Source organism: Podarcis filfolensis (assembly GCF_964270895.1).
Source record: "Podarcis filfolensis genome assembly, chromosome: 9".
Taxonomy (NCBI): domain Eukaryota; kingdom Metazoa; phylum Chordata; class Lepidosauria; order Squamata; family Lacertidae; genus Podarcis; species Podarcis filfolensis.
This window is the reverse complement of record NC_139610.1, coordinates 26,171,276-26,315,454: the sequence shown is the minus strand read 5'-3', so window position 1 is coordinate 26,315,454 and position 144,179 is coordinate 26,171,276. Positions and strand designations below refer to the sequence as shown.

Sequence of the window (144,179 nt, the reverse complement as noted above, 5' to 3'; positions counted from 1 at the left end):
TTATACCCCGTCCATCTGGCTGGGTTTCCCCAGCCGCTCTGGGTGGCTTCCAACAAAATATTGAAGTACAATAGTCTGTCAAACATTTAAAGATTCCCTAAGCTTAGCTACTTAGCTATCATGTCTATGATCACATATTGATTAGCTAGGACTAGAATTCCTGCTGTATTTGGAGTCCCCCTCCATCAAAAAATTGCTTTCATTTATTATTTTGATTTGTTTTAATTAGGTTTCCATGTAGCTCTTCTCTGTCGCCATCTGGCTCTTTACTTTCCCCCTACTTCTTGAATGGATTACCCACGTAAACTTTTCAGTGTAATGAAATCATTGCACAGATTTTCATTTCTAGGCGAGATCGGCATTCTTCCCATTTTGGTACCAATTCTAATGTTTGAACTCCAGCCTCTTTCTCAATGTGCTTAGCATATGCTGCATCATCCACATAGTCATGCCCTAAAAGAAAACAGAACTGAGTATAACTCACAACTGTTAAAAGCACATTCATTTATATAGCAGAAATCATCTTGCAACCCAAGATGCAAAGAGTTGCAAAGAGAGGATTGTAACACTTAACGCAGTCAGCAGAGCAATTGTGCTACGTTACTGATTATCTGTTCCGTGTCAACCTGTCTGATTAATGAATGAGTGTTCGAGTAGAAAAGGGGTGACAGAGGCTTGTGTGTGCTTTTAGAAATGTATATTAACTGTGTCAGCTACTCCATCAGTTATGTTATAATGATCATAATGATGTTTGTACTGATTAATGGCTAACGGGGAGGATTCATGGCCTTGGGAAAATAGGAAGGTTGCTAACCCAAACTAGTCATTAGTTCACTAAGAAATGTGCTGAATGAAATTGTTATTGATCTTAATGACAAACATTTCACTTAATATATCCTTGGCCTCCCTCTCTCTCTCGGCAACGAATGGACAACATGTGTGTTTTCATGAGGCATTTAGGTTATATCACTGCCGAAGTTTGCAATATTCTGTTTCAACGTTTTGAACACTCCATACCTTTTTATTCCCATACAGACCTGGGGGCCATTATTCCTGCCTTTATAACTTTGTGGCTAGACTTCTCTAATGTGCTCTACGTCAGGCTGCCATTGATAGCAGTCCCAGAAGGCTCAGTAGATAAGGAGACCAGTTTCCCCAGCGGGATGGGTCCTCAAGAGGATAATAAATTAGAGTCTGGCTTCCTATTGCCCTTAGCAAGGAAGAAAGAAACTGAAATGATTTCTAATCTTCATCTTGAACTGCAGTTTTGTTTGAACAAAAATCATGCTCTATTTATTCAACAGGTCTTTAACATCCTGATTCCATGAATTGGCTTTCGCTACCAGGTTACAAACAGTTGTTTGAACTATGATGATAGCTAGAGCTACATTCTGAGTGAAGGAAGTGGGAGCAGAGGGAGCCAATGTATTGTAATGGGCAGTGTAGCATACTCAGATGAGGGGAATCATCTTACCCACAAAACTCACTGCTTTTCAGTCTAACCAACTTGATAAGTAAAGGTAAAGGGACCCCTGACCATTAGGTCCAGTCGTGACCGACTCTGGGGTTGCGGCACTCATCTCGCTTTATTGGCCGAGGGAGCCAGCGTACAGCTTCTGGGTCATGTGGCCAGCATGACTAAGCCACTTCTGGCGAACCAGAGCAGCGCACGGAAATGTCGTTTACCTTCCCGCCGGAGCGGTGCCTATTTATCTACTTGCACTTTGACGTGCTTTTGAACTGCTAGGTTGGCAGGAGCAGGGACCAAGCAACGGGAGCTCACCCCTTCACGGGGTTTCGAACCGCCGACCTTCTGATCGGCAAGCCCTAGGCTCTGTGGTTTAACCCACAGCGCCACCCACGTCCCTCAACCAACTTGATAGAGATGATAGAGATGTTTTAATAAAATGGAATCAGCCTATGTACCTTGTTTTGAAATATTTGGAGGAAGGGTGAAGCATGAATGCATTTTATAATAGCCCTGCCTACTAGTGAGGAATAACATAAAACAGGTGTTTGTGTTGCATCATGGGATTCTGTTGCCCTCCATCCCTGCTGTTGCTCCACTGCCAGGGTATGGCTTCATACAATACAGCAATATTTTAAAGGGGCAATAAATGAAGTGGTCATCCAATAACCAGCTGTTGGAAAATTAGATCTCTACTAGGACCTGAAAAGATCACTAGCTCTGCTATTAAAGCATTTTAAGGATTTGGGGCATGATGAAAAGATATGGAAACTCTGATGTTTAGAGATGGTACAAGACACAGGTCAGAAAATGTATGACAAGTTAAGGAAAAGGAAGCCTGATTGAAGACATTGGACCCAGGAGCTTAACTCAAAATGTTGATTGGATGGTTGTGATGTTTAATGAATTATTTCAGCTGTACAACCAGCCTTCATTAGCTAAATTAGATGTAGTTTGATCTTGGTTCATTCACTAAAGTTCCCTTTACACATACATTGTGTGAAGGGGGCATAATGTGATTATAAGAAACAGGACTGTACTGTTGTCAACACATTGCTATCCCATAAACATCCATGTGGGGGTCCCAATGGCATAGGAACCTATATTGCAGAAGATATTCATGAGTAGGCTTCTTCAGTACAGACATCCACACCAATGCAGCAAATTTCTCCCACCAATTTCGCAAACATGTCTGTGGAGAGCCTATATTGACCATCAGTGCCTTAAGATCATGTAAAATGAAGTTATGCTATGTTTGTTATTCTTGGTTTATTAAATTTTATTTAATAAAGGAAAGGAAACCAAACCAAAGCAACAAAGTCCCCTTCTCCCCACTAATCATATGATGTTCCTTTTACATGATTCATAAGTGAAGCTGGCTTAAGAGCTTTTCACTAGACATTTTTCCCCTCCTCCAGAAATTATTCTTTGGCATCATTTACTTTGTTTGGTGGTTTTAGTTACTGTAGTTATGTATACATTTTTACATAGGATGCATGATTGATTTGGAAAGTACCGTAAGAATTTTAGAGGCAATGAGCATTTTATGACTCTGAGTGTGCGCGTACATATAATAAAAATGTAAGGGTGTCACCATACAGCTTCCATCCAACCCTTAAAAGCGAAATCATGACAGAATGGTTTCAACAAACTTTTAACAAATATATTCTACTACAGAGTTCACTAAACTGGGACCCAAAGATGTTGTTGGTATCCTACTCTCATCAGCCCCAGACAGCATGGCTGATGGTCCGGGATGATGGGAACTGTAGTCCAAAACACCTGAAAGGCACCAATAGGGATTTATAATGTATTACCTATTCAGAAACGGCTCCCATGGAATGTGACCATTTAAGCCCAGTAAAGGAAATTTCCAGTTCTGAACATTAGACTGCTTTGCAATTCTGGATGCTAACTAACAGGCAACACACGAGCTGGCTCCATTCTTGTTCTATATAAGTTGGAGCTAATTTTTTCCAGATTTGATATGGCCAGACATGGGACTAGGCACCTAAATTTAGTTTGTAAGTTCTGGAGTCTTTTAGTTTAAGCTGAAATATGGTACAAATTATTATATGTACAACTAAAGCTATGTTTATTTATACCTTTGCAATTTATCACATGCAGCTAAATATATATTTATTCAGAGGCTCTAATTAGTAACAGACTTGCTGCATGAGCATTTACACTTTGGCTCAGGTCAGATATAACAAACCAGGATGATCAAACCAGGATTGGTCCAGGGATAATGATTTGCCTAGGAAGAACTAGTGTGCCTCTTTCTTGCAGTTTCCTATATTTGGATATCTATTCAGACCTTTAGAGGACATCTATCAATCTGTATGTGTAAATTAAGACAAATGCATTCGTGTTTATTGTACTGTGAATGCAAGCTGACAATTTTGTTTTCGTTTTGTCATTTTCCTTTGTTTTGTTTTCCCCCTTTTCTTTCCTTAATACATTTGCAAAAGTAAAAAAATAATACTACTTTTTTAAAAAAAGAAATTGGATGGGTGGTCAGACTTGTGTCATTGTTTAGGAAATATATGTAGTATCTGTAGGAAAGATGATTTAAATCAGCCTACTTTTCTGATTTAAATCATTGATTTAAATTGCCTTGATATAAATCCATTTATCTTGTTCCCTATGGTCTATTAATTCAGGGCAGCACACTGGGAATGATCACTTCTGAACCAACGGCTGTCAGTGATCTATCCACTACACTGCACTGCCAAGAAAGCACTTCTTTCCATTATTCACACAGCCATAGATACATGATGAGTCAGCTAGGAAAACAAACAAGAGGATAAAAATAGTGCGCTTTCATTTTCCATAGAGGAAGACAAGGCACCCAGACAAGCAGACAGATCCACATATCTTGTAAGTAGCTGCTATATTTGGGTGATGAATGAAGTAAGTATTTTCTCCAAGTCTCAAGGAAGCAGAGAAACTGAATGCAAAACTACTCCATTTTTCAATGCTAACAAACTATTTGAAAGGCCAGGGAGGAAAAAATAGGCTTTAGATATATCATTGGTTATCTCAGATCTGAGCTTACCATTCCTTTCAGCTTTGGAACATTTAAATACACTTCTACTCTTGTTTTCCCCTCCACTGAAGTATTGCACCATCATTCTAGAAGTACATTATCACAGAACACAACATGTTTCTACTGTAGCTCCAAACACAACACAATTGCACGGTAGTTACATGTACAAAGGTTGCTTAGCAGCAATGGTTGGTAGATGCCTCCCACCAAGAAGACACTGTGGAAAGATACTGATGACTTCTTTAGGGAGGGACGAATCCATAGAAATCCAGTTCATCCCAACTCTAGAGGTCTGTCCTATCCCATTTCTGTACTAATTTAAAAGGATAAATCCTTGAAATGTGCACAGAAAGACCAACTTTAAATAAACAAATAATGTATTTGTGAGGCAGGCAGTAAAACCTCAATGTGCTTTCCTCTCCTCAAGCAGATGCCATGAATTTTGTAAATTACTGCATGGCACTAGGAACCCACTGTAAGAAAATTCTTCGTGGGACACCGAGCGAAGCTGTAAGGGCACCATGAGAAGCAGCTTATTGTGTGACCAGGCTGCGACAGCCCCAGCCCCAGGGATCATAAGAAAGGAATAAAACTCTGACAACATGTTATGGAACTAAAATTAGGCCACAACTTTATTAAACTTGTGAAAGTAGGAAGTCCTTGGCCTTGGGTGTGTATCTCTCCCAGCCCCCCAGCCAGAGAAACTGGGGCACATCAGAGTAAATGGGATATGGGGGTGCACTGCGAGACTTATGTGTATGCAGGCAGCCCAGCCCAGGGTAGTTCACTGAGAACCTTTCATTGTATGGCCAGTGACACCCATCATATAACCCCTTTTAAGAGGGGACTCTGGAATTGCCACCGCAGGGGGGTGAGTCACCACTTCACACACACCGCCCCTATTATAGGGAAGAACAGACTAAAGGATTCCACCCAAGGCCATAAACTGCCAAAGTTGTGACAAATTGCGATGGGGAAGACAAAAGCTGTCAATGCAGGAAAAATTCTTCCTGGTCCTTCAACAGCAACCAGTCAAAGACCGTAGCAGCGCCCGCTAAACAGTAAGGAAAAGTTAATCTGCAAACAAGAAAACATAAAACTAAGGGAGGGTAGGGTGGGTGAATCTCCTGAGTCAACTGCCTGGCTACTGTTGGCTCCACCCCCTTATACATATGGGACTGGCCCCACCTCCCAGCAATGAAACTTGACTATGGAGGCTGGGCGTGAACCTCCAATAATAACACTGAGAGACAGGCCAGTCCTGTTTGTCAGTAAGTTCCCTGGGAATGGTAGCACCACGCGCGATCCCGCAAAGGGCACCCACAATGTAAAGTGTGAGTGTTCATTCCATGCCCAAAAGCAAGGGTGGTGTTCTTAAAGGCAAGATTTGAATAAAATCCGGGCCGCTGGTGTTACGTCAGTCACAACAGATGCCGGGACCTTCAAAAGCGTCTTTGGTCAATGCCCCGCTGTCATGAAAAGTTAAACATTAACTACAGTTGGAGTGGTTGTCTTTCTGAACTAAAATTGCAAGGGCTTGTTTGCTGTGCTGCTTTCATAACCCCTGAAACAGAAAGACCACAATACATTTTTAGATATCGGAGAGAGAGAGAGAGGAGAAAACCATGCCCACAGGACGCAAGCCAAAGACAGTAAAACTATAAGTAAGGTGCATCTTGGAAAACAATATAATCTTAACAGTCTGTAGAAAACATCAAATTAGACCAGCTAATTTCATATGTTTGCAATTTGCTGTCTTTCTTCCAAAAGAAAAAAAAATACCATTCACAGCATGTTTCTTCTGTCTCTGGAGTGAGCAAGAGATTGGCTTGGGGTTTTTTCGTTACCCCCTCCCCCCTTTTTAATGGCACCATGTACTTGGAAAGGTGCCAGTTTCAAAAGAAGCCGATAACGTGCTCCCCTGAACTACTGCTGTTAGAAAGCAGCACTCAAGGGGCTTGTGATTCCAAACACAAGATTCAGGTCAAATGTCTGCAGGTCTTCAAATTAAATTGGAAAGGGCTTTTTTGTGTGTGTGCGCGCGAGTCTTCTGCCTCCATGAAGAGAAATGAAGGCAACTCAGGCTGGTTAATCTTACTGACACTCACCTCCTCCCCTTAAAAAACAAAGTAAAACCTTTCTATTTTTCTCTCATGACTTAATTCAGGTTCTGTTTTGTTTGTCTTTGTAGTATGTTGCTGACTAAAAGTGCTTTGAAAATGTACTGGATTAAGAAATGGGCAACCCCCAGCTCAAGACTATAGTAAGGCCCTCCCATCTCCAAAAGAAGTATTAATGGAAAAATAATTAAGAACGGCGACTAGAAGATAATCATATAATATATACAAAGTTGACCAAAGTTCAGAAAACTATATATATATATATATATATATATATATATATATATATATATATGAACCGCCCTGAGACCTGTGGATATAGGGTGGTATACAAATTGTTGCTATTGTTAAAGTAAAGGGTCCTGAATCAATTAGAATCAACATAACCCTCCAACATAACCCTCCATTCTGCACTGATGGATGGCATTTCTGGAAAACTCTTTATCTTTAGGGGGGGAAATCCCTGGAAATAGAAAACTAAAACAGCATGGAGAGGACTACAACATTTTTTCTTTGTTCTGCTTGTTTTTGTTTTAATTAGTAGAAAGGTTGGTGGCAGTGGCAGGGAGAGGTGTATCATGAGTTTATCTCCTACCTTAAAATTATATTCTCTACCTGTAGCTATATGTCGTGCAATTCAGGCTGCCTTCTTTACCAGTCTTTTCAGATGGCCCAAGCAGGCCTTGACTTCTTTCAACGCAAAGCCATCTGAGGATCGATTTCATACAATTGGTATTTAAGTATCTTTGGGCAGAAATGGGTGCTCACCACTTCCCTGGGGGGTGCAGACCTTAATTCTCCTCTTCCTTCCTGGCTAGCTGAAACTGCATGGTCAATGGCCAAGGGGCAATTCCCCATAGCCATCGCAACCATGGGGCCATTGCCTCCAGGCAAGTAGCCAGGTTCAAATGGGCTAATCAGGGCCCAGAGTTTAAGGAATTCCTTTGTTGACTGGCTAGGTATTGGCCACATCCCTGACCAGCCAGGCAGCAACATGTGGCCTCTCAGCTCAGCCTGCTGAAGAAGCAAACCCTCCCGGCTGTAACGTTTATGTCATTTCAGGTCGAAAGTTTAAAAGTGCAACTTAACTGGAGAGCAGAGTTTAGTCAATTCTCGGTTAAATTGTCCCATTGTTTGACTTTGTATAATAAGGCAACTTCCTATGTGCTGTGTGCAGCACAATCCTATTCATGTACCCCTGCAGCATACAAAGAGATTTCTTTCTCTGCAAGCAGGAATAGGATTTTGCAGTCTTAGTTTCTCGTTCTTACTAGGTGCTTGTGCACATGATTGCTATTGCAATACATTGATCATGCTGCAGCAAGTTAAGTGTGAGGTGCAGGATAATTGAAGAGCCTTTCTCTGTCTGCATTTTCATCTCAGGATTAAGTGATGGTATAAACAGTTTTACAGTCAATGCCATTAGGAGACAGAGTAAGGAAAACAGAGTTCATGGAAAAAACATATTGAGCCAAGAAAGACAATGACATATTTCCCTAGCCATATAAGCAGTTTAAAAGTTAGAGTGTTAACTCCACTCGACTTGAACTATTTCTAATAACTAGTGGTTTTAAGCTATGCTAACTTCTTATCACCTATCAAGGCTAGTGTGGCCTAAACACTATTTTTTTTTTAAAAAAAAAATCACTTCTGTCTGCTCCAAGTCTGACCCAAGCACACACAGCTGAGAGTTTGTCAGTGTAACAAAAACCTTTAAAAAAAATTACAAATGAACTTTTGGCTTGATTTGTGCATTTTTGTTCCTATCACATTTACTTTCTCCCTTTGAAAAAACTTAATTGTATTCGGAAAAAGAACTATTATCAAGGTTATTGCAGCTTGCTAACCATTCCTTTCTGGGGCTGATTGCTGGCTAATAGTTCAGGATAATTGGTTGATGAATAATTTCAGGGAAGCTAGTGACAGGAGGAGATCTTAATTGCTGAGTATCTCTCAAGTTTTTGGAAAGAGATATCCATCCAAGCTTGGAGTTTCAAGCTTGGAGAAGGCGAAACTCCCTTAGTTGAGGGAAGGGAGCAGAGAGTTTGAACAGAATGGGTTTGGGGGTGGGGGAAGCACTGCAAATTTTGTACCTAGATTTTTCCAGAAGCTGGTGTGTGGGCTGCTGGGGAGCAGGAGGACTGTCTTGAAATATGATGCAGGCTGTTCTCTTATATGGTTGCATTTACTTTTCACTATGTTAAGCAAATATTACAAATGCGCCATCCATTTCAAGCATTCTTGAATCCAACAAAGAAAATAAACATTACAGGACTACCCCTAGAACCTCTCAACACTTCCAAGTAGGGAGTCTACAACAGTATAAAAGGAGCAGAAATCAGGGCATGACACCTCGCACTGTGTGATACAATAGATGTAATTTCATAGAAAGGAAAGCTGTAATGCTGTTGAACTATTAACTGGCTAATAGCATTTTTAATGACGATCAGATAATAAGACTCTGTGACATTTTCTCTAAATGTAGCCTCCTGTTGCTGCTTTATGTAAATCATTAGTTGTGAACTGAGGAGCTAAATGGCAACAGCCAAGTATTTTGTATAAGTTAAATGTTAAGTGATTCCCCCCTCTTTAATATAAACGAAGCAATTTACAAGGGAAAGTAAAGCCATAAATACAAGGCTCGCACATAGATCTTAGGCTGTCTGCTTACATAGTTTGAACTGCATTTTAATTGTACAATATTTCTTACTTGCATTAACAGTACAGGCCTAGTCTGATGCCTCAGAAGGTCTCACAACTTGGATCCTACATGGGGGGGGGGGCGGGGAATGCCATGATCAGTCCCAGATGGTGGGATCCATAAGTTAGATTGCTATCAAGAATTGACTTGTGCATTCGCATGGTCTGGAGGCATGGCACAAATCACAACAGCAGCTCATATCATACTGGCTTCACTTAGGTGATGCAAATTAAGGTAGCTTTGCAATGATGGGCAAAATTTGTCCACTGGTACAGGGATCTGTGAACTATGTAAAGATTTGGATCTTTGTAACACAGGAGATTCTGGTGAGTTACCTACGGTGTCAAAGTCGTTCAGATTTTTAGCATGAATAAATCTTCCAAATAATGATTTTTTAAAGGCTTGAAAATTTCTTAGAGGCGTAGCATTGGATGAGGTCTTATAGGCCATGAAGTGCAACCCTCTGCTCAGTGCAGCCAATTCACAGTTAGGACATCCCCCCCCCACACACAAATGGCTCTCCAGCCTCTGCTTCATTCTGTCCGCTGAGTGAAAGAAAGCTCAACCTCCCACCAGGTAGGGATATCAGAGAATTCTGCCCAAAACAGAAATGGGACCAAAGATTGTCTATACTGGGTTATCCATCCCATGTTTGAAAGGGACATCAATCCAGTGAACGTGATTGGTATTCACTGTTACTACTGCTTTCAGTATAATGATATGTGATTAATTATATCATTTCCTCATTTGCTTTTGTGTTTCCTTTGCACTGAAATGAATGGGGTGGAATAATGCAATAGGCAATGTAACTTACGTAATTTTTATTTAATTTTGCCACAGTGGACAGCCAAATATGTATTGTAGTTTTTAGCGGAAGGTGAACTGCAGTGGAACAGAAACAGTGCTGCATGCAATAACTACAGGGCAGTACAGGAAAAGTTGCCTTCTTACATCCATACCTTCTCCCCAGGTAACTAGTTCCAGTGTAAAACTGCTCTTGCCATGGAGTCTTTCTTAATGTTCAACCAAAATTTATCCTCTTCTAACTTAAGCCCATTTGATCTAATCTTGCCTACTGTATCAGCAGGAACAAATTTTTCACCCCCTCTATGTGACAACCGGTCTGGTACTTGAAGAGTGTGTTTAAGTGTCTACCCCTGCCTCTTGCCTTCTCAACTCCAGACTAACCACCACCAGTTCCTTCAATCTTACCTCCCAGGACTTGTTTCACACACACCTGGCGAGCTTCGAAAAAGGGATTGCACACTTCTGGAATAAAGAAAAAACACTTGCTTCTTGGAGACTATGCATACTGACCAGAGAATGTGCATATTGCAACAAGAATGTACAAAGTGACATTAAAATATGCACGTTCCCCAAGGCTTTTCCCATCCCACAATGTGTTTTTGAAACATAAAGGGGAGGTTTATCAAGCCTTGGCTGTGGGCTGCCTACACTAGCAGAATATTTGAATTGCACCTGATACTTCTGTAAGAAGGCATTTTCCTCAGTGCCATTTTAATTTTACAGCTCTGTTTGAATTAGGTAAATTTTCTGCAATTCTTCAGAAAAAGTACACATTATGTATATAATTCTTATCAGTGCTTTTCTGGGGGTACTCAAGGGTATGCATACTAGCACCTCCCCCCCAAAAATGTTAAAAGTGTGGCACTTACTATAACAACTTCATGAGTACCGCCACCCTTTTCCCCCTAAAAACACCCCCATTGTTATAGAATAGAGAATAGAGAAATAACAATATAATAAATTAGAATAGAGAAATAACAATATAATAAATTAGCCATTAACAGTGCAATCCAAACCATGTCTGCTCAGGAGTAAATCCAATGGAATTAAATATGGTTTACTTCTAGGTAAATGGAATTAGGACTGCAGCCTAAATTTGCAAGATAAATTGACATTGTAAAGATTTTCCTTGGCTCTCACAGATCTTCTTGTACTTGGGTTGGGCATGAAAATACAGTAGCTACCTGCAGGGTGGTCCTGCCTGCTTGCAAGGGCCTGACATTTAGCTGTTGCTTAGCATTTCTCAAGGCTAAGTTTAAATAATATTCCAAGTGCTTTGAAAGCCACACAGTATGCACACGCATTCTTCATGAAATTCAAGCCTCTAGGAACACATAGGAGCAGATGGAATTAGAAACCATCTGCCCATCCTCCCCCCCATCCTATAGAAAAACAGGGTGCACATAATTCTTTCGATTTCTGTATATCATAATGTGTGGTCTCTTCTTCTTTAGCGATCATTCGTAGCTGAGTAAGATTGTCTTCCATGAACACAGTCTTAACAGTCCGTAAGTGGCTGTGGAGGTCAACTCTGGATCCACACGTCCTTCCACAGTGGGGACATAGGTTTCCAGGCAGAAGTTGACCATGGTGAGGGTTTGTGAAGTGTGCCTTCCTCTTGGCACACTTCTCCTTTTCAGATGTAGTAAGGCATAAGTAATAGGTAAAGGGCAATAAAGGACAGTAAAGTAAAAGGAAGCATAGATATGTATGTGTGTGTGAACGAATGAATGAAACTCCTGAGCATCCTCTGACTCATCTGCTATGCAAACAGTTTAAAGCTGAAATCATATACACACACCCACTCAGAGAAAGTACTACTGAACTTCATAGAGCTCGTTTCTGAGTAAACATGTCTGGGCTTGTCCTCCTACTTTATTGTTCTGACAATATGGAAGTTACCTTACGATCTCTCACTGGGGTCATCATAAACCCTAATCAGCAATTCCCAGCTCTGTGATTTCGCCCTATAGGACGCACCGGCCCATAGGACGCACCCAATTTTTTTGGGGGGGGGGGGAAATAAAGGGGAAAAATTATTTTCCCCCCCGCCCGGCGCGGGGCTGGGGCGGGGGAAGCCCAAGCTTCCCCTGACCCCAGCCCCCAGAACAGGCAGCTCTCTGCAAGCCGTGGGAGCCCAGTGCCGGGCTCCCACGGCTTGTGGAGAGCTGCACGAAGCTAAGCCTGGGTGCGCTGTGCCTCCCCGCTGTCCCCAAGCTTGTGGGGCTGGCAGCAGGGAGAAGCGGGCTTCTCCCCGCCGCCAGCCTCCAAACCAGGTCCGGGGACAGCGGGATGGTGCGCTGCATTCGCCCCATAGGATGCACACACATTTCCCCTTAATTTTTGGAGGGGAAAAGGTGCATCCTATAGGGCGAAAAATACGGTACCTCACCCCTCAAGCCATAGGGCAGGGACCCTCCAGCTCCAGTATTTGCTCAAATATGCTTCGATTGGTGGAACTGGCATTACTTTAGGGGCAACTTAATACCTGTTCTGCACTTGTAGGAACTTGTAGGAACTCGATCTTATAATGTGGCAGCACAAATAATTTGGAACTTTCTGCCTATTGATAACAAGCAGGTGCTGTCACTGTATTCCTTTTGGCACCTGTTAAAAACATTGTTCTTTGGACAAGCCTATCCAGATGCTTAGAAAGTTGATGTGAATCTGAATTTGTTTTAGTATTTTATAATTTTGTATGTTTAAAACCATTGTTATATTTTTCCCCTTGATTTTCTTGTTTTATCTTTTTGTAAACTGCTTTGAGTCTCCCCCATCAAACAGTATATTAATCCTATGAAATAAATAAAATAAATAAAAAATGAAGCCTGGCTAAGACATTCCTTACTGTATCCTTGGCAATGGAGACAAAGGGTCATAGTTAAAATATAGCAATTCTTAATATAACAAACAAACAATAGATCATGATGATGATGATAGAAGAAGAAGAAGAAGAAGAAGAAGAAGAAGAAGAAGAAGAAGAAGAAGAAGTTTATTATTTATACCCTGGGTATAATCCTGAGATGTGCCCCAGCCACACTGGGAGACTTACATAACTATATAATATTCTTAATTCTTTTTAGTGACAATGTTATTGTGTTTTTTTTATAAACTGCTTTAATATTTTTTTTTACAATCAAGTGGTGTATACATTTTACATACATAAACACATACACACATACATAAACACATACACACATACATAAACACATGCACATCTATTTGTTACGGAAAAGGAGCAATGCTGCTGAGTGCTCCAGATGGCTGGAAAGCCAAACAGGATGTTGATGTTTTGGGACTGTACCGTGGGAACAAGGGACAGTCTATTATGTGCACTGAGCACCGGATGTTAGCTCAGAGTGTCACATGACTCTGTACTGGAAGTACATGGGAGGAGTTATTCCCTCTCTGCTATTGCTGTAAAGAGGGTGCAGACATGTTTCCTCTGCACTGCTGGAAAGACAGAAATAAAGGCATGTAAATACATTTCTGTCTGTCTCTCTCCCCTCCCTGGGGAATGAGGGAGGAGGGATGGTTGTGTTCTTCTCACGTTGGGAAGGATCGCCGGGATCTCGCCTTGTCTTGCCGGGAGTCGCTGACGGGGAGGTCAACAAGGAATCAAAGCCGGGCACCTGGAGAGTGCCAAATTCCTCTGATATGGCTCGAGATTCCAACACTATTGGCCATATTTAAAAGGAACCCATTTCTTTTTCTAATTAGGACTCTACACAACAGCAGGTGATTTCCTTTGTATGAAATTTAAGGCAAACAAGAATTGTGTTTTCCCAAATGAACTGAAAATGAAGAATTTTCCATATTTGCATATTTTTCAACTCATAAGGAAAACGAGTCACCTGATTGTTTAAATTCACTTTCGATATATGTTGAAAAGACAATGGAGGCATTTCTGATATGTTAGGTTCTGGGTTACATGTCATATAATGAAGAAATACAAGAACAGAAGAATCCAAGAACTGAAATTATTTCTATATATAAAGAACGTACTCATCCCCCTGGACTTCTTACACAATGCTGCAGTAGAAATTGTGATGCTCTTGAATTGAGTGTTTTCCCTAGGAACACCTGTGTTGTAACATATATTCCTCATAGTTCAGAAAACATTTCAACAGCTGCACTTTGTAATTCCCTGTGTGATAACAACAGGCAAAGTTGTGCCTACACACTCACACCCACAGAGGCGCAAAGATACGTCAGTTTATTTGCGATCAACCAATTCCTTACCCACAGATGCGAACTTCTAAGTGCATCCTTTCTCAATTACATCACCCAAATTTTAAAATGCTAATGGCAAGTATCTGTTTGATTAACAGTTTAGACAGACAATGTTCCTTGAACCTTGGATGTTGCGAGTGGTGACTGACAGGGAAGGGGGCATTAAACCCAGAGATCCAAACCACGGCGCAGCTCTTAGCTAGCTAACTAAAGCCACATAGTATTCTGTTCCAGCACTCCAGGTTGCTAGAAATGCCTTTATTTTGCTCTCCGCCCTCCCTATGGCTGAAACTTTCAGCAGCCACCAGCTTGCATGTAACTGCGTATCTGAGATAGGTGAATTTACTACCGGCATCAGAACTGTGTTGTCTCAATGATATGCTGGATATAAAGCAGCCAAAGAACATTTTATTAGGCACAGTAAATTCTACACCAACCAGTCCTAAGCATGCTGTGTCACCCTGCTGACAGCTTTAAGATGCTGGAACGCCACTTGAATAGAATAAGGCACAACGATGCTAAGTTAACCTTTATGTGGATTTAAAGTATATTCAGAATTCATGTCACTTAGTAGGAGCATTGCTCTTCCAGTAATTATATTTCAAGGAAAACATACTTTCTTCTTTTCTTTCTCAAACCTCACTATGGCACAGGTTTCTTTTTAAAAGGAAAGTTAAGCCAGTGCACATCAAAAGGAGAATGCTGAAATGAGAGCAGATTTTCCTAGCTTTCCATAGAGAAGTTGTTAAGAAGAGAAACACTCGGAACTTTCACTGATCTCAATGGGAGTTTCATAGCAGAATTGAGAATAACGCAACTCACTGTGAAGCCCTTGGGCCTTCTTTGTGTTCCTAATGTTCCTATTTATCTGTAACCCACAGAAACTTCTTCCACTCTGGAAATGTTCCTTACAGCGAGAGTGCTGAACAATGGGACATCATTGACATCGAAACAACCACAACGCCTGCCAATTCCATCACCTGGTTCGCTACGGGGATATGCTGCTTAGGTTCCCTGTTTACATGTCGAGCACTTTTTGACAGTAGGGACTGGGAAAGAGGATAGACTTTCCAGGCTAACTAACTCCAGAGGACATTGGAAAAATGGGCTCTGCATATGCAGACCTTCCAAGTGCCCCTATTTTCCAAGGACAGTCCTGGATTTACAGTAGCCATCCTGGTTTCTGATTTGATCCCACCCCACTTTTCCTTAGTACGTCCTTATTTTAATCAGAGAAATGTTGGTGAGCATGGTAGGATGTCCATATTTTCATGGGAGAAATTTTGAAGGGTTTGGAGTTATGTAACCTACTGAGTCAAGGAGATAAGTATGCAACCTTTAGAAGTCATCTAAGGGCAACCCTGTTTCTTAATGTTTAATGTTTTATTATGTTTTTATGTATGTTGGTAGCCACCCAGAGTGACTGGGCCAACCAAGTCCAATGGATGGGGTATAAATAATAAACATTACTACTACTACTACTACTACTACTACTACTACTACTGAATAGGATGTCCCTATTTTCATCGGAGAAATGTTGGTGGGTATACACATGTAGGCAGCCCACGTTCATTGCACAAAGGCTCACGTGATTGGTGTCCAGCCATGCACATATCATTGGAAGCACACAAACGTTAGCTATCCCTGTGGATATATACAGCCTTGCACTCCTATAAATAAAATAACACACTCTGCAGTGTTAATACAATTCAGCCTGATAGTCTATTTCTTGCTTGACTGATCTCACACTGAGAGACCACTCACTGCCTTTAGAAAGTGAGGCACTTCTAGGTACATGTGGTGCTTACTCATAAACTAGCAATGGTTCTCTTTTCCAGTTATATCAAATTTAGTATGGCTGCATCTGGATGTTAAAGAATGTGAGGTGTCCTACTAAGCTTTACTTAGAAGACAGTGGACCTATTGAAATCAGTGTAAATGACTAACTTGATTTCAATGGGTCTACTCTGATTTAGCTGGATACAATCCTGTATCTTGTAAATCAACATTTGCTACTACTCTGGAAAAGAAGCATTTCCCTCTACCTTTGGTTTGCCCTTGAGGACCAACTAAATGTTCATTTTGCCTCACTGGTGGTCCATGGACAATGTTTGATGACTCAATGTCATGGATGTATATATCAGGAGCTTTTTCGAGCTAGTTTGGTTTTAGTAAGTTTTGTTTCTCTAGGATACTCAGTTCAATAAATATTGCATTCCGGCACAGACTATTTTAAGCGTTCCAAGGGAAATATTTCACATACTTTTCCCATAGCATGGTCTCAGTCATCTGAGAGAGGGAAATTATTTTCTTGGGAAAGGAACAGTGCTAAAATAGTTCATCCACATCACATCCTGAGAGTTTTATGCACTAAATCTTGTTTCCAACATACAAGCTATTTAATATGGTTTGTACTCTGAAGAAAGACTAGTGGCAGAAAGTTTATCTCAGCCATCATATCCATATGTACTGAGCAAGTTTCATACAGCCACAAGGCAAGGATTTGGATCAGTGGGAGTGTATCTATAAACTGTTTTATATGGGAAGAAAACATTATGCTCAAAATTCTTCCTGTGCTTTTGTGTGATTTCACAACACAGCAAACTGATGACTTACCTGTTATGCTCCACTATGCCTCGTGCCATAAAATCTGCTTGGCTAGTTCATAGTCTGGGTAGAATGCTCAAGAACTGGACCACCCAACCGCACCATGCCAAGTCAGATGTGGGAATGGAATGGAAGTGGAGGGATTGCCATGAGGGGTGGGACCTTAGCTCTGATGTGAATGCAATGGGGTGCCCAAGCATGGTGTGTGTGTGTGTGTCAGAGCGAGAGAGAGAGGATGAGGGTGCACATGTGGGGTCTAGCCTGAGCTTCAAATCCATTACATTGATGGGGAAATGAAGCTTTGGAGAGCACATGTGTGTATCTATATCAAATCAGTAACATCGCTTATGATAAGGAGGTGGGACATGGATGGACATGGATGGAAGAAGAAAAAATGAAATGGGTGGAATCTAAAAATGGGGAACAGCATTAAAAAAATAATCTTTGAACTCTACAGCAGGATTTTTTAAAAGACTTGATTGTGTAGTTTAGAAATTTATACCCTTGTCGTATCAAAAAGTTTGTGTGTGTTCAGGACATGTGGGCTTGCGACCCAGCTCATCGTTTGTGCAGAGTCTGCTGTGATGTAGAGATGATTCTTCATTTTTAACAAAAATGAAAGAAAGATGGTAAAGGAAATCTATTAAAGTCTGGCTTAAGCGAAACCTGAAGGCAGTATTTTAACAACAATCTGTTTGATCATAATCACACTTCAAATTCTTCCTTTCCCCCTTTTTTAGTAAACCAGAATAGATTCCAGGCTCTTATGTTCTGAGGTAGTGGAATCCCTCAAATGATTTGTTTACCATTTGATGGTTTAGAGTGTGTTTTGTAGTCTGCACCTCTGGCTACTTAAAGCAATACTATTTTTCTCATGAGTGAGCCCTGGATAAAACTAAAGCTAAGAAAAACAGAAAATTGCCTCTGAAATGAATGTAATTTCATTACTAACATTTTTAGACATAACACCAAGTTTTAAAGCTTTACTTCCAACCATTTCTAATTAGTGGGTGTTTTAAAAATCCACAGATATCAACCTTCCTCAATGAAGTTGCAACAGCTGTATCCAGTGCTTCCCCCCCTCTAAAAACTGTTTAGGGGTACTCTCATTTCCCTACTTGTATTGAAATACTGTCCCTCAGTGAGGCCAAACTTTGACTCACAAAATGTTTAGAGGTATGCGTACCCCTGCGTACCCCCATAAAAAAGCACTGGCTGTATCTATGAAGCAGGTCTCTGGAATGAAGCAGCAGCATAATGGCAGACCAATATTTTGCGACAGTGGCCGCAAATGATTCATATGTGAAAAGAGAACTTGTACTGGGATCATCACTATGAAACCATAGAACAAGGAAGAAGTTGTTGGTAGTGGTCACTCCCCATGCCTCTGATCCCATGAGCTAAGCAGTAATGCCAACCTCACAATGCAAAGTCTCCAAACAGCAGTTTAGTGGAGGAGTTTGGGGGGGGGAACCCAGAGTGCTGTCTCACGGTGTCTGTAGAACCAAGAGACCTGGATGGCAAAGGACCTGCTGCAACACTTGTGTCATGGATGTCTTCCAGACTGAGAAGGTGAAAAACTACACCTGCAGCAAATGCAAGCTGGTTGCCTTGCTGGAAGAGAAGGTAGAGCAACTTGAAGCCCTGCTATCAACAAATCATTCTATTGGGCAAGATGAGGAAATTCTCGCTACATCAGAGTAGACTGTCCTGGAACAGAGATGAGTAGGGGAATAGACCCAAGAATGTACAATGTTGGAAAGACTGGGGGATTAATTGACTTACAGTGGCCAGATTCTGGCTTTTGAGTTTTGCCTTTGCTTTTACCCTGCACCTACCTGCCCCGCACTCCAAAGTAAGAAAATAACAGCATGCATTCAGTTCCTTCTCCACAGCTCTCCCAAATTCCAGGAGAAGCGTAGGCAAGGTCTATTGCTGACTGAATAGCTTTGTTAGCCATCCAACCATCTTTGGGTCCTTGACAGCAGCCAACTCTTGCTGGGAATGATTCCAGTCATATATGTAAACTGTCACTATGAGCCTTCTTGGTTTAAGTTGTTTTCTAACTCCCATCTACTGTTATTCTTATGAAGATAAAATGCTGCCATGTGTCGAGTGAAGATGATGTAAACATTCATTAAAAGATGGTCCATGGATCACCAGTGATACAAGATGTGCATTCATGTAGTCCTCTACACCGGTCCAATCTGCTCCAATTGGCTCGCCAAGGTCTCAAGACTAAGCTCTTCTCCAATCTTTCTGCCAAAAACACTGCACTCCCCCCCCCACTGAATCATCAGCATACCCAACATGTGCTCTGCCAACCAGACCCAGTTCAACTTGCAGCTCAGAAATGTTAGTTTCCTTACTACCTGCCCTGATCTAATCATTTTCTGCCATTAAATACTGTTTAGGTAAAGGGGGGGGGAATGGTTAGAATTTCCAATATTTTATAACTCAGACTCAAGATGTTTTAACTTGAAATGCTTTAAAAAACACACACACAACCCCCCCCCCCCAAATCATTAACATCTCTAGTGCAGTCACATTTGCCATATGCTTCATTCATTCTGAACTCATATTATTTCACTCAACCCGCTGGTCACAATCCAGCAGAGAGTAAGCATGGCATGGGCAGAATGTAGATCAGGATCTGCTGATAGACCTACGAGTGATTTGGAGTAGATTAGCATTTGTGATTCACAGTTCACAATAGCAACAGCAAAACAACATTGCACCTAAATTGGGCAGCTGAAATGAGGAAAGCTTGAGAGGATTGTGAGCTCAGTTCAGTTGTGGTACTGTAAAAGAAACTAGGGGCTTGAATGTCCTCAGAGGCACTCTGTTCTTTCATTTTAACTACTTAGATCAGGAATATAGAATCTCAAGCCTGGAGGCCAGATATGGTTCTCCTTTTAAGTCCTCTCTAGTCAATCCTTGGGACTTTCCCTAGGTTATGCCTCTCCTGCGATCACAACACTCATAGCCTATAGGCTCTGCACTCCTCAAATGCTTTTGCTTGGTTAGAGTGTGTCCTAGAAAGACGATTATGCTTCTTCCTGGATGGAGGACGATAATGTGTGTGGAGAAACCTCTGACTCATGTATAACTAGAGTGCATATCCCACAACATTTGAGTCACAAAACTGGTGGGACATGCGTCTTCCAGCTCTTGCTTCCACATGAGTCATGTGACCTGTGCAAGATAACAGAGCCCAAAAGACACACTTTTTTTCAGGGCCATGCTCACACAACACTCAAAAACACACGTTTTGGGGGTACCTCCATGTTTTCATGACCACTGTACTCTTGTGTGAGAAAATGGGACATCCCATGTTTTTCGGGACACTTGCAGGGTTTGAGAATGTAGACTGGATGTTAAGAGTCATATCCATCACTCCACTTGCTTTTTATCTGGCCACACCCACCAATGGTATATGCCCCACTGTAAGGTTCCCCAAAAGCAAATGTGGCTCTCAGGCTGAAACACATTCCCCACCCTTGACTTAGATATTGGTGTCCTGGTAAAAAAAAAAAAAGTAGAACTGGTAAGCTTGAAGTCTTCCCACCTATGGAGTAAGGCATGCTTAGATGATATGTATTCCTTTCAATGGGAGTTTGAATTGGATTGTGATACTGCTTAAATATCATGTACTTCCTTTGTTTATATGAGATATAGTAAGAAATGAAAACTCACCCCACTGTACACCAATATAAAAATGCCCCTGAGGTACTGTTAAATTGTCAAAGTGACATCACATTTACATAATCTTCTTCTTAGATTAGGCAAATCACATATAATCCAATTATCGGTTTTGGGTTTTTTGCCCAAGGATGTCATTTTTTTCAGGGCAATGAAATGGCAGGTCAACAACAATCTTAGACATACAAATCCATGCTGCTTTAATTTATTGCTCTGCTAGTAACATCTTTTTTCTGATGCAAAACCTTTAAGGGTATTTTTAAGCCACCTGCATTGGGGCAGTAAAATATACCTTTACATAGTTTCCTTACCGATTCTGTTGGACCAGAATATCTACACCAGCCTCTCCCTTGTTCCTTCCTTCATGCACAGTTTTAGATTATAAAGTCTAATTGATTCATAACGTTATGGACTCCACTTCCCTACACTTTCTTCCCTCACCACTGGTCATGTGTAGATAGAGATTTCATGTAAGTAATGCAAATGAGGCTGTTTCCTCGTATATCAGATGTGGGGGACCTGTCACCCTCCAGATGATTTCTGACTCTGACTCCCATCATTCCCAGCCAGCATGGCCAAATGGTCAGAGATGATGGGAGTTCTGGTCCAACAGCATCTGGAGGGCCACCAAAGGCTCCCTATTCCTGTCTTATAGAAACTTTGTCTGGCTTCAAAAGAGGTAAACAGTGGTATGATCTATAACAGGAGTGAGGAGTCCTTTTCAACCCAAGGGCCATAGTCCCTTATGGGCAAGTGTATGAGGGCTACATGCTATGGGCAGGCAACAATGTATGCTTGCTAAATAAGGATATGAAGGGGTTGAGACTCACATTGTTCCTGATTACCAGAGAAGGCACTGTCTGATGTCACTTCCCTTGAAGTCTTTGGTGGGAAAAAGACAAGAGGGTCTATTTTTCTTCTACTTCCCTTGCCTCAGAACTCATTCTCTTTTCCACCATGCTTCTGAGGCGGATAGACATCTGTCTGGTCTCTGCTCCAGCAGAGTTCTATGGGGGTAGCATTTACCAGGGTTTCATTTCCTTTGGAGGGTGGTCACTAGAGGATTATGGTGTTTTGTACTATTTGAGTTTCTTATTTGTCTATCACAGGTGAAGGCACAGATTAAATATGCCAACAGACTGTTAACCCCACTTGCTCTACATATCATCTGAAGGGAAGCTTTTAATGTTTAACAAACCACTGTATTTTAATACTTTGTTGGAAGCCGCCCAGAGTGGCTGGGGAAACCCAGCCAGAAGGGCAGGGTATAAATAAATTATTATTATTATTATTATTATTATTATTATTATTATTATTTGATCCCCAATGACAGAAGCAACCTGTTGGGAATCTGAGGTGAGATACCCATGTAGTGGAAGTTGTTCCCAGTTCCATTCACCACACAGAGGCAGGTTAAGGTCCAAAATAGTTTACTGCTGCAGAAGATTAGGCTTCAGTAATACAGTTCTGGATGCCGATTTATACATACGGCTTGTAGGCTATACAGATACAGATATATACAAGCACACAGTATCTTTGTTGTTCCAGCTTCAAAACACAACACAGACTCCAGCTCATGGATGGATTCACTGACTGACAACTGAGCTGACATGCCTTAATTACTTATAATTAGCACTGGGCTGTTACCATAGCAACTGACTTGGCTGACCTTACACCTGTTGCTTATCTCATACATGGGGCAATTTGTGTCCTCCATGTTCACTTCCTCCAACATCACCCTCCCTCCAGATCCTATAGCCTGACCTGGTCCCACTCTCCCATGGAGATACATCACCTGCAATTTCCCTAGCAAAAATGCATGCCTTTGAAAGAACTTTCTGAGTCAGTTGGTCCTCTTCTCTCCAAGCCCTTCTGATTTTAAAAATACAGTGCATGGTAGCTACCAAACCATCAGTTCTAGCTGAGGATTTCAGCATGTTAATAGAGTCGTTCCAGTAGACCACCCACCTCAACTAAGTTATGTGCAGTGGGAGAGGGTTCAATTTGCACATGGATGTCTTAGTAAGGTCCAATACTTCCATATCCTGGTATGTGACTATGATATCATCATAGGATAACAAGGCTTAGGGCGTTATCCAAACCCAATCCAAATAGATTTATCAGTCATCCAGAGAACGTTCAGGAAATTTATCCAAGATTCCAAGTAGAGTTTGAGAAGGAGCATCTCCCATGCATGAATCTGGTGCAAGAATGTAAAGTTGTGTGTGGTTTTGTATACATGTGTGCTCGTACACACATAAGTCCAGGTGTGTACAATAGATGAATCTATGAATACAATAGATTCTGCAGTGAAGCACTGAAGGCTCATTGTTCAATAACAATGCTGCCAACAATTGCTGCAGTCATATGTTCACTCACTGAGAACCGTGCTTTTAAAAGCCAGGAAGCATCTCTCAAAAGTCTCTACCAGCATAAAGAACCATTGACTACTAACGGATCTTAAAATTCTCCCCACTACTTTTTCCCCTGGAAAACCCTGTAGTTTCTAGAGAATAGTGCCTAGGGCTTATTTCAGAATTCATAACCACCTCTATTCAGAATGCACTGAACATTTCTCCCTCTTATTTCTACATCCCCTTATTCCTTTCTTATTTAAATTTATTTTGTGATGGAATCAATTTGTTCAGCCGAAGTGTGGCTGGATGTGTTACAGACATGACTGAGATAACAAACTGTACAGGTTGACTCTCTGTTATCAAAGGTGCACGATTGAGAATCAACTCAGGCTATGGTTTCAGGTAAGTTTGTTGTTGCTCCGTGATAGATAAAAGTGTTACAGTCCGTCGGTTGCGTTGGAGCATAGCAAACAGCAAAGGCACTTCCCTGCTGCCACAGGTAAGAACCATGCCCCTGGTTCTTAATTTGACTGCCTCTTTCCTTCCTAGATTCCTCAGGGATGGTGACTGCTCTTGAATATTTTCTGCTGAGACCAGTTCAGCTGAAACAAATCCAATTTGAAACACTGTAAAACTGGCCACTCTTTTAAAGTTACTTTAAAATGTCATTTGGGGTGAAAGGGTTGAAAGGCAGCAGATTCCCCTTCAGTTTCTTCTCACATGTAGCATATTGATGAATGTGGAAAAAATCTCTTTTCTTATCCAAGGGATGAATATTTCAACTCAAATTAAGGCACAGTTGGGCAGTAGGTCTCCTTGCATTATTTAGGGAGGATTTTTGGTTTTCCTGAAAGAATGCTGCTCTAGTCTGCCCCTAAGGCATATCTAAGAAGCAAGGCTTTTTCCCCATCCAGAACTCAATAGAACTCGGTTCTGGTATATCTCAGGTAGTCCCATTGCCATTATAAGACAACAATTCATGGTGAGTTCCGGAACCACTTTTTCTAGAAAAATAGCATTGCTAAGAAGCAGGACAAATATATGTTTTAGGGTAAGTAGATATGGAATGAAGAGCACTGCAAGGGGATTGAATAGAAACTAGAAGACAGTCTCTGAAGAGTTGGAAGCCTTCAGCTCATCTGTGATGGAATGGATAAGTAGCCAGTCCTATCAGTAAAGAATACACACAAGGAAATTATGTGGAATAATCTGCTCTGTGAGAGTTTTTTTAACACAGTCTATCCGGTGGTATTTGGACCATTGGGATCCCAGAAGGAAAACAGGGAGGTACATACTGGTATTTGTGGGGTTCCCCAAAACATTTGCTTGCTTTTGTGAATTTAAGTGGATGACTGTCATTCAGTCTCATGCAGAAAAATAGTGAAAAAGTTGAGGAACCGCTCTGGTTTGGGCCAAACTTGCTCACGACATGGTATGGATGTAGCACTGTCACTGCAGGAGTGTGTATGAGAGGAGGACTAGGGCTGAGCAATTGGGCAAGAATGACTGCTCCCGTCATCAAATGGGGGGCACCTTTTGTGTGGTTGCACGCAACCCCCCCCCGATCCCATGCGGCTCCCGGCAGTACAGCCTGGATTAACCCCCCCAGGCTGAACACCTGGGGGTTGCCTCCTACCTTTACCAGTTATCCAAACCCAGCTGGGTGGGCGTTGCCAGGAGAGAGTTGGCCAGGTAAGGGGAGGGACCTCCCTGCCAACGCAGTAGAGGGTGGAACTTACCTGGGAGTTCTCAGTCGGCTCCAGCCTAAGCCAAGGCATCCCTACATCTGACGCTTTAATAAAGTTGTGGCTAATTTTAATCCCATAGCACGTTGTCTCAAGTCATTATTCTACTCGGGTGTCGCCCGGGGTTGGGGGGTCTCCGCTTGTCCACGCAGACATAGGAATCTGCCATATATGGAATCAGACATATGGCCCATCTAGCTTGCCTTGCTGGCTGGACCTCTCCAGGGTTTCAAATAGAGATGCTTCCAGCCCTATTCATGTGTAGGAAGGTTTGACCACTGAATTATGTTCCCTCTCCTTATCTAGGTAAGTACAGAGAGGAATGAAAATGAATGAGCCAAGGGAGAAGTGACTGTAGCTAACAGATTTATTTATTTTTTAAGTCCATTTCATTTTGCAGACAAATCATCCTACAAATGTCAGCAAGTCAGCTCATCAGTGCTTCTTCTGCCTCACTTTGAAAATGCCTATATTTAAAAAGGATCAAACAAGAACCATGACAAGAAAGACAAGCGACTAACTGCAGATCCACACCAAACATTTAAAGCACATCCTCTGCACATTTAAAACTCATGACTTCTCCCAAAGAATCCTGGGAATAAAATAAGGAAAATAAAAATGAGTCCCTTATGCATGTATCTGAGGCACACAGTTATATGCAGAATCTCTGCGCATGCATCCACTAATCAGAGATTGCCATCATGTCTTATTTAAGTCCATTGATTTCAGTGGGTCTACTCTGCATAAGACATACCACCCACCTGTGGCTCTTCATGCCCTCTGCCACTCACTCAAATCTGCTGACATTTCTGGGGGAGGGGTGAAGCACAGTGTGGTCTTTCACCACACGATCTGTGTGGCAAACTGGCCATGATTTAGACTTGATAGTTTGCTTTCAGAACTCATCCCCCTTCTAATTTGAAACTTGTACAGACTCCAAAATATATAATGCAAAGAAAGAATACGCTGGGTCTGGGCTAAGAGGCACAATAAACTTAAAGAAATGCAGGCGTCAAAGAAGGAGCTCGAGTTCCTTGGCAGGGAAACGATGACATTTCAGAAACCACCGAACTTGAAAATACTAATTTTTACATTAAATGACCAGAGAATCCAAACCAACAGTTTCAAGCTGTGGCTTTATCTACTATTAAAAGCTCTATAATAAGCAACTTCTAAAAGCAGCATGAAACCTAATTATAGCAGGCTCTTTGCAACAACAGCTTCTATTTGCATGTCCCAAACCACAAAAGCAGATAATCCACACCGTCCTACAATATCAGCAGGCTCTCGCCCTTTGTCTTACTTTCTTGATGATCCCTTTCAAATACATTGTTAATTCTCTGGGCCTGTCAGGCTTGCAATGGAGCCTGTATCAAATCAACTCCACGGGAGAAAGACCAACACCTTTATTTATAGTATTGTTTGCAAGCTATTAGAAGAGCGAGTGCAGTGGGGTGTGTGTGTGTGTTGTGTGTATGTATGGCTACACCTTACTATTATGCACTAGAACAGATCCCTTGTGCTTAAAGGAGACAATAGCTTTCTCAACAGGACTTGGAAAACGTACACAGGTTTTGTCTCTTTGACACTTGGCATGGTTGCCAAACCAATTACTAGAATTTTACAGGTGCAGACAGAATTTTATTCACGTGGCCCACTGCCAGGATGGAAGGACGTAAAACCATTAATGCTGCTAAGTGCAGATGTCTGAACTGTCACAGCACACTGATGCACATTAGGTTATCACATGGAATACATGAACATGTGATATAATGTGTGCGCGCATCCACATGAACATCACACCAACATGTAGAAATCTGCTTCTTATTAAGAGGTACCCATTTTACTGGGTATCTTTGTATGTGTTGGATTAGATCAAACATAAAGTGGCAAAACTCATGGTAAAGAAGCAAATCCCAGTTAGGCAGTTGTTAGATATAGAGACCTTCTGATCATCAAGCCCAAGAGGCTCAGTGGTTTAGACCACAGCGCCATCCTTTGAATCCCTGTGACGGGGTGAGCTCCCATTGCTCTGTCCCAGCTCCTGCCAACCTAGCAGTTCAAAAGCACGCCAGTGCAAGTAGATAAATAGGTACCGCTGCGTAGGAAGGTAAATGGTGTTTCTATGCATTCTGGTTTCCGTCACAGTGTTCTGTTGCACCAAAAGCGGTTTAGTCATGATGGACACATGACCCAGAAAGCTGTCTTTGGACAAACGCCACCTCCCTTGGCCTGAAGTGAGATGAATGCCGCAACCCCATAGGCGCCTTTCGGTGGACTTAAACGCCCAGGGGTCCTTTACCTTTTTACCTAGATATAGAGAGTAAAGCTGAAATCCCATATACACTTACTTTGGAATAAGTTCCATTGAACTCAGTGGGGGTGACTTTTTAGTAGAGATGTACAAGATTGCACTCTTATTAACAGAACAAGTCAGTTCTACAGCAAATAGGCTAGAACCTCCAGGCTATGATCTGCAACAGGTTAGAATGAAAAAATGACACCATGTGGTTTGAGATCCTCATCAGCAGAAGAGTCATTCTTCATTGGCTGAAGGTTGCACATGGTAGCAGTATTCTGATTAATGCTTTTCAGTTCACCTTTGAATAGTGCCCAACCATGCCATTAATCCTGCTTTTCCTGCAGGCATCGCATTTTTCTAATAATCCTCTATGTACTTATCTCTTCAGTATTACAGAATTTACTTTGCTGAAAATCAGTGTCTTAGCATATTAGCCTTCCCCTGAGCTAAATATTGGATTTGTAGGATTTCTTCTCACCGACTGAACACATGACTTGTTTTGCTTGTTTTTTTGTATTACTTTCTAGAAATATCCTACAACAAAGCAACCAAACCATTAGATATATCAAAGTTAGGCTAAATATGTTGAGCCAGACATTCTAAGGCTGTGATTTTGGACATACTTACCTAGGAGTAAACCCTATTGAACATAGTGGGACTCCCTTCTGTATAAACATGCACAGAGAGGGGTGCTGTAAATCTGCCAACATCCCCAAAACAGGTCTCAGTTATCTGAAGGGCCATTTTCTACCATGTGAACTTGCTCATTTGGTGAGCCCCCGTTTCATGTTCCCCCACTAACCAGGGATAGGTGAAAGGAGGCCTCAATGTGGTACTGAGTTATACATACAAATATTAATTAAAAATATCATATGTCTTAACAGTATTTCAGTGGGACATCATGCCTCAAAGGTCTTGTTGAATGTCTACATGGAGCTGCTATGAGGGATTATCCACTGTTGACATCCAGCTCTGTATATCAGTTACTGCCATCTGTGATCTGAAGCAGTGTCTGGAAATTGCAGCCAGGTAGATGCTGGTTAACGGAACCTAGGGAAGTCAAAGGTGGTGCTGGTAGGGTCCTTGGGGTCTGCAATTGATGGTGTTGTAATATTTTCAGTGGAACAGGACCAGTCTGGGAGTTGCTTTTGATCTAGCCTTGATTTTTTTTACAAGCAGGATGTAGTAGCTAAGATATGTTGCAAAGCCTTGGCACCCTATTGAACAGAGAAGATGCTGCAGTGAAAATCTGCTTTCATAGCCTCCAAGCTTGATTGTAGTACAGCACTCTTTGTGTACCTTCCTTGAAGACAACTTGGAAGCTTCAGCTACTGAAATATGCTGCTGTGTGCCTCCTTAAACATCCTAACAACACGCCCAAGGCCTTTTCTCTTCATGATTGGAGGCTGTAGAATTCCACGTTTGGGATTTGCTGTTGTTTTAGAATGGATTGATATTGTATTTGCCTTTGTATTTCTACTTGTGTTGTAATAATAACAATAAGTTTGCTATTGTGAACTGATTGTGTTCAGCAAGTGGTTTCTAAACCTTTCAAATAAAATACACATTCTGCACTGGATATTGCATAGGCCATTTCCATACACCAGATAAGATGCATCCAAAAAGAGAAAACAGTGATCTAATCAAAGCAGCAACAGAGCGCAAGTACCTGTCCGAGAAGATTTAAAGATATACATAGCAAGCATTTTCCAATGCAATATGTTCTTTAACCTTCTATGGAATACATGACTATGGAAACCCTTATGAATTACAAGTGGTGTTCTAAATCTTACTGTTCTGTTTTAGCAGTGAATGCAACTTATGGGAAATTGGAGGGTGGTTTTTGGCAAAGGACCTCAGGAAAGAACTGCCAGCAGGCTAGTCACTCAACAGCTTGCACATGGAGTTCTTTGACTGTGCCACCTCCTATGCTTCTATACCTAAACCAGCATTGATTTATTTATTTATTATTCCATTTATATGCCTCCCTTCATCTTAAGATCTCAGGGTAGTTCACAGAATAAAATACAAGATAAAAACACAAGTAAACACAAGCATGGTGGGGTGAGGTTTTTTTCTTATTTGCCTTGCTCTGTCCTTTCCATCCACTTTCCCCAAGCCTGTTATTTGCTTTGAATTCTGTTCAAGTCTTGCCTGCCTCTTCTCTGTCAGAATTGGTCTGAGATTGCCTGACCCAGACTTCTCTCCTGTCTCCTAATCTAGCTGCTCTGTCCATGTCCAGCTTGCTTCCTCCTGATAGGAGACTGAAAGGTCGGGACCTCATTGCATCTGGTGGAGCTACATCAACAGTTGAGGTGGTCACACCCAACTCTCTGTATAAACATGGAGCTACATGGGTCTGAGGAAACTGGCCATAGACTTCCTGGCATCCACAACACAAGTCCAAACTAGACATTATGTTTTTGAGGTTATCTGTGCTGTTATTTCTGCAAAAATAGTCAGTTGGGGTAACTTTTTGGATCGGAATGATAGCATATGGATAGGGGGATCTACTTCTTTGTCCTCTGCTGTGGCCCCAATCTGGACCAGCACCTTTCCACAGACACACTTGCAACCATGAAAGGGTGAATCTGCATTGAGATCACAGCAGGGGGGTAGGCCCCTCACCCTCGACCAAGACTACTACCACTCACAGTGACAATATATTGAAAAACAAGAGTGCTCAAATTAAAAAGCAACAGTAGTTAAAATAACATGTAGTTTTACCTTCAGTCCAGCTCCTCCCTTCACCCTGGCATGGGTGGAGTAACATTTTCATGCCAGGGTGGCATCATGATCACCCAAGGCCTATTGGCCAATCATTTTTGAGCGGGGGAATCGTGGGGGGTTTAAAAGCAGCAGCACGATGTGGGTTGTCCACTTGCTTTGCGCTGCCAAACTCCCGCCCACCCTCCCGGTAATTTATGTGTTCTCTGGCCTTGCTTTGGATGTTGGTTGGTCACCTGTCTTGGGAAAGGGGCTAGGTAGGAATTTTTCCATTTGGCAAATTGGCACTGGCCACTTGGTTTTTGCCTACTTCTTAGCAATCGTCACAACTTTGTAAGGTTTGGTGGTTAGGCATTGGCTCATTGATTTGTGGGGGAGGGGAGGTCAGCCTTCGCCTGCCCCTCCATTGACCAAGGGTATTCTGTTAAAGGAATCCAGGGCCTGGTTCCTGTCCGAAGTCCGCTTGAGGGGCTAGGGTCATGCCAGGCCTCTGGGAACACCGAGAAAAACTACAGGCGGGTTCCCCCGATGTGGCTTCCTCTTGGGGTGGTTTACCCTTATTGACTACCTGCAAAGCGGGCAGGATTCCGATATAGTCTATGCCAGTGCCAATGCCTAAGCCAATACCACTCACATTTCTGTAATTCAATAAAGTTGTGGCCTAAAATGTTGCCAATAACCTTAAACTAAATATTCTGTGTCTGTGTGAATTTATTTTAACAAGGGGCTGGTCTGGGGGCCTTGCCATGCAACTACAGTATGTATGCAGACCTTTAGAGTCTGACAGTAATATTGGACCCAACAGCTCCCTTGAGGTTACCATTTTGAACTGATTTGGGGCCTATTACAAAACATGAAGATACCATTTTTAAATAGTGGAAAGCACAGAATTGTCTAAATATTTCTGAGGCAAGCTCATTGTGATGAATGAACATACTGAGTTACTTGATAAAGAACTGGTCTTTTCCATTCTTTTCTCCCTGTAATACTTAGCTATAAATTATAGCATCAGTCAACTACGGACTGATTCCCATGTTCCACAGAACAATTATGTGTTACATTTCATTAAAATAAATAACTGAGTTGTTCCTCGTGGAGTTTCACAGTCAAGGGCATGGTAATAACTGCAGATTGTACAATATAATGAACTGTCACTTTTTTCTAAGCATGTTCATTCAAAGCAATTTCAAATTAATCTAACTCACAGCCATCCAGCTTTTATATCTGAAGTGAATAAACTCTTTGGAATTTAACAAGTTACTTTTTTGAAGTTTGCAGATGTTCTGTGCTGTACACTTCAGTACATACATACTATGTTTAACTTGGCCTTATAAATTACGCCCCCCTCCCACCTCCATGTTGCTAGCCTGCCAAAAAAGAAGTTAACATTATTTTTACTAAGAAAAATTGAACGTTTTACTATGGAGGCACCCTTCTCTAGTACACTTTTAGTGTCCTGTGTCTTCTTGTTTGATGTTTGTTTTGGTTGGAGGGCTTTATAGGGTTGTAATCCTTTGCTCAGTTACCAGGGAGTAAATCCTAACAAACTCAATGGGACTTACATCTAAGGTGACATGTAGAGGATTGTGCTGCAGGATCCTTCTTTGTCCCCACTAATGCAAGAAATACAGCATGGCATTATTCAGTTAATTATTTTCCCCCTCTTATTCTTGTTTCCTCTTGTCATATGGAAGCCATCGCTGTCACAAAATTAAACGCATGTTCAAACCACCAGACAAACCGACTCCAGCCTTAGTTTGGAAATTGTTATATTTGACACGCTTACTGAAACAACAAAAATCCATACATTTTAATTGAAATCAACAGCGATGATTAAGACAAATGACTCTGCTAATAATAGGAACACAAATTACACCAAGGACAGCTCCATTTAAAGCCCATCCAATGCACATGTAAAACACATGGCATCTCGCAAAGAATCGTGGGAACTGCAGTTTCCCCCCCTCACAGGGTTACAGTGCCCAGCACCCTGAACAAACTACACTTTCTGCTGCAATTTGTATTTTTATCCTTATCAAAATTCATCTGCATTTTAATGCACAATTAGTACATATTTTTTACAAGCAATTTGTCTATTAAATGTTATTTTACCAGTATATTTATTTGTATGCAGACTTTACCTCAGTTTAGGCATTTTTTAAAAAATAATAATAAAATATTGTTTGGTTGGAGAACTTCATCACTAAATTCAGGTAAGTGCAAATTTCGAAGGATGGCTGCTCTTCAGTTCTCACATTTTTTCAGAAAGTGAAAATTTGATAGACCTGCTGACACCTCTAATAAAACTATGTGATTAAAAACCAATAATTATTGTGTTTTGGGGGTGCCTCCAGGGGCTAGGGTTTCGGTCCAATGTGAGATTAAATGTTCTAATTTTGTTTTGGGTGTAACATTGCAGAAAAATGGGATGGGAGGATGGACGGACTGGTGGGTGGATAGATTGATAGATATCACGAGAAATATTAGTTAACATGAAAAATCTGTTTTAATCAGCTTGTATATATGTATATAGTTTTAATTCTACCAATGTTATTTAAAACAAACAAACAAAAAAACTGTTGTTAGCAATATTTGTCCCCCCCCCCCCCGGTAGGCTGCCCTAAGTTCTGTCAGGGGGAAAGGCAGGACATTCTTCTTCTTCTTCTTCTCCAAACTGAGACATCAGAAATTCTAACCCTATACATTAATGGACTGCTTTTCATAGGTTGAGGATTCAGAATGGTTATGGATGAGGTTGTAGATCATATCATTCACAATAATCCCAAAGAGGTATACAATGAAGGGATTGTATGAGAGATTACTGCCCATCTCATAGTTATAAATATTTAGCCCCTTCCTTTAGGAAACTATGTGGCTTTTACACCCAAATTATAGTGCATTGTTTCTAAAAAATTAAATCATCACCTACTAGAAGGTGTTATAGGGTAGCATGTGTAATCACATTGAAAATAAATAAATTCAGCTTTATAGCTTCGCACTACTAGATTATATGGGCATGATTTCTTCCCACCCCCTGCCTCTGTAGACTGTGTTTCCACCTCTTTGTGTCAACATATGATTATAATTATGAATATATTATGAGCATAGCAATGCTTTCAATATTTTGTCTGCACGCACTTGACTATTCTTGGCCACTAGAATTTCCTTGTCAGCAGTCCTAGAGTACAATTTTTGAACACACTCCCCCCCCCCCTCTTTCATACGTGTTTCCAGATGGTTTGTCATCCAAAATATAGAAAAGAATATGTGACTTAACTAAATAGTTAGTAGGACTGTGGGGCCAACCCCCACACTATGTAATTTGCTCCCAGCTGTGCTGGTAAAGTGATATGACCATATAGCACTTATCAAAATGTACAATAAGGTATTATTATTCATACAACAGCCATGTGAATTTTGTTATGGTGACAAACACCTGCTCATGATCACTGAGTCATCAAAGCAGAATGAAGTTTTGAAACTGCTGACATCCAAACCCATACTCAGGATCCAAGTCACAGACAAGTTCACAACTTGAGGTAAATTAAGTCTTGGAGAAAGCCATTCAAAAGTGGAAAAGCTTCCATCAGGGCTTCCTCTACCAATTTTCTACTTAGAGTGGCTGCCCCACAACCATTGATGCTGTCCCATCTTTGACATATCCCTGTTAACTGTATTTTCTAAATCACTGACAAAAGACCTCCTGGGTGAATAAAGAGGAAATTGATTTAATACAGGGGTCAGCAACTTTTTCCAGCCATGGGCCGGTCTACCATCCCTCAGACCATGTGGTGGGCTGGACTATATTTTTGGGGGGGAAATGAACGAATTCCTATGTCCCACAAATAACCCAGAGATGCATTTTAAATAAAAGCACACATCCAACTCATGTAAAAACACCAGGCAGGCCCCACAAATAACCCAGAGATGCATTTTAAATAAAAGGACACATTCTACTCATGTAAAAACATGCTGATTCCCGGACCATACACGGGCTAGATTGAGAAGGCGATTGGGCCGCATCTGGCTCATGGGCCTTAGGTTGCCTACCCCTGATTTAATACCATCTCCTACCTCTAGTTAGGATTGAAATTACTGCTGCTCCTGCTACTACTACATTAAACATCATGGAGTAACTCAATGGAGTTTACAAAAGGATGAATATAACTCAGACAGTTACCTCAGTCCCTTTGTGAATTCTATCTTAGCAGAGGTTAACAATTTGGAGGGGGGGAACCCAGAAATGATACCCCAGAAATGGTGTTTCCTTGTGTTCCTTTCCTCAAAAATGTTTCAACTGAGGTTGGATCTCTAAATAATGCTTTGAAATTTCACTTTAGCCAAAATTTCAATGGCATGCTATAGGGAAACCTAGTTGGAGACCTTGGGTTGGGTAAAACGTCCCTCTATACATTGCTGTATATTGCTGGGATCTATATTGCTGGGATAGTAGAGTTAATAAATGGTAACCTACTCATTCCTTGCTAGATTAAGCTTCGTATCTTGCTGCACAACCAATGAAAAAGAAAACTTCATTAACCAGCAAGTGGTTAACTGACAGTAGAGTGTAATCTATTAAATACTGTCCAAAGTTATACAGTTACCTGTGCTGAGACTGTTTATTCTTAAATAAAATAACAATGAGTTTGTTTTCATTTGTTTGTTTAACCGTTTCTCCTTTTCCTCAGCCACCCAGTGACACTTTAAAATGAAATTCAGGGTGGGAAGGAATCTTTCTGCCCTGATAATAAAAAACCAATGAGTTACAAATACATTCCAGGGAAAAAAATACTCTAATCGTATCTTGACTGTTTGGAAAAAACATTTCACTGTGAATTCATTCAGCTGCATCACTGATATAGCAATGCTATATAGGACAAAACAAACTACATTCCAGATTTAAAGGAAACCTGGACACAGCCTAAATGATGTATAACTGAAAGGCTGTAAAGATAGAAACATCCCAACAGCCAGTGAAATTCTCAAAAAAAGGTTCCATGAGTAGTAGAAGTACTTTTAGCAATATGCCTTTCAAACAATCCATCATATTGTTATTTCTGTTTATGGTTTTATTGAGTTTTTTATTTTCAGTGTCATTCATTCTACAAGCAAAATTAGTGTCTGCATGTGAATGGGCCCATTTAGCTTAATCCAAGTGAACCTAAGCCCAGGGGTGGAGAACCTCTGGTCCTCCAGATGTTCTAGGATGCAACACTTTTCATTCTTGACCACTAACCATACTGGTTGGAGCTGACAGAAGCAGGAATCCAACAACATCTGAAGGGTCACAGATTCCCCATCCCTACTGTAAATAAATGAAGAGGGAAGGAAGAAATCTCTAGAAAGAGAGAAAAAGAGTCTGAAAGAATGGCGAGAAAGTGAGAGGGTAGGAAGACAAGTTCAAGACAGAAAAGAAGCCAGTCTTGCATTTCCAGAGATGTTTGAAACTATCATCTGTTATCCAGGGCTGAATGTTTGGGATGACAGGTTGTAAGTGATTCACGCTTTTCAGGATGATTTGGTGCCATCATATTTTTTTTTAAACACCCCTAACACTCAGGTAGGGATGCGGGTGGTGCTGTGGGTTAAACCACAGAGCCTAGGACTTGCCAATCAGAAGGTCGGCGGTTCGAATCCCCGTGACAGGGTGAGCTCCCGTTGCTCGGTCCCTGCTCCTGCCAACCTAGCAGTTCGAAAGCACGTCAAGTGCAAGCAGATAAATAGGTACCACTCCGGCGGGAAGGTAAACGGCATTTCCGTGCACTGCTGTGGTTCACCAGAAGCGGCTTAGTCATGCTGGCCACATGACCCGGAAGCTGTACGCCGGCTCCCTCGGCCAATAAAGCGAGATGTGTGCCGCAACCCCAGAGTCGGCCACGCCTGGATCTAATGGTCAGGGGTCCCTTTACCTTTTAACACTCAGGTGTATTTAACCTGCTGCAGTGGGGAATATCAGGGCCCTGAATATGGTTCTTGCTATATGATAGAAGATAATCCTGTGCCAATATCAGCCTGCATTGAATTTAAGAGCCCCAAGTTTTGCTGGCTCTGTCTTCCAATTTCAAAACTTGCTTTGGCACTCTGCTGCAAGTTGCATGTATATCTCTGTGCACTGGGCCTAGTTTCTGATCTATTCCACTATATCATTGCATTACAGGTAGTAGGAGTCACCTTTGCAGTTATTAGAAGATTGTCGTTTTATTGAAGAACAAATCGCTAAACAAATAGGGGTTTCCACTGGATAATCTTGTCTAATTTTCTAAGTCTTTTACTTTATAACACTAATTATTACATGATGACTCATTTATCTGCTGAGAGTAATTTGCACCATAATTATTTTTGTCAAAATTAATCAGCAGTGAGGCACAGACTGTTCTTACGACTCAAGATGATGAAAACCTTTCTCCAATCATTTCATTTAGGAATCCAAGAATATTAGGTGCACAAGTTGTAAAGGTAAAGGTACCCCTGCCCATACGGGCCAGTCGTGTCCGACTCTAGGGTTGTGCGCTCATCTCACTTAAGAGGCCGGGAGCCAGCACTGTCCGCAGACACTTCTGGGTCACGTGGCCAGCGTGACGAAGCTGCTCTGGCGAGCCAGCACCAGCGCAGCACACGGAAACGCCGTTTATCTTCCCGCTATAAAGCGGTACCTATTTATCTACTTGCACTTAAGGGTGCTTTCGAACTGCTAGGTGGGCAGGAGCTGGGACCGAAAGACGGGAGCTCACCCCGCCACGGGGATTCGAACCGCCGACCATACGATCGGCAAGTCCTAGGCACTGAGGTTTTACCCACAGCGCCACCCGCGTCCCTGCACAAGTTGTAGTTTCCAGCTATACTTCACAAAGATGCTCTATAGGCCTTTTTAGGATTAAGACAATATTCTTGTTGGGACAGGTACATAACCAACAGCCAAGTGACCTTTTCTCCTAATGATTTTTCCTGTAATTTTTTGCCCTTCCTCCAAAAGGAGCCCAGCTCAGTAAACCACAAAGCAGCAGAACAATGCAATTAAATGTAATAATAAAAATGTTCAAAAACACTAAAAACATTAAAAACCAATGTACTATAATAATGACAACTTGGTTGGCTACCTGCATTTATTTTATTTTATTTTATTTTATTTTATTTTATTTTATTTTATTTTATTTTATTTTATTTTATTTTATTTTATTTATTTTATTTTATTTTATTTTATTTTATTTTATTTTATTTTATTTTATTTTATTTTATTTTATTTTATTTTTTATTTTATTTTATTTTATTTTATTTTTTGACTATTCCACTTTCAAACAATTAGGTAAAAGGTACAGGTCCAGACTGGTTAAGTCCAGTCAAAGGCGACTATGGGGTGTGGCACTTATCTTGCTTCAAGCCAAGGGAACCAGTGTTTGTCCACAGAGAGCTTTCTGGGCCACGTGGCCAGAATGACTAAACCGCTTCTGGTGACAGAAACTAGAGCGTACAGAAAGACTGTTTAACTTCCTGCTGCAGCAGTACCTATGTATCTACTTGCACTGGTATGCTTTCGAACTGCTAGGTTGGAAGAAGCTGGGACAGAGCAACGGGAGCTCACCCAGTCACATGGATTCAAAGTGCCGACCTTCCAATCGGCTAGCCCAAGAGGCTCAGTGGTTTAGACCACAGTGCCACCTGCATCCCTTACCTTACCTTATATTTAAGCAATTATGACTTCTCAAGAGTCTCCTCCAGCTCTAGAGTAAGTTTTACCAAGTGGCAAAATCCCTATCAATGGTGTGGCCATTGGAGAGAATTCCAGAGCTGGGGCACTACTACCATGCTGGCACCATTTGGCTGCTCCTTTATGAACTGATTTAGCTCTTGCAATAGAGATTATCAGAAAGAATGACTTTCCTTGTGTTTCCATACACCCAGGCTAACTGGAACATGGAGCCGAGTGTTCTTTGCATTGGTGAGTAAGAACCAAGCTCCCTGTTTCTTCTCTAGCTGTTGGAGGGCACCAAGGTAGTCACCTGGCCACAATGTTCATCCCCTTACATTAGCTTTGCAGTCATAGGGCATCTGGAGGTTGGAGCAGAGTGCTCTGTTGTTTGTATGTGTCTCAGGAATAAACAGGACTCCCTGTCTGCTGTACGTGAATAAAGCTGTTTGTGTCTGAGTTTACCTGAAGTGCCTGGAGTCTGGTTCTAAGAAAAGCAGCCCAGCTGGGCAACAGCACAAAGAGAATGAGGAGGGAAGAAAGAGAATGGTGAATAGCTATCAGAATCCTTGGCAACCACCTGCCTTTGTAAAACAATAGCTTTGCAGCATTCCTTTACGTACAACTACGAGGTGATGTGTCTTTGCGGTGTGATGCAAAATCTTGAGTAGCAGTGTGCTGAAACGAATGCTTGCCTAGCATACAAGCCTCTCCTGTCAACCTCACAAACCTCCTAAAGAGGAAAGAAAACCACGCACAAACCTGGAAATTGGTTGCAGGACTTTCTGCTGAGACTCTAGTTTTGTTCCTAACATGCATTTCCTTAGCCATTGGCTCCTCTTAGTTCCTATCCCCAATCCAAGACACTGAAGACGTTGGTTTTTTAAATGGTGATTTGCACACACAGGGTTATATGGATGCTTCATGAAGATGGTGACAATGATCGCTCGGCCTGCCTGGGGACTTCCACTGCTTGTTCTTGGGCCTTCCCCTCTTATTTCACATACCATTGTCTGTTTTCAGTGGACATTCTTTCTAGTGGTACAGATCTACCTTAAGCAACAAGATGATGAAAAAAGAAACAAAGTTTGTGTTTAAACACTGGCAAGTGCCTCTCCTGCCTGAAAGAAGATGTATGGAGAGCTAACCAGATGACCATGGGAAGTCCAACAGCAGGCAAACATGTTTTGTGTTTTGCCTGGCTAAAGAAGAACTCCGGAATCTAGTGACATCAAAACGTGTTTAAAAAGCAGGGGGAAATGGGGAAAAGTCCCACAGGTTCAGAGAAATGTCTTCTCCCCGCACACACCCTGTGATTTTGGGGAGGATTTTGTTTCATCCCCATCCAGAGAGTGAAGAAATTATTTCTTCAGAAAAGCACTAACTTGAATCTATATCTTCATTAAAACATATGTATTTAATTAAGCATTTCTTTTAAAATAAATAAATATATATATACATACATATTTAAGGCATACTTTATGGGGAGTGAGCCCCATGGAATGTTTGCTGGGTACAATTGTGTACTAAATGTTACACTGAAATTGAAATCCCAGGCATAAATACCACTGCGGTCAATGGGATTTGCTTATCAGTATAAGTGTTTAGGATTAGCGTGTTTGTGGTTTCTTTGGTGTTCAATATTTCTCCAGGAATGAATTTGCAGCATATATTTATTAAGAAATAAGCTACTTTGTATGGCAATGGAAGAGGATCCCCTTGCCCATCACACACAACACATTTGTAGACATCACAAAGTGCTTGCCTTAACTAAGGGCAAGATTTGTGTTGATAGTATTGCTCAGAAGTGCTAGACAAAAAAAAATACAATTTTTTATAGAAAAAAAATGCCAAATGTGTTCCAAAAGATAATTTCCATATCTCTTCATGAGATCCAAGTCTTAAGTGTTGTAGCACCCACTGTTAACTTTGATCTCTGAGTGCCGAGGATTATGAAGCACTGAAGTGGAAGACAGCCCTGTGATGGCTGCTAATTACAAACTTCTCATTTCATGAGTTGAAGAATAAAAACAGGTTCACCATAAATTACACACAGAAGCTGGCTTTTTACCCATTTGTACTGATTTAACTTGTTGAAATATGTTCACAGAAGCCTAATTACAAATGCACAGATAATATTGTTGTCAAACTGCGCTGACTTGATTTACAGTTCTCTTAAAAGATAGGAGTACATAAAAATCCAAGCTGTTAGCTATTATTTTGAGGTACTCAGAGTAATGTGCATGCTCAATTAAGGAGAACACCACACTTGGTAGACCACTGTAAGGCCCCAGCTGCACTATATTTTTAAGGCAGTCTCATACCATTTTCAAACAATTACGGCTTCCCCCAAAGGCATGCTGGAGACTGTAGTTTGCTGTGGGGCTCAGAGTTCTAAGGAGACACCTTTTCCCCTCACACAGCTACAATTCTCAGAGTTGTTCAACAACCCGTCCTACGGGGAACTCTGGGAATTTGAGCTCTTTGAGGACAATCCAAACACCTAACAAACACCCTTAACAAACTACAGTCGCCAGGATTCTTTGGAGACTGTTTACAGTGGTGTGATGGTGCTTTAAATGTATAGGTTCCTAAGTCCATTGCTCCACTTTCCTACAGCTTTTTCACTTTTAAACCCAAACCAAAAAAATAAAAATAAAAAAATAAAAAAATAAACAGCTTACCTCTAGATAAGTGTTCATATATGTAGCTTGGCTACCTTCACATTTCTTCACTTGACCGATGCTTCTGCCTGAATAGCCAATGCTGTAACTTTAGCTGCATCTCCAATAGGGAGGTCAAAGATGAGAATTGATTTCTGTCTCCAGGAAATTGGAGCTGGAACACACTGATTTCCATAGGGATTCTGCCACACATTATTCCTTTAGATGTTTCTTCACCTTTTATCTGTAACCTTTTGAATGGCTCACTGTGTGGATAAGTCACCTTGCCACAGAAGAAACTAGGGCGGAGTGCAAGAAGATTCTCCATTTTATGGCATCCATCCATTCGGTGAAACATCTAAACAATACAGCTTAATGTTGGGGGTCTAAGTGCATGTGCACACACAGATACCATTCATACAGAATTTGCCATGTTTCAAGTAGCATCACACATCCTGTTCTCCGATTGACCAGCCAGATGCTTATGAGAATGCTGCAAGCAAAAACTGCATTCTCCATTGTTAGCTATTAGATAGACCTACATTCCATGATTTCTTTTCATCTCCTTTAAAGATATCTTAGCTAGTGGCAGTCACATCTTATGGCAGTGAATTCCACACATTAATGATGTTCTGAGTGCAGAAATACTTCCTATTATCAATCATGAACTTTCTGTCAATCAGTTCCATGGTGTGGCCCCCAGTTATTGTTTATAAACTATCACCCAGTCATTTGACTTTTAACTGGGGCCATATATCATGGTCGTATCCTAGTCTGTATTTGTGTCCATATAAAGTTAATAGTGTTTTAATATATTTTTACTGTATTTTAAATTGTGGTTTATGAATGCTTTTAGTCACCTTGGGGTATTTTATGTAGCAAGCCACAAATAAATGCAACACTGGTCTTCTTCATCATCATCTCCAGAGCCAGGGAACCTTTTTTCTGAACTAAAAACCTTTCCTCATATTCCTTTCCCCTGGTCGTTTCTGTCGCTTTCTTATGCATATTTTCCAGCTCTACAATATTCCTTTTCAGCTGGAGCAACCAGAACTACACAGTGAGCCAGCTGTGGCCACACCGTAGAGCTGTAGAACAGGAAATCGACACTTTTATAGAAAAGTAGTAGCTGTGTCCATGATCCTGAAATGACTCTGAGTTTAAACCAAACCTCCGTTCTCCAATTCAAAAATGCCCTAAGGCTGCAATCCTACACCCACTTACTTGGAATATGTCCCGTTGAACTCAATAGTACTGACAACTGAGTAAACATGGATAAGATGGGGGCAGTAATTCTTCCATTTCCATTCCCTGACGCGCAGGCAAGTTCAGACAATAATTTATGACAGGAAAGAGCATTCTGGGGATTTGCCTCTGCATTGTCAGATGTATATATCATTGTATTGTTTCAGCCAGAATCTCATGGCTCAGAGACTGATATGGAAGCAAGTGATGCAGTTAAACAGGCTTGGCGATATAAGCTGTCTGTCCGGGTGGGTGTCTGGGTCCAAAGCATGCATAAGCCTCTGTGAGCTCTTCAGACATATCAGTTTGACGACAAATATATGAACCAGCCCCATCCTACCTGACAGCAGGCTGAAAATTCAAAAATAAATTTTGGCAGACCTGCCTTTAAGCCAGAATAACAATTACTTTTATTTCCCCCACCCCACCCCTTCTGATAGAACTACTATGAAAGTGAAGGACCATGTCAGTCTCTCCTTTGATTCTCTGCTTCGTGCCAATCGTGACACAATCTTGTTTATGTTTCTTAATTTTTCTAGCCAGACAAAAATGTGTTCCATGTGGCCTTAGCAAGTGTTGAGGCAAGAGGAGTGTAAGGTTATTGATGATTATGACAAGCTTTGTTGCAGATTTCATCTCATTCTCCTTCAAGCATTTTCATCTGTGTACTGCTCCTTTAATCAGAACCTTCTGAATCTCACGGCAGCTGCACCAGAAGCGATTATTATTATTATTATTATTTTAAAAATCTATGGTGGAATGCATCTTCAGAGATAAAACGGTAAAACAAAGCAATAAAAAAATGGCAAATCATATTTAGATGAATGAGAACTGAGGGCCATTTGGCTAAAGGGGGGTCATTTTCAGTGTAATGTGAATTCATCCCCACACATCAACTTGAATCAGAGCCTGCGTCACTCTACTGTCTAACTATGGAGTGTCACAAGTAAGGATGGAAGGATCTCTGTAAATTGTGGTTTATCTCAGCTTCTCATTTCCCCCAGTTTTAAGTTCAGCTCTCTACACTTCCCCATCACTTTGCAGGGTTTTTCAAAGCCCTGAAAATTCACCAGTCTTTCAGCGTCCATTTCCCCTAATACTCACATGTGCAGGCAATTTTGCTAAATAGACACAGTTTCCCACCACCCGAAGTACTGACCCTTATAATAATGTGTTTTTGTATATTATCATCCCCAATAAATGCATCTTTGTACACATTATTCAGCTGGAGAACTGCACCACAAAACTTGTAGAAGTGCGAATTTTGAAGGATAGTCAAGGTTCAGTTTGCACACCAGTATGGTAAATGTGAATTAGGAAGGTTGGCATTAAAATGTGAACCAACTAGTTTCCTATCTTTAATCACAAGTTGGCGCAGTCCATTGTGCAAACCCCACTGACATGGATGAAAACTGAGCAAAAGCAGAAGGTACTTTTGTGCAGTTCCCATTCAGTTAGTGGGAACTTGTACAATATTCAATGGCTACCAGCCTTAAGGTGTTTTTTTTTTTCCTGCCTCACTGTTGGAGGAAGTATGCCTCTGAATGTCAACTGCTGGAAATCACAGGTCCAGAGTGCTGTTGTGCTCAGATCCTGGTTTGGGGCTCCCCATAAGAACTGGATGATAGACCATATGGGCCACTGCAAAGTTCCCAGAGTATTATATTGCAATCTGGTGCATGTTTACTCAGATGTAAGTCCAAATGTTTTCAATAGGGTCTGTTCCCAGTTTAAGTATGCACTGGATTGGTTTGTCGGCTTACAACATTTTTATGTGTGAGGCTAAAATGTCTTTGATCCTCCCTCATAGTGTAGCTGGAATCTAAGCTGTGATTCCTTATTAATGCAAAACACAAAACACCACAATCAAAACTTGTAATGTGCATCAGGATTCTGGCTAATGTAAACGTTCTATTCGCAGTTAAAACCTAAAACTTCATTAAAGCAAAACTTGAAAGACTTGTGTGTAACACACACAAATCAAATGGTACAATTCTGTCATACCTAATATTAGCCCAAATGCCACTTCTGCACTGCAAAGCGTCTTTGGGAGTAGACAATTTTCAATGGAGGAGAAATGGAGAGGTGACATGTCTCTTGTTCCAGAATAACCAGAAATAATCTAGGAGCCATTTTTTTATAAAGGCAAACAATTCTATGCCCTTTTAAAATATGTGTGTAGTGGTTTGGTTTTTTTTTTATGTACTTTGTAGTTTTATATTCTGATTATATCCTGTGAACTGCCCTGAGACCTGCAGGTATAGGGCGGTTAAATAAATAAATAAATAAATAAATATGAATTCTTTCCCCTCTTTTCCCCTGTCATATTGGACTTTGAGGATCGTTCTAGTCTCTGCTATGCTGGTAAAATTAGTTGCTATTAATAATCATTCTGTAATGCTAGAGTAAAACAGGTGGCATAAGATGAATTATTTGTGTAGACCAATATAAACTTATAACTTGTATCATAAAGAAGTTGTAATTCACTTTCCACAAAGGTCTGAAATGTCAATAATCTGGTCACTTGTATTGACAAAGCCATCTGCATTTGATCTATCTACTTTTAATTGTGGTTGGGTTGGCCTGAAAATCTTGGCTGGAGATTTTGGTTGAACATTTGTTCTTCATTGCCATGAGAAGGCAGAGCAGTGGGCTTTTTAACCCCATGGTGGGGAAACTCTGGCACACGGTCCTTATTAGCCTTTCCCATTTGGCTCACCAGGCTGTTCTGGCCAAGCCATACCCACCTGCCATATCCCTGATCTCATAAGATGTCAGGTGTGTGGAAAGTAAAGTCACAGGCCAAAAAGGGTCTTGCAGGCATTGCCAACCTCCTGATCAGTGGTGCTTTGACTCTCTGGTAATCAGCTCTGCATCATCTCTCTGCTATTAGTCTGTGACTGGATTCCTTACTAAGGAGGTCTGGACAAGACACATTCTTTCTCAGTTTCTTCCCAGATATTGCCCATTAAAATTACCAAACAGTTTCCCTATAGCAACAGTATTTTTAAAAAGTACAATGATATGGCATGCAACCCCTTTGTTAATTGTCATTCTTTCAAGAACAGCATACAGTTTCTGGAACTAAAATGCAGTCATTTTAACCTTTGAGTTCTATGGTGGATTCTCTGTGAAGGTAATTACACCATTCAGTGGGTTATGATGTTACTTTCGGCTGAGAATTCATTTCTAACATTCTCTCACCTTTTCATAGCAGATCAGATGTTCTTCCACAGCAGGAACCTGCATATGCAGGATGTTATTTTATACATGCCTTCTTCCCTAGTTAGAAGTCAAAATGAGTCACACATATCATCATTCCTTAGGCTTTCTGCTAAAATTACTTAACTGAAAAAGGAAGATTCGAAACAGCCCAATGCTACTGTTTTATTTAGAAGCAGAAGAGGTTTACATTTCTTCCTTACAGTCTTTTTAAAAATACCTTTTTACCTTCAGGAAGCACTTTTCACAACGTTTTTTTACCTGCAGAAGAATCACTATGTGTTGCAGTTACATTCTGCAGTGCATTGTATGGTGCACTCTGAATTCATGAATAGCACCACAGGCATCAAAAAGAACCATACAGTATTATTTAAGAACTAAAGGTGTGCCCTTAGATCATACTGAACACTTCCAATTGATTATTCATTGAAACTTAAATTGGTAGTGGTGGATAAACTGCCATTCAGGGAAGCTGCTCTTCCAGTAATGATCTTCTCAGTGAATAACCCCTGATGGTCTTATGAGGAACTCCAAGGTTTCCCCAGAACAATGGAACAATGGCATTACAGGAATGCTAACCTTTCAAGCATGATAGCCTTTTCAAAAATATATGAGACAAGTCAAAAATATCTAACTTGAAATCTGGACTAGTTCCTTGCTATGCTAAAGAAATTGTCCACTGCAATATCCGTTTGGAAAGTCTCTTCAAAGGACTACATGAGAACTTCAATATGTAGGTCAGGTGTCAGTACTTTAGGTGTTATATCCAATGATGTCACTCAGTGGACAGTAAGGATTCTATCACTGTTGCCCTAAATCTACTTGGAAAGTCCTTGAACCCTTTGGAGCAGATTAAATGGGGATTGGGGTCTGGAGGGGGAAGAGTTGAACCTTGTTTCCTTCCCTGTTCAGCTGACAGAAGTTTTACCATCTGCTAAGGATGGTCAAATTTGGCTCTTCGCATTTCCATAGCATTTTCTTATTTTTTTTTTAAATCTTCCTGAAAATTCACCAGCATTTTGGTGTGAATTTCTCTCAATATACACAATTTTGTACACAGTTTTGACTAATATACACTGTTTTGGCTAGCAAGTTCCCCTAATCTAATTTTTTTGGTATTATTTTCACTAATATGTGCATTTTCGTGCACATTTCTCCTTAGTATATGCAATTTTTTGCACACATTGTACAGGGAACTGCATTACAAAATTCAGATAAGTGCAAATTTCAAAGGATAGTTGTGTTTGGGTTTGTGATTAGTTCAAGATGTTCAAATCAGATGCTTCCTCATTAAAATCCATAGAAAATATGAAATTATCCCCTTTCTCTACCATCAGCTGAGCAACACTGTTGCATCTAACCTCAAACAAATATTCTACATCAATAAAAGCCGATTTGCAGCCCTAATTACTTAAAGATTGTGCATGGTTCTCCTTTGCTGCCCAAGCATAGACTCATGGATTTTTTTTGGGGGGGGGAGGTTATTGGGTTACTGCTTTTGGTTTGAATCCATATGTTGTGGTCTTGTTGTGAACTGCCCTGAGACCTCTGGGTATACGGCGGTGTATAAGTTGAATAAACAATAAATAATAATAATAATCCATAATGCACCATCCATTGGTCAGTGAAGGAGCAGCTGATCTAAGGCTTGCTTTCATCTTCCCTCCCCATTCCCTTTTCCTTTAGTATTATAAGATTACAAACTGGTAGGCAGGACTTATCTTATTGTTTTTATTGCATTTATATCCTATCCTTTCCTCCACGGAGAAATACATGCTTCTCTCCCTCAATTAATCCCCACAACAAACCTTTGAGGTGGGGTAGGCTGAGAAGTAGAAACTGTCTGAAGGTCACGATATGAGCTTCATGGCAAACTAGGATTTCAACTGTGGTATCCCAGATCCTAGTCCAACACTCTAACTACTGCATCACACTGACTTTCTATAGCCACTTTAAATATAAATTATGCAGTGCTTAGAAAAGTTTCGGTGCTTTATTATTAATAATAACAATAATAATCCCCAAACCACAGCAGTTTCACTTTTGCATTTATCTACAATGGTAAAAACATTCCTGGGGAATGTGAGGGTTATTGCTGTTATTCTAGCATTATTGTTGCTGTTATATTGCAATTTACTTTTAATAATGAAAAAGAGGATTGACTCGGTCCACTCCAACCTACAAACCGTCCACATCAATCTCACGCATCAGCTTTAGCTGTAGAAATCAGGGCAAACCAGTGCTAGCCAAATGGGGCATAACTGATTGGCTCTGCTCAGCTTGCAAGGAACTAAGCCTCACTTTTTATTATAACCAGCTTGGAAGTGTGCAAGGCGAGTCATAATACAGCATACATAATGGCTGTAATATTCATATGCCTCACCATGTGGATGATTCGTTTTTTCCGTTCAGAATTTCTACACCACCGGTAGCCGTTATCAAGAATGTCTGCTGGTGTTGTGGATACTGTCTGTGCGCTGTGGGTGATCCACCTGGCAAGCTGCTCTATATCTTGCACTCGCTGCAAAGAGCGGTGATTTCTCCCACCAGGCGCTTTTAAAGATGAGAACACCTTCCGTACTAGTCTAGGCACAAGCCAAGAAGATCAAATAATTGATTGAGATGCATGCCAAATAGTTGAGTAAATTATCCCTGTAACTTGATGACAATTGACACTGCCCAACTAATACTGATAAAACTTTGTCGTCGTGTCTTGTTTTGTTTTAGGGCCAAGAAACAGTGGCTTATCTACTATTCCCTGTAATGAGGTTTTCCTCTGGTGACAGCTTGAAACAAACCCTGCTTTATGAAGCTAAACAAGCATCTGTTAAATGCCTGCAGCGCTAGCTAATTCAGGTAGCTGATTTTCATAGTATTCTAAATATAAATGTGTCGAGTAGTCAGCAAGTTGGAAGAATCAGTTCCTGTGACTTCTGTGTGCCTGTGTGTGGTTTAGAAGCACTGAGAATTTGAAACAGTTGACAGAAAATGCAGAATCCACATTCAGTTTAGACCGAAGTCCATCTATGAATTGAGATGCTGCTGCTGTTGTTAGTGGGGATGAGGAAATAACAAAATGAGCAATGCAGGCTCTGCCCTCAGGCTTTCCAACCAAAATGAGATCAGAGGCATTGCCAGGTTTTAGAGGGCCCTGGGCATGGTGCCTTTGAGGGTGAGGGCACTTCCTTGGCCCTGGCAGCCTTGCTACCTTGGACGCTCCTTCTCCCACCTTGCTGCTGCTCTGTATTTTCAAAACTTTGGTGGTCAGCAGGGATGGAGTGGGCAGGTGAACAAGCAAGTGTGGAAGGCTGCCTGTCAGGGCAGAATAGGAAAGGTAGTGCTGTTCAGGTAGCCAGGGTTCCAGCTAGATGCCTGCCATTTTGAATTACAGTGGTACCTCTGGCTAAGAACTTAATTTGTTCTGGAGGTCTGTTCTTAACCTGAAACTGTTCTTAACCTGAGGTACCACTTTAGCTAATGGGGTGTCCCGCTGCTGCTACACCACCGGAGCATGATTTCTGTTCTCATCCTGAAGCAAAGTTCTTAACCCGAGGTACTATTTCTGGGTTAGCGGAGTCTGTAACCTGAAGCGTCTGTAGCCCAAGGTGCCACTGTAAATCATTTCCGAGTGTGAGAACAGCAGTGGACATCAGGAAAGGCTGCCCCTTTCTGCTCCAGTACAGTTATTGGCCCTACAAAACCAAAAGCTTCCTGCTCACCCACCCTCGGGTTAGAGCCTTCACTGAACAATTTTGGGTCTCTGGTTGACAGGGCCAGAAAGGATATTTTTCTCTGAACCTGATTGGCACTTGGGGTTTTCTTCGCCATTCCCTTAGTGAAATTATGGCATTCCTTTGTTAGGTGGAAGAAGATTTCTTGCATGGGGGCAGAAATGGCATTGGGCAGGATCAACATAGAATATGGGGGCCAGAGGGTAGGATTGACCACAGCACCCCCAAGGTCGGATAGGGGTATCTGCCTGGTTATAATCTGCACCCTAGTGGCCCAGTGAGACCTTGCTTGCTTGGCTTGCACCACAGAAAGGTTCAACACTGGCCGACTCCCATGTAACAGGTTTGGGGCAGTTCAAACCCGACAGATCCATTCCATCAACATGGGGCTTGTGGAATAATGAACTGATCCTGGACCCAATGCCATGCCAACCCTTCCCCTGCCTGCTGCTGTCAATAAAGATTTGGCCTGGTTTTATCCCACCACTGTTCTACAGTCTGGTTATTTGCTGCTCTCATGGGTCACATAATGCGCCTGCCTGGGCAAGTATGCGCATCATCTGCCTTTCTACGCCTAAAGGAAAAGGTGTGTGTTAAATTAACCTCTGAAATCAGTTACTGTGGAAGATAGGCATATGTATCTCCAAGGAGTGGTCATTCCACTTCTGAGGAATGTAACAGAGAAGGTTCTGCTCCACAGTTTCATACCTTGCACTGCAGCTGCTGAACTCTAGCAGATCTTAAGCCACGTGGCTCTAGGCTGTTACTTGATTAAGGTCTTGGATATATTCCTGAAAAGAGCTTGCAATACAAAAAGAAATAAATACTTTTTCTTTCTGTAGGCAATTGCCCAGTTATTTTGAGTCGGTTTCCCTATAAGGAATGCAAACTTGTTTTCCCAATGAAAGGAACATTTCCTGACCAATAAGAAGGCAACTAATGTGAAGGGTTGACATTTAAGGTCAAAGGAAAAGTTCCACTAAGCTTTGCTACATGGAGTCAGAGATATACAGCTTTGTGCTTTACTTTAAAAACACTGCTGCCCTCCCCCCCCTTTTTTTGCTTTGCCTATATCTCTAAAAAAGTAAAGATAGGCTCTTTACTATGTAAGCCAATAGTTTAAATGGAAAGAGACATTTTCAGCATGATTTCTGACCTGCACTGCATTGGATCAGCATATCTCAAACTCAAGGAATTATAATGAAGAGGGCCGACCATCCAGACTTTAGCAAGACGGGCTTGGTGCCAGGAGTCTAGTATTCAAACCCTGCCTTTCTCAGCCCCCTTGCTACAGTTTAACCTGAGTCCCCAATCTTTGACACAGGCCTGTACCTTGTCCAAGGTGGCAGAGGTCAGGGTTGAGTTTATCAGTTTCACAAGGCATTGCCCATCTAACCATCCCAATAATTTTCACCTTTATTCTGCAAGCATTATTTCAGGCAAAATGTGCCACAGAACAAGAAAGGAAATATAGCACCAGCTTAAAGGGATAAAATAATTTTTGGAATGCCAAATGGGTTTTTGCAACACTAATATCCTAATATTAAACATTTGGACTGAGATATCAGCCTGCAGCCCATGTTTAATGTTTCACCAGCACTGATGTCCCATAATGTTTTGTGAAGTTTCAGTAGCCCAGTGTTAAAAATGCCTCATATGATTACAATTCTGCACACATTTACATGGGAGCAAATTCCCTTGAATTCTGTGTAAATATGCATGAGATTGTGCTACCCAATTTTCTCCAGTCAGGGCAGCTTCGCACATTCATTGCTGAGCTTATATCCTCTCTTCATGGTGTTTCCCACGATGTAGAGAGGCATGCAGGAGAAAACTAGACGTTATGCCAGAGTGTGTGAAACATGCTTCTGCATAACCGGCTGCTATTTTGCGCCAGTGATGTTAACCAGAACTGTGTTGGCAAAAATAAAAGTGTTCCAGACGTCATAACAACTCTACCTTGAATAATCTCCATATTGCCATGTTGGGGAGCTCCACACAAGGAGAAATTGCAATAAAAAAATTAAATGTATGGAAAGCTGCCCCAAAAGTCCGGCTATAAAATACTTGTTTAAATAAATAAGGATTATATAAGAGGAACCTATTGGATCTGGTCAATGGTCCATCTAGTTCAGTATGCTGTTATCACAATCAGATGCTATCTGCTCCAAGTGGCTTATTGTCTTTCTGTCTGTCTGTAAAGGAAGAGACCAGGCAGCACTGCAGCCCTCAAACCGCCTTGTAAAGAGACCCACAGAACTCTGGGTTCTGATGAGGATTCATGATCTGAACCACTTTGTGAATGGATCAAGTTGAATCAGCTTTTCTGCTTTGGAAAACCATGTGGGTGGATTCCTTCTTCATTCCAGTATGTACTGTAAAAACATTGCTACAAAAGCAGCCCTTAATAACAGATTAAGCTGGATCATACAATCAACTTGGTGATATCTATATCTATATCTATATCTGTATCTATATCTATATATCTGTCTATCTATCTATCAATCATCTATCTATCTATCTATCTCTATATCTATCTATCATCTATATCTATCTATCATTATCTCTACATCTATCTATCATCTTTATCTATCTATCTATCATCTATCTATCTATCATCTATCTATCTATTTATCTATCTATCATCTATCTATCTAATTCAATTAGTCTAAGCTAATACCTGGTGGTACATTGCTTCTTCCACCAGCAACTTGTGCCTACTTTACTTACCCTATAAACCCCAGTTCCCACTTTCAGCATAACTGCTCATTCCCCATTATAAAAGCTTTTCATTCCTTTGGCTCCCTTGCCTTCCATCACTAGACAATTTTTAAAAAAATTTTCATTAAGGTTCCCCCTCCCTGGCCTGTATTTGAAGATACAATCAATAACATGCAAGGAATCACCAGAATCATTTATTTGTAAAAACCCTTGTAATGAAGAGACACTTCCTTTATGAGGCAAACAGGCTGCAAGGTGACCTTTCATAAACTCATTAACCATTTGCCACAATCTTCCTCCTTTTTTGCTCCCAAGCTAGTACACACTTGAGAACATACAAAAATTAATCTGAGGACAGGGGAGCACTCATAGCAAGCCCTCCGGTTTTCCAGGGAAGTGCCCAATCCATGCAATAACACATTGTAAAAGCTGGGGGCATGAGAGATCCTGAGCTACCAGAATGTCGACCACAGAGCTTGAATCAAAGCCTTTTAGAAAAGTACTCAAGATAAAGTGAGTTAAGAGAGATAGGAGGTTGCATCCCAATGAAAATAAACAGCTATTTCCAGCCTTCATACCGTGAGTGTTTTTAAGGAACAACAGCATCCTTATTTGGGAACCCTCTGGAGGATGAAGCCAGCATGCTGTGATCTTTAGGTGTTGCATAAACAGAAGGTGGAATCATTTAATCAGCCAGGGTCACATGGATGACAATCTTAGCACCTTGTTTTGCAAATGGAAACAATTTTAAGAGGTGTAAACTAGAAGAAATGTCACTCTTCACTTTCTGCTAAACAGATTAACATGGGAAAACATTATCTTGTTGTTGTTGTTGTTGTTGTTGTTGTTGTTGTTGTTGTTTCTTGCAAAGCTCTGATTTAGGCTACCTAGTAAGCCATCTTTCTCCTGCTGCAGGATAGGGTCTTTGGTAGATAGAGTGGTTTTTAAGAAGAAAGCAGGGTTGAAGCTTTGGATTCCATCGCAACACCTAATATGGAGATGGGGAATCTGTGGCTACATTGGATGGTGTGGGACTTTGGCTTCCATCGGCCCCAGCCAGCATGGTTAATGGTCAGGAATGAAAGGATTTGAAGTCCATCAACACTGGTAGGGCACCTGTCAGGGACTGGGCAGAGGAGGAATGGTGGAGATGGCCTCCCCAGCTTGTTCCTTCCAGAGAGTAGGAAGAGGAAGACAGTATAGATTTACAACTGGGGTTTGAGGGAGGTCACAGCTCAGAGGCAGATGAGGGGGAAAGTTGGGAAATAGTGGATGAAGAGGAGGAGGAGGAAGCAGCAGGGGGGTGACAGCTGATGGACACAGTGTATTTAGAAAGCATTCCAGACACCCCAGAACCCGGCGAACCTTGAAAGTAGGAGAACAAAGAGCTCAAAGACAGGGGGCGTGTAGCAGCAGGAGAGACAATGAGATTGACGAATGAGGAAGTGGGAGAGATGGGGAGCTGGAGATTCACTCGAGACAATGCCATTATCCAAGAGGCTGGGTTCTATAGCCTCTCTCAGTAAATACTGAATAAAAAGCAGATGGTAAGAAACACTTCCTTGTCTTTGTATGTTCTTGGGCAACCGGCTGGGAGTTGCTGGCAGCAGCCAGACAGCACAACATTCACTACTAAAGGTGTAGACAACACTGAGTTAGCTGTTATGAGTTTCTTTCCTTTGTGGAGGTCTACTCTGGCTTCTGAACTTGGCAAGTGGTCTGGAGATTTGTGCACTTGAGGATTAGGAAATAGATCCTTGCTCAGGAACACTTTAGAATCCTCATTGGCAAAAAAGAGAGAGAAATCCATCTACACTCAAGTGACTGAAGAGTGCAGAGGACTAGATGTCCACACAGGCAGAATTTTACAAAGCAGTTGATGAGAGTTGATGTGCAAAATGTCTGGAGTATCTCAGGTTGCATGAGATACCCTAGAAGGAAAGGCAAAGTTACTGTAAATTATGAATCCAGATAAATTGCAGGTATCAGATTGGATCCAGGCTGCAATCCTAAAGCCTCCTACCTGTAAGTCCCACTGAATTCAATGAGACTCCTCAGAGTAGACGTGGTTTGAATTGCAGCCTTAGTCACAACTAAGGTCCCATTGACTTAAATGGGTCTTCTCTAAGCATGGTCAAGACTGGATCCAACCCATCCATAACCATAGAGATATTTTTGTAATTATGAAATAGTCATGTCCTTTTGCAGTCTCCATTTGAGGAGGGGAGAGGAACCTGTGAAACAGCCAAATCCTATTTTAAAATACTGAGATGCTCTCCCATGGAATCACACAGTTTTAAATGGCTGACTTACTGCTAGCAGCAAGTGTAGGCTTGCATAAAAGGATTTAATTTATCAAGTGCTTGGGGACATTATCCAATTGCTTAATACCTCCTTGACTGACGGTCAAACAAGATAATTGTAACGCTGTATTTGCGAATATCTGAATCTTACTAGAAGTGTGGTGTGTAATCCCTTAATCTGAGGGGAAAGGTACCATAATGATTAAGATAACTGCCTGACAGCCCTTGAACATTCCTTATGTTTTTAAAACATAAAGTAAACACTTCAATTGAACTGGGCTGTGCTCAGCATGGATTACTTTAGCTTTGAGAACAGCAATAGAGAACAATAAAACAAGGCTTGCTTGGAACACACTCTGTTTATCAGATGCAATCCACACAACTTCAGTTTTGGAACATCACCTGTTGAATATCAATAAAATGTTTACTCAGATGCTGAAAACACATTTTCAGTCATGCTGAGTGCCATAAGCCTTGCCTTTGAAAGCTGGTAAAAATATAGAAAACATTTTTGGAATCAATTGTCTTGTAGCTCACAGTCCTTGTTCTTATGATGTGAAAATATTTTTTTCCAGCTCTTTTTCAAATCTGTTTGCAAATGATTAATGTCGTTTTCAAAAATGTGTTAGATAATGAGCCATATTAGAAAGGCACTTTAAGACTTGCCCTACATTTCCCCTCAGCTGTACCAATGGTGCAATATGTTCAAATTGTTAACAATAATAGCAACAACAAATTTTATTTGTATCCCACCCTCCCCTTATCGGAGCTGGGCTCAGAGCAGCTAACATCATATAAAAACACAATATACATAAAAACAAACAATCAATCAATTAAAATGCATCCCAAAAATAATTAATTCAAATAAATTAAAATGATGGTGAAATTATGATGGGATTACTTTGAATGTATGGGGTGTTTCATGAAATGGTGAAAGCAGAATTTTTTGCCATTTATATTCTGATCATTAGATATTTCAGTGAAAGCGGACTGTTAGCAGCAGCAGCAGCAGCAGTAATAAAGCTGGCCCCAGATGGTATGTTTGATGTTGTTGGGTCCAGTGATTGTGTTGTCTGGGTGTACATGGCAGCAAAGTTGGCATCTGGGTTTATTGCTACTATTGTTACTAGAATTACTCTTTCAAAACTCCACCAACAAGTACAAGTGCTAGTAAAGGTAAAGGTAAAGGGACCCCTGACCATTAGGTCCAGTCGTGGCCAACTCTGGGGTTGTGGCGCTCATCTCGCTTTATTGGCCGAGGGAGCCGGCGTACAGCTTCCAGGTCATGTGGCCAGCATGACTAAGCCGCTTCTGGAGAACCAGAGCAGCACACGGAAACGCCGTTTACCTTCCTGCTGGAGCGATACCTATTTATCTACTTGCACTTTGACGTGCTTTCGAACTGCTAGGTTGGCAGGAGCAGGGACCGAGCAACGGGAGCTCACCCCATTGCGGGGATTCGAACTGCTGACCTTCTGATCGGCAAGTCCTAGGCTCCGTGGTTTTTTTTTTTAAATAAAATATTTATTAAAGTTTTTAAAGGTACAAAAAGAAAAATTAAAAAAAAACATTTTAAACAAAAAAAAGATGAAATACAAAAAAGAAAAAAGAAAGATCAAAGAATTAAAATCCCTTAAACAAAAAAAAAAAATAATCAAGAAAAAATACAGCAAATCTTCCCATTTGTTTTCTTTCATTAGCTTATTTCCCTGACCTCCTCACACCTACCTTTTTTGTATTCTAAGTCAGTTATCCATTTCAGCAAATCCTTTCCCTCTTTTCAAATTTTTGTCCTGCAAATTTATCTTGATATTGATATAAATTTACTTTCCCTCCTTTCACCAATTAACAGTCTGTTTTTTCTAAATCTTTGTAACATTTCTGCCAAAATCACATAAATTAATTCCAACATCATTCTAACATTCATTAATCTTACAGTGCTTCTGTAAATAATCTTTGAATTTCTTCCAATCTTCCTCCACCGACTCTTCTCCCTGGTCTCGGATTCTGCCAGTCATTTCCGCCAATTCCATATAGTCCATCACCTTCATCTGCCATTCTTCCAGAGTGGGTAAATCTTGTGTCTTCCAGTGCTTTGCAATAAGTATTCTTGCTGCTGTTGTAGCATACATAAAGAAAGTTCTGTCCTTCTTTAGCACCAATTGGCCGACCATGCCCAGGAAAAAGGCCTCTGGTTTCTTCAGAAAGGTATATTTAAATACCTTTTTCATTTCATTATAGATCATCTCCCAGAAAGCCTTGATCCTTGGGCATGTCCACCAAAGGTGAAAAAATGTACCTTCAGTCTCTTTACATTTCCAACATTTATTATCGGGCAAATGATAGATTTTCGCAAGCTTGACTGGTGTCATGTACCACCTGTATATCATTTTCATTATATTCTCTCTTAAGGCATTACATGCCGTGAACTTCATACCTGTGGTCCATAACTGTTCCCAGTCAGCCATCATAATGTTGTGTCCAACATCTTGTGCCCATTTAATCATAACAGATTTCACCGTTTCATCCTGAGTGTTCCATTTCAACAACAAGTTATACATTCTTGACAAATTCTTAGTTTTGGAATCTAACAGTTCTGTTTCCAATTTTGATTTTTCCACCTGGAAGCCAATTTTTTTATCCAAATTATATGCCTCCATTATTTGATAATAGTGAAGCCAATCTCGCACTCTATTTTTTAATTTTTCAAAACTCTGCAGTTTTAATCTGTCTCCCTCTTGTTCCAAAATTTCCCAATATTTCGGCCATTTGGCCTCCATATTGAGCTTTTTCTGAGCCTTCGCTTCCATTGGTGACAGCCAACTTGGGGTTTTATTTTCAAGCAAATCCTGTATCTTATCCAAACATTAAACAGTGCTTTTCTGACAATATGGTTTTTAAACGCTTTATGTGCTTTGACCTTATCATACCACAAATATGCATGCCACCCAAAAACGTTGTTAAAACCTTCTAAATCCAACACATCAGTGTTCTCAAGAAGCATCATTCTCTCAGCCAGCAGAAAGCGGCTGATTCATAATAAAGTTTTAAGTCTGGCAGGGCAAATCCACCTCTTTCCTTAGCGTCAGTTAATATCTTAAATTTTATTCGAGGTTTCTTGCCCTGCCAGACAAATCTAGAGATATCTCTCTGCCACTTCTTGAAACACTCCATTTTATCTAATATTTGCAATGTTTGAAACAAAAACAACATCCTTGGCAATACATTCATCTTTATCGCAGCAATTCGGCCTAGCTAGGCTCTGTGGTTTAACCCACAGCACCACCTTTGTCCCTTACAAGTGCCAGTACATAGTTTCAAAAAAGTAATTTCGTTATGGAGAAAAGAGAGGAAGTAAAAAACAAGCAATATAATAGCCAAGAAACCAATGTTTTCCCCTGCCTTTCTTCTCTTCTCTCCCTCTTTACTGATTTTCTCTTTCCTGATGTGTGCAGAAACTGACACACTATTCCTAATGAAACACTCTTCAAATGCCATGGAGAGGCAGTGGCTTCTCTCTACTTCACATCAGGATTCTTTTATCTTGTCAGCTGTTATGTGACATAAAGGAGGGGGGGAAACATTTCCCCCCCCCCAACACTAGATATTTTTCAACATCTACAGTTTATAAGTTTCTCTCCATAGTTAGAACTGGCAGATGTCACTCATTGCTTTCCTGGCAATTAGCTTTCAGCAGGAGGACATTCATAATAGATAGATAGCCTGGAAAGCAGACGACACAGTATTGACATTGCATGGACTTTTAGATACTATTTGGTTTTATATATATATATTTTAAAAATGACGTTGTTTTGGCCCGTCAGAAAAAGCCCGAAATGCATTACAGGATAATGCATTTATCAGCTTAATTAAAATGTCACAAACGTGTGAGCAAGCTTTTGAATTCTCCATGACCCTTCGTCAAATATTTGATGAAGAACTCTGGAGAACTTGACCACGATTTGGTGATGTTTTATTGGCCTACTGATGGCATTGCCCCATTATGGAGTTTGGTTTCTTGTGTGTCTATGGCAGTGTTTGTATTTTCTCAAGCCATTTCACTCCAGGGAAGACTAATTCCTGGATTGTGACACAAAGTGAAGGAAATTAGATAGTAAACATGCTATGATTCATAGCATCCACAGTGTAAGGGTTGCCAGCCAGCAATCAGCAAGTGAGACAGCAGCAGTGTATCCTTATTCCCTAAGAGATGTGTTCCTTTTCATGTCTCCAGACAATCTTTGGAGAGTCAGCTTCAGGGATGGTTGTAAACTCAGGGTTCTAAAATGCACAGGGAGCCTGCAGAAGCACAGGAGGTTCTCCACTGCCCAAACAGCTGTTGCAATGGATGTGGACACACTGAGTGGGACTAAAAGTGGTGCTGACAAGGCAGATGAAGTTGATGGACTATATGGAACTAGCGGAAATGACTGGCAGAATCCGAGACCAGGGAGAAGAGTCGGTAGAAGAAGATTGGAAGAAATTTAAAGATTATCTACAGAAACACTGTAAAATTAAGGAATGTTAGAAGGATGCTGGAATAAAGTTATGTGGTTTTAGCAATAATGTTATAAAGTGGTATGTAAAAATGGATTGTTAACAGGTAAAAATGTAAAGTTACAATATATCAAGATAAAATATCAAGATAAAAGCAAAAATGGTAAGGACTTGCTGAAACAACTATTGAACTAGAATACAAAAAAGGGAGGTGTGAGGAGGTCAGGGAAACAAGCAAATGAAAGATAAGACATGGAAAGACTGATTTGTTTTTTAATTGTTTTTATTTTTCTGTATTTTGTATTTTTTGTTTTTTTTCTTCTTTTCATTTTCGTAACTTCTTTGAAACTTTAATAAATATTATTTAAAAATAAATAAAATAAATAAAAGTGGTGCTGACAAGACGCGCTTTGAAGTAAAGAAGTGGAATGCAGTTGCACTCTGGGCTTGGGACATTGTGGCTGACAACTGTGCCATTTGCAGAAACAATATTATGGATCAAGCTAAGCATCAGATACCTCCGAAGAATGCACTGTTGTCAACACACTGTTGGCAGGTGTGTACATTAGACGATCGAGAATGGGAATTCCAGAAGTATGGGCACTAGTAGGAGAGAGAAGACCACTAAGTTTATTGTTCTGTCTTCAGATAAGCCTTTCACCTTGCAAGCAGGTTGAGGAAGTCTATGTAACTTAATAGACACTTACCCTGCTATTTGTTTTCACCTTAAAATAGTTATTGTGAATAGTAATAAACATGTTTGTCTCCTGGCAGGAGGTTCCCCACTGCCCAAGTTCCCCTCAGGGAAGGCTATCAAAATACAGTGGTACCTCGAGTTAAGAACTTAATTCATTCTGGAGGTCCGTTCTTTAAACTGTTCTTAACCCGAGGTACCACTGTACTTAATTTGTTCCGGAAGTCTGTTCTTAACCTGAAACTGTTCGTAACCTGAAGCACCATTTTAGCTAATGGGGCCTCCTGCTGCTGCCGCGCCGCTGGAACATGTTTCTGCTCTCATCCTGAAGCAAAGTTTTTAACCCAAGGTAATATTTCTGGGTTAGAGGAGTCTGTAACCTAAAGCGTCTATAACCTGAAGCGTTTGTAACCCAAGGTACCACTGTAGTGAAGACAACATGCCAGCAGTGCAGTCTCCTCCCCTGCTTCCTGTAAATAAAGAATAAGTTTATTCCTGTAAATAAACCAATTCCAGCATATTAAGAAGTCATTAGGATTACAATTGCATTAAGTCTCATTGATTTCAATCGGACCAAAGCATGCTCATTTAGACTAGATCCAACCTGTTTAGATTTTCTCTTGCAAAAACTAACATATTGGCTGAGTGAAACACTTATGATTGACCAGCACCAGCTTTATATAACACCAAGAGCAATGTTGGAACTAACCTCCTTATCAGTTTTGCCTGCCTACGATTTCTTAATTAAGCATATCACATCTGCGAAGTGCAGAGCCGGTTTATAAAAATGGCTTCAGGTTCTGGGGATGGTGGAATTATTCTAATCTCATCTGAGCAAAACTCTTCAAGATTATTCTACTCAGAGTTTTCTAGGACAGAGATATGATTCTGAAATTATATTTGCTTGTCTGGCTGAAAGCTGCTTGTTTGGAGATTATTTTTTGAAGTACAGCTGCATGTTTCATTGTCAGATTAAAATGACCACTGTATGGGTGGGTGGGTTAATAAATAAATAAATCTCAATATAAATGGGTGAAATTTGTTTCTGTGGTGGGGTGAGGAATGCTCAGTTGAACCTGCATGGCAGCAAGTTTTCTTCTTTTTTAATCACTGCCTATGAAGTTCTGAAGAGACTCATTTTGGAACCCATAATTGCTAATTTAGTGAGGTCTACAGCCACTCATCACCACCATGTGGAGGAAAGCTATCTATAGAAAAAAATGTCAAACCATTTGTATGGGATGCCAGCTTTTCAAAACACAGCATTCTTAAACATATGCTTTGTCTTATTCTTTCCCAAAATAGTACCTTGGAGCCACACTTAAAAGAATGCTGTAAACTTTGGTGGACCAAAAATTGGGCACATCTTGTTTCGTTCTTTATAAACATCTGTTGACGGCTGCCATATTTATTGTTCACATGGCATATTATGCAGGCGAGTCTTACGATGTGCAAATCCTTTTCATCTATTGGCTTATGGAAGAATATTACAGAAAAGATTTTAAATTTTGTGTGAATAAATTAGTCTCCCACCTTCTTCTTTTTCAGAACGCCTCTTGTATGATATGAAAACGGAACTGGAGGTACAGGCCAGTTAACTTATCTCTGTAGTGAGGTCCCAAAAGTTTTTGAGGATGCAAGCCTGCAACTCTCTCTACCTTCTTCCAAAGCATGACATTAGTCCCAGGCTCCTTCCAGTTACCTATTTATTGCACATTAATCCTGATTTGCTTGCAGGGGGATTAGATCATATTCAGTCTTCAGTGAGCACTCACAGTGATTTGGTTTCAGAGAAGTTATACAACAAGGAGGGTTGGTCCTGCATTCATCTTGATATATTCATGCCACTCTTTTTAGTAATTTTCCTAACCATAAAAAGTCTGCTTCTTTTTTAAACTGGATTTGTTGCAATAAGATTACCGAGTACTTTAATCCATCATCATCATCATCATAGTCCAGCATTCTAGTTTCATAGAATTGTAGAGTTCTAAGGGATCACAAGTATCATCTAGTCCAACCCCCTGCAATGCAGAATTCTTTCACCCAACATGGGGCTTGAACCCTGAGATTAAGAACCAACTGAACTATCCCAAGTTGCTCCAATTGTGCAAACTTAAATTTCCCAGGATGCATGTAAATCCCTCCCACAAAATACTGACAATCTACAGGTACTCTTAGATAGTGGGGAGGGATTAGAACAGGGTTCCCAAAACTTCATTCTCCAGCAGTTTTTAGACTACAACTCCCATCATCCATAGCTAGCAGGACCAGTTGTCAGGGATGATGGGAACTGTGGTCCATAAACAACTGGAGGCCAATTTCTGGGACACCCTGGACTAAAATATAACATACTGTGTAAGCATACTTACTTAGACCTCTCAATTAATACATCCCCTGCAATGCCCATCAACTCTAGAGATGCCCGCCCCCCCAAAATATTTTGTTAGGGGGCCCCTAGAAGTTGGCTCCGATGATTCCAAGTTAATGTAATCATTATTAGTCTAATGGGGGCTTGTCTTATTCATGCACTGGGCTTCTTACATGGGGAAGGGACCCTTTGCCAACCAGTGTTTCCACCCCTCTATTGGAAACCCTATGAATAAGTAAAGCAGCCTTCCTCAGCCTAACACCAATAATGAATTATCTAGGGAGGGATAGAAGGAGCGTGGGCCTCCAAAAGATGAAAGCAGAGGCCAGACCAGGCTGCAGGTCAAGGGAAGCAGGAATAGCTAAAAAGAAAAGAAAAAAGAAGTGGAAGAGAGAGAGAGGCTCCACAAATGAGGGGAAAGGAGTTGGAACATAGGAAGCCAGCCCATTAAGTGTTGTCTACACCAGGGATGTCCATCAGGTCGATCACAATCTACTGGTAGATCCCCGGGAGGTTTTGGTAGATCACGGTTGATCGCTGGGTCCCTTTCCTTAGGGTTGGTGAAACAGAATCCTGCCCCACCCCTTGCCCCAACCTCCATTGTTGCACAATCTGCAGAATGGAAGACGGGGTTTACTCAGTGAGGCTGTTTGTTTCCCCAGTGATATGCTGGTGAGTGACTGTTCCCCTTCCTCCCTAGAGCTTTGGCTTGAACCCCCGAAAACTGGGGCTTTCCTCCCCCCAAGAAAGCTCAACAACTTTGACCTGAACCCCCCAAAAGGGGGTAGATCACTGCCAGTCTTTAATTCTGTGAGTAGATTGCAGTCTCTTGGGAGTTGGCCACCCCTGGTCTACACTAACTATGGCGGCTGTCCAAGGTTTCAGACAGGAGTGTCTCCAAGCCTTAAAGGGGATGCTGGAGATTTCACCCGGGACTTTCTGCATGCGAAGCAGATGCTCTACCATTAAGCTACTTCCACGAAGGAAAATTGGAACAAGCAAAGAGGAGAGATGGACATGACTACAGATGAGAGAGGTTGAAGTTTCTATATGGTTTTGTAATAACAGCCACATTTTTGGCTTCAGGCTTGCGGTATTTATGCATTGTATGATAATACAATCTGACAATAAAACAGTGTTGTAGCCCAGCAGGGATGATAACTCTGGAATTACAGCTACTGTCTCGAAATGGCATAATTCATGGAGGAGGGGGACCACTTTGTATCATTGAAGACATATTTGCAACGGAGGCGTCATTGTTAAAGTAGGTTTATGAGATTTTTATATATATATAAAATACTTCTCTGCATCTTTCTTTCAGGAGAATCTGCTCTCTTTTTCTCTCTTTCCATAACTGCATTGTCAGAAGAAAGACAGCAATTGTCGCTTCTCCATTTTTCATACCTGGCTGGCTGGCATAATTGTAGCTGAAAAGGAGAATGAAGTTTGAAAAAGAAAAACTAGTATAGTCAAACGATCAGCAGTTTGATATTGTCTTATTTGAAGGGTGCTTGCTTTTCAGTAGAAATAATCTCTTGGCAAACTACCTAAATAAAACTTCAGAAATGTAGCAAAGCGTCTTGTGTTACTTTGAAGACTAAGGACAAATTCAACATAGTGCTAAAGTTATTGTTGCATGAGTGCAAGCGTTTCTGTGATAGAACAATCTCCCTTTCGTCATCTGAATGCTCTTCTGGTGTTATCCCCAACACCACCCAAACTGATTTGAGGGGCCCAGGGGCACACAGGAGGGGAAGAGGGAGTGAAAACCCAGTTGCACTAGTGGAACCCAGTCCTAGCCTATTTATTATGGCATAACCTTCCTTTGAGCACTGTCCTTTTCATCAGATGTATAATGTGTTGTTCTTGTACACAAATGGTGTGTGTGTGTGAGAGCTCTCAGGTCAGAGGGAAATGAAGCGTAGAAAGTACATACAGTGATATCATCATCATCATCATCATCATCATTGCTTTTTTTCTACAAAATGTTTAGGGGTACTCTCATTTTGACTCAAGAAAATCACTATTTTATAGTTCAAATTGGGGAAAATAAATACAGTAAATGGGCAAAAGTACAAAGATTCACAAAATGTTTAGGGTATGTGTACCCCTGTGTCCCCCCCAGAAAAAAGCACTGATGATGATGATGATAATAATAATTCTAATAATAATAATAATAATAATAATAATAATAATAATAATATAGTTATTTGTTTATACCCCACCCAGCTGGCTGGACCTCCCCAGCCACTCTGGGCGGCTCCCAACAGAATATTAAAAACACGATTCCAACATGTCATTCTAACACTTCTTGCGTTAGCATACATATCCTGCCATTGGTAAGCCAAATAACAAATACAGTGGTACCTCGGGTTACATACGCTTCAGGTTACATACGCTTCAGGTTACAGAGTCCGCTACCCCAGAAATAGTACCTCGGGTTAAGAACTTTGCTTCAGGATGAGAACAGAAATTGTGCTCCGGCAGCAAGGTGGCAGCGGGAGGCCCCATTAGCTAAAGTGGTGCTTCAGGTTAAGAACAGTTTCAGGTTAAGAATGGACCTCTGGAACGAATTAAGTACTTAACCTGAGGTACCGCTGTAATCTGTAATGTGCCACCCCAGATTCCTTTGAGAGGAAGGGTGGGATACAAATTTAATGAATTATTCATCATCATCATCACCATCCTGAAACTTGGTTCAGCCCACAAGAGATCCTCTTGATGTATTGTTATTCAATGAGTTTATGGTTTATGGTGCAGTTTCCCATTGAATTTCCTAGGTCTGGAAATGTATAGCAAGTCTTCACTTTTATGTAAGGCTGCTTTACCTTACATATCTCCAGTGACCCTCTTGTTTAATGGTACTTTTTTATAGTGTGGCAGAACTCAATTATATGTTGTCATGAGAGAGCAAGCAGGGACTTGCACTCCTAATGACAATGTGGCATCTAATGTAACACAAGTAGAACAGGGTAGCATATCTTTCCTCCAGTAGCTTTTGAAGAAGCCATACAAACAGTTATTCCCAAGCTGTTTGCCAAGTCACACTTGAATGCTGTAAGATGAGTTGAAGTGTGCCTTGGAGAATGAAGTCATATTACAGAACACATATTACAGGAGGAGCCAATGAGATGCTCTACAAACATTAATGGGCTACAATTCCCCATCACCCCTGACTATTGGCCATGCAGGCTGGAGCTGATGGAAGTCCAACAATGGTTGAAGGACCCCAAATTGGTTGTCCTTGCTCTATTCTATGACTGCAGTCCCTGAGCTGCACTGAGCTTTATTTTCTCTCCCAGTATATGAACCATGGCATCCTCCTGAGAAGGGATGCTGTAGGATCCCTTGATCCTGACAGATACCTGGGAAACTCAGAAGCATCCCTTTGATGACGTTTGCAACCTTGGGTGTCTTGTAGATAAGACATAAAAGGCAAGATATAATAAAAGAATGTACAATTACAAAACATGCAGTCAAAAAATAGGGTGGCAAAATTCCACAGTGGTGTACAAATCAATAAAAGCATGCAATATATAAGCAGCAGAAAATTCAAATTCAAAACCTGCTTGATAAAAAGAAAAGAAAAGTATTAGGGTGATCCTGATCCATGTATACAAGGCTCACATTGGTGTGTATGTGCATTGATGCATATGTAGGTTCCCTTCTCATGCTCCTCAAACATACAGCAAGGTCAGTGCCTGCATTGACAACGAGGTGATGTGGAAGTTTCACCAGCTCTGTAGTGCTATATCAGAAAGTAGCCCTTTCACACATGCAAACCATGACTTTGCATTATAATTACGGAATAGTGGGCCTTTGCAAACCATCCCCAGGAACACAGTAATCAGCTGTCAAAACATTTCAGGATGCATGTGTTTGTGTGAACCTGTCCCCTTCAAAAGGCGTAAGGCAGAGTCAAGTTAGGAATGACTGTTTGTTCAATATATATTGTGGCCAAAAACAAATAGCCATTAGCAAATGGGGCAGTTTTTGACTTGTAGCCATGAAAACACCTTTGGCTATCACCGAAAATTTCATTCCTCACGCAGATTAATATCTAGAAAGAGCAGGGGAATGAAGTACAATAACGATAACATTGTACCAATTTATAATGTTTATCAAATAAGTATTGAGTTTTCCATCCAAATGCTGGGATTGATTTTTAACCTCCTCCCCTTTCCACTTTTACAGCTAGGGCAACTATAAATAAGTTGCAGGAAAATTACTTCTCCACTGTTTCACAATGCTTTTCTTATCTAACAGGCACAGCTGTCACAAACCTAAATGCTTTTATTTACAATATCTATTGCTGAAAAATGGTAGAGACGGTGTCCTTTAATCAAGGGAGTTAGCATTATCAAAAGTACTTTATGAATTTTAACTAACTTGCCAATTTGGAACTTATTACAGTGCCCTGTGCCTGTTTATCTTATCCAACTCAAAATATTTCATCTTTCCCCCCTTTCTTGGCATAGTAGTTTTCTGGTGGCTGTATCAGGATTAAGCAACTGAAGTGTTAAGTCTCTCATTTCTGTCTATATTAAAGGTCAACCTCTATCTCTGGTTCTTCACCTTTAACAAAAACTGAACCAGGGAAAGCCAAAATGAAGTGTAAAGCGGTGCTAAGTAAATATGCTCTGTGAAGCCCACAGCTATACAGGGTTTGGAAGAACTAAAAAGGAAAAAGTCATTCCGAAAAGAAGCAGCAAAAATTACCTTTCGCAATTTGTCTTCCTTATTGATATTTGCATTGAATCCAGATAAAACCTGACACCAGCAAAGTTCATTCAGTTTATGACTATTATAAGTAAATTTGCTCTGCAATGTCTGGTTCACGCATAGTGTGATCTAGAACAAGGGAAATGCTTTTTAAGTCCCATTGATTTCAGTGTGAGAGATGTTTCTTTCAAGTTTAGTTTCAGTGCTAGGAAGGGCTCTGTGGCCACCCGGAAAGGGAATGTGACAACTCCTGGTGACATGCAATTATTCTGCGGTATAAAAATGGCAACCACAAAAAAGGCTCTTCAAGTACACTGACCGCAATGCAGCACAGAGTTCAGAATGACAAAATCTATTGAAATAAATAGGTCTGCACATGTCTAACTTTGTGTTGATTGATTCCACTGCTTTTTTTGCAGTGGAATATTGAATGTATCCAAAAGAGCAAGTGAGCACACGCATAGACGCAAAACGGCTATCCTGTCCCATTGATTGCTACAGGTTTCATTCTATTGTAGCCAATAGAATAGGTGTGGGTGGGTGTGGGAGAGAGAGAGAGAAAAAGAGAAAGAGAGAGAAAGAGAAAGAGGTCCACAAGTTTCTTCTCTTTACAAAAATGCCCATGAGCCAAAAAGAGATTGGCAAACCCAGATTGTGTACCTAGTACCCAGGCCTACATAATCCTTTATAATGAAGTTCGCTACGTGTCAGAAAGACCGAGGATTAATGCAAATTCTGTCATGCTGGCTCTGTGATGGCTCCAATTCCAACATCTCTGAAGAGGGGGGTACCAAGGAAAAACTATACACACCCTTCTTTTTTCACATTCACCTGAGTCTTCATGGGAATAAATTTGGCCAATAGTTTCACCCACTCCTTACATTTGAAGGGAATGAAAGGTATCAGTGATGGGATCTGTCAAGCCATTAGGAGTTGTTTTCTTTTTTAGAAAGAGATGCTTGATGAAGATCCCATTCCAATGGTTCTTTTTTACCATAAATATGCAATAATGAACATGATCTCATCTGCAGCCTTATTGATCTCCAGAAGCCTTACCTACTCCACCTGGACTGTGTGAGAGATTGTTTCTTGAATTATTTGCGAATTTCCACAAGCACGCAGCTGGTAGCTAGCATATGCAGCTGAAAACATCATTTTATCTTACCCCTTCAGGTTCCTTTAATGGTAATGTTTTCAAATGCTCTGTGAACATCATTTTTCTATCTCTTGTTATATTTCAGTACCAGGGCAATATTTTCTAGTGTCCAGGCCATCGGATTTCCTCCCCTACTTTCTTGCAAATTCACACCTTACAAACTGGATGGGGTATTATTCTCTGATGGCTATGCCATCAAATTCCATTATCTGTCCAAATCCATTACCCTGCTTCCTGTATGTGGAGGAAGACAGTTGAATGTCACTGTGACAAAAAGCTTGAAAGGCAGGATATAAAAAAGGGATTTCCTGATTCATTGTCCTTGATTCTATCCTACACAAAATAATCATTTGTATATGGTACCCATGGGCATATCAACTTAAACAAAACAGATGACATACTATAGGTAGATTCCATCAGTAGTCTTTACAAATGAGATTTTAAAAGCAAGTAAAAAAATACAGGGTTGTATCCAATGGTGTCCATGCACAGGACCCTCTAGAGCAGATTTGGGTCCACAAAAAAGGGTCTTCCTGTTTATAACGGGGGGGGGGGGGAAACCTTCTGTGCATTCTCATATCTATCCTGCCTTCTCCCCCATCATAGAACTCGGGTTAGTGTACACATGGTTCCAAAGTGATATCCCATCCAGGCAATTAACCAGACTCAGACCTGCTTAGATTCAGCAAGGTGATGGCCCCATGTGCCTTCAGGCCACTCACTGGTGTGAGAGTTAGATTATCCAGCTGTAGATGTGAAAATGTATTAGCTACTGGTAATAAAAAGGAATTTGGAATGGTAAAAGAATCGCCAGCTAAAAACAAACATTTCTTGCTACATCTGGGAAGCATACATGGGAAGCATACATGGTGCAAATGTTCTGGCAGAAGCACTGGTGTTTCAGCATGCTAACCTGCACACTGCCTCATCCCTCTGCTTCCCAGTATTCAACAACGACCCACCTGCCAGGAAGCTAGAATAGTGGCTTTCCCCAACCCAACAAGCCACTTCTGATTAGGCTAATTTTAGGAGGAAAAAACATTATCCCTGTGACCCACACATGTGGGGTAAAAAACAAAAGAATTGGCTGGGTGCCTGGATTCAAACTATGGGGCTAAGTTCACTTTCCAGCAGGAGAGAGCCACCAGAAGCAGAGTTTAAACTCACAAAAGTCAAGCAGCAGTATAGTGATAGGAATATAAGTTGTTAGAACCCATTATCCCATTTAGTCCACTTGCAAACAGTACTCCTCTTTCTACCCCTCTTGCAATGAAGTAACCGCCCACTGTTAAGTAAGTTTAAAATGCTTTACTTACAAAATGTTACAAAGGTCAAATAGATGGATTTATCCAAGCAGTGGCAAGGAGAACATAGGCATTTTCATAGAAAATACAGAAAGATAGCTTCAAACATGTGCTCTAAGCTTTGAGCTTTCTTAGGCACACCTTCCTTGGTCAGTTTTATGTCACAGAGAGAGTGAGAAAGAGAATGCTTCACTTCCTCCCTCATCAGAGAAGAAGGAACACGGGGGCCACTAGGTGGCGCATCAGAAGATGGCTGACAATAACATCTCTCTGACCCACACGAGGTAATTTGGAGGCTATGATGGGGGTAATTAGCCTCCTTAACCCCCCCAGGATTGTGGGGGGGGGGACGGCCCTTGCCTGCTGTGCCCTATACCACCCCCGAATTTGTGGGGGTGGGGGCACTAGGCACAAAGCCCTCCTGTGGGATTCCGGCACTCCTGGACGCCGTCCCTGATTCGCGCCGCTAGTTGCAAGCATCTTCAAAAGAAACAATTTGGACGAGATAAATTGCACATGCTTCAAGGAAAAAGGGGAGTAAAGACTGCTGACAGAAGAGATCTCTGATAACAAGACAAGAATAAAATATGAGAAGATACGTCAAGATACGGTATGACAAATGACTGAGGGGGGAGGGGGAAAAAACCTGCCTTCCTTTTTCTTATGTGATTTAACAAGAATCCCCTCCCCTAATGAGTCAGAAACTAAGGACTTAAGGTGTGGATTTAAGGCTGTGTGGAGATAAACTTTCGAACCAAAGCAATGTTTCAAGATGAAGCTGGAAAGCTAAGAGTTTTGGAATGACGCAGTTAAAAATGCCGTCGCCATTTTGGGAGGCATTGTTGGAGCTCTTGGGTCTGGGAGGAGAAAGAGAAAAATAGAGTTGTTTACATATCGTGGATCAACTCCTCGGTGGGACTTAAGAGCGACAAATGCCAAATTCATGATGGAAAGAGCGATGCTATCTACGAAGGAGATATATGGAAACCATCTGGACTTAGTGGAGGAACGGGAAATCCACACAGGATTATTTTTTTTCCTTATCGGCTTAAGGAGACTAACAGAAGAGATCGTAAAGGAAAAATAGAAATTATATGAACAAGATATGATGTGGAATGGGACTGATTTGGACATTAACGCAGTAATAAGAAGATGATTTGAATCCCCCTTTGGATCTTGAAGTATGGGTTCCCCCAACAAAATTTAAAAATTTGGCTTTGTAAATTGGAATTATGTGATGTGATTTAATTTGATGTGATTGGCCAGTTAATAAAAATTATTAAAAAAAAACAACAGAGAAGAAGGAACACAACCAAGGTGAGTCTAGGAATGTAACTCTGTGGTTTTAACCCCTCATGCACTAACTAGCACTCACACACAGTTATGTTTGACTACTTTTCCCTACAAGTACAACAAAGAGTAGACCCATGTCCCATTTCTCACTCTCTATGGCTGTGTGAGTTCACCTTTCCCCCGACCTGATGCTATTACTGTGCATGTTTTTGTGTCCTGCTCATAGTATTGGTTGCTGCTTACAGGGGTGGGGGGTGTACTCAATTTAATGTCACCAGGATCTGAGGTACAGTGAACTCACAGCTACAGAGAGGAAGGGGAAAATCAATATGAGGCTCCTTTTCTGCAGCACCAGGCCAATAGTTTTGTAATGTCTTGCTCTGCTCTCAGCTTTTGAAAGAATGAGATTATACATTTTTAGAAGAATGAGTTTATTCGACCAATTAAAGTTTTATGAATTATCATAAGAATTTGTGATCCTTCTCAATGTTCCATTTATTGCTCCCTTAACATGAAAGAAGCATGTGTGTGTGTGTGTGTGTGTGTGAGAGAGAGAGAGAGAGAGAGAGAGAGCGAATGCAAGTGCTACAGACTCCTATCATAATTCATACTGCAGATCAAGCATTCAGAACTCACCTGAAAAACATGAAATAGAAAATGGCACACCGTTAAACCGTTCTCATAACAAAATCTCTCAAGAGATTGCAGGAAATATCACATTAAAAAAGGAATGCTCCTACACTCTCATTTAACCCGCCTCCTAGTAATTCAATACCACAACATGTTGGGCAGAAATGATCACAGGACTTTATTTACAATACCTAATGCATAGCCAGGGGGTGGCGGTAAGCAATAATTCTGCAGAATGCACTTGACTTGCAGGAAAACCATCATAGCAATTATAGGAAAGCGGCCTTTTCATAAAGGAGGATGGCATCTCACTGAAAAGCTGGGCCTCCTACACAATGCACAACGGATACATTTCATTTCATCCATATTGCAACATGCCAGTTCCCCAAATGTAATGGAGATAAAAACATACACAAATCCATCATTTAACCTGCTTATGCTAGAGATTTCCAAAGGCCTGATTTCCAAAGTCAGTGCAATTGTCACCTGAGCAAAAAAGAATTAAATATGAAATCTTCTCAGCCAGTGCAATTCTCAGTTGGAATTGCCACGCCATTGTTACTGGTCCATTAAGCAGCTCCAGTGCAGTGTGGTGTGCTACCCAGGCCCAAAGGAGTTGGTAGAACTGATGGTAGCTTTCTGCAACTTTTTTTGCAAAGCATTCGGAGGATAATATTGCTTGCATCCGCTGAGACCTTGACTCCACTGTTACAGCAGATGAATTTTGAGAGGTGTCCAGAACACTGTGTAAAACTGTTGTGTTGGATGAGTTCCAGTAAGCAGGGCCTGAGTATATGGACAAGATGCTTGGATTGGTCCATGCAACGGCCTGTGTCCTTGCCCTCTTGACTGATAAAAACTAGAAGGGAGGGGACAGCTGGCTGGGCGAGGGAGGTGATAGATGCCTCCTTGTAAGAAGGAGTGGTCCCTGCCTGCTTGAAGGAGGCAGTGGAAAAACTACTCCTCAAGAAAAGCTTACTGGATAGTTGTCAATCCCCCCGTCTTGGGAAAAGTTCTGGAGTGGGTGGTTACAGACCAAATCCAGGAGTTCTTGGAGGAAACTGATTTTCTCGATTCATTTCAATCAGGGTTTAGGCCTGGTTTTAGCACAGAAACTGCTTTGTTGGGAGGCAGGCAGGGGAAATGTGTCCCTGTTAATCAGTGCTTTTGTTGGGGGGGACATAGAGGTACGCATACCCCTAAATATTTTGTGAATCTAAGTTTGGCCTCACTGAGGGGCAGTATCTCAATATGAGTAAGAAAATGAGAGTACCCCTAAACATTTTTTTAAGGGAAAAGAGCACTGCTGTTAATTCTCTTTGACCTCTCATTAGCTTTTGATACCATGGACCATGGTATCCTGTTGTCTGAGTTAGGGATGGGTGGTTCTGCTCAAACTGGGATGGTTGTTTCCAGAGGCTGATGGTTGGAGGATGCTCTTCAGCTCCATGCAGCCTTCAGTGTGCACATCCTCAGAGTTAAATTTTACTCCCCATGCTGTTTAACATCTACATGAAATTGCTGAGTAGGGTCATCCAGAGTTTTGGAGTACATTGTCAGTAATATGCTGGTGCCACATAGCTCTAGTTCTCCTTTACATCTACAGGTGTGGCAGTGGATGTGCTGGACCGAAGACCTGCTTCAGTAATGACTGGATGAGAGCCAATAAACTGAAGCTCAAGCCAGATAAGACTGAAGAACCATCCCTAGACTGGATGGATGGGAGGTGGCCTATGTGGACAGGGATAGCTTAACTTCTGTTGTCTGGGCTCTGGTAACCTCTAGGTTAGATTACAGCAATACATTAAATGTGGTGCTATTTCTGAAGATGGTTTGGAAACTTCAGCTGGGGCAAAATTCAGTGGCCAGGTTGCCACTGGAGCAGGACAGTTTGAGCATATAATGCCAATGCTGGCCCCACTGCACTGGCTGCCAATTAAAAGTGCTGGTTTTGACCTATAGAGACATAAAGGCTCAGGACTCCAATACCTCAAGGACCACCTCTCCCCTTATGAAGTGCCCCAAGCCCTGCAATCATAATAGGAGGTACAAGAGGTCCGGAGGGCGCCAACATGGGAACAGACCTTTTCTGTGGTGGCTCCCCATTTGTGGAATGCTCTCCCTAGGGAAACTTGCTTTGCACCATCATTATCTATCTTGAGATGCCAGGCCTTTAACTATCTCTGGGCTTTTAGAAGCTGATGAGGTGTTTTTAATGTATTTCTCTCCCGCCCCCTTCTTTTTAATGTATCTCTGTGTGGTTTTTTGGCCTGTTCTGTCTTATATTTGTTATTTATATGCCGCCCTTCTGACTGGGTTGCCCCAGCCACTATGGGCAGCTCCCAACAAAATATTAAGAACACAATAAAACACCAAACATAAAAAAACTTCCCTATTGTTGGTTCAGGCTTCGTTCAGATGTTTTCTTAAAGTCAAATAGTTGTTTATTTCCTTGACATCTAATGGAATGTCTGCTTGTTTGTAACAACAACAACAACAACTTTATTATTTGTACTCTGCCCATCTGACTGGTTTGTCTGGGCAGTGTTGGGCAGGTTGCCCTGGGCAAGATGAAGCAACTAACAAGTTTAATCAACAACAACAACTTATTCACCCTTTGGACACAAGCACTTCAGTCTACTCCATTTACAGCACAGTGAGAGGATGGCAATAGATGGTCGTAGTAGATACTGGACATTTTCTAATGAGCAGGAATAATTTTATGAGCCATCCCTCAGTTGGGGAATCATGTTCTCTGCTATCAAATTGGATGGGCTGGCTTCCATTCCAGAAACAGCAGTAAATGTTGTTCATTAATGTGCTGTAATGCATTTTCATTCAATTAGTCGGTGTTAATTGATATTTTGTTGGTAAGCATTGTTGTCTTTACAAGGTACTGGGAGAGTTCCACCAGCGTATTTGTCATGGTGGAGGTGTACCTGCTGTTACACTGGCATAGCTTGCTTCTGTTAGATCCTAAATCCCTCAAGTCATGCAGGAAGGGTGCCTAATGGACACATTCCCTTCCAGGGGGCAACATGCCAATAGTGGGCAAGACCAGAGGCAAACATAGGCAGGGCAACAAATATAAATATTACCTTTGTACAGTAGGGTAGCTTCTTCATACTCATACATCTACCTCTGTGCAGCATCCAGAGAAGCAAGAGGCATTATCAGATTTGAAGGACACATTTCAGTAATGCAAAAGCACATGAGGATATCATGCAGTCCTGGAGAGGAGTGTGGCCTGGGGAGAGTCCCAAGGGCCAGATAGAAAGGCCTAGGGGCCACATTTGTCCACTGTGCTTCAGGTTCCCCATTATAGAATAGCACCTTAAACTAGAATCACCATATTTCAAAAAGTAAAAAATAGGACACCCCAAAAACTGTCGAGATTGCTAGTCACACAATCAGACTGCAAGTCACACAACCAGAAACCACTGCATTCCTCTCCAGCCCTCAGCCTCTATCAATTAAAAGCATATCAATTAAACTGAATCAAATGTGTCTTTTTCTCTCTTTGCATTTAAATTCTCACCTTTTACTCCCAGCATTGCGTCTTTTATCTGTCGTTATGGCTTCTTTTTCCATTTGTTTCAAATAACGTAGGGCTCGTTGCAACATGATAAAGAAAACAGAAAGGAAAGAATCCATCCAACAGCTGAAAGCAATCTCTAAAAATTCAAAACAGGTAGCTGCCAAAATACAAAGCTGTGACTCTCTAAAGATGCAAGTTTAGTCTGTCTTCTTTGTTCATCTTGCTGATGTTGTATGTTGGGAAGATTTGTCTGTGATTAGCCCAACTAGGAGGCTCTTGTGGGGCTTTTCTTTTCTTTTTCTTTTGTTTTTAAATCCACTACATACACACCGAAGCAGAAGGATGGGCATATGTACTACAGATGTGTGCAGTATCTATGTCAGGATTGAGAAATCCATGGCCCTCCAGATTTCTTACTATTGATTATGCTGGCTGGGGCTGACAAGAGTTGCAGTTCAACAACCTCTGGAAAGGCATTGGTTTGGGGCCAAGGAGAGATAAAGATGTACCTCATCTCCATAAATAAACTTTAACTCCCTCTTGCTATTCTGAATGAGGAGAATTCAAAGCCAATGTTTTGAGCCAAAATAGGCCCTTGGTGCAGTACAACAGGCCCATTAGAATGTTTGAGGCACACAAATATTTTCACAGATTCAAACCTCTTTGTCACTGTTGCATGAAGAAAAGTGCTATGTAAGCTTGGTGGCTCATGAATATAAATGTCTGTGTGAGCCAATCAGATAACAACAACGCCAGACATGTATGAGTTGTTGTTCTTGTTGTTATATTTACATCCCACCTTTCCTCCAAAGATCTCATCTTCCCCTCTTGGCATTATCCTTGCAAGAACCCTGTGAGGTGGGTTAGGCTGAAAGTTGGTGACTTATACAATATCACCCAGGGAGCCTCATGGCTGAATGGAGACTGGAACTCTGGTCTCTCAGATCCCTAGTCTGTTTTGCTGTGCAAAAGTCTATGGAAAGCTGAGCCAAGCTGTCAGCTGTGGAATGGAAATAGGATCTGAAGATACTAAAATCTCGAAAGAAGCCTCCATCTATCCCCATTCTTCACATAGAGGATGGCACCAGACTCTAGCATTGGATTTATTGCTGATTTCATTCATTACTTCAGGAACAATCTTTATATCATATCTAAATTTACTTCATATTTATGTATTTAATTTTGTTTTATTATTATTTCTTACAAAAGTCCATGTTCTGTGTACAAGGCTTCCATAGAACTCATGATGTGTTTAATGTATAGATTCAATCAAAGAAGTATTAAGAGTTTTCTTAAGCTTTCAAATCAGCCTGCCCCACTGGGACCTGAATGTGCAAGGACGTTTTCTACATAACATGTTTATTAGCCATGCCAAGAGACTGCAGGCATTTGGCAAAAGCCAAATAAAAAGTGGGCAGGTGTCATAAATGCCAAGAATAACCAGCAAACAGCATTAGGAGACTCTGACGAACCTCAGTTTTAGGGCAGAACAATAGCAGAAAGTCACTTTGTTTCAATATAAAGCAAAGCGGATGGAAACAAGACCTTGAAGCATTAAAGATCCACATTCAGGAACTTTGTAAGATATTTCCACATGCCTTAATATTTGAAACAATACATTTCAGAATTCTCTCTAATGCTCCTCTTAAGCCAGGCCCTACTCAGGATACAGATGGCACATCATTACAGCCAACTGCTAACAAGATTTCTATATTTTATAGCTCTCAGTTTTATATTTTCTCTGTTTACAGCCCCATCTGTGAACTACTCCAACTGGCACGGAAGCATTTAAGATAGGATGCGACCATCACTGATGCACCACAGCCTGGTATCCTCAGACAATGGAGGGAATCAAATTCACATAGAAGTGCAAATTAGTAGCAATAGCAGCACAACACTGTGGTGGCATCGAAAACTGGGCGTGGAGGGTGGGACTAGGAATTTGGAATCAGGATTGGAAATGGGACTAGGGATGACTGAAAGTCCATCTTACATCCCAACAAGACAGCTATCGTGGAACAACTCCTATTCACCTCATTCAGGAGTGGGGAACCTCAAGCCCAGGGGTCAGATCCATCCCTTCAAGCATGTCTGTCTACCTGACCAACATTTTGGCTAGAATGTGTCCTTGTACTGTAATAAAACCCATTGCTTGTCCGGATGAAGGATGGACAGAGGATTGTGTGTTTGTGGAACTCACTGTCTTGTGTGGATGGAATGTACTCTACTGTAGAAAGGTAAATGTTGCATTCATTGTTCTGGCCACCCTCTGTCAGGCTTCAGGAAATCCAGTCGCTCCCACCGTGGCAGCCAAGAAGCAGATAAACAAGAAGAGTTCTTACCAAGTCTTTTATTCAATATTCACAGAAAGGCGTAGAAATGCCATCTCTCTTAGATAATGGCATTGCTCAGAGTAAAGTCCCACCCCCTCTGTCTCTCCTATTATATATCATCCCTGTATCAGCTGATCTGTGCTTTCTGCCTCTGAGCTTTTTGTTCTATTACTCTCAATGCACTCTGGATCCTGGGGGGGGGGGGCGGGTCAGGAATGCTTTCTGAAGACACTGAGTGTGTCAACTGTGTCCCCCGGTGCTTATTCTTCCTGCTGCTCCTCTCCCAAAATTTCCCAGCTTCTCCCCTCTGCAGCCTCTGTATTATGACCTTCTGCAAACTCCTGTTGTAAATCTATACAATGGTACCTTGGGTTACATACGCTTCAGGTTACATACGCTTCAGGTTACAGACTCTGCTAACCCAGAAATATTAACTCGGGTTAAGAACTTTGCTTCAGGATGAGAACAGAAATCACGCGACGGCAGTGTGGCAGCAGCAGTGGGAGGCCTCATTAGCTAAAGTGGTGCTTCAGGTTAAGAACAGTTTCAGGTTAAGAATGGATCTCCGGAACAAATTAAGTACGTAACCAGAGGTACCACTGTACTGTCCTCCTCTTCTCAGGAAGGTTGAGGAGTGGGGATGGTCTGCACCATTCCTCCTCAGTCCTGTCCCTGACACCCACCCTCCTTGCTCCATCCAGCAATGAAAGGTTATCAAGAAGGTTATACATGAGGGAAAGATTTTCACTTGGCATCAAAAGGACAAACAGGGCGCCAGGCAAAACCATTGTTTAATAAGCAAACTTAATTGCCAAGGATGAATAATAATAATAATAATAATAATAATAATAATAATAATAATAATAATTTATTACCCTGCCCATCTGGCTGGGTTTCCCCAGCCACTCTAAGTGGCTCCCAATAGAATATTAAAAACAGGATAAAACATCAAACACTAAAAACTTCCCGAAACAGGGCTGCCTTCAGATGTTTTCTAAAAGTCAGGTAGTTATTTCCTTGACATCTGATGGGAGGGCATTCCACAGGGTGGTTGCCACTAATGTCTTTCTGAGACCCATCTGCCTGTGTGTTGTGGCTGCTGAGGATGGCGGCAGAATGCCAGGGCCTGCAACTGCTTCCCACCCAGGAAAGGGGCAAGCAACCATTTCTGGCTCAAAACTCACACACTCCAGCTCCTTGTTCCTCTACAAGAAAGTATTGTGTGTATAGTTTTATAACATGGCTTATGATTGTTAGGGAATTAGGCAAATATTCCACATCATTTTATGAAAACTGATGGAAGAATTTGATTTTATATCCTTGTGTCAGGCACCTAGCCCTCACAATAAGTCTGTGCAGAAATAAAAATAAAAGCATAGCCATTTTCCTGCTGTTGTCAATATGTCAGACACTTAAATGGGTGATTTACCCATTATTTCTATTCGTTCCATTTCCGCATACACTATTCTTATCTTGCAATGGAAAGATAGAATGAAAAGATAGGGTTATTGCTGCTAAATCGACATGAAAGAACTAATTTAAGCTACATATGGGAAGAAAAATGTCTTTAGCATATCTGTGTCTTGAAAAGCACCTTAAAGGTACTAAAAATATGACAATATGCACTCTGGAATGTTCCGGATGGTCTAAATATATTGGTAAGATTCTAAATCATAGCACATAATATAAATTACAATCTTAACTCAATAATAGTGTGCCAATGGAACAGCTAGCATTCTTTTTCACCTTTGTAACAGTTATACTGTGTTACTGACTGAATATTTTCGGTGACGTTTTTCAATGGCAATTGTAAAAAAAAGGCCACTTTGGCAGTTCTGCTTGTGTGGTTGTCTAATAAGTACTCAGTTTTTCATTGGGATGACCAGAAATTAGGTTCTGGTCCAGCTAAAAATAAAAGCTGGGTTAAAAATTTAAGCTCCTTTTTATCTATAGATAGGGCAGTCACAAAACTGCATCATAATGAGCAGTCTAGGCAGCCAGTAGCAAGATGCATGTAGGGACCATAGTTTCTCAAATCCTGACACACAAGCTTCCAAACAGACCTTTCAACACAAACCAGAGCTTTCCAAACTGATGCTTTAATGGATTTTTAATCTCCTGTTGGAAGCCACCCAGAGTGGCTGGGGAAATCCAGCCAGATGGGTGGGGTATAAGTAATTTATTATTATTATTATTATTATTATTATTATTATTATTATTATTATTATTAGTCTCGCAACACGTTAGTGTGTCGGCTGCATTATGTAGGTGTGTTACACAAATGCTCTCCACAAATGCTCTCCTGGGGCTGGAAAGGGGTTAGTTGAACCTCAGAGTGGCTGAGGAGACTCAGCCAGATGGGCGGGGTATAAATGATAAATTATTATTATTGTTATTGTTGTTGTTGTTATTATTATTATTATTATTATTATTATTATTATGTTTGCTAGTAAAACTGAATTACTGTGTCTCGAAGTGATGCATGTCTAAAAAGTGTGTCACCACAATATAGACTTAAACCTCTGGGAGAAACTTTGGAAAAATGATTTGGAATTTACTGCATGCTACACATTGAAAGAGAATTATATGAAAATGATTCACATGTGGTATTTAACTTTGAGCAGGTTTGCTAAGATGTATAGAGCAGAATCAGATATGTGTTGGAAATGTAAAGAAATGGAGTAAACATTTTTTTCATATGTGGTGGACGTGTAACAAGGTAAAAGAATATTGGGAAATGAACTACAATGAGTTGGAAGAATGTTTAAAATAACCTTCCCCAAAAGACTGGAGTCTTTCCTGTTGGGAATAGTTCAGACAGAAATTCCTAGGTGTCAGAAAAATTTATTTACTTATGCAACAACAGCGGTTCGAGCTTTCTTAGCCCCCAAATAGAAAGTAACGGAGGTCCCAGGCAGGGAAGATTGGCAACTTAAGATGTTTGAATATACAGAACTAGCAGGTTTAACACATAGAATAAGAGAGCAAGAAGAACATGTATTCAAAGAAGAGTGGAAAATATTTATTGAGTATATGGAGAATAATTGTATACAGTTGAAAATGCTGGCAGCATTAAGATAAATTCAACAGTGTAGTTAATATTTGAGTAATGTAAAAGTGGAGAATCATTAAAATGGTTAAAGTAAAATATGCAGGAATGATAGAAAAGCAAAATGAACCATGGAAGGAGAAGAAGGGAAGTCATTAGATATATAATATTATGTAAAATATTTAATTTGAGATGTTAAATTGAAAATTCATACATATACATACAAAGAGAGAGTGCGCGCATGTCACCAACATGAAAATTTTGGAAAGCTCTGACACAAACACTGAACATGTGGAGGAGAGGAGCAGGATCACACCTCTTTCTGCTCCACAGATTCATCTGAGGGTGTAAATTATAGACTGATTCAGATGATTACATAACAACTGGGGAAATTATATGACGTCTTACTCCTCCACACCCGCATTCAGGGACTTCTGTGTGAACAGTTTATTCAGAAGAAAAATGTGTAGTGCTTTGCGAGGTGGAGTCACTATAGAAGCTGGGAGGACCTCATAATCCTGGATACTTTTTCATCTGCAGTCCTAAGTAATTCACCACAAGAGGGACTAGAGCACAGAGCTAGATAGTCCTGGTTCCTGTTTTCCCAGATGTGATCTGCTGTCATAGTCTCTCCAACAGGTCAGTCAGTAGAACATGAGACTCTTAAACTCAATGTTGTGGGTCTGAACCTGACGTTGGGCAAAAGATTCCTGCATTGCGGAAGGTTGGACTAGATGACTCTTGTGGCCCTTTACAATTATGTGATTCGAAGGAATTGCCTTAACTCATAAGGATATTTACTAAAGCAGTTGACTAAGCCAATCAGTTTCCTAAATCTAGTGGTAAACGTCTGATAGCATTTATAGGAATCTGAGCATGACAAAGGCAAAAGCTTTGCAAGTTTGTCTGCTTTTAGCATCAATACCTCTCCTTTCGAGCAAATATTCAAGGCAGCTTACAAAAGAATGATAAAAATGGGAAACTTATTAGTAAAACAACAGAGCAATCTAAATAAGGCTCATGGGGGAAGGTGGAGGTCCTAAAAGGCAGTAGCAGCATAAATGACAACTTTAAGATAGCACTTTGCAAAAGTTAACTTTCATAGTCATAGTGAGGGAGAGAGCTTAAAATTGACCATACTTTGGGTTGATCAAACTATTTTGTACATATATAGGCAAAAACACATAATGTTAAACTATCTCAACATAGTATTAATTACTAACCTATTTAAATAAGGTGTCCCACCCCTGAAACCTGAATTCTGCTGCCATTGGAACATCTATTTTCCAGTTTTGCTTTCTATGGGGAAGAAAAGAAGCTTGTAGTATGTCACTCTAATTACCCTAATTTAGCAACATAACTGCAACATAAATTTAACAGAAGGAAGAGGGAGGGAGAATGTTTCCTATGATCCAACTTGGCTGTCACCTCATAAGCAAACAATCTTGGCACTGGAAACTGCAATATAAAATATGTGTGTTCATTGATGTAGGGGGACAACTTGTGGCTGCTTTTTTTGAAGATCTGCTAGACATGTTTTATGTTTGAGATATTAACTGGTTTTTGCAAGCCTTCATAGTATGTTGCTTCTGGGTCAAAATTCAGAAAAAGTGAATTAATTATCAATATGCTTCACACAATTCCCCCTCCCTCTCATTGTTCATCAATTTACAGGGGAAATTACAAAAAAAAAAAAAAAAGTTTTATGGATGCATAATCATGACCAGCATTGAATAGAAAATCTTCCAGCTTTATCTTCTGTCTTGGAATGAAAAGGCAGTCAGAGTGGAAATGTGTGCATGGGAAAGTGATGTAGATCATGGCTGCTGGTCCTGTCATAACTTCAAATCATTGGTTATAATTTCTGCATAGGGGGCCTACATACATTCTCCCCAGGATCTGAAGTCTTTGAATGCATGAGCTGTACTTTCCATTGCTGCAGGGTACTGATCACACAGGCCAAGCCTACACAACTGCCCTATAGGACACAACCAAAAGACAATTGCTGCCATTCACAGAGGTCAGTGTTATACATCCTTATGCAGTCATACCTCAGGTTACAGACGATTCAGGTTGCGGACCACCGAAACCCAGAAGTACCCTGGGTTTTGGCAGTCACGCATGTGCAGAAGCGCCGAATTGCAACCCACGCGTGCGCAGATGCCCAGACGCGGGTTGCGAATGCTGCGGGTTGTGAACGTGCATCCCACACGGATCACGTTTGCAACCCGAGCGTCCACTGTACCTTGGGACTCACACAAAAGTCTTGGGCCACTTCTTGGTATCCAGTTGTAAGGATCCTGTTCAGGCCCCCTAGACACCTTGCTTTCTCTGTGCTTTAAGTGTGTTTTCTTGTAACATGTAACGTTAATAAATACGCATTGCCATAGACATTCTGAAGTAGGGCTAGGGGACCTTGGGCCTGGGGGATAAATGAGTCATTCAAGGCCTCTCTGTCTCTCTAAAACATTATCCTTTCCAGGCTTCAGGCCTCACCAACCCTGATCAATACCTTCTGCGAGTGATTCTGCCTATCTGGAAAGTTTCCTTGAACTGTAGTAATGCCTCACATTTGCCTGGATAGAGGATGAAGGTGTGTGTGTATGTGTGTGTGCTGAAACATCTGACTTTTGATTCTGACATACCACTGTCATGTGGACTCTGGAAGTCTGTCCATGAAAGGGTGTGGCCCTTGAATTGAAAAAGATACACTACACATTTATGAAGAATCAGTGCCACATTTGCCACTGCAATGCAAAAAAGTAAATCTATTACAGCCCTCTGTTTTGACCCTGTGGTGACCAAAATGCCATGCCGTTGTGAGAAAAGTGTGCAAGTGCTTAATGCAAGCTCTGCTGAACTTTTCAACTAACACAATTATATTTCTTCTGACCCATTTTACTCTATACTTACTCTCATATTGCTTTGTGACCTTTATTGTCATGCCAATTCATTGAAAATGGCAGCATGAAAAGTGTTGGACCGCTGCAGAAACTTCAGACCAAGCACATAACAGATTTCATCATTTTGTTCTTGTTTTCCGACACAAATCTATATGGCATTGCTGTCATCCCAGTGCAATGAAAATGAAATCAGAGCCCGAGTGTTCAAAAGCTATAGAAATATAAGAAATAAGACAAGCATACCGGTGCATGAAAGGAAATGAGAGTGTTATGATTTATTATCCATATAAATTATAAATAAACAAAAGCAGCATTTGTAGTTTTGGTAATCAATGGTGCTCACGGCTGTCTTAGGGTCTGGGATATTATCCCAGTGTGGGAAAAGGTTCAATGTGCATATTGATATATGTATGTAGAGCTACTCCATGCAAAGATTAAACCAAGTCCCCTCCTAGTATGGAGGATCTCTATGTGCTTTCAGCACTGTGCGCATGGAACAATTTCTCACACTATCTGCATGCATGGGCAATGGGGAAGCATTTCTGCTGTGGGTGTTGGGGACATGACCACAACATGCATTGACTGCAGGTGGAAGGTTAGTATGCATGACCCCATGACCCCAACCTCTTTCCTTGTGTTAGAGACTGGGATCATGTGAACCTCTGTCAATATCACTCATGATGTCATGACAATAGTATTGTTTCCATCAATGGTGATAGGAGTTGTCCAAAATAACTGATGAGCACAATGTTGGGGAAAGCTGATCTAGTCCAGTCTGTTTCCAACAGCAGCAAACTCATTTAATAACAACAACAACCTGGCTAGATTGCCCCAGCCACTTACAATGGCCAGCAAGACACTGTTGGAAGCTTGCCATAAGGACAATGAAGGTATTGACCATCCCTTGCTGTTTAGCCCAGGGTTCTGGTGCTTGAAAGCATTATTCTCATTTCTTATTTTAATTAATCAATTTTGTTGTGCATTCTCTTGATTCAGCAAGTCCTAGGGCAGTGGTGGCCAAACATGGCCCTCCAGCTGTTTTGGGACTACAATCCCCATCATCCCTGGCCACTGGTCCTGTTAACTAGGAATGATGGGAGTTGTAGTCACAAAACAGCTGGAGGGCTGAGTTTGGCCACCACTGTCCCAGGACAATACATATTAAGCATGGATTGGAGCCTTGCAGCAATTCTAGAGAATTCTGCCACCATTGTTACATACCATGGGCTAGTAGTCTAGTAATCCATCTATAGTCCAGGGTCTAGAATCCTTTTCTAGACAATCAAATACTCTGTGTTGTTTTGGAGAAGCTATTTGTGCCAATTTCTATAAAGAGATTTGGGAGATGACCGGAGGTGAATGCCTTGGTAATGAGAGTCAATCATAATAATGAAGTGAGGCAATCTCCAGGGTGTATATACCACTTGCATTTTCTGTGCAGGTTTGTGGTTTTGAGAGAGGCAAGTAGCTACAGCATCCTTGAACCACATTGCTTGTGCCCATCACCGAATGACTTGCTCCTACCCAGAGGGTAAAGCGCCTTTTACATCAGGATGCGTATTAAATGGAGCAAGAGGAAATCCAAATCTTTGAATTTGGCAAATTAAGCTAAACTGATGCTGTATTAAAAACTCATTTAAGTAATTTGTTATTTGAGAACAGAAAAAGTAGCTATTAGATAATTCTTATACTTTCTTTTCTCAGTCTGCAATTCACAGTGGACTAATTAATAAGCACAAAGATGTGAATTGCTCAGATTTAATAAAAGTCGGAACATTCTCATTGTTTCCAGAATAATGATTTGTGTGTGCCTTTGATGACTTGTTGTAACCTGGTTACCACATTCTTCAGAAAAATCTTCTGAACTTTGTGGATACTAATCCATATAATGACATTACTATTGGGAGACTTGTGACTGAAGATAATTTGCAGGGTTTTTTTCTGAGTAATTTGCTAATCACACATATTTTAAAATAGCTTTCCAGAACAGAATGACATGCTTCTTCTTCTTTCCTTTTAAGATGTTCTGTGATTTAAAATAATGGTTTAGGTTGGGTTTTAATTTCCACACAGTAGCAAATTGTCTAGTTAATAATATTCTTATGATCAGGGCTTTTTTTCTTTTAAAAAAAGTTTAGGGGTACTCTCATTCCGTCTGAGCCTCAGGAAACACTGTGACAGGAAATGAGGCCGCCATCAGCGGTAGCAACAGAACTAACAGTTCACCATGCTAGAGAATAAATAATTTTTTTAAAAAAAATTCTCAGTTTCTTCTCCTGTTAGGTTCACAAAATGTTTAGGAGTATGTGTACCCCTTCATCCCCCCCAGAAAAAAGCACTACTTATGATGCAGAAGAATGAGAGCCACAAAACTACTTTGGATACAGGAGAGGCCATGTCTCAGTGTCAGTGACCATGCTCTGAATATAGAAGATTCAGTCTCTGGCATCTCCTTGTGGGGTGAGAAATACCCCTGTCTGAGACCCTAGACAAACACTGTTAATCACTGTAGAAAAAACTAAGCCAGTGGGGACCACATGAGGCAACTTCTTATGTACATTCAGTCTTCTATAATCTGGGGCTCTGCAGGTGCATTCGGACATGTATGTCCATCTCTGAATGATTGCTCAAATCTTGCACGTGCATTAACCCCTCAAATCCCAGATTCAACTGCATGCGTACACCCTGGGGGCTGCTTTGAATGCACAGTCCTGGCCAGATAATCAGTGATAGAAGTAACAACACTGCACACAAAAAAGGCCAAAGAAATGAAAATTTTGATTATTCAAGTTAATGGTCCCTGCCCCCTGTACTGCTCTAATTAGGTATCATTATACGTATACTAAAGGAGACTTCCACACATGCAATCCTAGCTGGATGCAATGTTGTGCACATAATTCCCCTGACCAGTCTAATAGCTCTACTACCACATAATGGCATTCCACATGTTTAGCCCTATAAAGATATGTGATATCCTTCCAATCAGTTACTTGGGAGGTGTGTCATGACTAGATTCAGTCTCCTCATCACTTCCTTTCCCCACCAACATCTCCGTGGTATGGTTCTGTCTTCCTCTAAAGCAGGCATGGCCAAACTTGGCCCTCCAGCTGCTTTGGGACTACAATTCCCATCATCCCTGACCACTGGTCCTGTTAGCTAGGGATGATGGGAGTTGTAGTCCCAAAACAGCTGAAGGGCGAAGTTTGGCCATGCCTGCCCTAAAGTGTTGCCCACACATAGCCTAGCCGCTACAGTCACATGTTCTTGGACCACAACTTTGCATCATTATAGGGTTACCACCTTTGGTCGGGCAAAATAAAGGACAGGTCGGGCAAAATATGGGACAGGTCAGTCAGGACTTGGGGGGCTGGCTAAAAATTACTTTACCTGGTGCAGAAATGTGTATTTAAAAGCATTGCCACATTGGAAAAGAAACTATTGCACTCCACATAAATCTCATTTTCCAAAATAGATATCATAAATACAATCAGAGAGCAAGAATTTGAGCCAACTCACCACCGCCTTTGCAAGGAAGGTGTTTGGGGGACAAGTACTCTCACATTTTAGCTGCTATGCTGCGCTCAGTGGTTTCTTTTTCGTCCGATCTTTCTCTCCTTCCTCCTTGCTGCCTGTGCAAACTCTCCACAGACCGTACAGACCAGGTGCATGCAAAGTGCAATGCCCCTCTCTTGCTCTTTGGCCCCCCGTCTCTGCTCACAGAAATCTATCTCCCCTCCCCCACTCTCCACTGGACAGACCAGGCCTATGCAACCCCTTGCTCTCTGTGACCTATCACCTGCCCATGCAAAAACTCTGCCTCTCAAGCTCCTCCTCCAGCCCCACTCCACCCTCTGCCCACGTCCTGCGATAACCCTCACTCTTGGCTCCCCTCCTCATGGACAAACTCTGCCTGCACAAACTCCTGCTCAGGCTCTACCACTCCTCCTCCCATCAGGCCTACCCTTGCCCACACAGTTTTGAGGAGGAAGAGAAGAATGAGCTTGAATATGTGAAAAAAGAGCATCCTGTTTGAAGTCCAAACAGAACAGGGAACATTTTTCTCCAAAAAAGGGATGATCACATTTTTCTAGGGATGCGTGGCAACCCTAGCACATTGAACCCATGCTGTTGAGCACTGCAGTCACCATAGTTTGTCCACATAATGCCTTGAAAAGTGTACGGACAACATCGGATGACATGAGCTTTGTGTTCTAAATTTGTCTCTTATTTGCACTCTACAATTGTTCCAGAGTGTTGCAATTAAGCAAATGGTTTGAGCAACAATTAAGCAAATGGTTTGATATACCCAGCACCACATGGCTATGCTGACACTTAACAGTCTAGCCAAGCTGGTGAGGAGGTTTAGTCCATCAAAATCATCACGGCAGTTGTGCATTTTGAAGGCCTGTTTCCAGGCATCTGTTTGTTTGGCCTTAGAATCTCTGGCCAAAGCCATGCAAGCCCATGCATGTAGCTAATGTGCCACATTGCATCATGTTTCTTTTAGATCTCTTTCCCCTGAACCCCATGTCTCAAGAGCACATCATATTTAATAGCTCAAATGCATGCAGGAGAGTAATACCAGATGACTTTCTTTTTATTTAAAGTTGAGGTTGCTGGGCAATTAGAGTGTTTTGCCTTCCCCTCCTTGCTCAGTTTTGAGCAAGGAGCCTGGTGACCCTGTACTTGGCAATGTGTCGGATGGAGTGAACAGCCTATAACAAATTGAGAGCCACTCTCCCATCTGCTAGGCTCATAAACAAGCAGATAGAAAAGAATTCTTTCCACGCCTCCTCTGAGGAACCAGCTTGACCGTGACAGGAAGATGGGCAGTAACCAGAGCTATGAAATGCCAGTGGGGAGGTGGGATGAGAATTGACCATTTTCTACACACAACCATTGATTAAATGGCTGTGGCTGAAATGCTGAGAGCCCCAGGATGGCCAGCTGGACAGCTGTCATGTCTATGGGAGTATGGGAGGAATATTTTTTTCCATCATTGTTCTTAACAGCTATAGAATGGGAATGTACCCAAGACATCAAGAATTGGCTTCATTTCCTAGCTTACATATCAGCCTGCTTCTGTGGGAGGCAGCATTCACTCATTATTATTTTTAGTAGTTCTGGATGCTCTGAGGATTAAAATGGTCAAAAAGCTCTGGGACTAAAGATAATTGAAGATAACTGAAGAAATGGAGTAATTTTCAGACAGGGTTGGGAGAAGATTGTGAAGTAATAAGTAGGATTTGGATGCTAAATCAGGTGGATATTTATCATTTGAAGTATGTGGGGGGGGGATCCAATTCATTGAATATAAGGGCCTTTCTTATCCAAGCAATTGCCTGCTTGCAAATCCTCTCCTTAGATTATGCCTTTTTATCAATTGGAGTCAACAGAGGTGGTGTTTGTCATTGTGTTCTATTTCGGTTTTTGGTGGTTGTTGTTTTTTGCTACTACATGCATTTTTCTTATATATTTCTTTTCTCTTATTTTGGTACCACAAACAATTGTGGCTTCAGAAAGATTTCTCTAGGACAGGTATTAATCACGGCTTGGAAACGGCAGTGAGAAGCTGCTTGGCTGTTTCCCCGAGGAGAATTGAAGACAGAGATCATGTGTTGGCCAAATGACTATTTGACATCAACCACTGACTCACTTTGGAAAACAGTTGGGAAAATGCCAAAGGCTTTGGCTGCACTTGCCTGTTTCCAGTATGGGCTAAGATGATGCAAAGCAAATGTGGATGTCCTTTGAAAAATAAAGATTTTTTTTTTAAGTGACTCATTTTGCAGCAAAGCTGAATAGATAGATGCTTGTGGCCTATTTTAATAATTTATTTGGAACTATTTTTTGGCTTATAGCCTTTTTTTTTTTTACTCCACAGATACGCCCACTGGAATGCAAGTTAAAGGTAATTAACATCATGACCCATTGAAATGTACGTTGGTGCTAAATTAACTAAAGCACCGTGGTCACTTCTCCGCCATCTTTGTGAATTACATGGGTCTTACTCCTGAGAGGACAGCTGGTGCTTTCAGTCTTCAGTTAACCATGGCAGATCATCAAGGCTTGAGGATCACTCCAGATCAAACAAACCCACAGTTTTCCCCCAGTGTAAAGAGGTAATGAGAGGTCTAGGGAGCTTGGGAGGTTGCCTAGAACAAACCATACCATAGCCTCCAAGTTTGAATTTAAACTACTAGTTGTCTCTTCCCATCAATCAGTTCTGAAGGAGAATTTAGGCAGCCATTCCAATCTGCCACAGAGTAATGTCTTCTCAGTAGTTTGACTCTGTGAGCCTCCTTTCGTCTGTTCATGACTAGCCCACAACCAAAGGAGGCAAATGGTCTCCGAGCGTTGTGAGAGGAAAAGCATTTGAGTTTTGGAAAGGGAAGAATGTTTGTTTTCCTAGAGTTCAATGGCTCCTTCCAACTCCAAAACTCTATGATTTCTCTCAAAGAACAACTGTGCACCCCCCTCAACAATTCTCTCTCTCTCTTTCACCTGACCTTTACACTGAGATGTTTGGCTATCAGTAATGGAGTGAAAGAAAAGAGCATAGGAACTTGGACGACATCAGGTGAAGGAGTGACAATGGACAAATGGGCTGATTCCTAAAAGATCTCCTCAGGAGACAAATTGGCAGCAGCCACTTTGCTTTCTTACAGTGCACCCAAGATAGCAATTCAATAAACTTATATGAAACCCACTTCAAGACTCATAGACTTATATGAAACCCACTTCAAGACTCATAGGTTGATATCCATAGGTTGATATCCAACTAAATCATAAACAGACCCATTAAAATAAATGCAACTAAGTTACTTAACTCCTTTGATTTTGATGAGTCCACGCTGAGTATGGTTTACATTGGATATCACACATTGTTTCCTATACTTATAAGTAAAATAGCATTTTTTTAAAAAAAAAAACCCCACATCTTGCTTAAAATGTGGTAGTGGTCACATGAAACCAGATAATATTGTTTTGAGGGCCAGATCTAATTTGAAGTCAGTTAGCTGACCATTGTTATCCCATAAGCACGGAGCATTTAGATTCTTTCACCTTCTTTTCAACAGTCTCCTTTTCTGAATGTAGACATGGGAGGGGGCTGGAGTCATGGTCAAGAATGCCTCAGGAGGGTGTTGTTGTTTTTTACACTTTCCACTAATTACTAATTGCTAACGTTACTACTACTACAGTGGTACCTCGGGTTAAGTTCTTAATTCGTTTCGGAGGTCTGTTCTTAACCTGAAACTGTTCTTAACCTGAAGCACCACTTTCGCTAATGGGGCCTCCCGCTGCCGCCGCGCTGCTGGAGCATGATTTCTGTTCTCATTCTGAAGCAAAGTTCTTAAACTGAGGTACTATTTCTGGAGTCTGTAACCTGAAGCGTATGTAACCTGAAGCGTATGTAACCCGAGGTACCACTGTACTACTACTAGTCCACCCTTCACCGAATGTAACCCAGGGTGGGTTCCAAAAATATCACAATTAAAAACAACATCTATCCTCATTAAAACTGTAAAGTTGAAACCATGAAACCAACAAACTTGGCAGAACAGCCATACAGAGCAACAGCATAGGTCTTGTGAAGCATTTTTGCCAGAAAATATGCAAGGTTTGCCTGTATGTTTTCCTCTGCGTAGCTAATAACAACTGATGGTGGTAAGGATTTGAATTATGAAGTAACAGCACAGTTTAGGTGACCACTTGTCTTTGTTAAAGGGAAAAAAAGAGGAAAAGGAGATACCTTTTCACCTCAGCTGTCATGCTGCCACCATCGGATCTGGAAGAAGACCAATGGTCAATGGCTCTCCTCTAACATCATTCCTGTCAGGAGATCAGATAGTGGATGTCCTGTTACACTTGTAGTTGTATTTCATTGCTGCATCCTCGCATCTCATCCTTACAGTTTGTGTTAACTATTTACAGAATAATAATAAAAAAATGAAGTCACAGGAAGAAACCCCAAACCAGCCAAGTCATGCACAGTAGGGCTGGCTCCTTTAATATTTCATCCAAAAATATCTGGATATTTTCATCAAAAAGTATAGCTATCTCTAAGAAATGTAATACACTTGAACTTCCCTTTAAAAAAAAAGGCATTTTGAACACTTTAATCCTATTCATCACATTGAAAGATGCACTACCTATGGAGGAGGAAAAGCAAAGCATGTTTCTTTCAAATAAAATACTTTTTAAATGGAATACTTCACATGCATCTATTTGCATTTTTTAATATATATATATAGCACTTTCAAAGATAATCTTTACAAAACATGCTGCACTTTGCTTATTATCAAAATACATCCCGGTTATAAAAAAAGGACTGCTTTTTCTTTTTCTTCAACCCACACATTTGTCATTATAGCAGGCACTAAGTGGTTATGTAGGACACAAATCACCCACCAATATTGCTTCTTTTTTAGAAACTGCCCTTCTTAGTGCTTTACCTTCAAAGCTTAGGTGGACTCCAATATTTGAACCCTAATTTAAAGAGAAACTATTGCCAAGTGATTTATAACTTGCCCCATTTTATAGGGAATTTTACCCACATGACAGATAATTCTCTTATAATAATTCTACTGATATGCAATTATGTACACTTGGCTTTGTGATACCTTTGTCTTCGAATCTGGAGGTAAACAGTGGAAAACAATTGAATGAGCACAGGCTCCATAGCATGAAGTGGACAGTCTCAATTTTGTGCAATCACATGGTATTTTAGAAGGGTTAATACTAATACTAATGCTAATAATTTATTATTTATACCCCGCCCATCTGGCTGGGCTTCCCCAGCCTCTCTGGGATACATTGTAAGGATGGGGGTGCAGTGGGTGTGGCTCGCCCCAGGTGTCACCACTGGGGGGGGTGACAAAATGCCGGGCAGCACTCACCTTGTGGCCTGGAGTGTGCCCGAGCCACACGTCTCTCCTGGGAGGCTCTGCATTGCCCCAAACGTTCCTCCCACTGCCTCCCCCCCAGCTGTAGGGCGGCTGAGTGGGAGGAGGCAGGCAGACTCCAGAGGCCCTGCCCCATGGGTGGCTCACCCCACCTCCACCCCGCCCCTATGGGCGGCTCGCCCCGCCCCTGGGTGTGCCGCCCCAGGTGCCCCAGCGGCTTCCTCCACAGCTGATTGTAAGCCATATAATTTGTTACTTGTACCCAAATTGCTCTCCTTCATGTGGTGGAAATACTTAAATTATAATAAAATATATGGTAGACTATATAAAGCCTCACTATTACAAAAAGAGGACACATATTTTTAAAGCAGGAAAAAGGAGTTACTATATAGTGGGCTTTTTTAAGGGGATGATTTTTGAAGAGGACAATTCAGTGTTAAGCAATGTATAAATTGTTAAATTAAATACTGTAGCTTACCAGGGTTGCCTTACCTATCCATCTGTCCACCTACTCATCTTTTATATTTTAACACCATCACACAGGAGCCTTAACTGCTGTGTGTTGGTTTTGCAGAAGGAGATTCTGTGGGTTAGAAGAATGATTTCATATACTCTTGGCGGCCAAATATCAGAACTCCACTTCCGTGAGAACAGCTGCTAAAGTGACTGTATCCTTTACCCCTAGCCAGTGAGGTTTGGCTGAGGAAACCACTTCCTGGTAGGTATTGCAGCTCTCTGCTTCTTCAACCACCCCTTAGGTATTTTGGCTAGAGATCACACAGCACAGGTTTATTGCTAACAATGGGTGTGGAGTCATTTCTGCATTTTTCATATCCTGTTGCCACTCAGTAGAACACAATCCACTTCCACTATATTTTTTACTCCTGTCTGCCTCGAGGGATGGAAATGGAGAAGCACTGACCTATAAATATTGGAATTCCCCTCTGCAGTCGGTGTATTTTCCATAGAATACAATACTGTGTGCAGGGCTAGTAGCAATCATAGTTTCAGGGGTTTTTTCCCACATGTGCAGCTTAAATTGGTGAACCGATTTATAACAAGCCAATTTAAAACTGGCATTGGCTGGAATGGACACAGTGGTGCTATTGTGTTCAGATCACATGATTCCTCTTAGGAGCACATATATTTATGACCAACCCACTAGATGAAATTTGGCTGAAGCTTCATTGGTCGCCCTGGGAGATAACATGTGCAGGGAAAGGAACAGGGAGACTGCAAGCTTGTTGGTTCTTCTGAATCTCTCAGCAGTATTTGATGCTATCAACTTCCAGATTACATGTCCAGCATAGGATTTATGGACCACTGCTCATTGATGACTCAAGTTCCATGCCACAAGCAGATTCCAGATAGTCCTGGGGGAATTATGGTCAAGCACCATGACACTTGTATTATAATGTTCCCCAAAGCTTTTCTCTTATCCTTCTTATTGTTTAAGCCTTTAAAGCACAGATGGGAAACCTGTGGACCTCCAGAAGTTGTTGGACCAGCTGCTATAATCCCCAGCTAGCATTACCAGTGGCCAGGAATAGTGAGGGTTGTGCTCCAACAAAATCCATACAAAGTACCTGAGTACCTAAGGAAGGCATCTCCAAACTCTGCCCTCCAGCTGTTTTGGGGCTACAACTCCCATCACCCCTAGCTAACAGGACCAGTAGTCAGGGATGATGGGAACTGTAGTCCCAAAACAGCTGGAGGGCAGAGTTTGGAGATGCCTAACCTAAGGGCTGGTATCCTCCCATACGAATCTGCTCAAAATTTAAGCTTTGTCTCAGAGAATATTCTCTAACTGCTTTTGCTAAATTAGATTAGATAGGGCACCCAACCAAGGAGAGGGCCTTCTCAGTGATTCCACTCAGGTATGCTCTTCTTCAAAAATAAGGGAGGCACCAACTCTTTTACCATTAAAGAAACAAATCGAAACTGTTTTGTTCGCCAAGTGAGGAAAAGCTACCAAGTCCCTGGTAGCTTTTAAAATTCCTCTGCAGCCGTTTTTTGATTCTTAATTTAATTCTTGTTCTTTCTTTTTAATTTTTCTTTACTCTTTCTGTTCAGAAGGTCTTAATTATTAAATTTCCTTATTGCTTATTCATTTTTACAATGGGGGAGAAGCAAGGAACATAGCAAGGAGTGGTTAATATGTACACATCCAGTGACATGCATTTAGATTTGTTTCGGTTAAAGATGGGAATTTAGGGCTTAAACCAAAGGCATCATTGGCAGAGATGAAGTTTGAGAAGAGACGTGATAAAAGATGGAGAGGGGGAGCTCTAATTACATGTTCTAGGCCAGAATTCCAGCAAGGGAGAAAGAAGATTCCACAGGTGTAGGAGACTTTTGACCAGGCAGAGGGCAGAATTTAACTGCTCCCCTCTCACTCCTTTTATTGGCCATCACATGCAACCCTTCTCATAGAAGTGACTGCTTGAAACACTGCTCAGCTAATGATTCTGGTTGCCTTTGCTGCTAGGCTGAATACCTGCCACTATGCTTGCTTACAGGTTATTTACATATGAGATACATTTGTGTAATTTCGTAAGGCTAAGGTGAAGTCCTCCACTGCTGATCTAAAATGATTTAATTGAGCACTCGTCTATCAGGCATTCTAAATTAGCTGTCACTTGTAGAACGGGCTTCGAGAAGGTCACTCGGCTCTTTCAAACATGGCTTTAGACTTGAAAACACCAACTATGATAAATTGCTTGATTTATGTTTTTCTGTTTCTTTGTGCACTTAGCTACCTTGAACATAATCAGGGTAGCCTGTGACCGCCAAGCTCATTTGAGTCTCAGCTAATCCCTTTATCTATTAAACCCACCAGCTTTAGCATATGATCTTTTCCTCCTTTAAAGGATCTCTCACGCGCAGCACAGAATGGGCATTGATGATGAAATGCAACAAACTCTTTCTAGAGTTTCTGTTACATGCTTTCTAAGGCTAGGTTCCTACAAATAATACAGATTTCTGCAAATACTCAAGGTTAGTCCAAGGATTGTCACTGTTTATCTATTACTATGTTAATATCCTTCTAAAAGCAATGTTGTCCTACGGTGTGGTTTCACCTAGGGATAGGAGCGGAATTCAATTCAATTTACATTTAAAGGCAAGCCTACCTCTTTCTCACTTTCCAAAACAATATGTCAATTCAAACACAACCATCCTCTGAAATCCACGCTTCTCCGAATTTTGTAAGGCAGTTCTCCAGTCAAGTAATGTTTACAAAGAATGCATATACTAGGAGAAGGTATGCATAAAAACACATATATTAGTGAATATCGTATTGACGATGTATTATAACAGGGGGAAATGGCTTTTAAGAATTCACAGGCTAGGCAAAATTGCATAGGAAAATGTGTATATTGGGAGAAATTAATACCAAAATACTGATTTTCACAGGGACCAATGCAGAAATGTGGCAAACTGAACTTCATCCTGGAAAAAAATGGGAATCCAAACTGAACGATTAGTTGGACAGTTCCCTCTCCAAAATAAAAAAAAGTAAAATTAAAGGAGATACACAGAAACACTTTCTATAAATGTGCAGAGGTGAATGTGGGGCTGAAGAGGCTAGCCCCACCTGTCACAATCCTTGTGTATCATTGTCATGCTCCCCTGATTATGTCTGATGTTCATCGGAAATAGTTCAGTTGTGTTTTGCATGTCTAGACCTTGACAGTCCTCTCCAGTTCTTTGATTTCCATCTTACTTGCTTAGCTCCAGCTCCCACACTAGCGGCTGGTGACGCTCAGTGTATCTTCCTACTGAGGAAAGGCTACAGAGCCTGGAACACTTTTTTTTTTTTTAGTTAAGAAAAGAGATGGTCAAAATTTCAGGGGAGAGGATAGAAGTGTTTATATGATGATGAATGGTGCAGCCGCAAGAAACATTTTCGCTCTTTCTCATGATGCTGATCCTTGAGGTCACCCAATAAACTTGATTTGCAATAGATCCAGGAGCAACAAACAAAAGTACGTCAAATAGTGCAATAACTAGCACAAGATGTGCTGATGCCAGTAGCTTAGATAGGTTTCAGAATCCTAGTGCTATTTTGGAGGTGTTTATGAATCAGCTTAGTTCTCACTTTCTCTCAAAAATTGATAAGTACAAGTCTCAGTTAATCAACACATCGTATTTTTTCTGATTTTTTTTAAAGAAGAAAATTTACCCTTTACAAAAATAAAAAGAAGGATTTTTTCCAGCTATCATATTTATAACTCACTTTATTAAATTTGTGAGAAAGGAATCATCCTCTCTCTTCTTTCTCTTTCTCACATACACAAACACCTACACACCTATCCCATCTTTCAAGAAAGAGTGAGAGACACCTTTGGAAACGAGCATAATATTTTTCTTCCTGCGTCATTAAGAAAATGTACAATGTGCCCATATATAATTCCATTAGAGCTGGTCCACAGGTGAACTTCAATAAGAAAAGAGTGCATAGTTTTCTCTCATCTTTCCATAAGATACAGAGCTAAAAACAAAAAGTAGCAAAAAGCAGTGTACTACCTTACAGATTAGCAAGCTTATTATGACACGAAGCTTTTATGCATAAGAATCCACATGTTAACTCACTCAGTAAGTAGGTGGGTATAGAGAGGGGGAAGCAGAATGTAGAATCAAATGCCAATGAAATGAAGAAGAAAAAATACAGTCCACGACAATTCAATCAGAGCTGAAATTTATGCAAAATAACCACAGTGACCATTTGCTATAGCAACAAGGTGATAACACAACCATTGTTTTTGTTGCAACAGACTAAAGTGGCTACCCCTCTGGAAGGGTGAATGGTGTACAATCTCTTAGTTATACTTAGTGAGATTCAACTAATGCATTACACTGGTGCCAGGATTCCTGCTCATACAACACAGCTCCTTCCTCCCCATCCCATGTGCTCTCCCCAAATCTCCTCCAGAGGTTGGAGAAAACACCAGAATGAGATATAGAGGGCACTCTGTTTTCAGTAGCATTCCACAGCAAAAGAAATGGCTTTGAGCCTCTTTTCTGTACCTTGCTTGCTTGGTTTGGGGCAGACTTCGGTCTTCCAAATTTCAGTAGCACCCTGTGTGAGGCCAAAATTCAGCATCCTCCCATCTCTTGCCTTCTGTTATGCACAGTTCACTATGTCATAGTTGCAATGCCCTGTAGCGGCCCCTAGGCTTGGAGCCCAGTGCAGCAGAAATGGTTGTGCTGTCCTAAATCTGCCTCTGGCTTGGTTTTAGACACAACTTGGCACTATTTTTTTGCCAATTAACTACAAAAATTAAACCTTTTGTTTGAACTTTGGTTGCATTAATTAATAAAATAACAGAGTCCTGTGTGAAGGCTATGGCTTCTCATTTATAGCCAGCATGTGAACAACATTTATAATTGCATTCTTGATATTGTCCTAATGCACGTAGATGAACAAATCTTTATGCAGAGGACAAATGGATTTTGTTCCCTTAATATGTTGTTCTCAGTGAAGCTGCATTTTAATTATAATCAGTTGCTACTATCTTTTGAACTGCCCTTGTATATGTTGACACTGCTTAATTTATTTTACAGCTGATAGTATTCTTGCCATTGCCAGCACTCAACATGTGTCAGTTGGCCTGGCATATCATTGCTCTCTGATGATGTACTGATCCAAAAATTAAAAAAAAATTCTCCCTCCGTCTAATAGTTATGGTGTGATACTGGCAGTAGGGTCAGGTATATTACATTCTCTCCTGTTAGTCATAACATGCCGCTGCTGGATTTGCAATTAATCATTTTGTGGATTCATGTGAGTGCCAGTTTGAACAAAGAGCACATTTCCCCGAAGTAAATTAATGCATATCTCATAATTATAAGTGTGAATGTCTTCTTGATATTGGATTTTGACTATGACTGTTCAGAGAACTGGGAACAAAAAATACATTCATTTTACTGGAGGGTGGGGGAGAGAGATGAACATGTGCATGTTGTTCTGACTGCTTTTCAGAAATTTCTACAAATATCCTGAACTAAAATAAGCAGTCACTGAAAACTGTATTTGTATGACAAGGCTCTAATCCAATGTTTGTTTAAGATATCATTGTTGATGCTTTGTTTTTTAAAAGGCATTAATCCATGAATATTACTACTACTACTACTACAAATAGCTCCAGCTTTTGGAGGGCTCAGTTCAAGAGAACTTCAGTGTCCCACTCCCTCAATGAATCTAACCCCTGACTGCTATTGTAGCTGCTCCTCTGCCTTACCTCTGCTTCCCAGTTAGAGCCAATGAGCAAGCAAATAGTGAGCCTCCTTCTCCTTCTGACCACTGCTGTCATTTGCTTAGTCATTCCTTCTTAGCCAGATGGAGAAGGAAGTGAACAAACAGTTTACTGTGTTAAATACGATGAGCAGGTCCAGGGAGCTTTTGTGGGTGAGTAACCTGCTGGAGTGTGGGCCCTCAGCAGGTGCCAGATCATAACAACCCCTTGACACTTGTCCAGGTTGATGACTTACCATAGCATGTAATATTGGAAGCAGCCATTTAAAAAATCGTTGAATTAGCAAAATGGTCCCCATTATGACAAACACTGATTGCATTCAGACAGTACTATATTCCCTTTCTCCAGTGTTTCCTTCCCTAGTGTCAGGAACGTGGCTCACCAGAACGCAGGGTAAGAGTCAGACTCAAAATTGAGCTAAGTGAAAGAGGGACTGACTCTTCAAATGAGTGCTGGCTGACAAAGGGCAGTTCAGCCCCCCCCCCTTCTCGAGGAAGACACTGTTGGCTCTCAAGAAGAGGAAGAGTTGGAAGGCAGCTAGAGCATTGCTAGGCAATCAGCAGAGAAGCAGAGGTCTGAGACTAAGCCAAATGAAAGTGGGGAGGGCGGAGGCCAGCTTCTCAGTCCCTGTTCTAGGAGACTGGATAAGATCAGAGGGCAACGGAAGGGCAAGAGGGGAAAGGCGGGAGTTTGGCCCCTTCCTGCTGTGGGAGGGGCGAAGATTCAGACTGATCTACTGTCATCAATGTGAGCAGGCGAGAAGCCGTGCTTTGGATGTGTTTTGATGTAAATAAACATACGTAAAACTGCCAGAGAGTCATTACTTCTTAGCGGGGCTTGCTTGCCTGCCTGAGATCAATACACCTGATAAAATCAAATGAGTGCTGAGGAGAGTGGTGGCTGTCTTTTATGGCCTGGGAGCGGACTGGAGTGAAAACTGTCACAGTCAGATTTGCTCCCAAAGCTCTATCTCCCAAGGCCCAGCCTGATTGGTTGAATCCAAATTGCGGGTTTGGCGGGAACACCATAGTGCCTTGTGGACAGCCTGGTGATTTTCAATGGTCAGCTGCACAACAGAGTTTGCTGGGGGGGGGGGGGTTGTGCGGTCTGACACAATGGTCTGTAACTGCTGCCCACCTCAAACTTGGTAAACATCCATTCTTGTCATACAGCTGTAATTCTCAAGATTGATTTAACAGTCAATGCTTCTTCCCAGGGAGCTCTGAGAGTTAAAACTCTGTAAAAGGAATAGTAAAGGTAAAGGGACCCCTGACTATTAGGTCCAGTCGTGACAGACTCTGGGGTTGCGGGGCTCATCTCGCTTTATTGGCCGAGGGAGCCGGCGTAAAGCTTCCAGGTCATGTGGCCAGCATGACTAAGCTGCTTCTGGCGAACCAGAGTAGCGCACGGAAATGCCGTTTACCTTTCCGGCATAGCGGTACCTATTTATCTACTTGCACTTTGACGTGCTTTCAAACTGCTAGGTTGGCAGGAGCAGGGACCGAGCAACGGGAGCTCACCCCGTCGCAGGGATTCGAACAGCCGACCTTCTGATTGGCAAGTCCTAGGCTCTGTGGTTTAGACCACAGCGCCTATTGCCTAGCTAATTCAGTGGCTGTCAGCAGCAATACACAATCTCCAGATAGAGATGCTAGCAACTGAAGCAGGGATTTCCAGCACACAAAGCAAGTCCTCTGCTAATGAGATTTGATCCCCCCCCCCCCCGCAAAAAAGTAAAAAAGGTATCTGTGCTGAATATCAGCTGAAGATTGGAGGTAGTCTTCTGTTTGGGCACTTCTTTTTCCCCTTCAAAGAACCTCAGAGCTACACAAGACCTATGGAACACTGTTCCTCAATTATGCATTGCTGTGATCTACTTTGTTGGGTTGAGGGCAAAAAAGAATGGCATCAAATAACACACCTATCTTTGGGGATTGCCATTTAAACAGTTATTTTCTTGACAGAAATAATGTTATACTCTGCACAATGTCATTGGACTACAAAGGAGATGGCTTTACTTCACACTTATACTCAGGGTTTAACAAGGGCGCTGCTGAAACCATCTTTGGCAGTAAACAATCTGTATTGATCTGTATCTCGCTCAAATTCTCTATGATCGTTGTTCCGCAGCAATCAACCTATTCTAAACATTGAAAGAACAACCAAAGAAAATGGTGCCTTGAAATAATTTTTCTCCCTACTTTTGGAATAGGAAGAGTGCATGTGTTCACATATAACACACTTAAATGTAGCCTCCCTTTGATAGGCTTATTTTAACTTCCCTTTATGGTATCTATTTTTGTGCCTCTTCACATTGTTTGGAATGGTAGCTAAAAGAGTTTGCACGCTCTCTGATTAAGAATAGGAGCAAATAAGCAGTCTGTTCATGTAGTCCACTTTCTTTTTCTAGGTTTTACAATTTCAGACTATGAGGTGGAAAAGACATACTAGATTTCCCATTTTACCTAAGTGGCAATCTATAAGCAATTCTTTGGTTTTAGTGGATTAATTCTTTTTATGCTGTTTTTTATGCTGCTATATTCTATGATGAAGTTGTATACGGTGGATATTTTTTGCAGTTCTATGTTGCTAGTTGGTTTCCTTTGTATAGTAAGCCACTTTGATGACTTGTATAAAAAGTGAGGTATAAATAATCTAAACAAATAAATGCATCAATCTCCTCTGCATTAAGAAGCAACACCATAACACCTACCCACCCCTATACTCACAAAACAAATGTGATAGGGAAGATAGATTACAACTCTTTTCGGTATACAGTTTCCCTTTCTAGGTTTATATGTACCGGGAGGTCTTTTTAGTATTATTTTAAAATGAAAGCATTCAAATATGTAACCCCTGGCTTGCCATCTGAAATGGTACAGCCCATCAGTAGATACTTTGAGTGAGTGCTATTACTGTTTGAGCTGCTCCTAGACTATACCCATGTATGATCACATAAAATACTGCCCAGATCTATAGTGTCTATATCCTGCATTGCAGGGGGTTGGACAAGATGACCATTTGGGCCCCTTCCAACTCTACAATTCTATTAATTATTTAAGAGGCCACACAATGTTCTGTCACGGTCTAGTTGTATAGTCTGTTGAAGTATGAGATCACTGCTTTCAGGGTCCATACATGTGTTGGTAAATTAGCAGGGTTATATACAGATCCTTGGTGGGGCTCTGACCACAGACCTGCAACAGAGTTTCGCCTAATAGAAGTGGTGAAGAGAAAAGGGAAGTCTAGGAACTAGACTGTATTGTGCATAGTTAATTCGCTGGGTACTGACTAAGACAGTAAACAAAAAACTCAGCCCAGGAACGTGACTGTGAAGATAGGAATAAATTTTATCTCCAGTGGTTATGAAAGTCATCAAGCATAGTTCTTACCTTAATAAATGGGATGCAGGTGGTGCTGTGGTCTAAACCACTGAGCCTCTTGGGCTTGCCAATCAGAAAGTTACTGGTTCGAAGCCCCGTGATTGGGTGAGCTCCCGTTGCTCTGTCCCAGCTTCTGTCAACCTAGCAGTTCAAAAGCATGCCAGTGCAAGTATATAAATAGATACCGCTGTGGCGGGAAGGTAAACAGCATTTCTGTGTGCTCTGGTTTCTGTCATGGTGTTCCGTTGTGCCAAAAGCGGTGCAAGCATTAGCACCATGCTCTTCCTATTGAGGTTAATGACAAAGCTCGCATTCATTGTACTGGAGCAGGACATCAGCCTATGCAATTTAACAGGAGAAGCCTGCAGAAAAGTTCATCACCAGAGTACTGAATCACTAGTTGTTGTTCTTTGCCTCCAACTTCCTTCTGCTGTCTGATTTGTCTGCACGTTTACTGCAGTGGTAGGACACCATGGCTCACCCATTTTCCAGCTGGTCGTGTTAATGCTGCCTACCATGAGGTAGAGGAAAAGGGGCAAGGTGGCAGTAAGGTCAGCACCATGCAAATACACTGGCAGAAACTGAAGATTGGCAGTTTCAACAACAGTTGAATTGAACTGGCAGTTTCAAAAGTGTAAACAACAAACTGTGGTGCAAGCAAGAGCTTGCATCTTGTTTCTCTTTTATTCTGGAATAAGCAACCATGTAAAAAAAGATTCACTGTCATGGTGCAAGTTCTCATAGTTTGTTTCAAGAGTTCTCTGCAGATGATTTAACTAATTGGTGGTAGAGGAACCTACCAACATTATTCTGCATTATCTGTCATCTTTATCTATAATATCTATCATCTATCTATCATCTATCATCTATCTATCTATCATCTATCTATCTATCCATCTATCTATCATCTATCATCTATCTATATCCATCAATCTATCTATCTACATCAGTTATTCCCAGATTGAGTGCCTGTGGCTATGGAGATACACAGTGACCTGTAAATCACTCAATAAATTGAACAAGGTGGAAAGTCCCTGGAACTAGAAACCCCACTGCTTAAAACAAACCAATGGCTGTAGAAAAAGGCACCACAGGTTTTTAATCTTGACTACCCACCCCACTCTAAAAGGCTTTTCCAGTTGTTCCAGGACAGTGCTGAGACAACTTGCTCTTCTTGTCTCAGTTGTGGGACAACTGACTTTGGTTCTGAACCTACAGAACCTACAGCACCTTAGTCCTTGTCCAGAGTCCTGGACTTGTCTTGATTTCTAGCCTATTCTAGAGCCCTGGTCCTACGGGTCTCGATTTTGCTTAGGCCATCACTTCCTGTTAGTGGTGGACATCACAAAAGATCAGGATCCACTTCTATAGCAGTGCCTCAAACTTGATTATGTAAACAAGCTCTCAGAAAAGAATACTGCCAATTCAATACAATTGCTCTAATGCAAGTGCTGACCTCAGCAGAGACAATGCAGGAGAAGGCTAAGCTGATTTATGCAGGATTCACCCTGAATGCTATATATGAGCAGAACTCTGACGTTGCTTCAGCAACAGTATACCTGAGACTAGACCTTGCATAGGCGCAGCAGTTCTGACCTGATTGCAAGCTCTGCTTTCATGCAAGGAGCCTCTGTCTCTCTGCAGTTCTGTCTAAAATTGAATTTTTCCACCCAATCTAATCCATATCCACCCACTCCACAGAGAAGTGTGGATACGGTTCTTGTATCAGTAGCTCAGACAGCTGCAAGTAGGAAGAAATGTAAAAGCTGTGCTTCACTTGAAGCATGGGGAAGAGGGTCTACCAATGATTGTGGTTACTCCTGTGTCCCATAATGTGAAAGACGCTTGTTGAAACTTCTGCAGGTAGAAGTTAGTGCTTGGCATTTTGTATATTTCCCACAAAACTTTGGAGGGGGTGGACTCTCAACAGAACCCCTGCTGTTTCTTTTTGAAGTTTCCCACCCATGAAATAAACATCGGGGAAAGGGGTTAACAACTTACCAAATTGAAGAGTGTTTGCCTCATTGTCAGCTTTGTAATCATTAAGAGAAAATACTGTAGTGGTTTGCCGTGACAAGAAGATAAATGATGTGGAGAAATTCATTAAATCTAGCTTAATTCGTTGACAAAAGAGCACTGTAATAGAAGGTGTTTTTCTTCTCAATTTTTGTGTGCAAGTGACTGGATGCTAAGGGCCAGACATTATGCATTACCTACACAGAAAGCACTTCTGGAGCATGAAGGATGGAACACATAGTCATGAAAATTGCATTTCTGTCTATTTCAGTACAACCAATGCACTCTAGGCGGGGCCACAATTTGTGTCTGGTCTGGAAACTCCAGCTTGTGCAAAAAGCTGTGGATAGACTGTTGATGGGGACAGACTGCCACCAGCACAAAACTCTGGTGCTTAAAGGCTGTCCCATATGCTGCCCATATGCTGCTGGGGCAGATTAAAAGTTATTGTATTAATTTAAAAGCCCCTTATCAACTTGAGTTCTGGATTTCTTAAGGACTGCCTGATTCCTTATATCACTGTCTGATCAATAGGGATGGAAGGATCTGTCAATTTCAGTTTTCACAGTTTCTCATTTTCACAATCTTAAATTCAGTTCTCCACATTTCTGCAGCAATTTGCAAATTTCATCTAACAAACCCATTTTTGTATGCAGTTTTGACTAACGTATACATTTCTGCAATTTATCCTAACATTATGCATTTTCATCGATATGCACGATTTCCCCATATATAGTCATCTTTGTAAACACTGGCAGGTAGGAGAGCTGCATCGCAAAATTCAGATAAGTGCAAATTGCAAAGGCAATTTGGTTCTCCTATGGTTTCAGAACGTGTGAATCTGACGGATTTAGCTTTAAATGTGAGCTGAATTTATTTCTCCCCCTCTATCTACTGATCACCCAGGTCTTTGCAGGAGTCTCTTTTGGTGCCTGTCCCCCTTAATTAAGATGCACAGCTCCTAACTGTTACAAACCATGCATTCACTATTCTGTGTCCAAGCTTGTGGAAATTCTCCTGAACGAGATTAGACAGCTCCTTCCTTGCTTGAACTTCAAACACATGACCAAGACTTACTTTTTAAAATTTCAGCAAGTATTTTAAGGTAGTATTTGGCTTTATGAACACTTTTCAATGTTCTGTTCTCTGTATGGTTCATTTTTATGTACACCACTTAGAAATGCTAATGATTAAGAGGTATATAAAAGCCTTCAAAAAAATTTTTCTTTAATGTGGCAAATAAGAACTTCAGCAAGCATACCCACACACAGAGAGAAAATACGTGTGTGTGGTTGTTAAGCATGGTGATTTATAGCCATGTAATATTTGAATATCCCCTCTGCTCAAATCACAGCCTTTCACACAGGTATTTAGCATGTACTTGAAACTGTTAGGGAATCAAATGTATTTTCATATCATGTACATTGGGTGCATATGTGGCAGCAACCTGCAAATTGTAGCCAATGATTCCTTTGTCATTTCTTCATTAAAAAAATACCTCCCGGCATCCCCATTTTTGTTTTGTTTTGGAACAGTTGTGACACACCTTAAACTCATTTTTTACAGAAAGAACATAGGATGGAAACTCAGTTTGAATGAATGACTAAAATATCATTTTCCCAAACATACCAGGACCTGTACAGAAATGATTTTGCTTGGAGGCGAAGCAGAATACAGTGCTACCTTGGGTTACAGACGCTTCAGATTACAGACTCTGCTAACCCAGAAATAGTACCTCAGGTTAAGAACTTTGCTTCAGAATGAGAACAGAAATTGTGCGCTGGTGGTGCGGTGGCAGCAGGAGGCCTCATTAGCTAAAGTGGTACCTCAGGTTAAGAACAATTTCAGGTTAAGGACGGACCTCCAGAACGAATTAAGTTCTTAACCCGAGGTACTACTGTACCTGAAAGCTTTGATACTGTGTTTGTGGGTCAACAGGAATGTTTTTCAATTTCTCCTGAAAGTGTATAATGAGGGAGGGTATTCCACAAATGGGGAACTCCCACTGAAATGGCCCTGTCATGGGTCAATGTCAAATGAGTAGTCCCAGGTGGCAGTACAGTCAACTGCCGATCCTAGGGACCAAGATGGTTGATACTGGAGAAGGCAGCATTTTAGGTACTTGGGTCCTGCCTGAGGATGTCACATACTGTCCTATGACTCATTTAGGGCTTTATATACTAGTTTAAAGACCTTGAATTGAGCCCAGAAGCTCAGCCAATGGAGTGCTTTCAGGCCTGGTGGGTTCTAATGAGCATTCACTCAGCTGTACTTTCTCCCTTCTTCTAAATGCCAGGTAAAGTGTTGGTTCAGAAACACTAAAGGCACCTCTCCCCCACACACTGTGCAAATTCATAACCATCGAAGAGCTTTTCATGATTCCATTTTCTTCAGACTATGCCCAAAGCCAGAGTAATAAAATCCAGAGTTCTCGCAAGAAATGCAGGCACAACCTAAGAAGATATTAATATTCACTCAAGGATTATATTGTTTTCCTAACTCTCTTTGGAGCTTCCAGAGGAAAAAGCACATTCACCCCAGGACACAGGGAAGCATTTTTAATGTTTTGTTTTGACATGAAGAGCATCGCAAGCTGTTTGCCACAAACCAAAAAAATCTGCACAATCTGAGGCGCATATGCCAAGTTAATGGAGGCAATAATTGAATCTGGGCTTATCTTTTGGAATTTGCTGAATGCAATTTAATATACTCAATATTAAAGGTAATTGGTGTGCAGAGCAAAACAGCACTATGATAATGCTGTCTACTATGATATAATGGTCAGATTCCAAAGAGAATATTTCCCTTTATTTTCTCCTCTGTGCTGCTGCCTCTTCAAACAGCGCTCCGCCCCCCCCCTTATATAAAGACATTTCCTTCCAGGATGCCTGTGTTAAAATGGGCTGGCTTTTTAAAACATCTGTGGACATAAACCAAGTATTTATTTTACCATTGACTGCTGTACCACTTAGCTGAGCAATACTTTTAGTTCCTGCTATGATATCTCAAGTTATTTATGCATCTGTTTTCATAGAACTACACCAGTGACTAAATGGAGATGCTATGAGCGCTAATGGGCTAGACTTTCAGACAATTAAAACGTGGCACTGCTAGCAGTGCTGATGTGTTGAGGCTACAAACGCTAGCAGCTGCAGCTGTTGTGGAAAACTTTTAAATATTCCACTTCTCGCATGCATCATTAGTGCAAGTAAGCTAGCTCAGCGAGGAGCACCTCGCATTTAAATAGGTCCTATCCACTCTAAAGCAAGGGTAGCCAAGCATGGTGTCTTCATGACAGTATTGGGGCAGAACTCCCATCTTTTACCCTTGGCCATGCTGTCTGATGGCAAATAACATATGAACAGCCCCGTTTTGGCTTCCCCTGCTGTAGAGTAAAAGTTCTCAACTGTGTCTGTTGGTCTTGGGAGTAGCTAGATTGGCAATGACACTTTTTGCATACATCTTCTTTAACCTGGGATGCATAAAGGTAAAGGGACCCCTGACCATTAGGTCCAGGCATGGCCAACTCTGGGGTTGCGGCGCTCATCTTGCTTTATTGGCCGAGGGAGCCAGCATACAGCTTCCGGGTCATGTGGCCAGCATGACTAAGCCACTTCTGGCGAACCAGAGCAGCGCACGGAAACGCCGTTTACCTTCCCGCCGGAGCGGTACCTATTTATCTACTTGCACTTTGACGTGCTTTCGAACTGCTAGGTTGGCAGGAGCTGGGACCGAGCAATGGGAGCTCACCCTGTTGCGGGGATTCAAACTGCTGACCTTCTGATCAACAAGTCCTAGGCTCTGTGGTTTAACCCACAGCTCCACCTGCGTCCCTTAACCTGGGGTGCATAGCACTGGTCAAATCTCTTATTGTTGAAATGTTGGCAGGAACAGTGGTCGTACCTGTCTCCTCTTCCCCTCCCCAAGCTACTGGGGACCTTGCTGGGACAACATTTGAACACTGTAGATTTCCTTATTGTCAGACTGTCCCAATTTGAAATGGGTGGCTCCATCTAAGCAAGCCTGTCCTGCGGGAAGTGGGGAGGTGCAGAATACCTTTCTATTTTCTTGATTATTATTTTTTAAAGTAGCTGGTGTTTATTTGGCACAACACATGCTAGTAAGAATGCTTCTTTCCCTACACTGAGTTCATGTTTATTATTTATCATTTGTGATAATACATTAGGAATTTCTCTCCCATAGTTTATGTACTCAACAGCGGCATTACTTCTTTGGACAAAACAAAGATCACCAGGGTTTAAGCAATGATTCTTCAACATCAACTTTGTTGGACTTGTCATGTTGTTCGGATGCCTGATTATTGTCTTCCAAAGCAACTGCTCTATTTCCAACTTACGGTAAGAATGGAAAGCGAAATGCAGCAGACAACAAAAGAGGTTTAAAAACACTCTCAAGGCAAATCTTTAAAAATGCAGTATAAGCAAAGATAATTGGGAAACACTGGCTTGTAAGTGCTCCAGCTGGAGAATAGCCTCTACCAAAGGCATCACAGACTTTGAAGAAACACAAATTCAGGACGAAAGAAACATGGTAAGAGGAAGGCATGTTTGGCAAATCCTCACCATGATCAACTCTCGCCTGGAAACCTATGTCCCCACTGTGGAAGGACATGTGGATCCAGAATTGGCCTCCACAGTCACTTATGGACACACTGTTCAGTCTGTTCAGCTACGAGTGATAGCCAAAGAAGAAGAAGACATCTTTGGGAATCAAATAGTTATAGACTTTTACTTTGTTTTAAAAATGCAAAAATGTCCGGCATGAAAAATCTGTAGATTTATCAAGCTATAAATTGGCTGGAAGGAGTTCATGCACCTGTAAACTTCATCCACTTTGATCTTAAGGGTAAAAAGTTATAGCTGTTTGTAGATTTCCACATTATAGTGAATGAGGAACACAGAGCTTCATTTTCTACTGAGTGGCATGGAACCCAGCATACAGTCTGAAGCAGATAGTGCAGAAAGTAATGAAGAAGAGATAGGAAAATTTAAAAATGTACAAATGCAAGGCAAATCTTACAGCCTGTGCAGAGCTGTAGTATCTGTAAATCAAATAAGAGCAACAACTAAGGCCATTATTATACGGGGAGTAATTCAAAACTGGCAATTTTGAATACATGTTTCTATAAAAGATAAGCATGTCTCTTCTAACTTCTGCTGAAGCCTTCTAGGCAAGTTAGGTGTCTGCATTACAGTATCTAAAGCAGAAACTGAAATACTACAGAACCTCAATCTGAAAATCCACATATATAACAGAGCCCAATGACTGTTATTAAAATAGAGTATATTTAAATAAAAGAGCATTGTAGTTTGTAAATAAAACATTGCTATCCATGTGCTCACTGTGCATGCCCTGGGAAATATCAGATTTTCAAACATTAATCCTGTTTTTTGGAGTTCTCCTCCTGTAGATGAATAATTTCAGAGAATTCTTTGTAATCTGGTGCAGAAAGCTGCTGCCCAAAGAAAACCACATCAGATATTCTGCCGGCTGCTCCCAAGCCCCTGAGCACCTCCTAAAATCTACTTACCGGATTGTGGCTTTGAACCACAAAGCACCATCTAAAGACAGATGCTGCAGTCCAGGAAGAAGTATCTACAGATGGAAGCAGACTTTCAAACACATATCCCCTTGCTGGATCTATAAACCCATGTTTAAGGAACACATCTGCATCTCAGTGCTCATCCAAGTCCCATAGATCTTGATGAATGCATCTCCACCTGGAGCCATTCACTACCATTGACATGCAGAAGCCGAGTGGAATTACTGCCAGAGAATTCAATATAACGGGGAAATTTAATGAGATGAACTAATGTTACCTAACATGTATGTTTTGCAACCTATCGGCTGTCCAAAGTTGTAATCAATATATGATAAATAAAACCTAAGAGGAGCAGGCTGCCATAGCAGTGGAGTCAGTGGTTACCATATTTTTCTGTGTATAATACGCCCCCATGTATAAGACGACCCCTATTTTTTAAAAACTCAAAATTAAGAAATTAAGTTATTTAGCTTTGGGGTGGGGTGGGGGATGTCACTTCTGCCAATTGCTCACCTGCCTGCCCGCCACTGCTGATCGCTTGCCATGGCCACTGCCAATCGCACACCTTGCCGCAGCCGCCAATTGTCTGCTCGTTTGCTGCCACCAACAGCCCACCCACCCACCCACTTGCCGCAGCCACCAATCACCTGCCCAATTGCTGCAGCCATAGCCAGTCACCAGCAGGCCTTGCCTTAGCCACCAATCACCCACCCAATTGCAGCTGCCAATCTCATGCTTGCTGCTGCCATTAATCGCACGTCCCCCCCTCTGCATTCACTATCCGTGTATAAGACGACACCCAATTTCTGCCTCTTTTTTTTTTAAGCAAAAAGCATCTTATACACAGAAAAATATGGAATATAGTAATCCCACTGCTGATATCAGTACTTTGTAGCAACCTGGTAGTTTGACCTTTTAATTCTTTATTTGTACGTAGGTGTTAAGAGCTCATGACACACCATCACCTCTTTAGCATTTGTGTTCTAAATACTGTACCTTTAAGAACATGTGCTTGAAATTGCTCCCCCCCATTCTATTTACCTGGTGTGTTACCTGCTTTTTAAATTGCAAGCCTGACGGTCTTAGCAGCAGACCCCAAGAGTGTCCTGGAAAAATCAGTAACCCCATTTTCTTACTGCAAGAGAATAGCAGGCATTTGGGTTGCTGTGATCTCATGTAATTTTGCACTGCAAATGCCTCCCCCTCAAGTTTTTTTTTTTTTTGAGGGGGGGGGGTGGGTGGACTCCAGCCAAAATCATGTGAGATCATGGCAACCAAAATGGCCACCAAGTTCTTATGATAAAAAATGAGAAGATAGCATCTAGGGTTTTGGCTTCAAGGCTTGGAGGGTATATAGTAGTGATATCTGTAAACCACTCTGTAAACTTTCTTTTTTAACTGAGGGATGGGGTATAATTGCTTTAAGCACACAGCCTAGTTTGTTCTTAACCAGCTGCCAAATGCAGAACCTCTATACAATGTATGTCACTAGCTTCAGATGTAAGTATATATATATTTCTGTTTGTTTGTATCTAGTCTATACTCTCTCTCTAGTATAGAGAGGATATAACATATTAACATGCACACTTCTCCTTAGAGTGTTCCACTTTCTCCACAGGCTGCCAAGTTCCCTTTTAATATAGAGGGCATTCCAAACCACACTCTTGTTCTGTCAGGGACTGTCTTCTGAAACTGAGGGAGAATGTTACCTAGGCTTTGACTTTTGCAGAGTACAAGAACAGTGAATAAGAAATTAGCCTGAAGAAAAGGGCAGAAGAAAAGAATCCCTCTGCTATTCATGCTAATTCTCTTTTAAAAATAAATTACGTGCAACAGAACTGAAAAAACTACCCAAGGACCAGCTTTAGCAAAAAAATAAGAAGAAGCCCTTTTGAAATATGATTTGAGATATGGAAGATGCATGCTTCCCAAAGACGTTTCCCTAGACAATGCAATGCATTATAATAGTAACAATAATAAAAACATAAACAAGCATAGCACTCACTATGAGGTTGTTTCCTTCAAGGGCAGGCTTCAGAAGGTTTTATGGCCTGGCATTTGCCAGGGCCTCAAAAGAGGCAAAGAACCCATCATGCCATGATCCCACTCTCTCTTTACAGGGAGAACCCAAGAAGAATAAAGAAAGGGGGAGAAAATGACCTGCTGAGACTCTTTGAGAGTGTCTCGCCCAAAGGGCCCCCAAATCCTCAAGCTGGCATTGTGTCTTCCTTTGCAAAGAGCAGATAAAGTATCATTTTCCTGCACATTCTCCTATTCTGCAAAACACTTCAGCCAAAAAAGTGCCGCTGTTCAATTTAATAGCTTTCCTTGCAACCGAAAAATAAGTGTTTAAGTCTTTAACATGTGGCTCAGAACTGCTATTTAGTTTCTGTCATTTAGTCATGTCAAGCTCTTCACATCTCAACAACAAAGTTAAGGCAGGCAATCATGTGCCTATTTCCCCATAATGTAAAGAAATATACTTCTATTTCCTCCTGAATATAATTCCATTTGCAGCTGAAGAAAATACAAAAATAACAGCGCCCTACTTTAACACCTCAGAGAGGTGCAGAGATCAAATCCAATTCTAAGGAAGTGTGTTTGGAGTACTGGAAGAGGAGGAGGAGGAGGAGGAGGAGGAGGAGGAGATGATGAAGAAGAAGAAGAAGAAGAAGAAGAAGAAGAAGAAGAAGAAGAGGAAGAAGAAGAAGAAGAAGAGGAAGAAGAAAGAGGGGGAGGACGCTGGAATTCCTCATGATTGATTCTAATGAGAGATTATTAGAGAAGAGCTGTTTCTTCAAGGCTGGCATCTGCTGGCCTGCCTTCACATTCTAGTATAAAACATTTTGAAACATTTTCCTGGCCAAGAACGTCTTCTGGGTTTGTTTGTTTGTTTTTCCTTGTGATAACACTTCATCCCATTCTATTCACCATTTTCTTTAATTGCTGTAACGTTACCAACTCAAGGTAATGGTTACAGCACTCCAATCTGCTAGAAACAACTATGAGTATTCCAGCCCCCGCAAGATAAGAGCTGGTAACATTTGAATTTTTTTTTCCAGCAGTGACTGCATGTTCTGCTAGAATATCTGTTTGATATCCAGAGCCAGAATGCACTCGCAACCCAGCAGCTGCACATACAATGCTGAAATACTGTTTCAACCTAAAGCAACATGTCAGGGAACTGCCATCGGAACTAGAGGAGGAGGCGAGGCTCCACAGCGATGCTGGAGAGGGGCCAAGCAGGGAGAGAGGCAGGTCTCCAGCTGGGGAAGAAAATCAGCGCAACACCAGGGATAGAGGGGGGCCGATGGGGGAAGCAGAGAGGAGGCTCCAGGACTCTTCGCAGGAGACCAGCGAGGAGAGCACAGGTCCTCCGCTGCCCACACCCACCCTGCGCAGAAGACTTCCGCGCAGGGAAAGTAGGCGGCGACTTGGCGTCAAAGAACTTCTTTGCTGGAAGAGGTTCAAGAAACGCCCACTGACGGATGCTGCCAGCGACTGAACAGCCACGGAGTGGATGGCTGTCCAGCGAGAAATGGTTTAACCAGGCAACCTAGCCCAGAGCGGCGGTAACTTACGCACAAGCAACCCCTAAAGCCATTACACAATCTTTATAAATTCTATAATTTTTGCATGATGCCCCTTGAAGGTGAAAACAGTTGTAAATTATTTTTCCCCACCCATCTCCTTCTCTCAGGCTGCTAGCCCCTAAACTGCTTAAGCTAGCAGAACCACCAATAGGGCCCCCTCCACTGAGGTGGTGGTCTTATTCTGTTGTAACTATATTTGATGCTCTGCGGTAACTTATAATTGGTAGCTCTTAACATTCAAACAGGGAGTGCCAGTGTTTGAATGCAATGTGCTTTGCTGAAGGAGACACACTGCTGTGCTCTTATTAGTAGGAATCTTTCTTTTATTTCCTATAGGATCCTATGATAGTCACCCAATGTCTAGCTTTTCTGTTCACCTTTGGGGCAAATCCTTATGACATTCATTGCCAAGCACACTGTCTCTTTGTTGGATACATACATTGTCATTAATACAATTTCTTTTTAATATTAAAAGCTGGGCATATGGTTAAACCTGTTCTGAATCTCCTGTGGGTTCTTGTGAGAGTGAAAGAGGGGCTGAAGCCTTAAAGACTTCACCCATGAGGGCTCAGGGCTATTTCTCCCGAAGATCCTCTCACCTGCCCACTCTCAGTGATAGAGCCTTATTGGGTTATTTTAGTCACTGGTTGTTAGAGCCAGAAAGGACTCTCCTCTTCCCAACTTGTGTTGGCTCTTGGTTGGGTTTTCTTTCACCTTTACCCTACTGAAAATGCTTCATTATGTTAGCTGATTAGACATTTTTGTCACAACTTCTGCAGAAACGGCAGTGGGCAGAATCAGCATGGTAAAGGAGCACCCCATATTGGGCCTGAAGGGGAAGATTAGCTCAAGAGATGTCCTAAAATGGAGTAGGTCCTCTTCCTGGCTAGAATCCCTTCTTCTGGTTGCTCAGTGGGACACTTGCACTATGACAGGGTTCAACACTGACCACCCCCCATGATGGAGGCTTGGGATGCTTCCCAACCCTGACAGAGTGCCCTTCCACCAAGCAAGGGCTGAGTGGAATAAGAAATTGATCCTTGCCCTGCTGTTATGCCACCTCCACTTAGTCAATAAACTTGTGGCCTGATTTTGCACAACACTGGTGTCCAGTTTGAGTTATTTCCATTGAGTCACAATTATGCACCTGCCTGGGCAATTTCTCAGGTGTGCTGGATGTTAGCTGAGATAATGCGGGATGGAATTCCCGTCTGTAGGTCATCGCTGGGACAGTTCCTGACTTTGTGCACTCTGGCGATGTTCTGGAGATATTAGGAGCAAGTCTGCCCTTTTGGCACTTGTGATTTTACACTGTGATTCCCCCCTCCTTTCTCGGGCTAAGCAAGCATTTGATATGGCAGCCATTTTGCCAGCATGTTGCAGCAGCGTATCTCGAGTTCCTGTGAAAGATGATTATCGTAAGGGTAAATAACATGTTATCCTTTATATTCTGTTGGATTCCAACTCCATCAGCCCCAGGAAGCACAACCAATGCTTATGGATGATGGGACTTGTAGTTCAACAGCATCTGGAGGGTACTACATTGCCTTCCTCTAGATTGCTCTGACAGAAAACTGCATTCCATTGTATTAGGGCATTTTTGTTTTATCGTCTCCTATGCCCTTTTACGCAAAGCATGCAAACCTTCAGAAGATTAAAATTGATGGCAACTCCAGTTAAGAACCAACTCTGGAGTTTATGTATTAAATGGATTTTCAGATTAATGGAAATGGTGTGCAACTGAACATTTATGGGCTTATTCATTAAACTTCATTATGCCCTTTATAAATCCTTTATGCTTGTGGGAAACAAATGAAAACAACAGTGGATTTGTGGAACATTTCTAAAGTGAATTAAATTTAGCATTAGTGCAGGATCAGTGCTCTTATAATCAGAGCCCTTCAAACTATTTCAGCACAATTCCCCAAAGCAGAAGTACATTGCAGAAAACCAATACTGACATCTTAACCATGCTTTGCAGCAAACACTGAATGAAATGGACTTCTTCACACCAAAAGCAGATTGACATAGTTGTGTGCTATCAGTTTCACACAGGAAAGAAATACTTTTAGGAAAAACTTTATATTTTTGTGTTTTGGGCATGCTTCTCCAGGTAAAATTTAATTCAGAGAAACAGCACCACAGAATGATCCTATCATTTAAAGTGAAAACAAACAGTTGATTGGGATCAAAATATGCTTTCTTGTGTCTAAGTTCAGGTGATATCAAGTTTTGTGAATGTCACCAATCCCAGATGAATTTGGTGATTGTCTAAATTTCCTAATAAAAAGAACTATGTTGAATTATGCCTAATGAGAAAATGTATCTGGATCTTTTAGAACAAGGCTGAGAATGAGTGAGTTTAAAAAGGAGCTGTCTGGCTTCTCCTGGAATATTAAGAGGATGAAAAATAAGCCATGGTACATAATTATTTCCAAATAGGTACCTCTGTTAGTCTGTTGCAGCAAAAACAACAAAGCATCTAGTGGGACCCTAAAGACTTACAAATTTATGATGCCATAAGTTTTTTTCTGACAAAGTGGATTCTAGTCCACGAAAGCTTATGCCCAAATATACCTTAGTGATGTGAAAGACAACTTTCTGTTTAATCACAGAACTGTCTGCAAAATGGGCTGCTCTTTCATCAGACCTTCAAATTGCAAAGCTTTTGGAGTTCAGAATCAAGAATCTGAAACTTAAAAGGTTACAAGGACAATGTGCCTGCTAATGATGTATCTAAAACTAACTTGAAAGTTTTAATAATAAGGGTATATCAGGGGTCAGCAACCTAAGGCCCATGGGCCCATGAAGGTCATTTGACCAGCCCCCAAGCCGCCCCCGAAAATCACGGGTGCCCATGCAATCCGGCCCACGGAGGGATCTCTGCAGGACCGATCCGGCCCAGGCAAGATAAACCTTGCTGACCCCTGGGGTATATGATCCAGCTATAAAGTGTTTTAAGTCCCATATAGTACAGTGGGTACCAGTTCAATGCTTGCTTGACTCTTCTGTACGGATGGAGGAGAAATCCAGTTCAGTTCACATTTAAAGGCGGATCTACCTAATCTACCGAATTTGCACTTTCTGAACAATATGCAAACTGAAAGTCTTTAGAAATTCACTCTTCTCTAAATTTTCCTGTGCCACTCCAACCAAGGGATGTACATCTATTGGGGTAAAACCTATATATAAATGCATATATACATGAATATAACATACAAAAATAAATTATATTAAGAAAATTCCTTTGCAAACATGTTTCTCTTACCCAAAATTGCATTAAAAGGTGTACATTATGATAAATTTGGACTGAAGCTGATGGACTTTCATGAAGACCTTAAAAAATAAATGAATATGGAAACGTGGAGAATTGACCTTAGGGCTGGAAAAAATGAGAAACTGAGAAAATCTGAAATTGACAGTTTCCCCCCCATCCCTACACTGCTGTCTATCTTAATGGCTTAGACCTTGAGAAGCACTCAGGGAAGATGGTTGTCAGAATGTGATTCCACACATTCTCCCCTCTGCAACCTCATGCCCACTCCTTAGGGAGAGAGGACCAGCTGAATGGAATGGCTTTCAGCATGGGAGACTGAGTTGATGGACCATCACTCAAAAGCAAGTGGAGTCACCATCTGTAAACAGAAGTCCATAATTTCAGGGAACCTGCCTTTGGGTGTTTGCAAGGGGCAGCTGGTTTCAGTTTTGACTCCATTCAACATGTTCCAAAGCTTTAAAGCCACAGCCCCTTGCCTCATGTTCAGGCAGCAGCTGTTATAAAATGTTGGCTGTAGAAACTCTTGCAGACTCTTCAGGTCCAGTGGGAGAAGATCACAGGTAATAAGGAACAGTGGGAAGCAGTTCGGGAGTATTAAGGTCTAACTGTACATTTTCTTGGCTACTTTTGCTAAGTTATAGCTTCCTTTTTGCTCCTACGCAACTCCCCCTAGAGGATGTTCTACTGCTATATAGAAATGTATGAAGTTTTGTGTTCCATGGAAAATAATAGATTTCTCCCATTTTCCAGGTAGTTCTAAACTTAGTAACAACCCATATGATTTCCAGTAATGCTGTTGTTACAGTTCGTCATGAAAAAAGAGAGAGAAACCAGTATAAATAAATTACCTGCATTCTGAAATGCATCGTGAAGAGACCAGAATTTCATTTTGCCACCATTTTCAAACCGTACAGCAGCTACTGTAAGTTCCACTTCTTTTGTCAGTATGTTAAGGGAATTTTTCTAACATTTCTCATTAATATTATTTTTCGCTCTCAGCAGAACCCAAAACTTAACCTGTTTATTAAATGAGACAACTCACTGGGGGATATGTGATTGGAACTCCTATGGGCTGACTTGTTTTGTTTTGAGTTCTCAGCAGCTGTAAAGGTAAGGGTAAAGGGACCCCTGACTATTAGGTCCAGTCGTGACCGACTCTGGGGTTGCGGCGCTCATCTCGCTTTATTAGTCGAGGGAGCCGACGTACATCTTCCGGGTCATGTGGCCAGCATGACTAAGCCACTTCTGGCGAACCAGAGCAGTGCACGGAAACACCGTTTACCTTCCCACCAGAGCGGTACCTATTTATCTACTTGCACTTTGACGTGCTTTCGAACTGCTAGGTTGGCAGGAGCAGGGACCGAGCAATGGGAGCTTACCCTGTCGCAGGGATTCGAACTGCCGACCTTCTGATTGGCAAGTCCTAGACTCTGTGGTTTAACCCACAGTGCCACCTGTGTCCCTTCAAAGCAGCTGTAGAGGAGCCCAAATTGGATCTTAATCTCTCCCAAGCTACTAGTTCTCACTCAGAGGGAAACATATTGGTATCTGTATGGTATGTCCTGCAGGATAAATAACATCTGCAAGGAAGGAGATTTAGAATGGGGAAATAGCACGGGTTCAACCCATCACCCAACTGCGCACTTCTGATCCAGTTTTTCCCAAAGCATTTTTGAACTTGAGGAAAACAGCCACTGGAAGATCATGGATCTCCTGTCTAGTTTGATCCTGACAGAAGAATAAATGGTGGGATTCCTTGAGAAAAATATTTTTGTAGCCATTATTTGCTACCATCTTGAATAATAATCTGTAATGGTATTTTCCCATTACCTAAATGTTATAGTTCACCGTTATTTGTCTAGTCCTGATGAAGATCACAGCTGGCATCATCCTTAAACATCAGCTGCTGAGGACTGGAAGGGACCAGTCCTAGCCACTGTTTCCTTCTCTCTATTGCTGGTTGCTAGAGGTGAGTGGATGAATGGAGATGGTGGCAAGGAGCAACAGCTGATGATCGCATGTTCTCTAATGGGTGATGGGGCAGACTTACTTATTTTAACATTGCATTTGTATCACACATTCCCCACAAGGAATGAGGGCAAGCACATGTGTTTGCGGCAATTTACAATGATATAATGTAAATAACTCTTCTGCCAACCTAGTTCATGTCCTCCAAGCGGGGTCTAAACCACTGAGTTCCTTGGGCTTGCCAGTCAGAAGGTTGCGGTTCGAATCCCCATAATGAGGTGAGCTCCCGTTGCTCTGTCCCAGCTTCTTCCAACCTAGCAGTTTGAAAGCATGCCAGTGCAAGTAGATAAATAGGTACTGCTGCAGCTGGAAGGTTAACAGTGTTTCCGTGCGCTCTGAACCTAGCCCCTTTAGAGGAAATCACTAAATTTTCTTGTCATGCAATTAATTTATGCATATGTTCTTAGACTTTTATTAAAATGTAGCTCTTTTTGTTTACATCCCATTTTGAGAGCATTTAAGTCACAAATGGGGGGGGGCAGTTTATTAAAAAAAACCACTTTATTTTTCATGGGGGATGCTTTTAACATTTGAAGAGAAATTTTAATTGCTTTTTTACCGTAAATAATACCTTCCCTAAGTCTGTATTATGAAGCTTGATTGAGTCATTATTTTAAGTCTCCGGGTACCACATGAATGATTTTATAATAAAACTACATTAATATTAGAAGTTATGTCAATTATGTTTTTAAATTGAGCACTAATGAAAAAAGGTCTCCTGCACAAATGTATAATTAATATCTTCCCCACCAAATACTTATACAGATAACTAGTAATAGCTCTGTCTTATTTAAAAATCCTGTCTGGAATGTCCATAAAGGGGGGGAAAGAGGATACTTTGTTTTAAAATAAAATGTGGAAATCCATTTTGTTTTCCCAAACTGAAGGTTTTTTTGTTTTTTGTTTTTAAAGCAGCCCTCACCTTTACACAACATGTTCTTAAACCACATTGGGGTTCCTGTCAGCGACTAGTCTTTGTGCTGTCAGAAGCCTAATTCACATTATATATTTAAAGCCCATTGTTTCCACCAAATAATTCTGGAAACTGTAGTTAAATCTTCACAGAGCTACAATTCCCAGCACTCTTAACAAGCTACAGTTCCCAGGATTCTTTGGGGCAAGCCATGGGCTTTAACTGGACAGTGTAGGTGTGACCAGAGAATAACTACAGAAGAGGAATGGTGGACCAAGATTCCAACTGCCACTCTCAAAGTGGGCCACTGAGGCATAGCTGTCAACCTTCCCTTTTTTTGTGGTAAATTCCCTTATTCCAGCGCTGTTTCCTGCTGCTTCCCGCTGCTATCCCAGATTGTTAGATATCCTGTAGACTGTCCATGGGACAGGTGAAGCTGCTGATCTTATTTTCAAATATGAAAGTTGACAGCTATGCACTGCTATGCACTGAGAACCAAACTACACATTAATTTAAATCCAAAGTTCTGCGCTTGAGTGCAGGTGCTTCTCACATATACATAGATTCTTGATGTGAGGACCCCAGCATGGATTAGAATACAGTGGAACCTTGGTTCTTGAACACCTTGGTACTTGGACATTTCAGTTCCCAGACTCCAAAAACCTGGAAGTAAATGTTCTGGTTTCTGAACGTTTTTCAGAAGCCAAACGTCCGATGCAGCTGTCAGCTATTGTTTTCAGGAGGCCTGCACCAATCAGAAGCCACGCCTTGGTTTTCAAATGTTTCGGAAGTCAAATGGACTTCTGGAATGGATTATGTTTGAGAACCAAGGTATCACTGTACTAGAATGAGAAGTGGGATATTTTAAGCCCTTTCCTCACGCCGTGATCTCCGTCTGGATCTCCCCTTTCTTCACAACTGCAATCTGTATTGCCAATAAATAAATAACAACAACCCAGTTATTTCAATGGGACCTCCTTTTTTGCAATTCAATTGGAGGTCCAGCCCATCCTCTGATACAGATTGGGACCACAGTGGGAGGGAAAGTATTGAAGTTACAAAAGTCCAGTCTGGAACCTCTGCTGTCATAACCATGAAGATATGATCACTTGTAGTCCCCCACCCCTGAGGTCCTTAGTGAAATAGGCACCCTGCTCACTTTATAAGTCTGAGTTGGAAACTAGAAGATGGATTGGCATCCCACTTGATGTCAGATATGTCTCAGGAGGATCCCATTGCTGAAGCATTTTTTTTTTAGAGATAACAGCTTTCCATCCACACTCCTGGTCTGGAGGCTGTTGAGCTAGACTGGAAAGAGGAAAGAGAGGCCAAGTGTTCTAGATCTTTTAATATTGATGGGAAATGTGAATATGTGAATTTCCATGTGATGTCCTTGCATTACAAGATGCTAAAGGTTAATGAAGTTTCAGCCATTGCTCAACGTTTATGGCTCTATTAATTTTATGTTAGAAGTGAAACTAAATGCAATTTTAATGCACTCACACATGCATCTAGCCACAAAGTATATTGATCACCTATCAGGCTATAAAATAAATTCTAAAAGTAAGTAGATAATAGTGTGTGTGTGTGTGTGTGTGTGTGTGTGTATGTGTGTGTGTAATTGCATCATAAAAGACGTTGGCCAGTCTCTTACAGTAACATTACTAAAAAGAGTATACATCTTCTTCTTTTTTATGTTATTTTAAGCAGAAGCTTTTTTAATGCGAGAAGCCATTACTCACTCTAGAGCTTAAAGCTATCGCCAAGAGTCAAAATGGAAATACCAATGCCATGACAACATAGATGAATCTTTGGCTTTCCAGACAGCGGATTTATTTTTAAATGGTGTGAATCCAATCTGCACTGGGAAGCCAACTTTGAAACACAAAGGAGGGATTGGCAAGGGGAGGTTTTCTCTGGCTCAGCTGAAGTGAGGCTCTCCATTGCATTTTCATCCTAGCAGAGCGCGTAACTGTGAAAATCGTTCAAATTGTAATTCTCATCGGCTTGCCAAAAGGGGATTATGAATTAAAGTCAGTGTTGCAGGAAATGTCACCTGCCCTTCTGGAAAGACTAACAATAAATCAAAAAAAGGTCCTTCTGTTCATCCTTTTTAAAAGGAAATAAATAAATAAAAACCCTCTTTGCTCTTTATCGTTAACATGGAAGGTCAACAGCCCACCAACCGCTTCTTATCAGTGTTCATTTTCAAAGCTTTTTTTCCAAAGTTTTTATTTTATTTTTTTAGAAACCTAATTTGAGAATATAAAAAAAGGAATATAATGAGTGAGTTCAATGAAAGACTTTTTGGGGGAGGGGGGAGGCAGGTAGCCCACAAAGAAAGTTCCATAGAGGAAGACAAAGGTGAACTGAACAATGCTAGATGGATTTGTAGTGCAGCTTAACTCTTACAAGGTGTTTATAAAGAGGCAAGAAGATGGGGACTATGGTTTGTTTCTGCCATTAGCCTGAGCCAAACAAAAGAACAGCATTCTACACAGAGAAAGAATGTGATCAATAGTTCTTTTGGAGATAACCAGAGTAGTATATTTAATTGGGGCACACTTATGAAACGAGGCAAACCAGGGTGTAGATCCACAAGCTATTTTCCCCTTCTTTTATCTAATATCTCCTGAGACTTCAAAAGAAATGGGGATGTTGCCTATGAAAATGGTTTTTATCCCACACCTGGGGTGGCAGGAATTACCTGCTGTCAAGTGATACTTCCTTGCATTCATTAAAATTTGAGAATGGACACAGGGGTTGCTGATACCACCACTTCTATCTCAAACAAAACCTGCCATTGATATGTTAAGGTTTCCTGCTATTCCGAATATATGGGGAAGCAATTGCACTGAAAGAGAAATATCCAGGAAATAATTCTTCTCTGCCAGGACTACCAGGGCACACTAACAAGGGCATGAAATGTAGTAAAAACTTACAGCCACAGGAAAATATGAACATTTTGAGGGGATGACTTCAGGTCCTGTGGGGACTGCCAACTGGGCCTACATGTGGCAATGTGGAAACCGCATAATTGGGCATACACCACTTTTGCATCCTTCTGCTGAGGAAGGAAGCAGAACACCTCACGTGAACAATGGCAGGTGAAGGACAGAAGCCTCAGAAAATACTATTAATAAACTCCAAACCCTGCATAGTTCAAAACCTGAAAGCTTGATGGCCAACGAGCACAGAACCAGGATGGTGAATGTTAGGAACTCCAAGCCTCTCTATGTGGCCCTCAGGACTCGCACCACACCCATCCTCACCTGGACCTCTTCTCACAAGGCCAGTCCCCCTTACTAATCTTCCTTTGCACCCTTCTTCAATATTTTTGCCTTTCTGGGATGTGACCTTCAATTCTGATAATGCCTCATGTTTGGAAGGAGGACAAAATGGGGTGGATGGGTTAGTAGAAACTAACCTACTGCACCACCGAAGAATCAATGCTATTGAATTATGGTGCTGGAGGAGACTCTTGAGAGTCCCATGGACTGCAAGAAGATCAAACCTATCCATTCTGAAGGAAATCAGCCCTGAGTGCTCACTGGAAGGACAGATCGTGAAGCTGAGGCTCCAATACTTTGGCCACCTCATGAGAAGAGAAGACTCCCTGGAAAAGACCCTGATGTTGGGAAAGATTGTGGGCACAAGGAGGAGGAGATGACAGAGGATGAAATGGTTGGACAGTGTTCTTGAAGCTACCAACATGAGTTTGACCAAACTGCAGGAGGCAGTGGAAGACAGGAGTGCCTGGCATGCTCTGGTCCATGGGGTCACGAAGAGTCGGACACGACTAAACGACTAAACAACAACAACAACAAACCTACTCTACAAAGGTAATTTACATTTGTTGCTCCACCTGTTTTTTGCCTCTGGTCCCACCTGCCATGTGGTCATCGAAAGTTTGCACAGAAGGTAATATGTTCCTTGGGCTGAAACATTTATCCATAGAAATTATGGGTATAGATGGGTCCCAAGACCCATGAGAACTGAAGTCCCAGGGCACTGTACGTTGATGGGCATTGCCATTCAAATGGTGTGCATCTGCTGTGTCATGTGATCGATTATGCAGGGGTGGGGCTTACCTGCCCCTCCATATTTTATTCAAGTTGGCACCCCTGACAACTAGTTTTCAGGATTCTTCTGGAGGTGTGTGTGCTTTAAATGAGTTTTAATTGTGTGGTGTGCATGCAGCCTTACTCTACCCATGACAACACACAACTTATGTTGCGAACCATCCTCTTTGGCTGAAGGGTGGTATACAAATTGGATAAGTAATAATAACAGCTTCTCAGGGATTTTATTTGACAGAACTCTAGCAAATAGTAGAGTGCTTCTATGTCCCCAGAACCTTATGCAAAAATAACCAGTGATATTCATATTTCACCTTAACTCCAAGGAATTCAAGATGACATATGTGATTCGCTCACTTCATTTCCCCCCACTCCACCCTGTGAGGTAGATCAGCAATGTGGGCTCCAGGTCGCCTATGGTTGAGCAGGGATTTGACTAAACTGGTGGTCATTTAAAAATGAAGCAACAGAACAGTCTGACCAACACTATACAAAAGTTGTGGTATAATATGTATCCTTACAACTTTCTGAGTTAAAAGCAACAAACAAAATGATATATTTCCAAGGATGCAGAAGGCTCGTGTATCAGTGGAAGGTTTTCAAATTGGGCCTTTTTGTAGCGATACATTCAATTTGTTTCTCTCTCTTTGCTTTCTAGAGTTAATATTGTTACTTTGAAATGCTCCTAGCGTTCTGTAAGTAGGAAGAGAACAGTTATTTTCAGCAATTGGTTTCAGTTTTGTCCCCTGCATGCTCGCTTCGATATGAGGTGTAACGAAATGTTACAGCTTGCATTCAGTTGCATAAATGACGCATGTCCTTGCAAACACAAGCTGCAGATTTCCATAACAATATGCTATATTGGGCTTGTTTGCATTGCCCATCTTCCTGCTCTCACTCTTCACACTTTAAAAGGCAGCTTTATGTGAGGGAGAATTAAGGAGAAAAGGGGGAAATGAATTTTGGATGAGATTATGAGCTGACCTCAAAAATGTCCATTGCACAACTCGAAGCTAAAGCGTTGCCATGAAAAATCGCATTTATAAGTTATGTGCTAACTTACAGACATCACAATGGCATTTTGAATTATGACACCAAATGCTGAAGCTTGATTTAATCTAAAAGCCACAATTTTGTCCAGATTTTAGTTCTGGAAAATTGTTTGGATTTTTTTTAAAAAGAGGGTTGTGTCTGAAAACAAAAGACTTGTTTAACCGTTTGTAGCTTTTTCAGTCTCTTGTGTTGCAACAGTATGGAAGCATGTAATTTTCATTTAGCAATTGAAACAGATTGAGGAAACAAAGAGTTTTCTATCTTATCTGTAAACAACGACTGCACTGAGCTCCAGACAGTCATCTTCATTGTTCATCAGACTAACGAAGTGGAATGCAATGCTCTGATATATCAGCAACCTACAAGGGAGATCACTAAAACAGCAGACCCCTCAAGTGCCCCAATTTAATAGGGACACCCCAAATTTACAGAAGCTGCCCTGGCTTCTGAACTTAATCCAGGATGCTCCAATTTCCACAGAAGCTGCTCCAGGCCATGCCCCATCTACTGATGTGGTATAGACTGGAGTGACCTTCATGGGACCACATTAGGCTTTGTACTGTCTCTAGCAGCCGCCAGGCATGGTGTGGTCTTGTGGGGGCCACTCTAGGCCTCAAGCCATTTCTGGTGGCTGCCAGGCCTGGCACAGCCTTCCCAGGGCTACTCTAGGCCTGGCATAATCTTGTCTTGTGAGAAGACCGAATACAGCAAAGGTAAGAGAGGAGAGGGGTGGAGGGGGGTGAGCAGGCAGGCAAGGAAGGGGTCAGAGGCCAGGAGGGGGTGAGCGATGGAGATGCCAGATGGTGGTGGTGGGGTGTCCTGAATTTTTCTCACAAAGTGTTGGAGGGTATGAAACAGGTGGGGAATCTGTAGCCTTCTGAATGTTGCTGGACTACAACTCCCATCATCCATGACACTTGACTATGATGGCTGGTGATGATGGAAATTGGAGTCCAGTGATAACTGGAAGGTCACAGACTCCCCATCCTTGCATTATGAGGGCACAATTCATTTCTTTGCTCTGGTGATGTGTCCCACGATGTTCTGTTGAACTGGTGTAGCAATGAGAGATAACTCTTCTGTTCTAGTATCCAGTTGTGCACCCTTCACCCCCCCCCAAACAAAACCCCCACTAATTAATAATTTTGACCATTCATTGGGTTGGGACAAAACAAAACTCCTGAAAAGTCATAGGACTAGGGAGAGAAGAGAGATCTCTTTGAAAATTTCAGGAAAGAGTTGTCACTTACCATACTTAGCCTTTATGAGGTGGTGAATGATTTTCCATGTTTCTTGCTTTTAAAACTATTTTAGTAAGTAGCTTGCAGCAAAAATAAGTCTCTTTCTGCATCTTCTCACAGGCTGGAACACCTTGGGGATAATGCAACATTCACATCATGTTGCTCCCAAGGCATGTGTAGATGGAAGAGAGCAGTGCTTTTCACTGGTAACACTGCCTGGTGAGACACAGTAAGATGATGATGATGATGATCATCATCATCATCATCACCCACCCATCTGACTGAATTGGCCCAGTCACTCTGGGCAGCTTACAATAAAATATTAAAACTTTCCTGTACAGAACAACCCTTTTGAACATCTCAAAATAATTCATCTCCAGAAAATCACCACACACACACTCATTTTTGCAATGGGGGAGGGGGGATATTTTGGGGGAGTGAGAAGGGATTTTTCTTAGAAAATAACATTTGCTCTTCATCCTTCCTGATGTACTTGGGACTATTTAGTAGTAGTTAAAAAGGCCATATTTGTGGTGAGTCTCTCTTATTTTGCTGGGAAATTGTGATGCTCTGCTTCAAACTATTTTAGGTCAATAAAATAATTATTATGAACTTGAGATTTCAGATTGTCATGGGAGATGGTTATTCTCTGGAGCTTAAAGAAGGCAACCAAAGTCTAAGTAGCAGGTGAGTGGTGAAGTGATCGTTTTTCCAGATGAACAGGGAAGATGTTTTATGAGTCTCCCCCTTCCTTCAATGTCTGCCCAGTGGTTGCAAATACAGCTGGCAGATTGAGTCATAGCTAATAAGACTGTTTAATTGATAACTGTGAAGCTTAGGAACCTTTAGAGACAAGAAACAGGAAATGTCTTAAAGCCAGAGCTTACCTCCTGAGCGACTTGAAGCAAGAAAGGTAATCATTCAAAGCTGGAGGCTTCAGCTCAAACTGAAAATGTGTAACAAAGGATTTAAAGCTGTCTTGGATTTTATATACATTTTTTAATTGTATAATTTGGACTTTTTGTCTCTTATAATTTGTTTTAAACTTTAATAGCACGTGAATCTAGGCTTACTCTTATGTTACACTGAACACAACTACAAGCTGCCACTACACCTAAAATAACACTTGTTGGTTTGTGCAGCTTAGCTGTTGTGTACACAAGTACAAAGACTGATATTGATTCTGTCTATCATCTATCTATATCTATCTATCATCTCTCTCTCTCTCATCTATCTATCATCTACCTATCTACCTACCTATCTATCTATCTATCTATCATCTATCTATCTCCTTTATAAATACCTCAAACTGTACACTTGTTATATGAGTGTGCAGCGTAACTATTTCTGTACACAAATTATATAATTGTTGAGTGTAATGTATGAACACCCCTACAGAAAACAATTCCCAGCAACTGACACAACAGCAGCGTATGGCCTCCAATGCTGGACGTGGTACATATTCATCATGGCTAGTAGCCATCCAGCTTGGGGTCTGTCACTACATCCTGTTTCTCTCAAGCCACCAGAGCATGCAGTTGTTAGGTGATGCAGAAGGGAATAGGCAAAAAGCTCACCTCCCTTCTCCTCTGTCAGCGGTCATCTTCCACAGGAGCAACAGTGCTAGGAGGTTTAATGAGAATCTGTCCTCAGTTCTCTTTAGTTGACCAGGCCATTCCCTTAAAACCATCTCTTCCTATGCCTCATTTCACACAGCAATGTAAAGCCACCTCTCCTCAGCCTTTACCACTCTGCCGAAGCATCAATTCCATGCCAGCCTCGTAGTTTCATTTGGTCCTAAAGTAAATTATTCACATAGCATTGTTTGCACCTGGTGATTTTTTCTTTGAAAGCAATTTGTATTTGAATGAGTTCATATTCCGGAATGTGCAATATGGATGTTCAAGGGTGTGTTTTTCCATTGTGGAGCATTCATCCATTTCATTGTTTGTTATTATTTTAGCAGGTTTATGGTATTGCAGAGGCAGATAGTTTAAATGAAGTACGGAAATTTCAAATGGTTGAACATCCAAGAGAGGAAATTGCTGAAGTAAAGCAAAGTGACAACAGGAAACTAATTTTTAATCTTCAGAGGATATGACTTAGAACTTTTATTAACTCAAGTGCACAAATTCATGAGATTGGTTCCCAAATGTATAATGTTTGACTTGTCAAATTAACAAATTAACAAATTATCTGAGTCATATTAAGTTTAAAACAGCTTCTGGAGACCTACTGAGATGTTATCTAGATGCCCAAAGTGATGCCAACCAGAGGTTCTGGACTCCAATCCCCACTGGTCCCCATCAGCATGGCCAGTTATGTGAGCTGTATTCCAAAATACCTAGAGGGTGCTATATTGGGTTCTCCTGGTTTAAATTATTGCTGAATTCTGGAGGGTAGTGGAGAACTTGTGTGTTAGAAACAAACGATGCTTTTTTCAGAGAGTGGAGAATTGTGAAACAGACGTATAACTGCCTGTCGTGTGACAACAAGTTTTACAGGTATCTGCAGTGTTTTTGTTTGTTTGTTTTTTAAATGATGTCCAGAGGCAACAGGTACACCAATAGCAATGATGCCTCTATCATCCAACTGTTCAAAAACCCCGCAAGTCTCCAACCTAAGAGGATCTAGGCAAACTGTCAAGCAAGTCCAGACACTCGCTTGCAAACTGGTGGCCTATTGCTGGTGTACAGCTCTAAATTAGAGCTAGATAATAAAAGATAATTAACACCATACAGATGCAAAATCACAAATAAAAGGCATACTTAATGTATAGAAGGGTGCTTGAACATTTTGCTTCATAACTTTCTTTCTAGGAGGGCTAGAGACTTACTGTACAGTTTTTAAGAAGTGACGCTCAGGCCCCCCACCTTTGCAGGCCTCATGGAGTCCTCAGGTACCGGGTTGGTGAACACCATCTTGAGCGTTAGCCCAGAAATATGTAGCCATTTAACAGGTGCCTTATTCACTCTCCAAAGCGCTGTAGCCATATTTCCTCTCACCCGCACCCCCCAGGGTATCTCCAGTGGCCAGGACTGTTGCTCCAATTGAAGTCCTCTATGTTAGCCTTCTCCACTTTAAGGCTACCTGTTTTCTGTTTTCTTTGATGCCTCTGATGTTGTGGTAAATCTCCCTCTAAACTCCCACCATTTGCTACTACTGTTGCATGCTTCTCTCCCCCAATCCCACCCTTGTTTTAGAGGCAGGCAGGAAATTGGTGGGCATCTGCAGGCTGTTTTCACAGCCATATCCCATCCATTCCAGTCCATGTTTACACCCAGCTGTACCAGATCTCTTGTGGCAGCTCAGTCCTGACAGCATAATTCACGCTGGCCTGATGGGCCTCGTGCCCTGCATGAGATGCAACAGCATTCTAGATATTTCCAGCTAAGGAAAGCTGGTTAGTGGCAGTCAGGTTGCAATTTGGGTAAATTTGAGCACCATCCTTGCTTCTGAAGCATAGTTTGCTACTATGCGAAGCACACTTCGCTCGAAATTATCATTCTAATACACGAGAACCTGTTCACCTCAAATGTGCTCTTTAGTCATGTTCTGAATTCATGGTTTATTTTCTGCCATTAGTCTGTTTTGCATCCCAATAATTCTGATTTCATATGTTCTAACATATATTCCCTTTCTCGCTCCCTGTTTTAAAAACATTTTTATTGAGACTATTAAAAAATATACAGCATGCATGAATTAAAGCCCACTAATTAGGAGAAGCCACAAGAAAGGAGAAGGAAAAGAGAGATAATATGCATTGCAGAAAAAGATTTGGTGAAGGAACAGAGCACAGTGGTGGGGGGCATCTACTTCTAAAGCAGAAGGTCCAATGGTTCAATTCCCAACATCTCCAGGTAGGGCTAAAAAGGTAAAGGTAAAGGTACCCCTGGCCGTACGGGCCAGTCTTGCCAGACTCTAGGGTTGTGTGCTCATCTCACTCTATATGCCGGGAGCCAGCGCTGTCAGCAGACACTTCCGGGTCACGTGGCCTGCGTGACAAGCTGCATCTGGCGAGCCAGCGCAGCACACGGAACGCTGTTTACCTTCCCGCTGGTAAGCGGTCCCTATTTATCTACTTGCACCCGGGGGTGCTTTCGAACTGCTAGATTGGCAGGTGCTGGGACCGAACGACGGGAGCGCACCCCGCCGCGGGGATTTGAACCACCGACCATGCGATTGGCAAGTCCTAGGCGCTGAGGTTTTACCCACAGCGCCACCCGCGTCCCATCCAGGTAGGGCTAGGAGAGCTAAATGGACCAATGGTCTTCTTCTGCAGCTTTCTATTCTTCCTTTTGTCTTCTCTCTAATGAATAAAATGATATAGGCCACAACACATACTTGAGCCCATCAAAACTGAGGAACATTCACCCCAAACATTTATACTAAAGTTCGATAGGGGGAGGTCCCTAGTTTAGTGAAGTTTTTTATGTGTGCATTCACCTCCTTTTTTCTTTTTTAGTATATCCAACCTTTCACAAAGGTTCCTCAGACAACTTGCCTCTTTCACATGCTGTAACAAGGACATGCACCCTAGATTTGTTTTCTGCAGCATTTTTCTATCTCTTGTATCTTTATCTTATATCCTATATGTGACTCCCATCCAGGCATTAACCAGATCCAATCCTGGTGGTTTTAGGTGCCTGAAAAACCAGACTAAGACCTTTCTAAAAGCAAGCAGATCAGAGCTGCATGTCTCTGCCCCCCTTTTAGGGCAAAAGGTAGTACAGTGGTACCTCGGGTTAAGTACTTAATTCGTTCCAGAGGTCCATTCTTAACCTGAAACTGTTATTAACCTGAAGCACCACTTTAGCTAATGGGGCCTCCTGCTGCCGCTGTGCCGCCGGAGCACAATTTCTGTTCTCATCCTGAAGCAAAGTTCTTAACCCGAGGTAATATTTCTGGGTTAGCGAAGTCTGTAACCTGAAGCGTCTGTAGCCTGAAGTGTCTGTAACCTGAAGCGTATGTAACCTGAGGTACCACTGTAGCTGCTTTCTTATACAGATGCAACTAAGCCTAGTTCCAGGATGGCAATTAGCAACCCAAAGCTTCTCTGTCAGTTTGTGAGGTGGCTCAACCATGCTTATAGCTCAATGTACAATCTGTCTGGCAGGCAATGAGAATTCCTAAATGATGTTTTGCCAACCTTGTTCTAAAAGGCCACTTTCGTGTGTGTGTTTTCATGCTGCTTGTATACACACACCTTACAGGCCATCACAATCTATTAAAAATAATTCAAACAAATCCTCATTAGCTCTTCATTTTATTGAAGCCCATCTTTTGTTTGTACCGCCACAAAGGCAAAATAACCCCTTGAGTGTAAATCAAAGCTAACATAACAGATATAACAGATTTTATGCCCGACTGTTCAGACAGATTAAGCTGCCAAATGGTTTTAAAAATTTAAGCAACACAACAATTGCTTTGTTTCTCCCACTATTGATGGCAGTTGCATTCTGCAAGACTTTTCCCCGGTGTCATTCATTGTGCCTCTGACAAGTTTCTTCCTAATTGTAAAATTACAAACACCAGAAATGGGAGAGAACCAAGTGATAACTACAATTTATAGGCTCAAAGAACGGCCCATTCGCTCGCTCCTCCTTCATAATGATTTGCTAAAATGTTGGCTGCAATCCTCACCATTTGGCTGACTTTTTAAGTGTTCTCTAGATATAACTTTTCGGATTCGTTACACAGCAACTGCTAATAAATGCCGCAAACTTCATCAAGTCATCCAAAACATTTATGTACTTTTAGAATGCATTTAAATAGTGTTGGGAAAATGCTCGCAAGTTGCTCAGCACCAGAAATGTAGCTTTTGCTGCTTTGCATGGGATAACTTGGGACTTATGAAAAGGGTAACGTGTGCTTTATTAATTTGGCTTTTTAAAAGCAGCAGCAAATCACAACTGTTTTTATCTCTATCTGTATAAGAGACTTGTTCACACATTGCAGTAAACCCAGGAACAAATGGGCTCTGCGTAGGTACAGGTGGTTGTATGAAAGGGTGTACGTTTTTTGGTAAATACTGCTCAGCTATGTACAAAGGTATATAGATTGTACTCTCACTGAATGTAACATATTACACTCCTAAAGAAACTCAGTTATCTCTAGATCTGTGTCAGAAGTGTTTGTTCTCATGTTTACCATAAAAGTCAATCTGTGTACATTTCATATTTAGGGAGGGTATCTTTAGACAAAGGGTGATTCATGATAATATTCCTATGTATTTAAAAGTAGCAAGAGAAGTGGCTTTCCATTGGTGATGTTGGCTCAAAATGGCAATGATCGTTTGCAAGATGTTTCACTCACCTTGAAATGGATAGCTTCAATTTATTTTAATTTGGGTTAGAGGGGGGAATTGCAAAATACAAGCTCCCGGCTGCTCATCTTTGCCTCCCTGGACCAGTGCCACATCCCAGGATTTAGACACGACAGAATAAATTATCTGTAGCAGTTCTCTCGTTCTCTTTAAATCATTCTCACTCTGTATCTATTTCTCTCTGGAGAAACAATCAATTTGAAATGGATTCATACATGAAATGACCGTACTTTTCTGTGTATAAGACTAGATTTTTAATATAAAATTTATGCTAAAAAGTCGGCGTCATCTTATACATGGATAGTGCAGAGGGTGGACATTTGATTGGTTGCTGCCACAGCTGTCAGTGGCTATTGTGCATGTTATTGGTTGCCGCGTCAATGGTTGGTGTTGATTGGCTGATGCTGTGGCAATTGGATGGGCGGTTGGCAGCGTCTGCTGGCAAGAGGACAGACAAGAGGTGAATTTTGCAACACGTGTGGGTGAGCAATTTTCGGCAACCCCCCCCCCCAAACAACTCTGTACCATCTCCCCCCATTTTCTTAAATTTGAGTCCCCCAAAATAGGGGGCGTCTTATACATGGGAGCGTCTTATACATGAATAAATATGGTAGGTGATTTCTACCCAACCAAGCCTTGCCCACATTAGATCACCTCTTGCACATGTCCAAGCTGTTTGTACATTGTCATCTTCTTATTTATTTATTCTTATATTCTTATTTATTAAAATTCACCCGATTTTATGCAAAATCATACACAAATATAGACATATAATATACACAGAGTCAAAATTCATGCTGTCCTCTGGCTTGTATCCAACACTGCACACACAGAGTTCTGCTTATGCAGTGGGACTTTCTGTTTCTCTCTGCTCCCCCCACACCCTCTAAATCTGCTTTGGAAGGTCCTCCATCAGGTTTCATGGGGGCACTGGGGAACTCCAAGATGGAGGAGGGGGAAGTTATGTTGCACAAGTGGAAGTCTGCTGTGCTAGCAGAACAATACCTTTCAATATGACTCTGTGTTTCTGCATTTATTATGCATATTAATGTGTAAGTACTTTTATCAAGTTAGATTCATCGTTGGCTACTTTAGGAAATGTGGAAAGTCCATGTGCAGGAATAGTTCGTCAGGTGCGATGGAGTCACTGCGCCAACTTCCTGAATGGTGGGTCTCTGTTACTTGCTGGGTGGAGCAAGGAAGCAGGAAAGTCATTGCCAGGAAAACAGAGCAGCAGCTCTGCTTTGCTTCTTGCAGTGAGGGAACCGCCGGAAGGCTCTCGGTGTTGGACCTCAGTGTTCGGGCAGAACGATGGGGGTGGAGACGCTCCTTCAGGTATACTGGGCCGAACTGAACTGCGCCTCCATAGACAGCTGTGAGTCCAAAATGACTCCCAGGCTGTGCACCTGGTCCTTCAGGGGCACAGTTACCCCATTCAGGATCAAGGAGTCCTCCACACCAGCCCGCCCCCTGTCCCCCAAAAACAGTACTTCTGTCTTGTCAGGATTCAACCTCAATCCATTAGCTGCCATCCATCCTCCAACCGCCTCCAGGCACTCACACAGGACCTTCACTGCCTTCACTGGTTCCGATTTAAAAGAGAAGTAGACCTGGGAATCATCTGCATATTGATGAACACCCAGTCCAAACCCCCTGATGATCTCTCTCAGCAGCTTCATGTAGATGTTAAAAAGCATGGGGGAGAGGACTGAACCCTGAGGCACCCCACAAGTGCTTATAATAGTGCATATAATATATGAGAATTGTTTGCAAGTTTATTCGATCTTCTTCTTGTTTTAAAAAAGCTCTCATTTCTCAATGAGATCAAGGAGCAAGATTTGAATGGGGGGGGGGGAATCTATGCAGTTGAGCTCACCATCATGATTTTCAGATTATTCCACCCGTATTCCCTATTTTTATCACTTTTACTGCAAACCTTCCTCCCATTCCTTAGAAGCTGAAATTTACTACACAGCCATGCCTCAGTGCCTCCTCCTCTATCTTCCTTCATGGGAACCCTCCAACACTAAACCAGTTAATTGCTATTTTGTTACATATTCTCAACAAAAGCAAAAAGCAATTTCTGGAAAAGTAATGGCAGGGATTGAAGGGGGCCTCTGCAAATATATTTGTAAAGTCACAGTGTGCCATGCCATTGCATTAAACCATTATTATTATTATTATTAAAAGGAAAAATGAACCTGAAATACTTTTATGTTTCAGTTTATTTCTTTTTTCATAAGAATGTCTTGAAAAACACTGAAAGATCTTGGGGGGAACCCTCCAATGCTTTACTTCCCCCCAAAGAAAAAGTTTTTAAAGGCGTTTCCTATCACAAACACACACAGAGATCAATAGTGCATTCTTATGACACAACTGCCACGAAGTTCAATGGATTTCTTTCCCAAGGAAATGTGTTGAATGATCGGCAAAATAATTAAGTGGCAGCATTTCAGCAAACACTTTATCCTCAATTTCTCATATATTTGGTCAAATCACTGGAGAGGAAAGGCAAACAGATAGCAGAAGCAAGAAGGAGTAGCCAGTTCATTGGGTATGGGGTGATGGCTCTCAAAGCATATGCAGATTTTCCAGAGATCTGGCTGGGATGTTGCCTAAGAGTTCAGCCAAACAATTGTTGTGGTAGGACCAGACAGAATCAGAGCTCAGTACAGTGGTACCTCAGGTTAAGAACTTAATTCGTTCCGGAGGTCTGTTCTTAACCTGAAACTGTTCTTAACCTGAAGCACCACTTTAGCTAATGGGGCCTCCCACTGCCGCTGCGCTGCCACTGCACGATTTCTGTTCTCATCCTGAAGCAAAGTTCTTAACCCGAGGTACTATTTCTGTGTTAGCGGAGTCTGTAACCTGAAGTGTCTGTAACCCGAGGTACCACTATATTGTTGTGCATTTGACAAGGCCTACACTCTAGCAGGGGGCTGAGAGATAAATCAGATTGCTTTACTTTTAGTTGGCGAATCATGTAAATACATGAGCCATCCTGTCTAGCTTGCTTGTTTAATCAAAAGGATTCCCAGGTAGGCATTTTGAAAGAGTCCCGGTTCATTAACCATCCAAGAAAGTTAAGTAAAATTTATTCTGTTTTTTCTCTAGTTGCCATTTCCTATTCGGGTGTTTTTTCCTCCACTTGATTGACATCTGTATAGTACTGAGACTTTTTAACTGCAGTACAAATGACAAGGGAATCACCGCAAATAGATAACGTCTAGTTTGAATAATATTGCTTTTGTGAGCGACAATGCTAAATTGACATACTTTGGAGTATTCTTGTTGACAATGGAACTTTTTAAAGTGAGTATTTTCCTATATATTTTTAGCTTCAGTTACAAGTGTACAATACTGAATCAAGGCTCCATACTTATCTTTCCAAATCTGGGTATCTGTAAATGAATAGTTCGACTATATGGTGAATAGGGCATGTGTTTGAATCAGAGACTAAACAATTTCACACTCAGAATTACCAACTTATTTCACTTGTTTTTTAAAAAAGTTGCCATACATGTTTGGACATTTTGCTCCAAAATTTCATGAGGGTTTATTTTAAAACCCCAGTGCTTTTTTCCTGGGGGGACTCAGGGGTACACACACCCCTAAACATTTTGTGAATCCAAGTTTAGCGTCATTGAGGGGCAGTATTTCAATCTGAGTAGGAAAATGAGAGTAACCTTAAACATTTTTTTTAAGAAAAACTGCACTGTAAAATCCTATCTCAAGGAATATATTAAAGGAACAGAGTAATTTGGTATTTTAATGGTTAGGGGACACACATTTGTGAACGTTTATTATGAAGTTAACCAATGGAGAAAATTTTATATAATAAATGTTATATGTGCATACAAACAAAGAGGCACATACAGTGGTACCTTGGGTTAAGTACTTAATTCGTTCCAGAGGTCTGTTCTTAACCTGAAACTGTTCTTAACCTGAAGCACCACTTTAGCTAATGGGGCCTCCTGCTGCCGCCGCGCCGCCAGAGCATGATTTCTGTTCTTATCCTGAAGCAAAGTTCTTAACCTGAAGCATTATTTCTGGGTTAGCGTAGTCTGTAACCTGAAGCGTATGTAACCTGAAGCGTATGCAACCCAAGGTACCACTGTATTGCAGAGGGCAGAGCTGCTCGCCCTTAACATGGCCGGAGGACCCTTGAAATAGCTCCCTTGCTGAAACTAAGAGGTTCGTGGTTAATCAGTGCCCAGGTAGAAGACTGCTGCTAAACTCCGGCTGGATTAAGCCAATGACCTATCAAGTTCAGGTTCCTGTTCTCACAGTGGCCACCCAGATGCCCATGGAAAACCCACATGCAGGACCCAAGCACAAGAACAGTCTCACTTCCTGTGGCTTCCAGCAACTGGAATTCAGAAGCTTTACTGCCTCCAACCATGAAGGCAGAGTCCAATTATAATGGCTAGTCACCATTGATAGCCTTACTCCCCTTGAATTTATACAATCCTCTTTCAAACCCATCCAAGTTGCTGGTCATCACTGCCTCCTATGCACTGCATTAATAAGAACTTTATTTCATCTGTCCTGAGGCTCCTTCAGTTTCACGGTGGAAGGAAAGTGGGGTATATATGTATCATATGATTAAAAATGAATATAATGGTAAGTACTCAAATAATAATAAAGCTCTGGAGAAAATGATCTGCTATTTAAATAGCTCAATAATACTTTCATTTGCGTCTGTAGTGCATATGCTTGAAGTCTTCGCTGTAAGTCACTTGAGTAGGCTTTGCCTGGGAAAGTGGTATATACAGATTTTTAAAAAGTCATTTTTCCACTCACTGTGAAGTTAGAACTATAAGAAGTATAACTGTGTTTCACCCTCCTCTGTAAACTGATCCTTTAAAGACCTGTGCTACTGAAAAACATTTTGTTTATTGCTGCAGCTCGCTCGCTTCTTTTGCCATTATTTCCCAACCTATTCTCACATTATAGGAATGCTAGGAGATAAATAAAAGCTCAAACTGCTCTATAGAAATATAAATTCAAAGAAGAAATGGCCTCAGAGACAGCAGTGAATTATTCAGACCCATTCCTCTTGTATTTTCTGTGGCTGATTAATTCCACCCGGTACTACTGCTTGAGTCTTCATCAATGGGCCACAGTTGTGCATATATGCAACTATGCTTCTTATATCTTTCCAATTGCGTTTGCTATTTTAATTTTAGATTTGCATTGATTTTTGAATGAAACACAGAACATAAAGACATAACAGGTGCCATATTGCTGTAGAAATAACCATTACAGCTAAGTATACTGAGAGGGAAAGAAAAATACAAAACTGCAATTGAGCTTACAAAGCAGCCACAACAAATATCTATCATAAAAAAGATATTTGTGCCAGAAAAAGAAGAAGTAAAAGTTCTGAACTCTTGGAAGTCAACCTATATTTTGAATAATTCAGTGATTTCAAGGAACTGAAATATGTTCATGCAATCATTTGTTCGGGCTCTCAGTAAGCAATGACATAGATTAGAGGGCTTGCTTTTATTTGTACCTCAATCAATTTAAATTATGGGTGTCTGGATTAAAAACAAGATGTATCCAAAGCATAGTCTGAGTTTTCATCTCCAGACGTGAGTTTGTGTAGGGAGATAAAGAAGGGGTAGGCAAACTTCAAAACAGAAAGAATTCTGAGAAAACAAAAAAGAAGTAGCAACATGTTTCTCAGGATAGTAATACTTACTGTTCCTCTTCGTCTTCCTTGCAACTCAACATTTCCTTGAGATTGTACCAAATAATGGAAAGATGATATGAGGGACTAGGCAGGAAGCAAAAATCCTAGACCTGCTGATTAGGCTGCACAGATTTACAGATTTCATTTTAAACCAAGTGGCATGGGGCATTAAGTAAGCACGAGTGCAGAGATTTCAGGGATCATGGTTGATTATTTTCTCTTTCTAATATACATAATAAAACCAAACAAGTTTCCCATAGCCAGCATGAAGCCTCAGCATAGGACATTTGAGAGGTAAGGATGGGGTAATATCGGGGCAGTCAAGGATCCACTGAAACTAAGCCAGTCTAGCAAGCCACAAGTTATATTAGGGCCCCAAATGATGATGGTTGGCTGTGGCAGCCCTGCTGGCAGTGCAGCCAAAGGTGCTTTTCCTGACCAGTTCAGTCCAGCTCTGTCACTCTTGTTAAGCCAGCCGCTTATTCACAATCATGCCTCAGTTTGCATTTCTTAGTGCAGAAAGTATTGATCTGATGTGTAGAGATTTTTTCTATACCGCTTAATTCAAGAGGGTTCTGGAAGCTTCTCTGCGTGAAAGAAACAAGCAGAAGCTTCATGTTTGGGTTATAACTTCAGAGAAGCTGAGTACAGCTGACTTAAACTGGTTTTTGTTATCTCTTCTGTCAAGGTCATGCTGACTATAAATTAAAGGCCAGAAGGAACCTGGGTTTCACTTTCACTTTCTATCTCTTTTCCTTCTGGTGTGGTGTTCTGTACATAGTATTCATAGTGTTAAGGTTTAGTCTTATTATAAGTTATTGTAAGTTTAAATTAAGTCTGCTGGATTGCTTATGGTCATTGACAATCCTGAATGTATTGGATTTGTGACCATTATGCTCATTTGCCTTCAGTAGCAGTGAAGCTCTGCTGAATGAAATACAATTGCCTCTGGTCTATCTTTTGGGATACTTTTTTACTCTGCTTACTATACATTGGGGTTCTGCTCTAGATCAATACTGAGTAGAATTTCATGCTTGTTATCTTGTGACAGAGGTTATACTGATCATTTCCGTGTCTATAACCTTAATATACAACTAGAAGGCAATTCTGCTATAGTGAAGTAAAGTCTTTTGCGTGTAGAGGAAAACCCAAAAAAGAACATCTGCATACACTGATTCAAAGTAAAAAGATGTTCATGTCTGGAGGAAGACTGCAGCCTCCAGGTCCGCTCCCCAAGCCACGCCCTCCAGGCCGCCATGGATTGGCTAGTTTGAATTGAGGGCCTGGCGGCAACAACCCATAAAGCACCACAGTGGCCAGGGAAGCAGCAATGGCCTGAACAAAGATGGCAGTGGGGTGTTCTGGAGGCGCCACATTGGACTGCAACTGCTGCTCACCCAGACGACGGGTAAGTGGCCATTGCAGATATTTGAGGCAAAACAAGTTACATCGTTTTGATAAAAAGGGGGAAATGTAGTTATTTGGGGGAAGGAGTACAGGGGAAGAGGGGCATCAATATTATCAAGATTTCCCCTAGAGAGATCATTAAACAGTCTTTGCAAATGTGCAAAATAATTTATACTCTACAAGCAAGATCTTGCAATAATTTTTCACCTCTGGAAATTCCCCGAGAAGCCAAAAATTAATTATGACACTTAAAAATGGAGGGGATTAAGGCCACTCTACTTTTCCCCATGTCTGAATTAAAAGAAGCCATGTGACTGAGAATAAATAAAAATGACGTTCTCATTAAAAATCAATGCACTTGGTATAACACCAATTCCCCTGGTGCAGCAAAATATCCTAAAACAGTATTTCAAATACTGCTAATAGTGGAAGGCCAGAGCCTTCCAACTTCGTACTTCTCTGAGAGAAAACAAATAACTTAATTCTGAAAGTCAAACTAGCAAGACCACATGACATCAATACTCATTGGATTTAAAACATGGCTCTCCTTTTTTATTGCATATGCCTTCACAATATCTACTTGTTATGCTATGGCCACACGTGAGCCTGCTCTTAATAGTGGTTGTGTCTGCAAAAGTTTTGGGGCAGTCACACTGCTTCATTTCTGTCAGGGAACTGCCATCGGAGCCAGAGGCGGAGGCAAGGCTCCCAAGCGATGCTGGAGAAGGGCCCAGCAGGGAGAGAGGCAGGTCTCCGGCTGGGGAAGAAAATCAGCGTAACACCAGGGATAGAGGGGGGCCGATGGGGGAAGCGGAGAGGAGGCTCCAGGACTCCTCGCCGGAGACCAGCGGGGAGAGCACGGGTCCTCCGCTGCCCACACCCACCCTGCGCAGAAGACTTCCGCGCAGGGAGAGTAGGCGGAGACTTGGCATCAAAGAACTTCTATGCTGGAAGAGGTTCAAGAAACGCCCACTGACAGATTCTGCTAGCGACTGAAACAGCCACGAAGTGAAGGGCTGTCCAGACAGAAAAGGTTTAACCAGGCAACCTAGCCAGGAGTGGCGGCAACTTACGCACGAGCAACCCCTTATAACCTTTACAATTTCTAACCACTTCATATCCCATAATTTCCTCCTGAAATCCCATAACTTTGTATACCGCAAATGTTCTGGTTGATTTTATCCTGCTTTTGTTGTTCTCTTACCCCTCTGGATAGCAATAATGTGGTAGCATCAGAAACGCAGAAAAAAATCCACTACGGATGCATTATGGTGTTAAGAACATGCTACAGAATACATACATAATAAAACACCAGTCCAGAGGAGCCGTTACTTGCTCAATCCATATTTTATTTTTAGGTGTGGGAAGAATATCCATTGATGGGCACTCAATGCAGAGCACAAATTGGGAAGTGGAGAGTTGTGGTTCATATTGTTGTAAGATTTGGGGTTTGGGACTGGAAACAGTTAAATAAAGAGAAAAGGACCTTCAGTGACCTCTGTCTGAAGGCAACAAAATGCAGGTAACAGCACAATCGTAACCATTTCTGCTGAGAAGTCCTATTGAATTTACTGAGATTTACTGTTGAGTAAGCGGGTGGCACTGTGGTCTAAACCACAGAGCCTAGGGATTGCTGACCAGAAGGTCGGTGATTTGAATCCACGCGATGGGGTGAGCTGCCGTTGTTCGGTCCCAGCTCCTGCCAACCTAGCAGCTTGAAAGCACATCAAAGTGCAAGTAGATAAATAGGTACCGCTCCGGCAGGAAGGTAAACAACATTTCTGTGCTCTGCTCTGGTTCGCCAGAAGCAGCTTAGTCATGCTGGCCACATGACCCGGAAGCTGTCTGAGGACAAACGCCGGCTCCCTCAGCCTATAGAGCGAGATAAGCGTGCAACCCCAGAGTAGTCCGTGACTGGTCCTAACAGTCAGGGGTACCTTTACCTTACCTTATCTAAGTGGTATTAAGGTTGCAGCCTGAGTGCAATCCTCTGTGCCTGGAGAAGTGAGGGGAGTGTAATGATCAAATCAGCATCATCCTCTTGTTTGTCATTTTCATAGTATAAGCTGCTCAAATGAGCTAGCAAATGTTTTACAATGTTATTCTGAGACATGTCACCGGTATGAACCTGAAAACTCCCAATAAATATAAACCTGGAGATTCCCAATCAGACATTTTCTGAGAAGTGGAAATGAAAAATCCCAATAGCAAGGTAGACCCCATGATCATCGCTCATATTTTAATACACTCCATAAACCGCAAAGCAGAGAAAACGTTCTTGCATGGGAGAAAAATGCATTGTGGGAACATTACTCTGTCTGGGAACTCTAATTGAAAAACAGTGTAGCTTGCAAATTCTAAAATGCTTTGTTTTCGTTATTATCTCCATACACTCCCTTTGCAATTAGGGCATGAGTAAATCAAAACCACTCTTTTGCTCTTTCTAATATTTTGAAAGCTGTTGAAGAAATCATAGAGTAATTTCCTACTGAGCAACTTCCACTCTTCCAGGCTGTGGGCGCGAATGGGGAGGTGTAAATGGAAGCTACATTGTTGGTGAGTCTCATTATCTAATGAGAGATCTTTTATAGGGAGCCCATTTGTATTCACTTTGGATTTATAAGATTACTTCCATCCACTGACAGCTTTTGGACTCCATACTTTCTAACTATAAACAGGGTGCAGATGTGAGGAGAGATTGCCAAGAGAGAGGGGGGGAAACCAGCCCAAAAATTCAAAAGCTCTAAAAACAGTAGAAGCTGGTCTTGTCTAGTTTGATCAGGATGAAGTTGACAGTAGAACAGTAGGAAAAATCCATATTTCTGTGACAAGCAGTATATTCATTTCAAAACTAATGCTATATATGATACTTATTTATTTATTTAGCAGGAGGTGGGGGAGAGTCTTGAGTACAGCTATACACGGGAAGTTTTGATTGCATATTTTGCGGCCTGGGGAAAGACAGTGTAATGTGAGACTGAGCAAATGTTAATGTTAAATTAGGGAAACAGATGCAACCAGGACACTAGACAACATTCAAGGAGGGAATGAATCCCCCTTCGCTATGTAAGGATGGAAGTACTTCGCCCATCACAGCTCTTATGGTCACATAATCTGTGTTCCTTTCGTTGCTGGCTGTGGTTCATCCCTCTTCACTGTTCTGTGGGATTTGTGACTGGCATTATCCAGTGTCCTTGGGCCAGTGATGAGGCCCGGGAGATAGAGACTGTAAGGCTGTTTTGGAATGCAATAATTTGCATTGGAGTTGCCACAGCTTGCATGGTGACAGCATGGGTTAGGAAGGAACATAATGTTGGCAGGACACTTTGGATGCCTCTTGGTTTCGATGAGTCCTATTTGGAGACAGCTTAGCCTTCAGATACCCACAGCTAAATGATTAGGGGCTTCAGGGACTGGAAAACCCTCACACAGAATTCAGAGAAGCTCCCTTCTTCATGGGATGAGGCAATAGGGAGAAGAAAGCATACTTTCTGATTCCATTTCTGGAAATGAACTAGGGTAGATCATCCCTATATATCTTCAGATGCCACACTCTATATTAGCACCAGCTAATATTGTAGATAAGTTATGTGCAAATCAGGTCCAAAGCATTATTATTACTATTAATTGCATTTATGTCCCAGCTTTCTCATTTAATCCCCACAACAACTTTGTGTGGTAGGTTAGGCTGAGAGACAGTTAGAGGTCCAAGGTCAGCCAGTGAGCTTCATGTCTGAGTGAGGATTCAAACTCTGGTGTCCCAGGTCACAGTCCAACACTATAAACTATACCACCCTGGCTGAAATAATGTACTCTGCATTCGATTGCAATTACATTAGATTAGATTACTCTATATTAGACTGTAAGATTGTTCAGAGGTCACACTGAAGGCAAACAAGCTGTCTCCGTACAAAAGTTCAAGTGAAAAATTGTACAGCTCAAATGTTTGTGTTTACAAACTTTACACTTGTTGAATGCGATGTACAGATACCCCTTGTGTTAGTGCCTGACCTGTCTAGTGATACCAGAAAACTCTGGGCACTACTTGTGGCACCCAGGTGGGTCCCTGAATAGCCACTGATGGTTAATGATATTTGGATTACAGTGAATAGGCCATTTGCAGATCTTTTAATGAAGTTGTAAGCTACTTAATTCCAACCTTGATTTCCTGTCTTCATTCAAAGGCAGATGGACACAGTCTCATTTGTCACGCATTGTTCACATAGGTAAGGTAGGGCCTATGGCCTGGATTAAGGCTGTTAAGAGTTTTTCCCTGGCTCCAAATCGTAGTTATATGATAGCTCAGCTATAGGCTGGTTCTTGAGGGGAAATAACATTTTCTTGAGAAAAAGGCTTGCAGGACTGACGTTATCTGCTCCTGTGAGCAAGGAAAGACCTTCTGAGCAAAATGTTCTTCTCAGTATCCAATCATACCTTCCAACATTTCTCCAGTGAAAAAAAGAGACATCCTAGAAAGGAAGAAATGAGGAAAATAATCTAGAACAGGTAGCAGGCCTTGGACTGGGTGATATTGGGCATATATTCAGTCTGATGCACAACACTGATTCATGTCCCAGTTGAGCTACCTGATCTGGCATTGGTTTTGACTAACAAATTAACACAGATGCTGTAGCAACTGTTTGTTCTATCTCCATGCCAGCAGTTTCAAAACTTCTGATGCAGGCTTCCATTAGAGCAGAACAAAGATGTGCAACAGAGGAAAGGCTACCAGTGATGAAACAGAAATCTTGCTATCATAATTATCTTGGCTTTTCACAATATAACATGGCAGTTAGATGGAGATTCAATTACCTGCAGCCCTCTTGTGCATACTTTGTATCTCCAGAACACTCAGAAGAAAGGTTGCACACAATTAACCCATTACATGCGAAAGTGTGAGATCACTTACACATTCCTTTTTCTTTTAATTGCCCCAGAAATAATAATAAATATGATTTCTTCACAGCTGTCTAGGCAGGGAGATCTGTGAAGAAATCTCTCCCCCCCCACACACACTCGTAAGTACTGGTTGGTCACCGAGAGAACAGACTAGGTAGATTCAGCAGGGATATTCTTAAAATGGACTAGATGAATCTCTGGCCTGATCCTGCACAGCTAGCTCCTTCTATCCAGAAATATTCAAGGGTAAGGCTATGATGGGGTGTACACAAAATGAAGATAGAGTCCTCTAACCTTAAGAGTGCAAACAACAGTTGATTTGGTTACCAATGGAGCCAGTGCTTATTGGGGAAGGTGTTTTATTCTTGACAGGGCAACCAAATTTAAGAAGAATATTGACAAGCTGGAACGTGTGCAAAGGAGTGCAACCAATATGATCAAGATATCGAATATCACAAGGGCTGTCACATAGAAGATGGAGCAAGCTTGTTTTCTCCTGCTCTGGAGGTAGGACTCAGATCAACAGCTCCAAGTTACAAGAAAGGAGATTCTGACTTAACACCAGGAAGAGCTTTTTGACAGTAAGGGATGTTTGGCATTGGAGTGTTCTTGCTCAGGAGTTGTGGACTCTCCTTCATCGGGGGGTTTTAAGCACAGAGTTTGGATGGCCACCTGTCATTGATGTTTTAGCTGAGATTCCTGCATTGCAGGGGGTTGGACTAGATGATGCTTGTGGTCCCTTCCAACTCTATGATGGCCAAATTATCTCTGACTGCCCATAACTTTTTAGCATCTATGTCCATCTATCTCTGACTCCCCAGAACTCTTTAGCATCTCAGATCTCAGGCAGAAATCCTTTTCTGTCCTGCTGTCTGAAATCCTTTAATGGGCAATTTGATGTATTGGGTCGAGGACTTTCTGCATGCAGAGCTGTATGTTCCTACCCATATTAGCCTGCTCCCTAATACCCAAGTTGCTAAATGGGACCATTTTAGAAATTCTAAATGGCGGCCTCCATTTTGGCAAAGCAATGTAGGAACTAATAAAATAAATTTTAAAAATATCCAAGGCTCAGAAAGCTGCTAGCTACATTATTAAAGCTTAGCCGTGATCCACTCTAGTATAATTCAACCAATTCTCTTGACTACGAGCTTTCCATCTCCTCCCTTCCAAAAAAGTGTCAATTTATTGAGACATATACACCAGAGGAAACATCTGTTTCATAAATGTAGCTAAATCATGGCACAAGGGAGATGAAGATGGAGAGATATACAACACTTCTCCACCCATTCATATTATGTGTGTGGAACAGAACATTCATCTGCTAAAACTCTGATTTAATTATTATCCATTTCATCTCTTGTCCACTCAAAATTGGACTCAAGTCCATCTCCTCTAAACATTAAGTACCAGGGTGGTTGCTGGCAAGTACAAAATATAAGACGATTAACTGAGCAGACGTGTTACTGGAAAACTGTTCACATTTATCTTCACAGTACATTGCCTTTGTGGAAGGGGCTCTGAATCCACATTTAATTAAACTGTGTGTTCATCTTCCAGTGAACACTCCTGAGTGAAGGGAGAAAGTCAGAGAACTATAGATTGTTTTGCATAAAGCACCCACAAGGAAGCAAGCACTGGAAGGACTCCAAAGCCAACTGACTGAC

General features: G+C 41.4%; 2 long non-coding RNA genes across 3 annotated transcripts; one reads left to right on the top strand and one right to left on the bottom strand.

Moving 5' to 3' along the window:
* Positions 1-56,689: 56,689 nt before the first annotated feature.
* On the top strand, positions 56,690-58,657 carry LOC310770577. The gene is made up of 2 exons (XR_014552289.1): positions 56,690-57,776; positions 58,288-58,657. It is a non-coding gene; the product is annotated as an uncharacterized lncRNA (long non-coding RNA).
* Positions 58,658-62,202: 3,545 nt separating this feature from the next.
* Positions 62,203-110,582, bottom strand: LOC310770350. Of its 2 annotated transcripts, XR_014552098.1 has the most exons (3): positions 110,005-110,582; positions 89,628-89,799; positions 62,203-62,373 (listed from the first exon to the last, which is right to left on the bottom strand). It is a non-coding gene; the product is annotated as an uncharacterized lncRNA (long non-coding RNA). The 2 variants fall into 2 exon arrangements; XR_014552099.1 differs by lacking the exons at positions 89,628-89,799; positions 110,005-110,582 and adding an exon at positions 68,141-68,276.
* Between the last annotated feature and the right edge of the window lie 33,597 nt (positions 110,583-144,179).